This window comes from Oreochromis aureus, linkage group 4 (genome assembly GCF_013358895.1).
Source record: "Oreochromis aureus strain Israel breed Guangdong linkage group 4, ZZ_aureus, whole genome shotgun sequence".
In the NCBI taxonomy this organism is placed as follows: Eukaryota; Metazoa; Chordata; class Actinopteri; order Cichliformes; family Cichlidae; genus Oreochromis; species Oreochromis aureus.
Window position 1 is genome coordinate 10506205 of NC_052945.1, and position 102272 is coordinate 10608476.

Consider the following 102272-nt stretch of genomic DNA (forward strand, 5'->3'; position numbering starts at 1 on the left):
GCTTTGACTTTTTAATCTTTGCGTCCAGAGTTTTTCGTTTTCTTTCAGGTTGTCTATCTCTGAGTTTAATAGGTAATAAAATCTTACATTTTGTAGCAAATTCTGCCTCCTCGTCTCCTTTTCCACTAGGCATTTTTGTTGTTACTGCCAGGTGACTGTAACAAATTCCTGGATGAAAAGGTGACAAGGAGGCAGGATCCAGGATTTTTTTTTTAAATTAATGATTGAGCTAAAAGACAGGGAAAAGCTGATTTCACCATCAACAACAAACAAATAAATAAATAAATACAGATAAAAGAAATGCCAAAAAAATAAAAAACTCTCCACATAGCAACAATAAGCTCCTACCATGCTGTCAGTACACTGGGTCTCTGACTCCAGGGCTCTCCTCCCCCTCAGTTTAAGCAGTTACTGAAGTGAAGTGAAACGCAAAAGTAGACAAGGTAATGTACTGGACTTTTTTGATGTTCTGTAATCATGTTTCCTTTTTAAATAACATTTTCTTTTTTTTTTCTTATATTTGTCCCTGTAGGATATCCAGGTACCAGTATGCCCTTTGTGTAACATCCCCATTCCCGTCAAGAGAGGAGAGATGCCTGACATTAAAGTCGGTGAACACATTGATCGGGACTGTAAATCCGACCCTGCACAAAGAAAGAGAAAGGTTAGTATAACACTGATTTGTGTTTTACCCGGCAGCCAGTTAGAATCAACACATTAATAACTGAAGATGTTTTTCTTTTTCAGATTTTTACAAATAAATGCTCGAAAGGAGGCTGTAAGCAGAAGGAGATGATAAGAGTTACCTGTGACCAGTGTCATTTAAATTACTGTCTTAAACACCGTCACCAACTAGACCATGATTGTAAGACTGATGGGAAACCTCTGTCCAAATCTGGGTGAGTACGGTTGAACTGTTCATCGATAATGCTGTTCTTTCATCTGAAATCTGACAGTGTGGGACTTTGAACTGATCTTTTTCCCTTGTTGTTTTTATTTTTATTCATTCATTTATTTATTTATTTATTTATTTTTTTTAAATTGCTGATGTCTCAGACATGCTGCTTTAATGAGGACCCAAGGTACTTCCTCCACCTCTGCCTCTACTTCCAGTTCTTCCAGTTCAGGAAACACAAGACCTGTTTCTAATGGTCTAAATGCAAATAGCAGAAGTCACAGCACTGGGTGAGTTTTTCTAGCTGGTATTAAATTTAAAAGCGTCACAGAAAATGGGGAATGTTTGTAATTTAAGATTTGTTTTTGTTTTTTTTTATTGTTTTTGTTTTTTTTTTTATTTATGCGCAATTTTGTTTTTTAGCTCTGCCCAGCGAATTTCTACTTCAGTTTCAGCTCAGAATGTTATACCACCATCAGCATCATTTCAGGCCGGCCTGGTATGTATATTGTTTACACAGCATGATGCCATTAATTTAAAAAAAAAACAAAAAGTGTGGTCAATGTAAACATAGGTGTGGTGCTGTGCTGTCATTGCAGACAGAAGAACAGGCTTTACAAAGAGCTTTGGAGATGTCTTTGGCTGATTCAAGGCAGACAGTTGCGCCAGCACTTAGGTGAGTACGTTTTTCTCCGAATGCCAAAATTGTTCACCCCCCTTGAAGCCTTGAAGCCACTCATGTCTGTGCTGGTGTGAATGGAGGAGTGTTTTTCTGACCTTCAGCTTAAAAGTGCTGTTTCTTAGAAAGTCATTGAGAGCAACAATGAAGGGGAAGGCAAACAGAGAAAATTAAGTGTTAAACAATGTTAATGAATCTGACTGAATCAGCAAACACAAGTGCTCTTATGGTACCATGGCTATCAGGAGGCTGTATTGTTTTTGCATTTGATGGGAAGGAAATGAACCTCATGTGACGTTCCTCAAGGAGTGGTCAAATTAAAAAATCTAAAGTTTTCTAGCTGTTTAATTTGTATTTGAATAAAACAAACATTATTTTACCTGAGATCATTACTCTTCAAAAGACTTACTAGCATATGTGGTTTGGACAGAAAGACAAGAGGCAGAGCTGAAGATACTAGTTTGGGACTAGTGAGACTGGGCATGATTAGAAATTAGTACATCAGGGGGACAGCTGAGGTTGGGTAGTTTGAAGACTGGGTTAGTGAGGCATGGTCTGGATAAAGTGCAGAGTGTGGATATATTGGACAAAGGTTGTTGAATGTGGAGCTGCCAGACAGGAGGAAAAGAGGAACACCAAAGAGGATGTAGTGGAGTTGGACATGCAGAGGGTTGGTGTGACAGAGGAGGATGCTAGGGATGGGGTGAGATGGAGGCAGATGATCTGCTGTGGCAGCTCCTAAAGGGAGCAGCCAAAAGTAGTAGTTGTCTGTTTTCACACATTAATTCAAAAGTCCTTTCTTACATGTAGGTCAGAGCGGCAGAGTGTCGGCTTCAGCTGTGTTTAATTACTTGAAATATCTTGGTTTAGGTAAAGGTGCTGCCTGACTCGAGCAGGCAGACAGGAAACATGATGACCACTCACTGACTGTGAACCAACCAGATAATTGACAAATCTATTCAGTCGAACATAACACTGACTCAGTATGCGCAAGCTGCCAAATTGAAAACTGTTTAATGCCTGATCTAAATGTGTCGGACATGCAGTGTCTAGGAAAGTTCAGGTAAATGTGTAAAAGCGGCTTTTGAGTGTCAGATATGTTGAGAGGGGACTATTATTTTATCCTCTAATATCGCTGTTGCATTACCCTCTATGGGGTTTAAATATTTTATAACACTCATATCTATGTGCGTTATGGAAATATTATTCCACTTGGAAACATTTTTCCAGTAGCAGATAGCCTGTGAGACACACTCAGTGTGGCTGTGATGTGCTTCTCATACATCTCTTGACTTTCAGTCCTCCAATCAACTCGGTAATAGAAAGCAATAATATCTAATGTCATATCTAAACCATAGAGATGGTTTATTAGATTTAATAAAGGAGGAAACGTGCTCTGCAGTTTTCTCTTTTATCTTACATGGTGTGAACATATTTAAAAAATTTGTTTTGACAGTTTTCCTGGAATCGCTAAAGGAAACTGAATCCTCAGCTTTGCTTGCTGCAAGTTTTTTTTCCCCTAAACAAGCGGTCTTAATTGACAGAGACAGTTTCACCACACGGCCAATCATTAGCTTCTTCACACTTGTAGGAAACTCCAAAACAGCTATTTAGCAGACCTTATGTTTATAAAATGTAATGTATGAGGGGGGGACTAAGACTGGTAACGCTTATAATAGAGGTGTAAATTATATACACAAGTGATGCTTCACTAATGCATGACTCACAACAACATGATGCAGGATGTTTCATAAACTCATGTAAAATTCATGGTGCTATGACACGTTATGAAGTTGCTGACCTTTTTTATGGGCTTGGTTCAGATCAGCAGTGAATTTTAAGTCCATAACAAAAACTCCATAATGTGTTTATGCAAACATTGACTTTTTTTTTTCTTTTTCTTTGGGGAGGTACATTTTGGTGCCCAGCAAAAATGTTTTCTTTCCATCAAGGAAAAATCACTTTGATTTAATTTTAAAAATTGATAGAAATAAAAAGAAAAATCTTTAACCGCATCTCTGCGTGTGGACTAAATGTCCATGTTGAGCCAGGAAAATCATCTTCATATAATAATTATTCTTCATTTATCTGTTGTGTAAATGACAAGTGGTTTCACACACAAACTGAACTGCACTAAAAATGATTAAAGTCTTCAGATTTGTTTTTCCTTTCCTTCTTTTGAGCATATTTCTCTCAGTCCTTCCAATGTTTTTTTTTTATTTTTTCCCACTTACATTTTCTTGTTTGTGTCTCAGCCCTCAGGAGCAGGAGGATCTGGCTCTCGCTCAGGCTCTCGCTGCCAGTGAAGAAGAATACAGACGCCAGCAACAGAGACAACAGGTACCAGGAAAGCTTATCCGTCAGTAGCATGCTAACAAGAACGCATGTAGGTACACTGTTGTCACAGCAGCCCTTCCTTTTTAAACGTTCTTTTTGGTAGAAGATGAGACCAAATTGCTTTTTAATACATTTTTAGTCATGTGACGTGTACGAGTGCGGTGAGTCTTTGTAACTTTGTTTTCTCTTTGCTTAGGGAAGAGACTCCAAACAGTCCACCTGCAGCCTTTCTTAATTTCAGACCACCATTTTAGACTTCAAGCTGTGCTAATTATTTCCTAGAAACTGCACATGTGAGATGTCACTTTCTGGGATCAGTGATTCTTCAGTGACACATACTCACTCTTGGAAGTTGCTGACACATTACCGCCTTCTATAATATAAGCACATATACTTTCCAGCAGAATCTGTCATTTTTACAAATGATTTGCTCTGTAAATATTTTATATGCCTATCATGATGAATCCATTATATTAAAATGTATGATTATTGAATAAATTATGTCAAAGACGCACCGTGAACCCTCGAGTTTGTCAGTTAATTCAGATTTACACTTGCACTTGGAAGAGATGGGCTCTTATTTGGGCTAATCTGCAAGTCCATTTGAATCTATTAGTGATTTGGAATTATCAAGTAATCTATAAAGCCTTTTTATAGAGTTTGTTTGTAGAGTTTGTTAAATTTGGACCAGGTTTACTAATTATGAAGTACTATGCAGAAGACCTGAGAGATTCCTTCTTTCTTTATGTATTGAATATGGGGATGTGGTGGCAGCAATTTACTGAAACGTCTGCAAATGTGCGCGTAAATACAATTTAAAAGGCGAAAACTGAGTTTGTTCAGATTGAAAATGGTCTGTATTTGTATAGCCCTTTACTAGTCCCTAAGGACCCCAAAGCGCTTTACACATTCAGTCATCCACCCATTCACACACATTATGGCAAGGTACATTGTAGCCACACCGCCCTGGGGCACACTGACAGAGGCGAGGCTGCCGGACACTGGCGCCAGCAGGCCCTGTGACCACCACCAGTAGGCAACAGGTGAAGTGTCTTGCCCAAGGACACAACAACCGAGACTGTCGGAGCCGGGGCTCGAACCGGCAACCTTCGATTACAAGAGGAACTGCCAACTCTTGAGCCACGATCGCCCCAAGACAAGTATTTGGTTTTACAGCCTTTATTCTTCAACACAGCCTGAGCTCTCAGGCAAGCTTTCTTGTCATTTGTAAATAATGTTATAATGAGGAGACAATGCCATTTCTATTAATGTGCCGTTGTGTGTTGTTTTCCTATCCGGGTGTGCTTTTACTGCATTGTCATACTGAAAAATGAAGACTGCCAAACACTTTCCAAATGGTTTTCCATGGTGGATGAAAATCTCCCTATATTTTTCTGTTTTCATAAACAGCTACTGGCTGAAGTGCAACCCCAAATCATGACAAACCCTTCACCGTCTTTTACAAATGGTTGTAGATATTCACAGTTCTACCTCTCTCCTGACTACCTCTGTACATATTAATGGTGATTTGAACCAAAAATTGGATTGTTGGCTCTGTGACAGACTGGCGACCTGTCTGGAGTGTACCCTGCCTCTCGCCCTGTGGTAGCTGGGATAGGCTTCAACTCCAATCTCAGCCTTTTCACCCTTTTTCACTTCATTAAGAAGATAAGAAAAAAAAGTTAAAATTTAAAATTTCTTTCTTGCTCAGTTGCGTAGATAAAATACTAGTTTGCCCTCCCCTTTTTAATAGATCAGTAAGTAGTTTAACAAACAAGTCTCCTGAAAATTCTCAGATACAATGTATGGACTGAGAAAGCAGTGACTGTCCACAGAAGAACTTTGAGACATCTCCCTCAAGACCATTTCAAAAATGTTAAAGACTGGCTCCTTGGAAGCAAAATATTAAGAATTAGGTGTGACACAAGACTTGCACAGTACTGTACAGAGAATTTTATTACCGCAAGCAATTAAGGACTTTATTCTACAATGCTTCGACCTTCAGCAGCCATAATAAAGGTCTAATGTAAACCATGGTCAAAATGCGTGCAAATAATTAACAGCATGCTGGCCTTGACTGCTCTGTATTTTACGTAAGAAGTTAAAGCAAGCATTAATTTAATCATTATGTTTAAAAGTGTAATGTTGTTTGTAAACAATGGCTAGATAAGGTTGGATGAATAAAAATATGTGTACAGCAGTGTAATTAGCAGCGTATAATAAATACACTTTTCACTGCTGCACTATCAGGGTAGCCTGCTGTACCTGAGATTATCCCTCTTTGAGCAACGCAAGTTGGGATGTGGGAAATTTTGTTGACAAATCTTTAAAATACAGATTTATAAGAATGGAAACAATGGTTAGTTGCAGAGCTACTGGTTACACTGGTTAATATACTCTTTTACTTGTAGCAATTATTCAGGTGTTGTACAGCAGAGGGCAGTAAGGCATCATAAATGGTGCTCATTTTCTTTCCATAGGAAGCTGATTATTATTCCACAACTGTTAGTCAGAAACAAACTCTTTATCTTTGAGAAAAAAAATTTAAACTATTTTAATGTTTTTTTGTTGCTTGTTTTTTTTTTTTCCTTTGCTGCCATTTACATGATAAACAGTCAGGATAAAAAAACGTTCACTAAGCTTTTCAGCTTGTGTGGCAGCAGATGAAGTGTTGGAGAGTGTTGTGACATTAGCTGCCCAAAGCAATTTACATAATAATATTTAATAAGCATGGCTGAAGGGCGAACAGCTGCTGGACATGACCTCTTTAACCCACTGCGTTTACCATGTGTCACAAAAATCTAATTACCATTATTACAGTGAAATGGTTACTCAGTCATTTCACACTTTGCACGATGCACTAGATATCTATGCATGCATCACTTACATCGTGCAGTGATTTAATCCCTTATAGATCGTAATTGTAATTTCAGCTATCTGCAAACAGCCAATTGTGGCTATTCAAAGCATGCTTTGCTATTAAAAACACTGGATGAGTTTTTAAAAAAATTTTGTAGCCACTGATCAGTTGTAACATCTTGCCGCATAAATTTACATATTCATTAGGAAAGTCATTTTCTTTAAGCTAATGAAGATGCTAACAGCTTTACAGGATTTGGGGCACACATTCAAACCTACATTTTATGCACAACATTAATTTAATCAGTTAATTTATTGTAAGGAATACCAAATTGTTACTATTTGAAATATTCCAGTCAACCTTATTAGCCAACAGTAATGTCATTTTTGCATTTAATTGCAATAAATCCATGTGTCCAGTCTTCTCCACTGGAAGTTCTTTTTATAAAAGAGAAATGCAAACAGGCTAAGCATTTTTTGCCTCTCCAGACTTATTATTAAACATTATTAGTGAGTACCTACATAAGCCACAAAGGAGAAGGGCACAAATTGCTTCATATTAAATGTAGACGGCTGCATAATACTGTCAAACATAATTGTGTTTCCCTGATAGCAGTCTCAGTGGCCTTGGTGGAAACGACTTTCATAATTATCAAAAGGAGAGATTCTACTTGCGTCATTGTAAATAGTTTTATAAGTGGAAACTGAAGACAGGCTGTTCCCTAGATTGTCAGACTTGTTAAGTAAGGTGATTGGGATATCTAACAACTAAAGCAGACAAACCTTCTCACATTCCTCTACTTTCATGATAACTGGTGAGTAAAATTTGAAGTGAAAAGAGGGAACGCAGAAAACCCAATGTTAAAAAATAGAAATCTCACAGGGATTTTCTTAAAGGTCATTTCTCTAGGTGTGGAAAACATTCAGACTTTGACAGGTTTACAATAGCAGCTTCATGCCCTTGTCTCTCCTGGTTTGACTCCAGGTCACAATGAAGGTTTCTGAGGCGTACACTTTATGCACCTGGGCTCTCAGACACGACAGCATCCATCAAGAGAGCCAAAACAAATGATGTTGTTAATCTCGGTAATAAATGGGGACATGATCTCGTTTGTGTTGTTGATGCAGGGGAAGTTTTGAGATTTTTGCTAGAGTGCTGCTGTGTCTGTTGCAGAGAAATTGACAAACTGTTTCTAGGCAAATAGTAAAGATTATCTCTGTGGGGAGAAAATGAGTCAGCTCTGCTTGCCACGAAACGTGATCATGAATCAAGTGGGTGAATTTATAAGTGGTTCAGCATGCGTCAGTTTTACTAGTTGTGTTTTGTCAGTAGTGCTGATATTCTCTGTGTGTGTGTCCAAAATTAAGTAAGTTAAAAGTAAAGATTCCCTTTCTTAAGTGGAAAATAATAAATAACCATTCAGTTTGTTATCATAAACTCATAAAAGTTACACATATGCATTTCCCAATAACAGGAATGTAATCATTTTAAACTAAAGAGTGTCTACAGGTCATAAGGATCACAGGAAGACCAAATGCATGCATTGAGCTCATGTTGTTATGTATAGAGTGATGGAGCCATGCTTCCCAGCTGGAGTTTTATAGCCTAGGAGGAAAACATAAATCTGTAAGAGTCTCCAATTTCCCGGTATCACAAATGTCATTTCACAGCACAGCAGGAAACAAGAAAGTGGACCAAAACGTGGCCTTGTTGTGTCGGTGCTAATGGAAAAGTTGTGAGATTGTGAGATTAAGGGGTCAGAAAACCTGCTGAAAAGCTCCAAACCTGCAAGGTGCTTCCACATGTATTTTTGAAATGCACATCTAATATAAGTAGGAAATTCAGGGTATTTATTTCTACGTTATAACATTAGAATTTGTGCATATGTGTATGTGTGTAAAACAGATTCACCAAAGCAAAGTGCTCTTGAGGGTTTTGCTTCAGGGACAGTTAGCATACTCTGAATTTTAAGGAACTTGCTTGCTCACTATACTTGAGCTGCTAGTTTACCAGCAGCACCAGCCCCTGTGCAACTGGTTTGGCACAAAGAAACCATAAGCCCTGCACAGCTGACACAGTTGGCACAGTCCCACAAACTGCTAGCTGAATTGGCACAGTTGGTTATTCCCAGGACTCGAGCAGCAGAACAGAATATCAGCTTCAGATTTTTTATTTTCAAAACAGGAACAACAGTTCATGCTTTACTGAATATTTGTTCTCTAAGAACAACATGTCATTTATGTCCCTGGATATTATTATAAAAACCTGAGCAGAAAAACATTAATTGCAGCCATTAAACACTGGGAGCTAGAGGCTCACCAAGAGCTCTGAAGCTCAGTCAGAGTAATTTTATTCTAGGTATTAAGTACACTTGACACTCATTAAGGTTTGAAAGTGGGACAGTGGACAGAAGGAGCTCTGGCTGAGTGCTATTATTTTTTTCCACAGTGTAACATGTTTTGTCATTGAACAGATGAGTAGTGTGCAAGAATAAAGCCTGGCAGATACAGGCGGGGTGAAAAACACAACTTCATAATTAGAGCCAAGGGAGAATGTGTTGATATGAAATGCAAATATTCTTTTAAACACTGTGCAATTGTTTGGAAGTCGTCATACATAAAATTACATTTTTAAGCCCCTTTCAAACAAGATTATATGATGCAGCTTTAAAAGATTTATGAAGCCCGTTTCTGGTTTCATTAGTCTGTTAAATTGGCAACACTTTATTAACTTATGTCACTCAAACATAGGTGACAGTGTAACTAGTTAAGTGTAACAACACTCAAAGGTCTTGCCACTAAAAATACTGCCCCGCCCTTCACTCAGATTCACACACACATAGATATCTCGTTTCTGCAATAGGAATGACAATAATGCATCATGAACAAATGTTTCAGTCGTGTTACAAATTAGAATCTGAGTTGAACTAATCTGAGAGACATGCACAGCTATTATCTTGTGCCTGTCTGTCAATGTGATGTCTTGCAGACCTATGGCATTTTGTTAAGCTAAATATAAGTGTTAACAGATCTGACGCAGTCATCTTGGTAGTGTGATTGCTGTTAGCTTGATGGAAAAAGACTATAAAACATAACAAAAGCACTCAATAGAATCTCAAAGCATAAAACATGGATGAGCATTAGTAAAAACTGCTGAGGCATTTCTGAGTGCTGCCAATTTTTCCACTTCAGCTCCCATTAATTGATATGTCTTGTTTTGTGCTATGGCTCTGTACCTCTGTGTGTAATTATCTGTGCTTTTCATTTAACCAACACTACTTTCATATCTCAGTAAGTCCAAGGACCCAGGGGAGTGCCTGCCTTGACACTGCACTATGATCAATAAGAAGCCAGTCCACGGGAGACAGCATGAGACGCTCCTTTGAGTCTTGGGCACACTTTAATTTATATCTCAGAATAAATTGTTTTAGACAACTTATGCGTGTTTCTCACAAACAAAATTATTAAAGAATAACAGGAAGGTCTTTTGTAAACTCTTACATTCTTGTATCCTTTACTTTGAGTGATCATAGATTTGTTGAAGTCATAGTGTGGGATTGATCATTAAGTGTGGAGTCAAGCTTAAGACATCAATTGACCCACAACAGCAATTTCATGTTATTGGTGTTGTTAAAAAAAACAAAACTAACTATGCAGATACACTGCTTTGTACTCAGACTTCACAGTCATATGATAAATAAACTGCACCCTCTTTTTAAGGTTTTATGTATCAGAACATGAAAAGGTATCTGTTTTTTCTGTAGGACTTCAAATTGTAAATGTAACTTCAGGTGAACAACAAAACATGACATATTAATGACATATTACAGCATGTCATTAAAAATCTTGCCAAATGTAAAAGCAGTGAAAATCTAAATTCATTTGTAAGTGTGAGCACCTGTATAAAAGCAGAGACTTTGGTAGTTTTGCTGGTCTGAAGCATTCAGGTGTGTGTTAGCACAATGTCAAGGAAGCAGGGCATCAGCATTGAACTGAAAGATGTGACTGTTGATGCTCATCAATATGGGCGCAGCTATAAAGCCATTTCTGAACAATTTGAAGTCCATCATTCTGCAATGATAAAGATTATTCGCAAGTGAAAAAAATATTAAGACAGCTGTCAGTTTTACCAGCAAATTTACCCTCAGATTGTCCAATACCCAAAGCTGCATCTCAGACTCTACACGCCTCAGTTAGCATGATAGATGTTAAAGTTCATGACAGTAGATTTATGGCTTACTGCAAAGTCTGGCTTGTTTTGAAGGGTTGCCAAGAGAAAGCCTCTTATCTTAAAAAAAAAAAACATGGCAGCATGGCTTAGGTTTGCAAAGTTGCACAAACCACAAGACTTCTGGAGCAATGTAATTTGGACAGAAGAGGCCAAAGTGGAGATGTCTGGCCATAATGCACAGCAACAGGACTATTTTTTTTTTTTTATCTAACCTAATACATCTGATGAAAACCAAACACAGCATATCAGAACAAACACCGTCAAACATGAATGTGGAGGGGTGACAACCTGGACATCCTGAGTCAACCATAAACTCTCTGTATACCAAAGTATTCTAGAGTCAGATGTCAGAAGTTTCACTGGAGTTGGGTCGTGCAACAGGTCAGTGATTTCAAAGACAGCAGTAAATCTATGAAAGAATTAAGGTCACGCAAGAAAAAAAAAAGAAAAAAGAAGAACAAACGAGTGGGACAAAATTCTCCACAATGATGTAAGAGACTGATATAGTTAAACAGACAATGATTTCTTTACCTTACTGCTACAAAACGCGGTTCTTCAAGTTGTTGAATCATGGAGTGTACTGAGTTTTTCCACACACTGGTTCTGCATTTTGGCTCAATTTTTGTTAAATAAATAAAGACATGGTGTAATATATCATGTGTTCTTGGTTATTTGAGGTGATATTTCCCTAATTTTAGAACCTGGTAAGAACCAGATGATGTCAACATTATTAAAAACATTTTATCTGGAGGAGAACTCAACAATGGTACATCAGAATCAACACAAACAAATAAATAGATTAATTTCATTGACAGTGTTACTGAAAGACCAATACGCCTACCTTTCTGGGGTAAACAGGAAAATGTTTTTGCATTAATGAATTCTCATGCTAATACTCTGATGAATGGGAAGCTACGAGTTAGCTGTGGCATTACTAATTGAAATGTTTCACTTTGTAATATCACAAAAACAGTATCTGAGTTATCTCATGGTCTTCTCTCCAGTGACAAAAGTTGGGTCTTCTTTTTCAATCAGCTTTCCACTGTTTGTTCTTGCTTCTTCAAGTGTTTTAATTATGTAGAAGCAATCCTTTCATCGTGACATCACGAGAGATGTGCATCTGTTGTTTTGATGATGTTTTGTTTGAAGTGGTGTCTCTAAGGCTAATGAATGTTTTCTCTCTTTGCTAATCAATTAAATCAGTCAGATTCTCCATGGAGCAGAAGGTTCAACATCATTGGGACTTTTGGATTGAAAAAATAATAATCCTTTATCATTCATAACTGTATTCGCAGCAGGAACAAGCCACTATTGACTTCTCTCTTAAATCAAAGCAAAATCCACACAGTCATTTAGTGTCACCACATTAAGTCTGGATCACATCAAAGCTGAACTGGATGCTTGAATAAATAACAGTAGATGTGTTTACAGCACAGTGGTGAAAATTAGTTTGTTTGTAACGCAACCAATTAGCCTGTTGCAAGTAAGTCAAACGATGGCTTGTTTTCACAGTCAGTTTGAACCCCATGGCGTGAACACAGCATGCAATATGGATCGATATCATTTTTTAAGATGCCAGTTTTTAGAAAGTAAAGCTGGTAAAACTTCAAATATTGTCACCTGCAGAGACCTCAAGAAAAAAAAGTCCCTTTGAAGGAGAAGCCTGTTCACAGAGCTTCAGCACAGCCTGACAGGCCTTTTTTTTTTTCACAAAAAACCCCCCAGAAAAAGAACGAAAACCAAACACTTCTGCCAGATGCACAGTAAGACAAATGTGTTGCACTAAACAGTAAGTACAGATGAGATATCATTTGTACTGGTTTCTATGACAACAACAGGATATTCATATACAGTGTGTAGCTTAGACCTGGACTGACCTGTGGGAGCACTGCAATCCTGGCATTATTTCAGTCTGCAATCCACCCTCATTTTGTCACTGTGATTAGTCTTTTGATGAAGCGAGCAATTAGGACAGTCGGAAAGGAAATCTGTTCTGTTTCAGTTTCTTTTCTCATCTCTAATTCCTCTGGCTCACAGTCCCAGAGCACACAGCAGAGTTGGCAAAACAACTTCTAGTGTTTGAACAGCTCAAACATAAAGGATTCACTGCAACACAGTTTTTTTTAATGTACTTTACACAGCCCAAGTGTGGTTTGACGTTCACTTAAAAAGTAGCAAAAGTACTTTCACAGTAAAAGGTAATTTATTCCATAAGCTTATTAGAGGACTAAAATTGTAGCTTGGCCAGCACTTTGAGCAAAATGCTAATGTCTCCTGGGAACACTCAGAACCAAACAGGAGGCAATAACCAATCAGGTGAGAGACACAGACACAATAAAGTCAACTCACGTGGCTGAGATTGTTTGGTACGCTTGTGGCTTTGGAAAGCCAAACCTTTCACTCGCTGTATTATGTATTCATTTTAGTGTTTTTATTGTATGGTGGCTCTAGAGGTGGCGTTGTATTTTTTTTTTATTATTATTGATTTAATGGTTCTCCCATAACTCTTCCTGTAGTGAAGCTGAAAAGAGATGATTGCCAACAAATCCGTAACAGTGTCCTGTTTGTTTACCGAGTGCAGGCTGCCACTTACTTTAGAGTTAATATACTATCAGGTATTTCAGTCCTTTTTTATCTTGCCATTTTATTTGCCATTTCAGAATTGATTTAATCTACCCTCTCACTCTCTGTAGTGGTGGGCTGAGTGTTCGCCATTTCCTGATGGTGATATGGTTTGCTGTGCCACATTTTATTAGTGTGGTGTTTTGATGTATTTCTCTTATGATTGGGTGGCTAGCTTCCCCGTCTGTAGTACGACATTCTAGCGCTCTACATTTCCTCTCTTTCTTAGACTCATTTCATCAATAATCAATTATGGCTGATAACCCACAGAGACTGCTATGGCCTCATTAATGAAGTGCCCATGGTAACATGGGGCATACTGACAAGCTACCATATTCACCATCTTAGTTAATGATGCTAGAATGAAAAGCCTAATGAACAACTGAGGCTGACCACTGACAGTCCTTAAGCCATGCTGGTAGCATCACATTAATATGAAATTTTACCATCGAAACAAAACATACAAAATGGAAAAGGTGTTCCTTTTTAACATCTAAGAGTAAGTTTGTTTTTTGGTTTGTTTTTTGCAATGCTGGAAACATTGCTCCGATTCTATTTTGGTCCATATTGACATGCTAGCATCACATATTTGCTGGAGATTTGTTGGCACGCATGAAGCTTATATCCACCACATTCCAAACACGCTCTACAGAATGAATATCTCGTAATTCAATTCAATTCAATTCAATTTTATTTATATAGCACCAAATCACAACAACAGTCGCCTCAAGGCGCTTTATATTGTAGAGTAGATCGTACAATAATAGATTCAGAGAAAACCCAACAATCACATGACCCCCTATGAGCAAGCACTTTGGCGACAGTGGGAAGGAAAAACTCCCTTTTAACAGGAAGAAACCTCCTGTAGAACCAGGCTTAGGGAGGGGCAGCCATCTGCTGCGACCAGTTGGGGAGAGAGAAGAAAAACAGGATAAAGACATGCTGTGGAAGAGAGACAGAGATTAATAGCAGGTATGATTGTATGATCGTAACTGTGGAGGACACAGTGAACATGTTCACATTCAAGAAACCAGTTTGAGATGATTTGAGCTTTAAGACGTGATGTGTTACCTTGCTGAAAGCAGTCATCAGAAAATGGATACATACTGGTCGTAAATGTTCAGCAACAATACTCATGTGGTATTAGAGATGGTTGTGGGAAAATCTAAGTAGAGCAGCAGTTTCTTGAATATTCATGCTTTTTATTTGAAGTCAGAAGTCATACCTTCAGAGTACAGTAATGAGTCCTCAAGACAGACTTCCAATATCGAAAGTTAGAGCAGTCACACCAACCCCAATTTCACAATCCGAGATTGTGGTAGTCCATGTAAACAGTAGTAAAACCCTAAAACTTGTAATCTGTAAAGCCATTGTTGAATATTTCTGACTTGCTAATAAATAAGCCACATTCAGAACACTGACCAGGCTCTATCCATGAACATGCTGCAGTGTTGATATTGAGTGCAAAAACACAACTTTTACTGGTAATGCCACATTCAAAGTCACTTAAAACCCATTTCTTCCCAATTTTTGTCACCAGTTGTGCTTCTTTATGTTCAGCAGCTCAGCTACACCATTGAATGAGAACTTGCTAGCTACCGAGCTTGCTAGCTTATAGAACAAGCTAACACCTGCCCCAAATGTGTCTGGTAACAATTAAACAGTGAACAAAATGTAAATTTCCACTTTTCACCTTTAATAGTGATTTTCCTCTTGTTAGATATGATGCCTCATTTTCAGAAGAGTTTAAAGTTGTGCACAAAGAGAGACAAGAGAGACAAAATCAATGAACCATTATCCAGTTCAGTCTCATTCAATGTGTTGCTGTCAAATATTACATATTGAGTAAAGCCTCCCTGGTTGATGTGCTGAAATTGCTGTGAATAAACTGGCTGTCAGTTCATTACTTCTTGTTGGTAAAAACTCTGAGCAGAGTTGACTGACAATGACAAATAATGTGATAAAAATAAGTAAAACTGTGTGCAGCAGAACTTCCTATGATACCAAATATCAGTCCCAGGAGACATTTTGGAATTACCTGTGCTCCAACTGACCGGACTTCTGTGGGATTTTGTATGATTTTGTATGCTTTCTGTCTTTAAAGTTGCATACTGGTTGCATCAAAGTGCTTCTTCCATTACCAGCTTCAGTTAGTTGCACAGTACAGACACAGTTCAAATTCACAAGTCTGCGCAAAGCAGGTTCCAGCAAATATAAACACTCCAATGATCAAGAGTCAAGGTGTGAATGTCAGTTTAACATTTCACCTTATATGCACCTCTCATTTCCTCTGAGACCATTGCTGTAATTGATCTTCTCCACTCAGCAAGGACTAATGAGGCAGGATCACAGCAGCATACAAACAATGCACAAAATAATTTATACTGTAAAACATCGATACTGAACGCTTGTTTTTGTACTTCAGCAGAACACTAATAAGTTGGTGCGCCCCCTTGTTTTTAAATTGAATGAGTCCTGATTGATTTGAGTTGCTTGTCAAGGGTGAACCCTAAAAAGGTTATTGTGTTTTTACTACAATGTTGCTGAATTCTACAAAGAAATGTCTAATGCTGGATATCATTAGTCTCAGACTGACTTTTAATAATTCAGAAAATCATTGCATTTCCTTGTAGACCACTTTGTAAAATGTCACACTACTCTAGTCTTCGTGTTCTAGGTGGAAATCTGTCCTGTTTTTTGGGGGGGTGGGTTTGTGTGTGTGTCACTTCATAGAGATCCATGCTGTTGTTGCCATGGAAACACTCACATAAAACAAAACCTAGAGGTATTTCTGAATGTTAATCCGTGCTACACCAAGAGCACAATCCAACATTGACCAAACTAAGCTGTTTTCAGTGGCTGTTGTTTTGACCTTCATTTTTTATATAGGATGGTCATCTTAAATATGGATGCAGCTGGAGGTAGTTTTGTGTGTGTGTGTGTTTTGTCCACAGGTGTAGAAATGATGATGTGTCCAGACGCTTGGTCCAGCCTGGTTTCATGTAATTCCTTGATGGATGGTGGCTGACAGCAGTGAAAACAGGCTGTCAGAGATTGTGTTTGGAACAGGAAGAGGTGGAAATGTGTCAGACTGATGCTCCTGGGATAGAATCTGAATGTTATTTGATTCACTCCAAGCAGCACAGTGAGGGCAGACCCACGTCAGATCCTGCTGATTTTCTACTCAATATGGCATAGAAATGGCGATGCCCTAAAGCTTGAATAGTTTAATTGGGTTTGCATTTTAATTAGTGTGTAAATACACAATGTGAAATTCAGCCCTTTAATAAAAGGGCTAAGTTGTTTGGCCTCATTGTAACATGTAGTGGTAATCCATACTCCCTCTGAAATGTGCTGTAGTTTGTTTATAAAAGGTGGCAGAGGCAGTGGGTAATGCTGAGTGCACACTTGTCAGTTTGATAGATGGGTGGGTGGCCAGAGGAACAATTGATCGGGCGAAAAAGAACAAGAGGAAGCATGAGGAGCCCATATCTACATTTGGACATTAAATCCTCAATACAACCAATAAAACATCGCAATATCAAACAAACAAAAATAGCCCCCAAAAATCGACACTATCAATAAAATTTAAATTATTTTATCAGATAAACAAACACTAAAAATTTGATTGATGTGCAGATGTTTCATTCTGTAGTATCACAGACACAACATGTCATTAAGAGGCTTTTTATTTAGCAGACTGTATTGGCTGTGACTAAATGAATCATAACTCGCCATGAGTAATAAGCGACATTGGTCATGAGTGCCTGTTCCCTGCAGCATGAGTCACTCTGGTCCCCCGTTTCATTTTGAATGAATCAGAGCAACTCGACCCTTTACTGGCCCTCAAAGCATTAATTTTACACCTGACATGAATCAGATTCTATCTATGGTTTTTATTGTTTGTTTGCTTTGATATCCATTAGCAGCTGTCTAGTAATGTTGATATAAAAACATGCATAGTGATATGAAAGCACTCACACCCAAGTCTCACTACTGGCTATGAGTGCATACAGTAAAACATTAGGCTGAACTACAGAAGTCTGACACAGACAATCTCTAAAAACTACAGTGCTGTGCAAAAGTCTTGAGCCACCTCTCATTTCCTTATATTTTGCTAGGAAATTTTGACATAGGTTTATTGAAACAGTTTGCACAACTCTAACGACCTTGCAAGTCGATAATTGTGTATGACCCCCCTTTATTCCTCAACACAGCCTGAACTCTCTTAGACAAGCTTTCTTGTCATTTCTTTAAGAGGTTTTCAGGAGTGATTCTCCAGACTTAATGAAGCATATCCAAAGCTATTATTTGTAAATTGGCTGCTTTTTGTTCTGTTCTATGTCAAAGCTCATTAGAAAACCAAGATGGCTGCTGATTGGGAAAACTGTGTTTGTTACTCTTAGCAATCCAACAAACATCACGAAAAGAACTTAACATCTAAAAGATTGGTTACGACTTGTATCCTCACAAAGAAGTTCTGCTTCATTTTGTGTGAGTATTTCCACAAATTCTGAAGTTTAGGGTCCTTTTTTTCATCACATGTGCTCTACAAGTAACACCTGGCCTATTGGATTACCTGGAGCCTGGAATTCATTTTGTCTGCTAACAATTTAAATTGGTGATCAAGAAACATGACAACTAAGAGGCTAACAGAAGATATTGAAGAAGTTAAGAAGTCTCTTAACTTTATGTCAGAGGAATTGAGTAAGGTGGTGAAACAGCAAGCAGGACTACTGGACTTAATTGAAGAAATAAGACAACTGAAGATTGTGATTAAGGAAAAAGATAAGAAGATTGAAGAGCTGGAAAAAAGAGTTGACTATTTGGAGCAATATACAAGAATGGAAGATGTGATTATTTCTGGACTGAAGACAAATCACTACACCTATGCACAGAGTACAGCAGGTGACAAGGAGGGGGAAGATGCACCAAGAGCTGAAAAGGATTTGCTTGAGCAGCAAGTTATTCAGTTTTTCAAAGACAAAGACATTCTTTTGGATAGTAAAAACATAGTTGCATGTCATACTGTTCCACAAAACATACCAAGATGCCAACTATCATACTACGATTTGTGAACAGGAAATATAAAGTTGAACTGTTAAAGATGGGAAAGAAGTTAAAGGGAACCGGCGTATATGTGAATGAGCATCTCACCAAGAGAAATGCTGAAATTGCACGACAGGCAAGACTATTGAAGAAGGAAAGGCACATCCAAGATACCTGGACCAGGAACTGTAAGGTATTCATAAGACTTAATGGGACACCAGAACAAGCTAAAGTAATTGTTGTCAGAGACATTGCAGATCTTGAGAGATTTAAACAAAAGAAATAGAGTTCAGTGTGGAAAAGAATTGTGTTGCTGACTGTGATATGAACAACATCTGATAAGTGTGAGGAAAAATGCATGTGAATGTGTGAACAAAAAAAATGGAATATTTTGGATCTCATGATTATAAATTTTATGAGTTGGACAGTAGTATTGATCCAGATATCCACCTCTATCAGAATGTTGATATGACATGTGAATATTATAATGGGGAAGAGTTGGATCCCAAGATAAAAGGTTTTCATTAATCCACTTTAACAGTCGGAGTCTTTACAGTAATTTTTCTAAAATTAAAGTGTATCTTGATCAATTCCAAAATAAGTTTGCAGTGGTAGCAATTTCAGAAACATGGTTGAATGACGACAAAGAATTGCAAGATGGACTAGAGGGCTATGAAATGTTTTGGCAAAATAGGAAGAATAGAAGAGGAGGAGGTGTTGCTATGTTTGTTTTTTCGTATCTTAAATGTAAAGTTGTTAATAATATGACTGCTGTGATTGATAACTTGATGGAATGTTTAACCATTGAAATTCAGTGTGAAAGATCGAAAAACATTTTAGTTAGCTGCATTTATCGTACACCTGCATCCTGTATAGATCAGTTTACCAAAGAAATTTCTGTAATATTAGAAAATCACAAAGAAAAGGTGACTGTTTTTTGTGGTGATTTTAACATTGATTTATTGAAGGCAAACGACCATAATAAGACTTCAGAATTTATTGATACAATGTTTAGTTTTGGATTCCATCCATTGATTCTAAAGCCGAGCAGAATAATGATGGATAGTGCTACTTTGATCGACAATATTTTTGTTAATAAGATCGACGGCAAGATACATAGTGGACTGTTAGTCACAGATGTAAGTGATCACTTGCCTGTCTTTTCAGTGTTTGAAATGAACAATCAACTTCATTTTCAAGAGGAAAAGCAAATTGATTACAGTGGTAGAATAAAAACACCAGAACAAATTGCGGCTTTTAAAACAGACTTAGAAAATTATGACTGGCAAAAAGTTTATGTGGAAGACACTAATGATGCATACAATGCATTTTTGGATATATTTTTGTCAATCTATGACAGCCATTGTCCAATTAAAAAGTTTTCCAAAAATTCTAAAAGAAAAACCATGGTTTACACAAGGTCTGGAAAGAGCCTGTAAAAAGAAAAATAGGTTATACAGGATTTTGTTGACACATAGAACAAAGGAAAATGAAGACAAATATAAAAATATCGAAATAAATTAACATCTATTATGCGATATGAAAAGAAAAGATATTATGAACAGCTGCTTCAAAAAAACATAAAAATAATATTAAGGCTACCTGGAGTGTATTAAATAGGATAATAAAAAATCAACATAATATATGTTCTCCAACACGTATTGTAAAAAGAGGTAATGTAGTGATTGAGAATATTGAGAGCATAGTTAATGAATTTAATGATTACTTTGTTAATGTAGGTCCCAACTTGGCAAAAGAGATTTCTGTACCAGGAGGAAATGATGAAGTAGATTCTACTTCTTGTAAATGTAACTCAATGTTTCTTGGTGGAGTCTGTGAGAGTGACATTGTAGAAGTGGTGAGCAAATTCAAGAGTAAAAATCCATGGATTGTGATGACCTTGACATGTCGCTAATTAAAGAAGTTCTTCATAGTGTCCTTCAACCGTTAAAATATATTTGTAATAAATCATTTCAAACTGGAATTTTTCCAGATAAAATGAAAATTGCCAAAGTGATCCCACTATATAAAACTGGTGATAAACAGATTGTGTCAAACTATAGACCGGTATCTTTACTGCCTCAGTTTTCAAAGATTCTTGAAAAATTATTTGCAAACAAATTAGATTCTTTATTGATAAATATGATTTATTGAATGATCATCAGTATGGGTTCAGAAGAAATCGCTCAACATCTCTAGCTGTGATGGAATTTATTGAAAATATTGCAACGGCTGTGGATGAAAAACAGTTTGGAATAGGTGTGTTTATTGATTTACGTAAAGCTTTTGATACGATAGATCATTCTTTACTTTTACAGAAGTGTGAAAGGTATGGTTTAAGAGGTGTTGTACAGTTTTGGTTAAATAGTTACTTGAATAATAGGTTCCAATATGTGAGTATTAATAACATGAAATCTAAACTTAGAAAAGTAACTTGTGGAGTTCCGCAAGGATCTGTTTTGGGACCTAAGTTATTTTTACTTTATATAAATGATATTTGTACAGCTAGTGATATTTTAAAATATGTGATGTTTGCTGATGATACAAACTTATTTTGCTCTGGAAAAGACATAAAGAAATCACTGAAAACAGTGGAAACAGAACTCATGAAGTTAAATAGATGGTTTGTATTTAATAAATTATCATTGAATGAAAGTAAAACAAAATTTATGTTGTTTGGAGGTAGTAAAAGTAATATTATAGTAAAATTGAATTTAAATAATGTTGAAATTGAAAGAGTATATGAGACAAAATTTTTAGGAGTAATTATTGATGATAAACTTTGTTGGAAGCCCCACATAGAATATGTGAAACGGAAATTATCCAAGTCTATTTCTATTCTTTATAAAACAAAAGATTTTTTGAATACGAACTATCTTTATTTATTGTATACTTCCCTTTGTTTGCCTTATATGACCTACTGTGTAGAAATTTGGGGGAACACTTACAAAACATATTTGGATTCAATATTTAAATTGCAAAAAAGAGCTATTAGAATAATAAATAAAGTTGGATATAGGGAGTCCACCAACCAGTTTTTTGTAGGATCATCTATGTTAAAATTCATGGACATTATATATTCTAAAACTTTAGAAATGATATATCGTGTGATGAAAAAGAATGTTCCAATTTGTATTTTAAGTATGTTTCAACTAAGAGATGGAAAATATGATTTGAGGGGGTCTTATAAGTTTGAAATGCCTAAAGTGAGAACCAATGTTAAGTATAGATGTGTGTCAGTTTTGGGAGTTAAATTATGGAATGGACTTAATGATGAACTGAAGATGTGTTTTTCTTTGTCATTTTTCAGGAGGATTTTAAAAATTTGTATTATACAAGGTTATAGAAATTTGGTTTGTTAAAAATTTTTTGTGATGGTTTAAAAAAATTTTTTGATTTATCATTGTTTTCTTTTCAAACTGTTATACAACTTATTTATCAATGCTATTTATTTTCTTGGTTAAGGATTTGATTATTTCTATGGGGGTAAGGGATAGGATAAGTATAAGCCACAAGGCTTCAGCCTATTCCTTTTTCGGTTACTATTTGAGTGCTTTTATGTAAAATTATAATTTGTTGTGTTGTTGTTGACTGAAATAAATTTCAATTCATTCATTCATTCATTCATTCAAGATGATCTCATTGCTTCTATAATGTTAAGGTCTGGAGTGCTGGGGAAGCTAGCCCGTGACTGATAGTGTTCCATATATCCTCTGTTCTGAGGGTCTACTCCTGATATCCTCTGTACATATTAATAATAATGTGAACCATAAATTTAAAATTTTCATCACTCCATAAGACCAGTTGTCACTTTTCAGTGCAGTTCTTGTGTAATTTGGCTTTTCTCCCGTTTACCTTCCTTAAGAGGTTTTTACCTTCCACTGAGTACATTTCTGATGAGGCTTTGGCAAACAGTGGACGGATCAAATGAAGAGCCATACATTCCTTGGGTTTTTCTATTTCTAGTAATTTTCTAGTTTTGCCACTTCTTTTGTTCTCTACTTGTCCAGTTTCCTTACGCTGCACACCATAACGGGATGCTGGGATTGTCCTTGTTGTTGCAAAAATACAGTTTTATACCTGCATGCTGTTTTTCAATATGATATACCTGTAACCCACTGAAAACATTTGAGGCATCTTGAAAGAGACAGTACAACATGAGAGACCGCAAACTGTTTTACTGGTCAAAACAGCAGGAACACAGATTTGGTCACAAGCTCAGTCTCTCAGTTAAAAGAAAATATAATGCAGTAGTAAACATGGGCTCTTCCAAATGTTTCTTTTCATAATGCCAGCATAAAACTGAGAAATACATATAATAAAGAAAAATCTCAATTTCCTTGTTTTATATGTTGCATGTGTAGTATTATTTATGTGTATTTAATGACCATTCTGTTTTTTATTATGCGGTAAAAATAAATAAGTACATTTTCCCCATTTTCGCTGGGTGTATGTACATCTCTATCAGGAGGAAGCACTGCATCTAATGGACACTTTTTAAATGGCATGCAACAACCTTTGTGAAACTACTACTAAATAACAATTAAATTAACACTTGTAACTAGAAAAAACCTGAAATATTCACATTCAGCTTTACAAATTCATGTTTAACAGTAGTAGTCCAACATCCAGCAAAGAACTGCTAATTTTAACTCTGTTTAATTACTTGCAGTTAAATAGTCTCTGACACTGGTCACGTGACATGTTCTTTGAATTTCACTTGTTAGGTTCTAATTTCCATTCAGTAAACTGGATTGCATTCCTATTGGCTTTACATCCCTTTAAATTTCAAAACCTAATGTTGGCCTAGCTTTACCCAATAATGTAACTTCCACCATTAACAATACTGCATTCCCTTTGCTCCCTCTTGAATTGAGTAAATTGAATTGTTCTCCTTCTCAGCTAAACTCGCTACAAACCTGTAAGATAGGGTAAAGCCTAAATATTAAAACCTTATTGAGGGTAGGCTGGCTTGGGTGCAGAGTAGTCTTTAGAGACGGGCTATCACTGCCACTTATTGTGGTTATTTGTCAGTGATCCCCCTGATTATACAGTGAGCATGAATAGACCGCCAGTTGCTGCGGCTTGCCTTCATACCTTGGCTCTGCAATGCTTTTCTGCAGTGAAGTGTGAACATTAAAGTGAATGTGGAGGAGGAGTCCTCACCAGAGGAAGAGTGGTGGGGGTGGGGGGGGCGGAGAAAGAGTAAGATACCAGCAACGGGAGGCAGATATCAGTGTGCACTGGTAAAACAGAGGTTTCACAGCAAAGAGTATGAGCATCTCAACAGAAAGGGTCTGGGAGTGTCATTCCTAATCTGAGAGGAGTGCTGACGCTTTGGATACTGTCCACCCATCTGGTAGGTTTATCATACTGCATCTGCCTGATCTGCATGCTAATTCTGCTGTTCATGCAGTGTAAACATTTGTATGTCTAGAACATTTGCGCTCTATATTTATCAGCAGTGGTATTTGTATCACCTGATTATAGGATGCAACAATGTTGTAGCCCCTCTGCTGATATTTAAAGTTTGGCTGAGATGAAGATTTAAAATGACAGCTCTGTTTCTTATTGATAATGATGTGAAATCCAGTGATGCAATGTCTTCTCTGTGGTCATTATTTTTAGACTCATAATAAAGCCGCATTTGGCAATGTCTGCTTCAGGCTGCCCTACATCCCCATCGCACTTCTATTTTCTCTCTTGCTCTGCTATTTTCATTGCTTCTCCACCGAAAATTCAGTCTGCAGTTCAACCACAGTCTGTAAATTTCACAACCTGTTAGGTACTGCACGCTCTGCTATGAGACGATCAAACTCGTGTATACGGGTCTCTGTTTTCTGTGATTCCACTGAGGCTTAAACATGTTCCCTGCTCAGTGGAGTCTTAGCCAAGATATCTCTCTGCAGTTGGAAATGTAATATCAGCCCCAGCTACCTTTCCTAGTGGGAAAGAAGGGGACTCATCTTCACCATGCTTGAGAAAGTTAAAGCCTGGCATAAACTCAAAGCTGTGAGGAAAATACCTCTGCAGCAACAACCAGCTGATATTATACTCCTGTCTCTTTGTAAGGTTAATGAGAATATATTGCTTCATCTCCTCTCACGACTTTAAGTTCCATTTATTTGCCACTGACTGTAATCAGTATATCTCCTTCATTTTGCTCTCAGTCACAATTTTGATTATGTGGATGTAGATGGCAGTACAGTGTAATACCCAAAGGATGTTGAAAGTTTAATAGCAATGTTCAATAATTAATCTTCAGCTTGCTGAGAACTGATACATAAAAGCAAAAAAGGCTGAGAGTGAGTCAAAGTAAGCCACAACATACGACGATTTATTATCTGCAATAACAGCATTTTTGTTCATTTTGATTTTGCTTCCCTCTCTTAAAAAACAGAAGATTGATTTCTTCATAATTTCTAAGGAGACTGCCAAATTAAAATCCACTCTGTCCATTTGCAGTCGGAACGTGTCCGTGCTGTAATTTCACCCAAGCTCAGTGATTTCTTTTACAAGCAGTTACATTTGTGCTACCGTAGCTTCGAAGCATTAATTATTCACCACGTCTTTCATATAAAAAATTAATTAAGGTAGGATAATGAGCAACCTTTATTCACATCTCTTCAATTTAGTCAAACTGTTTCCCTTCTTTAGGGAGATTCCAATTTTAAAAATGTTTTTTCTTCTTCTTTTCTTTTGATTTTGATGTTTGTAGGTTGAGCTTGGTAGACAATGATGGGTGTCAACAAATATGTGGATGGTTTTCTTTCTTTAGTCACTTTCATGGCCAGGCATAACAAAGAAATAAATAAATTCTTAAGAAAATACTGTACACAAAAAAAAAAAAAAAAAAAAAAAAAAAAGATTAAAAGGAAAATACTGACTTTTTAAAAATATTTTTTCAGCCCATTCTTAAAAGATGATAAATCATTGATTTCTTTTGTGATGTCTTATTAGGAACCAATGTCAGTGTTTGCTTTGAAGTTCACTCAGTAGAAAAATTAGTATTCCCAATAGCTGGAAGCAGTGTATTTGTTTCCAGCTGCCTATAATGGTACTCAGAATTTTCTGAATTAAATATTTATGGCCCAAAAGGACAAAGCACAATGGATAAATCACAAACTCTAGGCTCTTATGTGCCCAGCAAGCATTCTTTTTAGTGACAACCAGAAGCTAATAGTATTATTAAATGACAGCTGGGAATAATAATAATTAAAAACAGCTGATGAAACATTTTTATCTAGCTGAAATCAGACAAATAGAAGGGCTTGAATAAAACATTTGGAGACTACCTCGTGTGTCTCGCTGAGTCACCATTAAGAGCACCTCTTTACTTTCAAGCCCTCATTTTGCACCACTTGTCGCAAAACAATTTACCAAAAGTGGCCGAAAGTGCACCCTGATTTCACTGGAGACATCGCTTTATGAAACTGCAGCACATCACAAGCTCTAACATGATATCGTTGCTGGTCAAAAACTGAAAGAAACACAAAGAAAAAAAATACTCTGCTCACCATTTGTCATCATGAACAGATGATCCCTTCTGATGTAATCTTGGCTGAGAGCAAATCCCCTCAAGCAGAGATGAGCTTCTGGTCTTCTGATTTTCACAGAGTGATTTTGCCGGTGAGCACTGCAAAAATTCCTTGAATTACAAAGGAGAATTACTCAATCAGCACCTGTTAATGGATTGATCCACTAAACTGAAAACCACCTGCTTCATATTCAAAACCAGCAGCTGTGATGTATGATTAAACAGCAGCAAACTGTTAACTGCAAGTCTCCCAGACATGGAATAAGCTTAGAAAGATTATTAAAAAAAAAATGAAAGCTGTGATAAAGGGTTTAAGATAAGCAACACCACTGAAATTCATCCTGTAACATTTAAAGGCAACATTTCTTGCAATTAAACACTCAAAATATTCCCAGTACATCTGTCAAAAACATCAGCCAATTAAAAGCAGCCTTTCATTTTTGCCTTATTAATACGTGTAACATGAGCCAACTGGGGATTATTTGGATAAAAAAATCTTCTGGTGCATGCAGCCTTTTTTTGCATACTCTGAAAAGTTGTAAATAACTTGTCAAGAAACTACCTCTTCATCATATTGTCAACATCGCCCACCAGTGCATAAGCCGATAAGAAAGGGTTTGGCTCGTACAACAGTGTTATCAGTTAATGGGATTTAAGTCGTACACAGAAGAGATTCTAAAACCACCAAGATAGTGCTGTCTAACATTTGTCTCCTTTCTTCTCTCATTCCAGACCTGCACGATGTCAGACTTTGAGGATTTCACCTGGCCGGGAGGGCAGGCCAATGTATCTGAAAGCTATCAACTGAACCCCACCAGTGTGATTGTGTCAGTGGTCTTCTCTCTCATATTCCTGCTCGGCACCATTGGCAACAGTTTGGTGCTCGCTGTACTGCTGCGAAGCGGACAGGTCGCCTACAACACGACCAATCTGTTCATACTCAACTTGAGCGTGGCTGACTTCTTCTTCATCATCTTTTGCGTTCCTTTCCAAGCTACCATCTACTCTCTGGAGGGATGGGTATTTGGTTCCTTCATGTGCAAAGTCGTCCACTTCTTTATCAACCTTACCATGTATGCCAGCAGCTTCACATTGGCCACCGTGTCTGTTGACAGGTATTGCTTCAAAATACTTGTTTTGCTGAAATACCAAACATCTAAAGCAAATTTCACCCACAAAGAACAGAAAAAATAGCAAATTATCATATTTAAGAATCTGAAATCAATCATATTTGGTCTATTTGCTTGATAAATGCATAGCTTATATATAACATCTCCCATTTGTGGATAACATCTTGAAGTGAAGTTTGCTATGTTGGCTATTGCCACTTTGTTGTTATTGCTCTTATTTTTCTATCAGCTAAGGCTAGCTGAGACTAGCTAGCTTGGTTAGCAACATGCATTGCAATGCTCTGTTTTAATAAACAGGATGATCATTTTGGCTAACAAGAAAAAGAAAGCAAAATCAAACTACCAACCTTTCATTTAGCACATCTACCAAGTCTGAGCCACAGCAATTTAAGCATATGCTTTATTTCTTTGTCTCTATGTTTGTGCTTGGATATATCACCCAAAATGTTATTATTCATTACTAATATTCTATTAATCAGACTATGAGTAGCTGTTGGTCATTTTCTTGGTGTCAACATAAATTTTCAGGGAATTCAGGTGACTGGTGGCACAAACTTTAATACCTCCTGTTTATAACAATAAAATTGGATCTGAAATTAAAATAAACTTAATCACACACTCACTTATTTCTCTCTTGAACCTAGAAAATATTAGCCTCAAGTTTGTTGTACATAGAAATTAGTTCCATCAAATCAACAGCTATAGCTGTGTCTCTCACAGTCTGTCCTTTATTGTTAAACTCTAAATGTAGGTATTTGGATATTGCACAAAACATGTTAAAAGCCTACATGTTCTTTCTCTAACATCTAAGACATTCAGTGTCTTTGATGCCAATGTGTATCGCCAGTGCTTTCTAGTGTCTTCTATCTAAGAGAAAGGAGAACAGAAAAACAAGCAAGGGCATGGATTATTAATGTCAGGAAATGATTTAATGCAAGGACATAAATTTATTAAAGAGAGGAAATGAGAAGGATATTGAGGGCACAAATATCTGGGCTCAAATACAAATTTAGTTTACAGGTGGGATGAAAAATGACTGTGTAAATGATGAAAAATTTGACATTCCACCTGCTACATTGCAAATATGACAACAAATATAGTTTTAAACAATGGAAGAAAAAAAATACATCAATCTGCTAAGATTTTGGGAAAAACTGAACAACTGAATCCATTGTTTTTCATTTCTAGGACATACAATAAGCCTTCAAAACTCCCTAAGGAAGGCATTGAGAAAGCTTTTATTAGCCCACACTTTGCCTGGTCATGCTGTTAATTTTTTTGTTGTGCTTTATTTTGTTTACTCTCCCGCAATGTTTCCGAAATATTACACATTTAATTTGTCACAAATGCATTTTTCGCATCTGGAGTTTAAACATGGACTCCAGAAGCTAAAAATTATATCCCTCTGAGAATAAGCCGTAAGCCATCATTATAGCTGTTGGGCAGCAATAATCAGTCAATATGAGCTGTAAGTGTGCAGCTGCCCTCTCCAGCAGACCCCCTCTGTTCACACTGGCTGTGTTTACACTCCAGAGGATTCAATAGTCATTTCCCCCTCAGTGTGGAAAAGAACAGTAACACCTGAGTCGGGAGGGTAATGAACATGTCCTGTCTTCTTCCTTCGTCTTTCACTGATTATTAAGGAAAAACAAAACAAAAACAGCAACATCATTTACAAAAAGCTAACTGTAACTGTTTACACCAAGAATCCCCAGCAGAAATTAAGCCACAGAAAAGCCTGGGGGAACAGCAGCACTGACACACACACAGACAAAACGGTGTAAAGGGATGACTTGCTGCTGAATGTGCTATCTGCAGGCAGATAATATGTATCCTCTGTTTTTATGGTGCAGAATTATGTATTAAAAAAGGCTCACAGATGAATCATTCATTAATGTTGTTTCTGTTTAAATTTAGTAAAACATTATTTGGATACACAAAGAGTCAATCTCTGCCATAAGCACATAAACAGATCCATTTGTTTTATATTAATCCTTATAAAGATAATTCAAAGACAATTTAATCTGGCATTAAAGAGTAATGTCTGAATACTTGTAGTTTTCCAAACCACTGAGGTTTCAAGTTACCAGCAGGTTCAAAGTGACTGCTTTTTGAATTTAATGTAAAACACCGTGGCCCCAATTCACTGAGCTTTCAAAAACCAGAGAGGCTGTTTTCTCAGTTTCTACAGGGCTTTCTGAAGTGTCCTACAAATGTGGAAAGCAAGGACATGGACTTTTTTTTTTCTGAGAATTCCTGCCTTTAGCAAAATACTCCCTTGGAGAACATATAACACATAAAGCAGCATGTTAAATATGCCAAATATTTAAAGACTAACCAACCAAGCAATGATGAGGTTCCAACTGCAGAGATAATATGTGATAATCAGTATGCTGTAAGATTATTGAAAGAGACAGCTTTTATTGAAAGCATCATAGTGACATGAGGGATTTGCGCCTTCATCTCCTACCTGCTGAGTAAAATCAAAAGCACAGCACTAAGTATGTTTTCTGTTATTCCTGCGGTTTTACAATTTATGCAAGTTCATCTTACTGAAAAAGCCTAAAAGCCCTCTCTGTGGATATTACTGTCTCTAAGGTGTGTTATTCAGTAGATCCAACAAACAGCTGTGAAGTGAGTGAATGATTACCAGTCAACCAAAAAACTTCAGTGTGAGTGAATTTATTGTGATTGTATAGGTGGCACTACTGTTACAATAATACCTACTCACAGGATCCAACTGCACTGCTCAAAAAATAAAGAGACACTTTTTAATCAAGTCAATTAAACTTCTGGGATACTGATCTGGTCGGTTAAGTAGCAGAGAGGGTTGTTAATCAATTTCAGGTGCTTTGTTGTCAATGAAATTACTTAGAGATGCACTAGAGGGGACATTTTTCTTTTCTGACTCTTTTTTCAGTCTAGTTTTACACTTGGCTACGGTCACTGTTGCTGCTGGTGGTATGAGGCGATGCCTGGGGCCTACAGAGGTCACACAGGTAGTCCAGCTCCTCCAGGATGCCACTTTAATATGTGCCATTGCTAAAAAGTTTGATGTGTCTCCCAGCACAGTCAAGCGCAAGAGCATGATATTCCAGGCAGTTACTCTAAGAGCATTAGATAGCGCCGTAGAAGTTCCTTAAGCCATCAGAGGGTCGGTATCTGCTTCTTTGTGCAAGTAAGAATAAGATGAGCACACCCAGAGCACTACAAAATGACCTTCAGCTGGACACTTGTGTGAATCTCTCTGACCAATCAGAAATAACCAAAACTGGCAGGTCCACCACTGGCACCCTATCCTTTTCACAGAGGGCAGCAGGTGGGTGAGCAAATGGGACATGGATGGGTCAGTGATGGTCTGACTGCACTGGTTTGTGTCCTGGGTTCCTCCTGGTACGTGACAATGCCCAGCCTCATGTGGTGAGAGTATGTAGGCAGTTCTCAGAGAATAAAGGAACTGATATCATTGACTGGTCCCACACTCACATGACATAAATCTAATCGAACACCTGAGGGGAATTATGTTTCGGTCCATCCAACACCACCAGGTTGCACCTCAGACTGTCCAGAAGCTTGGTGATGGCCTGGTCCATATCTGGGAGGAGGACACTGTGCATTATCCCTTTAGGTGCACACCCCGATGTTGTTATGCATCCATACATGTACATGTGGGCCTTACAAGCTACTAAGTACCAGTTTGAGTTGCTGCAATGAAGTTTCAGTAAAATGGACAAACCTGCCACATCATTTTATCCTTTGTCATTTTCAGCGTCTTCAGCCCTCTGTAGGTTGATCATTTTCATTTTGATGTGGCATCCTTTCATTCATAATACATTACCCATTTCATATTAGTGTAGATTTCTTTTTTGTTCCCAATTGAGATCTGATTTGTTTTCAAAGTGTTTCTTTAATTTTTTGAGTGCTGTATTGGAAAAGATACCAAAAAGCTGCTGAATGTAAATCTCTGGATTTATAGTAAAATCACACAAGGGAAAATTGTGGTTAAACAATCACATGTGACTGTGTGCAATAAAATTCAATTTTTTTGTTGCCTTTGAAATTGTTCTTTGATGAAACTGTTGCTTTCAAGTGACTTTTATGAGTCAAGACAATGATAAAATCACAAGTCATTGATTTCAGCTTCTTGAAGCTCTAGCAGATATTTCACCTTTTATTCCACAAAATTGGTTTTACAGCTTTGGTTACTGGTTATTTTGCAAATTAGGAATAAATATTACAGAATGTAAATCTAATGAAATGTAATGCATTGTTGTCAGTTATATTATCCATGAGTATATACAAGAATTTAAGAGACATATGCAACATAATCACACACTCATGTGAGCTGTTTTTCTCCCTTAAGTGCTTTTGATATGTTGACTGTTTTGTATTGTCTTGTATTATTACAGTTAAAACATTTAAAGTACAACTATATAGACTAAAGATATGCAGTCACAAGTAATCTTTCACTTTCTACTTTTTAACATATACAGTTATAAGTTCAGACTTAATTACTAAAGTTTTTAACCTGCTGTCCCCATTTTTCTGTATTTTGCAGTCTAGATTACAGCTCAAACATGTTATTTTCTTGTCTTTATAGGTATCTGGCTATTCGCTATCCTCTGCGCTCCAGAGAGCTAAGAACCCCTTGTAATGCTGTGGTTGCCATGGTAGTTATCTGGGGTCTTTCCCTGGTCTTTGCAGGTCCATATCTCAGCTACTATGACCTGATTGATTATGCCAACAGCACTGTGTGTATCCCCGGCTGGGAGGAGCAGAATCGTAAGGTGCTGGACACGTGCACCTTCCTGTTTGGCTATGTCATCCCTGTGCTCATCGTGAGCCTCTCGTACACTCGAACTATCAAGTACCTGTGGACGGCTGTTGACCCTCTGGACGGCATGTCAGAATCCAAGAGGGCTAAACGCAAAGTCACCAAAATGATCATCATCGTCACTGTACTTTTCTGTATATGCTGGCTGCCGTACCACGTGGTGATCTTGTGTTACCTGTATGGAGATTTCCCATTTAATCAGACCACATATGCCTTCAGGCTTCTCTCTCACTGCATGGCCTACGCCAACTCTTGTGTCAATCCCATCGTGTACGCTCTGGTCTCCAAACACTTTCGCAAAGGTTTCAAGAAAGTGTTCAGCTGCATCCTCAGTAAAAATGGGAGAAATAAGGTTCACGTGGTTCATGTAGCCAACACTGTGCCTGGGTTTGAAGCCGGCTCTACGGAGGTGTCACACATGAACGAGGAGAACGTGCGGCAGAATGAATGTGAAATGATCAACAGGCCAGTCGCAGAGCCAAGAGAAGCCACCGTGTCCCTGAATTTGCCCTTTCAGCAGCAGCAGACTTGACAACTGATTCAGATTGGCTAAATTGGCTCAGCACAGATTGCCTTGTGTGAAAGACGTTGCAGCTAATGTTTAAAAATTTACTATTCATATATTCATATTTTTGATGGCAAAAAAGATGAACAGGGATTTGTTCATATTTGCAGAGACAAAATATTAAGGAGCATAAAGCTAGTCCACTACAGAAATGTATTTGTTTTATCACTTACCTAAACATATATTTTATATCCCAAAACAACTTCCTTAGAAAGTTAGAAATGTTTATTGTTAAGCTAAATAAGAAATGTTCTCACTTTCCCCTGTCTTCACTATTTGCCTTAATCATGGTTTGCACTTTAACTCATATTGTCATTTGTCACAATGTTTGAGACTTCATATTATCCTAGCACTTTCTAGGACCAACACAGAACCTGTCCCATAATGTTATGGTATGCTTCACCTGATCCCCCAAAAATATTAAAAAGTTGGCAACTGTGGAGGGAATTTAATGTGAGTCAGCACTATATGCTACTTTTCTGACTTCAAACAGGCTTTTTCATGGAGGATTGGAGTCCCTCTAGAGCTCAGGCATCAAAGTCAGAAAAATGGCAATGCACAGCAAAGCAGTGCTCCTCCATATAAAGAGCATCTTATGGGATTCATTAGCATTTCCAACACCATGTTCAACTGTAGATTTCGTGTTCAGGTGCTTCGAGCCCTCATATGGCATTTACCCGGCATTAGCTCAATTTTAGCTGCACTAACTAAAACATTTTGACCTACTTCAACCTCCAAGTTATTAGGGCTCCATAAGTGGAGCAGAATGTTATTTGGGTTCATTGTTTTGTATTTTGCATGAAGATGCTGTTCTGTCTTTTCAAGATATTGACAGGTGGTACATGTTAAGTAAAAATAACATTTTTGGTATCAGCAAAATTTGATACCAAGCAGTTGTTGGTAGAAATCTTTTTAAAAAAAACTGGGGATAGTTTATTGCTATAATTGTATTTTGTGATTAACAAATTCATGGCATGTTTGGTGTGAAATGCTATATTTAAATAAATATGTTTCTCAAAAAGCATACTTATATATTGAGATTTATGTAATTTAAAATGTATGTATTAAGTGTATTAAGTATTAATTTTATTTGTGTATTAAAAAAACTGTGAACTGGTTATCATACATTTGCTTTATTTTTCCAAATGAAAGGACACCCACAGGGTGTCCCTCTTTTGTGTTGCTGTATGGTTGTCTCCTACCTCAGAGCTGTAAAAAGCTTCTTTGTTGTCTTCTGTTCAGGTTGTGCAAGATGCAGTTTTCACCTTGAAAGATTGGACTTCTTTCAAGACGCAACACGTTTCTTTGCAAAATTATACTCAAGTGTGTTTGCTGTAATACTTTCCCATCCCATCCTATGGTATACAGCTTACTTAAGTCTATCTCTGTTGTACATTTTAAGAAAATATATTTAAATAAATATCTATCAAAGTGATTTAAAACACAATGTACATCACACCTAAAATAACAAATAAACTATTTTCTGCTGTGAAACTGTACTGAGGTTATTTATTAGTAGCAAAATAAGCTCTAGGAGGCTACCTTACACATGGTGGAACAGTGGTTAGGTCTATTGTCTCACAGAAAGAGAGTCCTGGGTTCAAACCTGTGTGGAGTTTGCATCTTCATATTTTATTTTTTTTTTATCAAGGTGCTCTGGTTTCTCCTGCCACCAACAAAAATGCTAGGTCAGTGCCATCTATCTTTGCTTATCTTATACTAAATCTAAGGAGTTCTGTTTAACACTTGAGGTAAATAGAATTCTTTCTGATTTCTCCAGTGCAAAAGCAGAAAAAAATGTTTTTTCTCCTTTTGCAACACTCACTGTAGCTTTAAACTGTTTGTGTTGAATATCTTCAAATGCTCTTCTTGTCCACTCAGCGAAGAAAATATTTCATTTACTGCAAAGCTTACTTCATAAAACTTAGTACTTAGCAACATCTAGGCCATTCAACTGAACATGAGTAGGTGCTTAAAATTAGAACCATGCAAAATTTCCCTGCCATACTTGGTAAACTGTCTGAGTTAGAGGTTTCTGAAGTAAACAGGTAAATGTTCAATAGCCACAAAAAAGCTCTGTAAAGGATTTTCTGTAGATTTTTTGTCAGATCTAGTGATAGGTCTGCTATAGTAAATCCTTTTTGATACAAAATCCACAAAAAGAGTGTGCATTTTGTCCCCATCTATACCGCAAATGACTGTTTTTGAAAAATAACAACAAATCTGATTGTAAGATTATGTTTGGAATGTATGTTTAGAGAAATGTATTAGTGAACCAAAATATTTTACTTAATATTCTTAATTATGCAATGATGGTTATATTAGCTGCTGTATTCAGCTTTGTGAACCATTTTTACATACAATGGGGAGTTCTGGAAGTATTGCTTTTTATAATACATCCTTTAGTGAAAGGAGTATTACCAAACTATGAAAACACCTTATTACAAATAAACTGTATTACTGGCAAACTGTATATAAAGTATCAAAAGTAATTTCTTGGCAGAAAAACATTTTCCCCATCAGTTTTATCTGGACTAATATTTCTTTATTAAGGGTTAATGTTCAGTTTAAATAACCGACTTTAAGTAGCCCACTTTACATTGTGTTCAACCTCTAATAGTGCATTAAAAATCATGTGTCTGTAGTGGCTGTCAGCTCTCCATCATCAAGGCTTTTATTGTTAACATGCTAAAGGAGTTTTTTTAAATCATCAACCTGCACACTAATTTCTCTATATTAAACATGTTGGGCAAGCTTATCTGTAAGCGAAAGCTTACGCAAAATCTCTTTTTCAGTTTTTATATGTTTTTGTTTACTAGCTAATGCTATCTCTGTTTCAACACAAAGCACAGATTATAGATGATCTCAGAGCAGTGAAAGCAGAGCGAGCAGCAGCTTAGCTGGCATGTCAGTCTCCCATCAGTTTCCCTTCAAAGACCAGAGTGTTATTCACAATGCACATGTACAAACAAGCAGAAAGGCTGCTGACCTCACAGCTTGAGCAGCACCAGTCTTTGTTAAATGAAACAAAACAGATATGGGAACAAAAGATGCAACAGATTTCCAGTGGCTGCCACAAAATGGCAGTAATATGAATGATGGATGCAAACCAGCAACAAGCTTTAGGATAGATCAGTGGTAGATATGCAAGAACAGGGATTACTTTCAACTTCGTAGGTTTTAATTGATGTCTATGATTAGATTTCAATGGGCAAGCATTGCTTGACTTGCTTGCCTTGAAAGAATGCTACTGCTAAGAAGATAATTTTCTTTACATGTACATTTTTGATGAATTCATAGTTAGATATATTCACTTTATATTGTAGCAAAACATTACTGTTTCACATTTTTACTTTTGTATTTTAATTTAATTGTGTGGATGCTTTAAGCATCCACACTATTGAGTTCCTCTTGGGACTTCTGTACACTTTTTGGCACTTAACTACTTCCACAATTTTCAGCCGATTTTCACCGTTCAAATTTTAAACTATTCTGCTATTTCTGCTAATGATGGCTATGTCTTTTGGTATTTTTCACTATTATACTTTTTAAAATATTAAGCTTAATTTGTCCCATTGAAATGAATGGGAAACTTCTGCAATTCTGCTAAAATTTGCTTGTTTTTGAAACTTAACTACTTCCTTATATTTTCACGTAGAACAACCATTTAAACTTTAAAATGTTCACAAATTATTGGGCTATTCAGGTATAAATAAGATTTTTCAAATCTTTTACCATTTTACTTTTATGCCTCTTAAAGTTTTCAGTTGCAAAATTGTGATTTTTCACAAAATACATGCGTTGTTATGGTTGCTATGCACATGGCTTCCAGTGTGCCACTGAAGGTTTTGCAGTCTTCTCTTCATGTCCGAACAACTTCTTGCTACTTGCTCGATTTTCACTCAACTTGCACAAATTATACATCAAAACGTAGGTATTTTTGCTGGCTTTCAGAAAATGTCACTATCATGGTTGTGAGATTTATAGAATTTTGGCAAATCTCCTCAGACCAACACAAACTCTGAAAACTCTCCATAGAAAGTCAATGGAGAGCTTGTTCAAAATCACCGCTTGATTTCTGTAATGAGAGGCATATTCGAATCGTCATATCTCCTTAACGAAGCGAAGTTAAGACATGAGGCTTGTCCTGGTATATCTTCAGACACTCCTGACACTCACAATTCAAGAATTTTTTTCTCGCCTATTACCGTTCTGGAATGAGTTACACTTGTTTGAGCGTAGGAAATTCGTCCTTCGCTCAGATTTCTTCAGATTTCAAACTCTGGAAATGAGGCAATTTTTTCTCTCGTCATATCTTTTTGATGGATTTCCACAGAGACCTGAAAATTTCCATGACTGTTCACCAAAGCCTGCTGTCTCTTACGGTGAAAGAATGATATCGATACTCCAAATAGATTTAGAGTTACAAAGCTTTGTTTGAGGGCAGGTCAATGCAGTTTTTGCTTCGCCTCTACTCAGTTATGGTGCATTACAAGTCAAATATCTTTAATAATTCATATTTTAATGATAAATTGTCAACACTTGAAGATTCCCCCATCTCTTCTGAACAAAACGGTGTAAGAATGACTGTTCTAGCCCCTACGGTTAGGAAATTATGGCCATTTGTTTGAGAGGAATCCTCACTATGAGAAATACACTGCAGAAATCCTGTCTCTCTCTGTGCTGAGTGTGTGTAAAAACGGCTGCACTTGTTTTGGCGGGAAAAAGTACACAGCCTCTCTGATTGGTGGATTCAAATTCAGCAGCTCCCAGGCTGCTTGACTGACCTAGAAAGTTGCTTCTCTCTCCCTCTGTGTGTGTGTGAGTGTAAGTGTGTGTGTGTGTGTGTGTGTGTGTGTGTGTGTGTGTGTGTGTGTGAGAGAGAGAGAGAGAGAGAGAGAGAGAAAGCCTTTTTATGGGATCATCTCATTGTAAGATTCAAATTCAATATATTTAGACCGGTTGACTGAATTGGATCTTGTGTGTGTGTCTCTCTGTGCATGTGTGTTTCCATATGTGTCCATATTTGTGATTGTGTAGCTGTTATATTTTTTTTTGCCGATTTTTTTCATTTAACAAGTATATTTGAGGGACCCTTAGCATGTTCAGCATTTTTTCAGCTGTCCATTTTGCTTTTCCAATTTTTCTATTTAAGTTATTACTATTGTGCTGAATCATACTATTTCTGCTATTTTATAAGATTTGTGCTAAATATAGTATTTCTGCCAAATATAGTATTTCTGATTAATTATAGTTTTTCTACCAAATCATAGTACAGTATTTTTGCTTTTTATAGGATTTTTATAGGACATTTATATTGCTTAATATAGTATTTCTGCTTTTTATAGGATTTGTGCTTAATATAGTATTTTTGCTTTTTATAAGATTTGTGCTTAATACAGTATTTCTGCTAAATGTAGTATTTATGCTTAATCATACTATTACTATATATTTCTGCCAGGTCCCCAGGCAGCCAATCCTCTGAGGAGTGAGACATTCAAATTTTCATATCAGGGCCTGCACGGCTTCCCAGCCAGCCAATCATATCTGAGGTCTGCCCTTTCTTCTCTCGTCATATCTCAGCGACGGATGTACAAAGAGCAATGAAAATTGCAGTCAAAGTACACCAAAGTCCGCTGATTCACCCAGTACAAGAATTATGCTTCTAGTCCACCTAGTTTTTGAGTTACACGACGTTTTGTAACTCCAAAAAACGGCATTCTTTGCCTCTCACCGCGATCTAATTCTGACTGCTCATCAACCTGTTTTCAAGGAGCTCAGTGTCTTTCCCAGTGGCGCAGATGGTAATGACATGGGTCTGCAACCCAAAGGTCGTGGGTTCAAGGTTGTGGGTTCAATTCCACCTTGGTCAACATCTTTTTTTTCCCTACAAATTAATACACTATCACAGACCACTAATTCATATTCATCATTTATTACAATTCTGAAAACTTTTTACCAGCTTTTCTAATATGGACCTCAGATTCTTGTTAACAATCCATGGCACAAATACTCTTCCCTTTAGGCTCTGTGAATGTGTATGTGTATCAATATTTCTCCCATTTTAAAGTATTACTCCTCCATAATTGTATTTCTCTTAAATTAAAGTACTTTTACTACATCTTAGTACTTCTGCTCAATCATAGTATTTCTGCTAAATCATAGTATTTTTGCCAAATCATGGTTTTTGTGCCAAATCATAACATTTGTGTTATGTTATAGTATTACTACTAAGTGGAGGAATTTCTGTCATGTTACAGTATATGTGCTGATTACAGTATTTCTGCCAAATATAGTATTTCTGATTAATTATAGTTTTTCTACCAAATCATAGTACAGTATTTCTACTTTTTATAGGATTTGTACTTAATATAGTATTTCTGCTTAATTATAGTATTCCTGCCATTTTATAGTATTTGTGCTAAAACATAGTATTTCTACTAAATGCAGTATTTCTGGGTAATCATAGTATTTCTATATATTTCTGCCAGCTCCCCAGGGAGTTAATCCTCTGTGAGGAGTGTAATATTCAAATTTACATATCAGGGCATGCACGACTTCCCAACCAGCCAATCATATCTGAGACCTTACACATTCAAATTTGCATATTAGTGCATTCATGGCTTCTAGGACAACCAATCATATCTGAGGCCTGACACATTCAAATTTGCATATTGGAGCCTTCATGGCTTCCCAGCCAGCCAATCATATCTGAGGCCTGACACATTCAAATTTGCATATTGGGGCCCTCGTGGCTTCTTAGATAATCAATCATCTATGTCATATATCTATAATATTTCATATTTTTATTTGAAATGGTCAACATTTCAAGATTCTCCCATGTCTTCTGAAGAAAACGGTCTAAGAATGACCGTTTTACCCCCTACGGTTAGGAATTTATGGCTGTTTGTTTGAGGGGAGTCCTCACCAGTGGCGGAGCGTGGGGGTGGCTTACTGGGCTTAAGCCCGGGTTGTTTTTTCAGAAGCCCGGGGTCTTTTGGAGTGTAATTTTTTTCATAGTTAGATGCCTGGCTGACAACTGTATGTAATAAAAACTACACACAATATTTGAAACACATAGTGCACACTGTGGGAATTTACGACTGTGCGTGAATCCCCCCTAATATTGGTATGATCCGAGCTCAGGCACTAAGCGACTGAGCGAGGGGGCGGGGCAGCAGCTGCCTGTGAGAGCGCTGTTGGAGAAACGGAGCGAGGCAGACAGAGAGCTGAAGTTCGACCAGGTACCAAAGCAAATCATTCATACTGTACAGATAATGACGGTGAATGTGACGGTGTATCACGAAAGATTTATGTCAAACTGATTACTTCACCCATATTACTTTACTTGCTCTTCAAGTGAATCAACAAATGGCGAAATGAAAAGCCGAACAAATGCTATTTTTTAGAGAGTGTTAGCTTACGTGTGTTTATTTCATATTTTCAGTACTTACCCTCCCCGACTAAATCGGTTTCAGTTATGTACTGAAATATAAGAATGGACATTAGAGGGTTCTTTCAAAGAAAAAACTCAGGTAAATGTTATTTTATATATTATGCTTTGTATGTTGTTCAGTATATTTCTATGCAAAACAAGAGGGATTTCAGTACACAGCAGTATATTCACATTTGTAACCAGATATTTACATACACTTTAGGGAGAAAACATAAAACATTTTTACTGTACAATATCAATTTAGAGTAAACTTGAAATATCTTTTGAATTAGTTAAATGTCAGAATAAAGAGAGAGAGAGATCTGTCTATTTATTATCACTTTCATCAAATGTAGGAGTACATATACACTAAGTTTATTGTTAATTAATAAGAAAACTGCAGACGATTCCATTCTGAGCTGAAGAAGCTTCTGATTGGTTCGTAGACTCCATGTGAGTAAATTGGTGGCACAGCTGTGGATGCATATAAGGCAAAACACAGAGCCTGTTTCTGTGACATGGGAAACTCGACATGTCAACCAAAACACCAGGAAAAGAACTGTGGAGCTCCATAAGTGAGGCTCAATTTTGAATACATTTTGGGTGTCATTTGCAATTAAGAAATACAGACAATTTCTCTCTTTACTCTTAAATTTAACAAATATAAATTAAACATTTAGTCTAATTTGAGGTTTTACCTTAAATAAGTGTTTTTTGTTTTGTTTTTTTATCCGAAGAGCATGTAAATATCTGGTTTCAACTGTATATTTGATGATGTTGGTGTTTGGTTTGATTGTCAGCACAAAGAGGGAGAGAGAGGGTGAGAGAGGGAGATGGAGAGGAGAATGAGGACAGAAGAGAAATGGAACAAGAACCAGGTGAGACAGACATGTTAGTCAAATGGTTGTTCACCAAAACATCAGAACACGTATCTCGTACCTAGTGTATCTTTTTAGGTTTGTTATTTTTCAAATTCTATATTTATTAAGTTATGCAGACTTATTTGCACAACAAGGCTAATTAGTTATATAAACATTTCTGAATCTAAATAGAGTACTTTGGTAGAATACAAAATAATATGGCACAAACTTGTAACTCACAAAGACAAATACGGAGGGATCATTAATTAGTAATGATTCTCTTTCTGATCATTCAGAGAGGTCAGGGGAAATCAGGAAAGCAAGAGAAAACCAAAACACAACAGCATCACAGCAGGAAGCAGCAGGTGGATCGTTAAGGACAGCTGAAGGAGGTTTACTGGAAGGAGCAGCAGGAGATGATTTAGGAACTCTAGAAAGTGGTCCGAGACAAAATGTCCTCCCACAATATCCGCTGAGCCAGTTTGGAGGCCAGCAGAGGGCGTTCAATAAGAGTTGGTTTGAACAGTTTACATGGCTGGAGTATTCTGTTGTGAGGAACTTGGCTTTCTGTTTTTCATGTCGCATTTTTGGGAAGCAGAATACTTTAAAAAAAGATGGCCTCAGTCATTCAGGGTTCTGCAATTGGAAGAGGGCTTTAAATGCCTTTAGGGAGCACGAAAAGAGTTCCAGCCATTCGTCTTCTATGATCTGCTGGCACAGCTTTAAGACCACAAGAAACCAAGGTGACGTTGTTGAACAACTTAGATCAGCAAGCGCAGCAGAGATTTCAGAGAGACGACAGTATCTCCACAGGATCTTAGCTGTAACAAGTTTCCTTGGAAAACAAGGAATACCATTCCGTGGTCACGATGAGCAGGAATCCACCAGTCATAATCAAGGGAACTTCCTTGAGTGCATGAAGCTGCTGAAAACATTTGATCCATTTTTGAAAAATTACAGTCCTGTCTCACATGCTACCTATCTGTCTCATTTTTCACAAAATGAGATGATAACCAGTATTTCGCATGAAATAACTGGAAATATAGTTAAAGAGATCAAGGAAACTAAGATGTACTCTGTTATGGCTGATGAGGCTAGAGATGGGCACACGGAACAGCTTGCAGTGTGTGTACGTTTTGTGTCATGTAAAGGCCATGTCAAAGAATGTTTTCTTGGTCTACGGAAACTAGAAAGGTTTGATGCACAGTGCATTACAGACACTATTGAGGAGCTGTTGCAGTATCACACGCTCAGTGACTTATTTTGTGTTGCTCAATCCTATGATGGGGCATCTGTCATGAGTGGTCCTGTGGGTGGTGTGCAGGCCCGTTTTAGACAGAGACACCCTGAAGCAGTATATGTGCACTGCTATGCACATGAGCTCAACCTTGTCCTTTGCCATACATGCAAGGCTATTCCAGCTGCTTCTGACTTCTTTGGACTTTTGGAAAATGTCTACACATTTTTTAACACCTCCCTGGTAAACCACACAAAGTTTAAGGAACTGCAAAAGGACCTCGGACTGTTTGCATCTGAGCTTGTTCAGCTCTCTAACACAAGATGGGCCTGCCAAGTAAATTCCATCAAAGCCCTTCTCAACAACATTTCTGCAGTTTTAGCAACTCTTGAAGCCACAAACACTCCTATTGCTAAAGGGATCTTGTCCAAGCTGTCAAAACCCAAGACTGTGTACATGTTAATCATGTTCTCACAGCTGCTTGGCATCACTGAAGGCCTGCACCGCTACCTGCAGGGAGAAAGGCTAGACATGGGCAAAGCTGTGGAGTACAAGATGTCGGTAGTTGATACACTATGTAAACTGCGCACAGAGGCTGCTGCTGAGGAAATATTTGAGAAGGCCATGGACATTTGTGGAAGCTACAACATCCAGATTCCTCAGGGGGCACGACACAAACAGAAAAGACTCGAAGGATTTGTACTTGAGTCCAGCTGTGGTGCAACACCAAATCTCACAAGCTCAGCAGAGTTTAGGTACGAGATATTCTTTCCTTGTTTGGACCGAATGTTGCAGGAGCTAGCAGACAGATTTTCTGGGGCAGGACAGAAAATAATGGAGGGCATTCAGGCATGCAATCCATCCTCCCCAACATTCCTTTCCGAAGATGCCTTAAAACCCATTGCGGCACACTACCATGTGACGATAAAGCCTGAAGAACTTGTTGTGGCAAAAAACTTCATGAAAAGAAAAATGGAAAAAGAGGACATTTGCGACATCACAACTGCCTTCCACTTGCTTGACGAGGACATGTTCCCAACTCTGAAGGTCATCTTTAGAATTGCACTAACCATTCCTGTCAGTAGCTGCAGCTGTGAGCGCTCTTTTAGTGCCTTGCGTCGTCTCCACATGTGGCTAAGGAGAACCATGGGACAAGAGCGGCTGAATGATTTGGCCATATTATCTATTGAAAAGGAGTACCTGGATAATGTGGATCCTGAAAATGTCACTGATAGGTTTGCAAAACTCAAGCCTCGAAGATACAATCTCATGTTACCACAATAAAGAGGTGTTGTCAGTGTAGTGCAGATCTGTGATGATTTTCAGTGCTACTGTCATCTAGTTTTGATTTTGATTCTTTGTTGGTTAAGTCCTAAAGTAGTCCTGATTTTGAACTGTTATTCTACTGTTTTCATTCCGGATCAGTTCTGGGTGTGGTTGAAATGGGGTTTAGTCCATGTATCTTGAAACAGCCCTAATTTCGTTCTGCCTTGCTGTTTAAGTAAAAAACTATTTTTAAGCTGCATATGTGATATTTTTTTTCTCATACTAAGTTTTTTTTTAAAAGCTTACAACACATCCTAATAAATCTTCAACTTCACAGCAGTTTTTATGTCATTACCTACCCTTACCACGCCTCCCCCCCCCCCCCCGCGTATTACTCTTTCGGGCTAAGCCCTGGGTGTATACAATGTCTGGCTCCGCCTCTGGTCCTCACTATGAGAAATACACTGCAAAAATCCTGTCTCTCTCTGTGCTGTAAAAGCCTGCACTTGGTGCACCAGTTTTGGCGGGGAAAAGCACACAGCCTCTCTGATTGGTGGATTCAAATTGAGAAGCTCACAGCTGTTTGACTGACCTAGAAACATGCTGTTAACAGCGCCTGTTCACTTGCTGCTGCTGCTGCTGTGTGTGTGTGTGTGTGTGTGTGTGTGTGTGTGTGTGTGTGTGTGTGTGTGTGTGTGTGTGTGTGTGTGTGTGACTGAGAGAGAGAGAGAGAAAGCCTTTTTATGGGATCATCTCATTATAAGATTCAAATTCAATATATTTAGACTGGTTGACTGAATTGGATCTTGTGTGTGTGTCTCTCTGTGCATGTGTGTTTCCATATGTGTCCATATTTGTGATTGTGTGGCTGTTACATTTTTTTTTTGCCGATTTTTTTCATTTAACAAGTATATTTGAGGGACCCTTAGCATGTTCAGCATTTTTTCAGCTGTCCATTTTGCTTTTCCAATTTTTCTATTTAAGTTATTACTATTGTGCTAAATCATACTATTTCTGCTATTTTATAAGATTTGTGCTAAATATAGTATTTCTGCCAAATGTAGTATTTCTGTCAAATTACAGCATTTTTGCTATGTTTTACTGTTTCTCTAAATCATAGTATTTCTGTAATGTTTAAGAATGTTTGGCTAAATATATTCTTTCTGTTATCTTATACTATTTCTCCTAAATTCTTGTATTTTTGAGAAGTTATCGTGTTTCTGGTAAGTTACAATATTTCTGCTAAGTTCTGCTATGCTATTGTATTTCTGCCAAGTATTATGTTTCCTCTAAGATATTGCAGTTCTGCTAAGTTACTACATTTTAGCAAAGTTCCTTTGCTTCTGCAAAGTTTTTACAATTTCTGTAACTTTTCAGCTTTTTCAGCTAGTTTCAGCAGAAAGCTTCAGCTTTAAAGCATCCACACTGCATTTTCGCAGGAAATGCAAATTTTTCTAGTTTTGAAGGAGAGTTTCCCAAATGCAGCATGTTAACATGCAGTCTTTTCCAGCAAGAGACTCCTAGGTTAGAAACTCAACAGTCCATATCTGTTCTCTTCCACAGGGACAGAAAAATCAATTTGGTTTTTAACTGTGTTCACTTGCTGCTGTATGTTGTTAATTACTGTTTTGCTGCTGGAGTAAGAGATATTAACAAACACATGCAGCATGCCAGAGGAGTTCCCCAAGAGACTACTGCTTCAGTGAAAATAAAGGACAAAGCCAGAGGGATTACAGGCAATGTTGCATTTTGAATGAAAGCTACTAATGAATCAATGAAGTGGTAAACCAGTCAGTACACTGGAATGTTGTAAAGATGTTGTAAATACATTAGGCATTACACTCAAGACTTAGCTGCAGATGTCTGCTGAGCGATCTAAAAGATTTGTTAGGTTCACAATGGTAAGTACATCATGGATAATAAAGTGCAACAAAGACACTGTCAGCTATTTGAATCATTAATGGAAGGTCGGAACAAGAGAGACTACATTATAGTATCAATCTGTTGCAAATATATATAAATATCAGGGAAAAAGGCATTATTCAATGCAATGTATCAAATTATATTTTAGGACTGAACAAGTGCATGCTTTTCCTTAGTCAGTGAGATATTATACTATTATATTTATATTTATTATACACGTTTTATTCCCTCTAGGAGCAGGAGCAGCTTATTCTGGTGTCGACAACTCAAGAAAAAGCAAAGCATTGTAATCTACTGACCTCCAAACAGACACTCTGTCATTTGAGTATTTGTACAATAGATAGATAGATAGATAGATAGATAGATATGCATTACTCAGTCGCTGCAAATTTCTGGCTAGACATCCATGATCTTATTTAGCGACTTTCCACAGATGCTCCACTTGACTGAAACTGTTTTGAGATGATTTAATCTTTGTGAAATGGCACAATAAAATGCAGATAGCAGCCATAAGGATACATATATATATAAAAACACCCAGCACGCCCCTGCGGGTGGTTTATCCTTCAAGCTCGGGTCCTCTACCAGAGGCCTGGGAGCTTGAGGGTCCTGCGCAGTATCTTAGCTGTTCCCAGGACTGCGCTCTTCTGGACAGAGATCTCTGATGTTGTTCCCGGGATCTGCTGGAGCCACTCGCCTAGCTTGGGAGTCACCGCACCTAGTGCTCCAATTACCCCGGGGACCACCGTTACCGTCACCCTCCACATCCTCTCGAGCTCTTCTCTGAGCCCTTGGTATTTCTCCAGCTTCTCGTGTTCCTTCTTCCTGATATTGCTGTCATTCGGAACCGCTACATCGATCACTACGGCCGTCTTCTCCTGTTTGTCTACCACCACTATGTCTGGTTGGTTAGCGACCACCATTTTGTCCGTCTGTATCTGGAAGTCCCACAGGATCTTAGCTCGGTCATTCTCCACCACCCTTGGGGGCATCTCCCATTTTGACCTTGGGACTTCCAGGTTATACTCGGCACAGATGTTCCTGTACACTATGCCGGCCACTTGGTTATGGCGTTCCATGTATGCCTTGCCTGCTAGCATCTTGCACCCTGCTGTTATGTGCTGGATTGTCTCTGGTGCATCTTTACACAGCCTGCACCTGGGGTCTTGCCTGGTGTGATAGACCCCAGCCTCTATGGATCTTGTACTCAGAGCTTGTTCTTGTGCTGCCATGATTAGTGCCTCTGTGCTGTCTTTCAGTCCAGCTTTGTCCAGCCACTGGTAGGATTTCTGGATATCAGCCACCTCCTCTATCTGCCGGTGGTACATACCGTGCAGGGGCCTGTCCTTCCATGATGGTTCCTCGTCTCCCTCCTCTTTCTTGGGTTTCTGCTGCCTGAGGTATTCACTGAGCACTCGGTCAGTTGGGCCATCTTCCCAATGTATTCTTGGATGTTCGTTGTCTCATCCTGGACTGTGGTGCTGACACTCACCAGTCCCCGGCCCCCTTCCTTCCGCTTAGCGTACAGCCTCAGGGTGCTGGACTTCCATGCATGGTAAGGAGCTTTCTTGTCTTTATGTCAGTGGCTTCTATCTCCTTTGGCCAGCCTATTACCCCAGCAGGGTACCTGATCACGGGCAGGGCGTAGGTGTTGATGGCCCGGATCTTGTTCTTACCGTTCAGCTGACTCCTCAGGACTTGCCTGACCCTCTGCAGGTATTTGGTGGTTGCAGCCTTTCTAGCGGCCTCTTCATGGTTCCCATTCACCTGCGGGATCCCCAGGTACTTGTAACTGTCCTCTATGTCTGCAATGTTGCCTTCTGGTAGTTCTATATATGCAATGTTGCATTGCAACATTGCATATATATATACATACATATATATATATATAGGGAGAGAGAGAGAGAGAGAGAGAGAGAGATACTAAACAGCCCAAAATGTGATAAGAAAATATTCCCCGCACTATTACATCACAACCAGCAACATGAACCATGGATATGAGGCAGGATGGATGTACGGTTTCAGGTTGTTTACACCAAATTTGACTGTATAATCCAGATTTTGCAGCAGGAATCGATACTCTCTTTATCTTTTATTTTCTCTTTAACTTTCAGACCATTCTCTCTAAACCTACAGATGCATACCACATTGAGAATCACTTAAATATCTTTCTTCTCCATTCTGGTTCTCGGTTTGCACTTTAACGGGTCAACTTCAGCGTGTTTATGTGCCAGAATTCATTGAATTTATCTTAATGAGCAATTGAAATGGTGTGCCTAATATAGTGGCCAATGACCGTATATAGAGAGAGTGGTGTAACTTCATTTAACGATGTCATATAAGGTCGTAGAGAAGCATATTTTAAATCAGAATCTCAAACACACACACAAATCCGCACTTTTTTGGTGACTGCCAGAATTTTTCAATAGCTGTTGTCACAAAAAAAAGGTTATTGTGAAAAGTATTTTACACCTGTGGTCTTTTCTGCCTTCTGTATGTCAGGCTGAAGTTGACAAAAGTGTCAACACTTTCAGCAGCTTCTTTGTTGTAGACAATTAGTGTATTATTCCTGATGGAACAATGCTTTAATAGAAAAAAACACCTCTTACCTGCAGTTGACTAAATGCGTAGCTACAAAGTGGGATCACTGTGGGTGTCTTTTTTAGTGAATGATAATGCTTCATGCCAGAAAGATGCACAAATTAGCCCTCTTAGGTTGGAAATGATTCAAGGAAAGTTATACTTACGTCACTGACAACCTTGAAAGGGTCTGTGTTGGTTTTATGGTTGCTTTGGAAACCACTCTGCAGTTTGTGTTAGAGGTTGCTTAAGGATACAAACATATTGCAGTTGCAGTTTTACAGCTCCTTTTTTCAGAAACTATAAAACCTCTTCAGGTCAGTGCTACTTCTTCTAATGTTTTAAAGGAATGTTTTTGGTTTGTTTTGGGGTTTTTTTTTGTTTATTTAATTTCTTTTGGCTGTTTATATCACCCAATGTGAGTAGTTTGTAACTATAAAACAGTGCAAGAGTCAGTGAGTCAACATTTATTAGCCCACAGACATGGAAAAATGCATAATCTTACATCATAAGGACAAAGAGGCAATGTTAAAAAATAAATAAATAAATAAAACATTAAAATCTGAATTAAAATGGCTGAAGAAATAAAATATGATCTGGAGATTGATTTCTCTCTAATGACCCCAGGTATTGGAAAAATATCAAACTTAGGGTTAAATTTGAATTCAACAACATCCAGTTATAAAATAAAAATTCACTTGCTGCAGATGCGTCATTCTCATGTGTAATGTATATAGTCATCTGTCATCTGAGTTCCTAAACATTGTGGACTGCATTTGTAAGGGCCCAAGTATTCAAAGGAAATACTGGCAGAAGGTATTATTTTCAACATGTGGGTTTTATTATTCCTCAAAAAGACAAAAATAATCTTAAAAATACATAAACATAATGAACATAAGTGTATTTTAAGAGTGGGATCATAAAAGTTAACTAAACTAACTGTAATACACAGAACTCTACACAAAAATAATGGTTAACAAAATAAGAGCTTAAAAATAAGAACCACCTTAATCTGTTTACTAGTGGAGTAAAACATTTTAAATGCAAAGGGTTAAACCACTGCAACAATAAATAAATGTGATATAAAGGAATGTAATTCTCCCTCATGCAGTCAGAGTAGGTGTTTGGGTCTATTTTGTTGACCTATCCATTAGAACTAGCTCTGTTCTCTGACTCTGCTTTTACTCAAACCAGGAAGGACTGGAGTAGCTGACATGTAACTCCAGAAAAATAATGAAGGCAACTTGTATAAATCAATGACAAAACAATCTAAATCAAATGTTTGCCTGATTATTTGATAGTGAAATCATTATCAAAATATTTATTTCTACAATTGCTACCTGATTATTTGCAGTATCACTTCAATTGGTGACATAATGGTGACTTCATGATCACATTTTGTGCATTTATGTCAGTGATCAGAACATTTTAAATGTTATTAACTTATATGAAGCTAGTTTCTCTTAACTTTCTATACAGAGGGCATCTGACTACAGTCTTACAGCCTTTGCAGACCAACTCACATATATTCCTATATATTCCTTAACATTTAAACCCAGTGACTCACTGAATAATGGGCAAAATGACTCAAAGGAGGAGGAGAGTGAAGTAACTAGTGTCGAGTTTCAGGTCAGAGTGCCTCAGACAGATCGAGTGTAGCCTTGTCATGTAGTTTCTTGGTGAGGTGAATAATCACATCAAAACTCCTGCAATGCTATTGTGCATTATACACACAATAGCATTTGCATACTGTTCTATACACAAGTGCATATACACATAGTATTTTTTATGTCTTCTACTAGAAAGACAAAAGTACAAAGAGAAAGAGAAATAGCATAGAAATAGTCTGATTGATAATGCAATTCATATTACTTTCGTTTATATAACTGAATCAGGAGATGTTAGTCACCTAAAAAGACAAATATGGTAATAAACCACAGCAACATAACTAACAATATGGCAGCATCAGCAGAGATTGCCTTATTTGCTCTCAGCATCATGTTCATTTAACTCTCCATTCTATAAAATGCTGATCAGACTTTATGTGTAAAGTGACAAACACAGCACTTCCTGGTAATCTATGCAGGAAACTCATCGTTAGCAATGAGAGCGAGCAGTTATCAACCCTGCTACCTGTTCCTCGCAGGAGATTTGTTTCAATGTTATTTTGTAAAACGGGTTTTTTCTTTTCTTTTCTTTTCTTTTCTTTTTGGTCCAGGTTTGAGATGTGGGAGGAGATCTTCTGGTTCAGCTGTTCATTCTCTCTCAGACAAGTAAACATATTATGCACACTAAATACGATTCACATGAATCAGTGGTAATTGTGCACAGAAATTCATTTCACTGTAGTTGTGTAGCTTCCAATCCATATGTTTGTCCAAATTATGTCCTAAAGCCTCAGCAATATTGCTTTATAAAACTTTCATGCCCATAAAACCCCTTTGAACTGAATTGAACTGAGCCGTGTTTGCATCCTCCATTCTTGTAATCTTCTAATGTTGGTGAACAAAGCTCAGCAGGATTTCCCAGCGAGATTCTGATTTCTTCACATCCACAATATCCTTACTTTCTTTATACTCAGTAAACACATTGAGCCACCGTTCATTTCTCGTGTATAGCATCCGATATGCTTGTCCTTACCATTTCGCTTGGAAGAATATGAGTGTTATGTAAAAATAAGGTGCAGCAAATCTATTATTACCAGCACCCTGTGAGTGCCATCTACAGTCTGCAACAAAACACTGCAGTTGTACCAAGCTGCTGCTATCTGAAGCATGGTATGATTACCAGCAGTGACAGTGTGGACAGCGTTGTTTTCACCTAATGGGTCTGTGCATATATGCATGTTGATAATCACAGTGAAATAGGGACCTGGAGATGACTACTACAGCAGTAAATATCAAAAAGTTAGGTGTGGTTGGTGGTGTATGTCTGTGGACAGATTTTTTCCAAGACACAGTCATACAAAAACATGTGGCTGGGATCAGAATAGAGGTCAAGTTTACAGATCAATGTGGTTTGACCCAAGGGTAATAATTAAAGGATACTGGAACTATGGGGTCAAAGGGTTCCGTGGCCTTTTTCCACAAAAGATGGTTGAGTATCCAGTCTCTTTAATATTCAATATGTAATTAGCTATTTAAAGTAAGTTTACATTTTACATATCATTATCCTGGGCGCCTGCTCATTGGTGTCACAGGTCACTCCATCCATATGGTGCTCCAACCATAGGTTGTATATGAAAGATAGAAGCCTGATAATTAATGATAAGTAACAGACAAGTCAAATGCTAAAATTCTTACCACCACCACACTCACCAAAAAAAAGGCACAATTGTTCTGTAGTGGTGTGTATCATGCAGTACTGTAGTGCTCCAAAAGCCATCAACACCTAATTTGGTTGAAAGATTAAATGACTCAGATTGGTATAGTTGCATGTGTCAGTACACTAAGATCATAAATTTAAGCTACAATATGAAATTGTTTAACAATAAATAAAAGCTCAACCTGCATACAGGTGGAGGAAGAAATTAGCTAATGTGATTTTTTCTCTACCACTGTGTCTTAGCCTACTTTATCCCTAGGTTAGCACTTGTTTTAAGGTATAGCTCCAGAATGTGCTGCACTTTAAATGCTCTTATAGAAATAGTACGGCATTTTTAGCAACCCTATGAAGTATTTATTTTTAAAGTATTCCCCAATTGCTTTTAAATAGTTTTTTAAATAGTTTTTGTAAAAGCTTTTTTTAAAAACATTTAGCCTCACTGATGCTAACAGTCAATTGTGTATTTTTGGGGGGGATGACAGCCTGCAGTCATTTGAGTTTTCAACAAGTCTCACACACGTCTCCTGAGCAATCCCAGCCCATTCTTCTTTCGTCAAATCCCCCAGATTTAATGGTTCTCTGGCATGGACCTCAACCTTCACTTCACCCCACAGATAAATAAGTCAGGGCTTTGTGCAGGGCAGTCAGTAATGTTCACTCTAGTCTTCTTGAGGCTGTTCTTCACCGGGAGCGACATATGTTTTGGGTCACTGTCATGTTGGAAGACAAAGCAATGACGAATGTAAGTAGCGTCTCTATGCCCAGAGAGCTCTCGCTTCAACTCATCTGACCAAAAGCACTTGGGGTGTTGACAAAACCTTTAAATTTCCTAGCACGGCTACAAATTTTATTGTGCCACAACACTCACTACTATGTAACCAGTTCAGCAAATAAAGATGCAGCGGAACAATTTGTATTGAACACAAGTGCTTTTTTATTGCAAGTATTTATTGGTACCTCGAATGGTTCCCATGCCAGTCATTGAACAGAAACCAGTCCAAGGTACTGAATGTGATGATTGGGCTGCTGGTCAGGGGCAATTTAAGTTTTACATATTTACATTAAAAGGTGGAACTGTTACAAATACTGAACTAAACTCATGGCAATGCAAAATTAAAGCTCGTCCCCATATCCCTCTGAAAGTTACACTAAAGACATCATTAGCATAGCAATAAAGGCACTCTGCTGTTTGTTATGCACATACTGATCTTAAATAAGAGAAGTTCACTTCTGGGACTTTTACAGTAAGACTGATGATAGAGTTGATATTTTAAAAGAAATAATAAATGGGAATTTCAATTTGTTAAATGCACAATTTACCAGGCAAACGACAACAGAAGGCTAATGCACTTCATATATTAAACTGACTTAAATTAGAAATCTAAAAAAAGCAGCATGTCAAGAAAAAAAAGCAGGCATTCTTTACACAAGGTTCTACGCAACAGCGCACACAATACAGCACTTTGAATTCAAGGCCCACCGGTCTTTCCATTACAAAGGAATGCACACTCATTATAGCACACTGCTTCAGCACAATGAGGAAGAACAGAAAATAAGAAAAAATAAAACATGGAGGCCTCGAATCTTAATGTCACCTTAGATACCCTAGCTGACTTTTGTTGGGTGAGATATTTCAGTATAAACCTGGTGTCAAATTGAAAAAGTCAGATAATACAAACAGGTGGAAAAACACCATAACTACTGTAGTAAAATCGTATTATTCAAATATATTAAAGCCTAAATGTTTTAAACCCTGTTACTTGGATAATACATTTTACATGTTTGTATATTATGAAACTGTCCCACCTTTTTTGAAACAAGTTGCTGAAATCAAATCAATGCTGTAGGCTTTCACTTACAGCTATTTTGGAAATAAGACTTTAACATTTATGAGCATTTGCCTCCTTTTCCTCCTCTTTGGTTTAACGTGTCCCTCACAAATTTACTAAAGGTCAAACACGTCCTGTCAGGCACAATATGTGACTGTTATAAGCTAGAAAAGGCTATCGAGTAGACATGAGCTCTTAGTGCAGTCCCTTATTAATTTACCAGCCAACTAAGGACCTCAAAGTTGAAAAGACAAAAAATAAACTTGAAATTGATATTGAGATGCTTTTTGGCATCAAGATGTCCAAATATTCTATAATTAAAACTTAAAAATTCAAACTTAAAAAAACATTAAAACTCGTTTACCTCAAACAAGCAAAAGTTAGAATTTTAACTGGCAATAGTAGTTTTACACAAGTCAATAAATAATTAGAACGAAAAATCTGCAAAACCTTTAAAGATCTCGTGCCGTTTCAAATGTTGGCTTTATTTAATTTATTGATACTGACTTTTTATAGCCTGACAGTTCTTATGTGAACTCTTTAATTATATATTTTTTTCTATTTAATGTGCTTATGTTGACTTAAAAAACACAAACACCTAATGTTTTTTGTTGTTGTTGTTGTTGTTGTTGTTAAGTAACCAAAATTATAAACCAAGTTGCATAGGTATTCACTTTGGAATTTTTAATCACAACTTTTTCATCACTATTATTGCATCCATTTTCACCTGTTAAGTCTAATTTAGGATAAAAGCAATGTAGTGGACAAGTCTTAAAGAACATAGCAATAAGCCACACTTACATGCCAGATACAGCAAAACAGAAAAATACAGTTTACAATAAACCAGAATTCAACCCAATAAAGCTGCGTTACTGTTTTACTGGATTATATATTGAGCATCTCATGTTTGTGAAATGTATGGAGGATATGGTTGTTCTCTGTTACAGTCACCTATACCAGGGAAAACAGTGGCTGAGAGACTGTGGCAAAAAAAATAAATAATTGAAGCCACATGCAATAAACTTGTGGTCTTGTTGCCTTGGTAACGGTTGCTTCAACCAGATGCAGTAAGTTGCCGTTTTTAAAGCAACTTTCGTTGGGGTCAAGTTGGCACGCAATAAATCGCCAAAAAGAGAAAATCTGTTCCCAGCTACATACACAGAAATTCACATTAACTACTTACATTCACAGTCCAGCCAGAACCTCACAGATATGAAACACAGACTCCTCCAAAAATAGTGACATAGTTTCTGCAGGACAGTAATTTAACTGCAAAATAGCATGGGTGCTTGACAACCTATCAAGTCCCCTAATGCAAAACGATGCAAGGCAGGAAGACTGACTCAGAATGACTGGAATATGTTTGCAGTCTGTCTGCATTTATAAATGAAATGGCAGATATGTGTCAGTCTTTGCTGATCTAAGAGTGACTGCAGTCAGTCCAACTCAAATCGTGACTGCTTAGCCCTGTTCAAATGGCAGGGGAGATCAAAAGTGGTCACCCACAGGTTGAGGGTGGTCCAAAAGGTGGACCAGCTTGTGGCCATAACTACTTGCAGTCCAACAGCAAACAAATTCAGTGCAATCAGACAGTTTTTTCTAGTTGCAAGAAGGTTGCCGTCCTACTTTTACTCATGTGTGACTGAGCCATAAGACAGACATTATAATCTGTTCTGTATTGGATTTTTGAAATATATTTTTAAATACATTAATAAAATGTGACATTACTGCACTGGGTTGCAGGAATGGGTTCTTTAGAAGCTCTACACCGAGTCAGTAGTATATAATATAACGAACAAGCAGTCTGATTTAATGCCTCTAAATAAAGTTCTGATAAGTGAAGTATTAAAAGCACTTTGAAAGTCACAAACATTAGCATCCAGAGGGCTCTTACAATTAATGAAAAAAAGAAAACAAGAATCAGCCCTATCGAGGATTCGGATCGTCTTCACGAGGGGCAACGCTTCACCTTTAATTAGGTTTAAAAGTAGCAATTTAAATACTTAAATAGATAGAAAATTTTTGCTGTATTTTAACACAAACTGTACACATCTGGTATCAATACATATAAAAATTACAAGTGCAGTTATTTTAGAAAGGAAACCCTTTGATAAGTCATTATCAAAAATACGTAGCATTAGTAGCACTTTTTGTTCTTCTTTTCTAGTAAACTTTACAATGCTACATTACACTCCAAGAAGAAAATGAGATCTTTCTTCTTCAAGTCCAACTTCACTGCAGCCGTGATACAGAAGTCAATGACCACTACTGTAATCTTCTGACTCTGGATCCATCTTTGCAGAATCACCTTTTTCTCTCCTCCTTATCCATTCTCCTTTGTAAAGCACTTCCTCTTCACCATCCACTTTCTCCTCAGTCCATCATACGCTGGCTACTCGGCTCTCTCCTCTTTAAAATTTAGTCAACTTTTTCCACTTTGCCAATGATCTTCTCCTCAAAGATGGGCAGGATAGCGTCATCTTCACGTACCTCTTCAAACACCACCCCACAGTCAAACTCATCGCTTACCTTCTTGAAATAATACCTAAAAAGAGAAAAAAAATAATACAAGGTCAACTTGACTTTCTTTGATACCAGAAGACACTGCACATGTTACCCAGTAGCACCGTGAGTCTCTCACCTGTAATTTCCTTTCTTTGTTAGCAGTTCTTTGAACTGGCCCAGCGTGACAACCCTCCCTTTGACAGAAGTCCTGTAAGGTATCAGCTCCTCACAGAAGTAGTACGCCACAGTAATGTTTTCACATGGCTGCTTTTTAGTAGCTTTATGTCTGAAAAGAGTAAAGAGAGATTTTTTTTTTATAGAACATTTGAAGTTTTCTCATGTCCAAAGCTATGTAAAACATTTTTCACTTAAAAGACACACAGAGGGAAAAAGTCCACTTTGAATAGAGTTTGCTGAGACTTAGAGGAGTGACAGTTGTGACAAAAAGTTACTGAAACAGCAGAAAAAAGACGAATCAAATTCATGGATTGGAAAGGCTTTTTTTTGCTACAAACTTGATGGTATAACTTTGTCTATTTTTTAACAAACTAAATTCAAGTTACAGAAAGTTTCAGATATAAACTGATTTTTGTCCGCAATTTATAGCCTGCGATGTCATGATGAATCAAGGCCAATAATCACAGCTGAGAGATGTCAATGAATAAACAGCTATCATTAGTCAACACGTTACTGTGGGAGTGCATTTACATAGCATCGCATCCATCTGGCCTCTAACAGATGGCAAAATGCAGGTGGCCGTTTTTCCATCGATCTAAACACACAGCTTTCATAATAGGATACATACATTGGTTTTGATGCATTCATATAAATACATCTCTGCCGCATGATTTTCTCTTTTCTGCAAGAATTGCGGATGCAAATTAAGCCTGATAATCACAATTTGCTTCCAAAATCCTCATCCTTGTGAGTCACAGCTGGTCATGCAAACACGACATGCATGCTTTTGGATTCGGTGTCACATTTACCAAAGATGTCATTATCCACCTCAAATATGCTCCCTCAAGTAAACATCCATAAATCTAGTTATAAATCACAGAAAGATTAGAGAGAAGATACTTATGACTGCAGAATTTCTGTGAGAACCAAGCCTTTAAGCTTCTTTAATAAGACACTTCAAATAATCTAATAACAGTACACAGCACAAAGAGCATAAAGGCTTCTGAGTCTGAAAAGTGAAGAAAATCGAATCTGTAGAAATCTGAGGCAAAACTGCTCTCAGCTCTGGCCTCAGTCAACACTTTCCTGATAAGTTTAGAGCAGCGGTGTCAAACATATGGCCCGTGGGCCGGATATAATTGTATCAGGCGAGTGAGATAATTTCATATGTCAATTATTAATGGCCCATTGGTATGTGTGAGCCGAATCTTCAGCCCTGCTGAGAATCCAGGAAGGAGTGGGACTTTATTTTGATGGGCACACCATTCGCAAAATCACATGCAAAGACCAACTGTGATCGTACCTTTATGGGAAACAAGAAAGGGGGGCACACGTTCTGAAGCCATCCAGTATAGACATACAGGCCAGGTACACAGAAGTAAACTCAAAAGTGATCATCAAGGTGCATTTCAGTGATATTGGAGACTGCAAAGCTGATTGCAGAATTTATTAAATTAGGAGATGCCTAAAGTGATTCCAGTTTTTATTTTGAGTCGTTTTCCACCGTGGAGGACAAAAGATGTCAAACATGTCCAGGCCTTAAACCTCATGTGTGTTCTCCATAGTAGGAGAAAATGCATAAAAACACTTCGTTGAAAGCAACTTAATTTATAATACTGAATATTACATAAAATAAACTATATACAAAGTGTCTTTGAATGGCAGAGATGCAGGAATATCTGCATGTAGCACAGAGCAGTGGCTCAGTGTCTTAACTTGTTTGATCTGCTGCTCACCACAAACAAGCACAAGCAGACATTTTGGACTTTTAACTGTATTTTCATATTTTTTCCAGCTTTTCTTATTGATAAAAACCTCCCTTGTGGCCATTCATACTACACAAAGTAATTAAACAATAAATAATCAAATTACAGAATATTTTCTGCTTTTCACTATCTACTATAGACATTTTTTTACGACTACAGCTGAAAAAAAAAGGACAGTCTGGGCAATGAGCTAACAGAACTTGTTTTGTAATTTTACACATTTATTTCTTACAATTTAAGTCCAAAGAGTCATGCTGACAGATTTCTTCATTTGTCGCAGGAGCCTTTTCATTATCACGTAGAAAAACGGACATGGAACTTCTTTACACTGACAGGAAGGCGGAGTTTCACTGGTCCGGCCCACTTAAGATCAAAATGGGCTGTATGTGTCCCGCAATGTAAAATGAGTTTGACACCTCAGGTTTAGAGGCTCCGTCATTTTGGGTCACAGTGAATAAAGTTCATTTTGTAAAATATGGCCTGTCCAAAAGGACTGGAGGATTCTCCAGTTTATGCTCATGTGCTAATGAATCGTGAATAACAAGTTCAGTTTCAAAATATTAAGATGGTGATGACAAAAACGCTTTACAAGAAAATAAGTGACAACAGTGGCTACGCCCAGCTTTTATACTGCCAGCGATGCAGGGTTTCCAGTATACCCCCCAGCCCTCTCACCAAAAGTATCAGAAATTATATATTTATAATTTAGAATTATATATAATTATATTCCTAAATACTATTATTATTATTATTATTATTAGCCTATTATCCTTCATATTTTCTGTATTCCAATTTTTTCTGTCATCTTTAAGTAATGTTTTTAGAGGTGCGTACTGGAGTTATGGAAAGGTCCGGTCAGTAAATGAATCCCAGTCCTCGCAAATCTAACAGGAGGATTCGCCCACTGGTGGTGTCACGTAATCGTTCTTTCATCTGCAGTTCTCATGCTCTTCCTCATCTGTTAAGCAGCTATCAGGCAGTCAGACATCAAACAGAAATACGTGTTTCTCAAATAACATCAAAAACAGATCCTTTCTATAATACTCTAGCTAGTCTGCCACTCCGGGAACACAGAAAACATACACTCCTACTTCCTCTGTGATCTAATGTTTTTTGCGGTCTTCACAGAAACTAATCACCAAAAAATCTGATGTTCTCAGCCTTCAAGTCTGATCAATTTATTTATGAGCAGCTGAGGAAATGATAAACCTTATACCATGAAAATATTCTTCCCATTGGCTGCCACATGAAGTTAACAGTAAAACCACTGTTATTAAATCAGTAACAACACTGCAAAAGGCAGTTCTGCAGGAAAGTGCGTAAAATGTGCTATTTGTCCATTAATTTCCACTGACTTAACATGTCGCATACAATGTTAAAAGCTATTTGTGGAACACAGTGGACGTACTCGGGCTCGGAGAGCTCACTGTCTGAAACTGCAGGTACAACGCTGAGCTGAGGGAACTGTGCGGGCCTGACTGCTGTGCGACCCCTCTGGATCACCTCCAGCACATACCTGAGAGACCAAAAAACCCCAGTGGTTAGACATAGACCAGCTTACACAAAAAAGAGGTGCACGGGCTAAAGCTTTTCACTAGATAACAGGGAAAGGGCTGGCTTTCCCTTCTGTGGCTTAACTAATAAATTACAATCCGTGACATTCAAACCCTTTTCGAACCGTTTACACAAGCTTGTCTGTGCCTTTTAAATCTCTCAGTATTTCACAATATATCTGAGATTTATATCTGCTGACAGCCAGCAATGACTTAGTTCCCAGAGCTGAAGAGGGGAGCAAATGTCACAAGTACGACAGAGCAGGTTACAGATATGGCAGAATATTATATTCTTTGGAAAAACTGAAGAACTAAACAAGTGGACATGAGTCATATCTGTTCTTTTACCTTTGCTTAGGCTGCAATGTTCCAGACTTCATCTTCTCCTCCTCGAGTCGCCGGCAAACCTCCTCCAGCTGAATGAGGGGGCTGGGAGCTGGGTTGGGCGGCATGGTGGGATCCTGGATGAAAGGGTGAGATGGATGCACATTGTTCCGCAGCTGGCCACTGATGCACGGATGCATCGACCCTGACCGCTCTGTTGAGCCCAGGCGGGATCCTTCATGTCCAACAGTCCTTTTGGACCCAGTGGTACTCCTATGATGAAAAACACATCAGGGATTTATTCCTTAAAATAAGGAAACATGCTTATCTTATATTAAAAAAAACACTCGAGCAAGAAGAACCAATATTTTAAACCAAGAACACAAAAGCACTGGTGATGTAGCGGCATGAGCACATGCCTAAAATGTTTTAGTTTTATTTAATTAAAAAAAGAAAAAAAATTTCTACTAAAAGGTAATCACTGACCCATATGGGCTTCTCTTATGTTGAACCATTTCTTTCTGTCCTTCCATCAGCCACAAAAGGATCTTCTGGTTTTTCTCCATCTCCTCTCCAGGCCCCGGCATGTCGTAAGGCCGCAATTCCTCACCTCTCTTGAATGCTCTTTTACATTGGGTGCCACCTCTCCCGCTGTAAAATAGAAAATAAATAACAGATAAGTAGAAAACAACAGGTATTTTTCATGTGCGAATTCAGTTTTTCTTAGTCTGTTCCTTACATATATCCTGCATAGTCCATGGGGTTGGATCCCATGCCGTCTGCATAGCTGCGAGACTTTGATCCGTAATGACTTGACTCGATGCTCCAGGGAAAGCTCCCATGCACATGCGTGACTAAATCAGCCTCCACCTGCTCTTTGGGCTTGCCCACGCTTGTGTGGTGGCTATGGTGTTTGTGGTGGTACAAGTGGCTAGTTTCTCCCTTGAAACCGTGCCTGGATGGATGTTTACTCTGGCCTGGCAGCCCAATCCCTTTTATCCCTGGGAAACCGTCTGGTGAGCGCAACTTTGGAGAATGACGGCCGGTTCCCGGCGACTGGCAGCCCGGGGTCTTCATGACTCGCTGCACGTGGTCGTCCAAGATGCTCTCTGGGTTTTCTTCATGAGCATCTCCGACAAAAGGAGCGCTGTAGGTGTTGTCAGCATAGCGGGGGTTGTAATTCTGTGAATAAGCACCAGGGGGGAACCTGTGACTGGACAATGATGTTGCTGTGGCCATCATGACTTCGTCAGCCTCCTCTTCCTTTAGCACAAACACACAAACACATATACACACAATGTAAAAGATAAAACCTTGAAATGAAAATCTAGATAAAGATAAACACAAGATATAACACAAAGAAAACACAAAAAAGGGCAACCTGATTTATAAATAATGTATATATTCTCGAAGCATGAATATTTAAATAATATAACAAAGAAATACAAAATATGTAAACATGCATTTTATTTATTCATACATGTGCACTATCAGCATAATTGATGTTATTCCACCAGGCTGCAGCTGCAGTACTTATTTCAACCTGCAGATGGCAGGTTTAACCTTAAGTTGAAATGTGTGTTCTTGTTCTTAATGCAGCAGTTTGGAAACAATCTATGAATACAACCGTTTCAGTACGCAAAGAGCACATTTCTGTGGCTTCGTGTCATGACAAGTACAACTGCTACAGCTCGAGCGCTGACTGACTGGGACAAAACTCTCTGACAGACTCGTCTCCAGGGGGATTTAAAGGGTGGGGTGCTGCAGGCTTTCATAATAGGTTTTGATAAGCAGGCACTGTAGGAAGTGCAGGACGTGCAATGTTAAACGGAAAGAGTGAATGGAGAATGCCAGACAAGAACTGCATGGTCATGTTGTTACTCCTATATGGCCCAGGATCTCACGCCTCTGTTAACAGAAACACTTTATTCTAAATGAAATACTGACACATAACAAACCATCATAACTAGTGTTGGGACTAACGCGTTATTAAGTAACGCGTTACAGTAACTACGTTATTATTGTGGTAACGAGCACGGTAACTAGTTATTATGCCAAAACCAGGAACGCGTTACTCGTTACTAGGATTTAGATAGGCTCGTTACTCATTGCCGTGTGGTGGATATCGCGGAGCTTCCACAGATTCAATAACATTAGCAAGTGGTGGAAGCCAGCAGGTGGATGAAGAAAAGGGAGGCAAGAGGAGAGACCCAAGCGGCCGCCGGTCCGCGTGTCAGGTGAACTGAACTTCAGGTAAGAAGTTATGACCTGCAGTCTATCTGGGTCAGATATAAACCAAGTTTAGGTGGAGTTTATTTTCGGTATGCTGACATTTTCGTACTGCGTGCTAGCTAGCATGACGGAGTTTCTATACAGCTGGGTGGGTGCTATGTTACTGATGTTGAACTTTATTTTGTTCATACGGTTAATTATTAGAGTTGCCAACCGTCCCGTAAAAAAACAGAATCGTCTGGTATTCAGAGAAAATATTACGCGTTTCGTACTGAGGTGAAAAGGAACACAGTTTGTCCCGGACTTCAGCTACAATGAAAAAGACACGAAGCTGAAGCTGCACAGCTGCCTCTTCTTCTCTCATTCTCTCCTGTTTCTACTTCAATCACGAAACTGATCAATGATCAGCTGATTAGCTTTTCTCTCTTGTTTATTTATCGCCCACTTTGCGCCAGAAAGAGGAAACCAGCGGATGTCGCGTTAAACAACAGCAGCACGTTTAAGCTTGATCAGCTGTTGTTAGAATTTATTTAATATTAATTGCTAGTATCAGCTGATGTTTGCTGGAGCCACAGCTGTAAAGCTGCTGGTCATGATATCAGTTTGGTTATCTGGTGAGAGGGAAACATGAAGATGAAACCAGGAGATGTCCTTACTGAATCATCAGAGCTGAACAGCTGATGGAGAAACAGGTTTACCTTTTAGGTGACATGAATGAGTTGAAGGGAAGTTATGAGCTGTTTCTGAGAGACAAATAACACCAGGATCCTTTTCTAAGTAGCTGACAGATGGTAACTGTGCAGGGGCGGATCTAGCAAAGTGTTGCCAGGGGGGCAGGTAGGGCATTAACAGGGAAAGGGGGGGACAAGGAAATACTTTTCTTTATTATTCTCATTTAAAATGTCTCGCTTTAAAAAAAATAATTATCTGAGTCTTACAACAAACAATTGATAGATTGATACATATATACCATCAGAACAGTGTACATCACTGTCACAACAGTGTTTATTTTCATTCAAAGGCTTTATGATTTTTCCTATAATGGTGGGCCGGTCTCTAGTCAAAATGCCCAGGATGATTGTTTTGTCCCAGTCCAGCTCTGTATGCAGCTCATCTGCAGTCTGGTGTTACCTACATCTTCCTATTCAGAAGGCAGAATTTCCAAGTTCTGAGTACAATCAAAAGCACCACGACTGCAGTTTTTGTGTTGGATGTAAAAAGCAGGCTAGAATCATGGCGGCGGTCAACGACGATCCAGGCGTGGGATTTCTCTCGTGGAAATGTGCACATTATTTTTTCCTTTCTATTGGTCGGTGGCACAGTGCACTTGTGGCAAGTAAGCAAGCTAGAAGACTGGCAGTCTGGCTGGGTATCCAGTTACGGAAGCAACACATTAACAAGAGAATTCTGAGTAAAACCAAAGTTACTTTCCCTAGTAACTAGTTACTTTGAAAGTAACGAGTAACTTGAAGTAACTGAGTTACTTTTTTAGAGAAGTAACTAGTAATGTAACTAAGTTACTAATTTAAAGTAACTTACCCAACACTGATCATAACACATTACTAGATTTTTTTAATGTAAACTTCTAGGAGTGTAATGTCTCTAGAAATCCACACTTGAGCTCGAGCATTTTTATTTGATACTCGTGGTTGAAAAAAATAAATCCCTATCAGAGATTATCGATCATGACAGAATCACGCATGATATATAATGTCCCCTCTTCTAACTTGTTTCCACATAATACTTGATGTGAATGATCTTTAAGCTTAGCACTAGCATGCTTCACTACTATACAATAAGGCCCCATGGCTATTTAAACAAAGCACCATTAAGCAAAGGGCAGATTTACATGAGCACTTTAAAACTATTTCTCCACTTATTCAAACACATGCTGTTTACACCAAACCAAAATGAGCACCTATTTACAACAATGGCTCACGACTTGTGGTTAAACTTAGCTAAACTGAACACAGCCATCATGTAATCCTACTGCCCCCTGTAATCTCAACATAAAAAACAGCTCCACAGTCATGCCAGCAGGTTGTCCAGAGCGACAGTAAAGACCTTAAGCATTCAGTTTCACCCTCATAATAATATATTCATCATAATCCCCCGGGGAAATTTGGATAAAGAGAAAACATTTTATTGTAGGTGGAGAAATGAGCACCATACGCCTTTTATTTTGCATCCTGTATAAAGTCGGGAACATTTTGGCAGAGAGAATATCTATAGAGGTAGAGATAGATTTCATTTTTAACCAGCACAAGCTCAAACCTTTCATGCCAGTTATGTCAATAATTAAATAAACCTTCAATAGATCTTCACTTGTAAACATGCCAAACCATCTTTTGAGCGCTGCCTCTGTGCTCGCCATCCTCTTACTCCAACTGTGTGAAAAGGAAACTCAGCCTGTTCCTACATGCAGTTAACTTTCTCATGCCCACGGCTTTCTTAGATGCAGCTGTATTGCAAAATATGACCCATGCAGCCAAATATTTTTTGGCAGGTTTTTAAGTAATTGATGTTTCTTCACATCTCCGCTTTCCATCCGGATATCTGCGCTAGCTCAGCCCACAAAAAATCCACACAGAACAATGAAGAAGAGACGAGCAGATATTTCAAGCAATCAATGAGAGCCCTGCTCACAATCTTTTGCCAATAATTTACTTACTCCGTACAATAATTACATTATGTAAAGTCCTAATCACATTTTGTGCAGAATGCATGACGGAGCTGTGGAAAGCTGAAAAGTTGCATTGTCATGAAATCAGATTTTGGATTTTTTAACAAGATGGCACACCCTTAAAAATCGAATTTCATAACTACATCACATTTTAATGCTTCTGATATCATCATTTACAAGCTAAAACCCAAGCTCACATTTCCAAAGTATTACTTGATGAATGGCGTCCTCGCCTCCCGTTTCCAAAGGCCAAACCCTCAGCTGCGTGATGGCACCTTCTTTCCTTTCATACCTACCCACATAAATTGCCTGCCTTGAGACTTAATACTTGGCACCGTACACTGAGGGAGATTTCATTTGTGGTTTCAGGAACCATTTCATCACCATTCAAGTGACATCAAACAGGCGGCTCACTGTTCCAGGCTTACAAGTGGCGGCATGTGCAGGTGCTCCATCTGATTCACAGACAAAGCCAGATTGCTGACAGGCCAAGGACAGAATTCTCCAAGTGATTCATAATGTTTTTTTATTCCCTATTCAAATGGTTGGCCTCATTAATTTCATTAAGGCCAGGTGGATTTAAGTCTCCTTTGTTACTGAAGACTTAAAGCTCAACGGCCGAGCACACACCTCACAGTCTGGCTCAGAAATAAGCATCGGTAGTATCTACTGTTACACTTCAACCAGCAATCTGCTTTTCAATAAGCTTTCACAATCTATTCAAGTATTCTTTTATTAAAGTAAACCAAACTTAGTAAATTGGGAAAACAGAGCTCTTTGATTTTACCATTTGCACTATGAGGACTTTAAATTTGATCTTTAAAACCAGCCCTTCATGTTGCAGTCACAAACAATCTCTGACTCAAGCTTTGCAAATGAAAAAATTTTAAGTTTAAAGTTGTTTTAAGTTTAGTTCTTTAGGCCACTGTACTGCATTTTTCATTATTAGCTGACATATTACTGATGATAAAGCAAATAAAAAATAATTGTTCCTTTGCCCCAAAGCATTTATACTTCAAGAACTCATACTTTAATTTCCCCTATCCCCTAAAGTTCTTCAGTTGTGTTACACAGTAGTAGCAATGTTCAGCTCCTAACACTTCCTCACTTGACTTGAATGTGTAACTAATAGCTCTGCATTGTTAGGACTATATTAGAGGTCATTCAGTGAAAACGTGGTTCCATTCAGCATGAACCTCTGTAGAAACTGCTAAAGGATGCTTCTTATTCATATCAATTAGACAGAATTAACAAAATACAGCATCTGATTGTTCTTTCAATAGTACACGCTGCTTCAGAAAACGGAGAGAACATACCAACTGTACTCTCTTCAGTCGCTCCTCTAGTTTCTCCTGAGCCTCCCTCTCCTTCAGTACACCCTCCAGTCTCCTGATCAGCTCTGCAGCAAACCTTTCTGGCTCCACGTGTATATCCTTTGGAATCCGGTTTGGGCGCTGGAGAAAGAAATGTCAAACTGTAAGCACTGCTGCATTACTGTCAAAGCCACTTCAGCAGTCCCAGGATGTTTTCCCACCTTGGCCTCCAACATTCTTTCAGCAATCACATTAAAGTGATTAAACATAAGCAGGAAGACATTAAACTAGATGGTGTTGAGTGTTAAAAACACCAAAGGGATAATAAATTAAGTATCAGCGAATGTGCCACAACTTTACCACTAAATATCACTAAAGCTGATGGGCTTTTTTTCAGTATGCTTCATTCTCTGCTGTTAATTCTATCAAGGTAACGCATTCTGTGTGACTCTTAAAATGACTTTGCATCCACTAATCATCATCTTGCAAGCCTGAGTATTTGCTCAAGACTGATTGGTGTGAACTATGAAAAACCTTGAAATAAGTATTTACAGTAATTATTTCTGAAGATCTGGGTTTGCTCCCCAGCAGTAGGGACTCACCAGTTTGGTATCTGAATCATTTAGTCTTCAATTCAGTTAAAAATATTTCATTGACAAGTGTCTTGCCATATTGTACAAAGACCTTTTACAGAAGAATGTCCGGGCAGCACAACCTTAAGCTTAGGAGAGGTTGACTGATGGAAAAAGACAATGACAGAAAGAACATAAATATAAGAACTGAATGGTAAAAATACAAGAAATGGTCAGACGTTAATCTTATTGAAGTTTTAAGGCATGAACTAAAAATATTAATGATAATTTTAATGAGCTAAAACTGTTTTGTTGGAATAAAATGTTACAAAATTATTCTTCTACATCTGATCAAATTTGTGCTGCTTAAGGAGGTTCTCTGACTTCAATGATGACATAAAAGTTAAGATAACTCTTAATTGTCATTGCACAGTCATATCTCGTACAATAACGAAATTGGAATGTCGGCACTAAACACAAAAAAACACAACACAGTAAACCTTAAAGTGTAAACCTTAAAGAATAATAAATTAAAGAATGAATGTTCATTGTGCATTATTGCCCCCCACAAAAAAAAGCCCAATGAGGTCGCTAATCAGGTCAGCTGTTAGCACTGATTAGGGCTATTGCCCTGTTGTAAAAGCTGTCATTGAGTATATTTGTGTAGTTCATATATTTAACTGCCATGAAGATCAAACCACATTTTTGCATAAACACAGTTATCTTTGAAATACAACACTTACATTATTTTACTTACTTACATTATAATACATATATTTGATAAAGGTGTCTTTGTTTGTCAGGACATAAAGAGATTTAGACCAGATTTAATAACGGCCTCATCCTACAGATATGTGACAAATTCAATTTAAAGCAGGAATGCTTGGTCCCTACAGTGAGGGGGATCCACCAGATCTGTTATGCTGTGGGAACATTTTTCTGGCATAGCTGGGCCCAACTAGACCCCTGCTTTTCCAGGTGTTCGTCTTTCATGTCTGTCATGATGGAAGTAGTCCGCTGAATTGAAAGACAGTCATGCGTAGGTCTTGTGGGGGTTGGGATGAGTATCAAAATGATGTAAAACATATGCTACTGCTTTCACTATAGGCATATTTAAACCTTGTTAACCGACTGCAGATTTAAGGCAGCACGCCGCAGTCACAAAAACTCTAAATGGAGGCTTTGGGAGAACTCTCCAGTAGAGTTCCTGGGACCTCGAGAATTAACACCAATGAGCACTAAAGCTGTTGTGCCACCATGTATTAGCCCAACACCTTAGAAAGACAGTTAATGTTGTTTTTTGTCCTTTTAAATAGTGTTTTAAATAATATTAAGCACTGCATAATTTCCTGGTAATTTAGTTGAAAAACAAACAATATTTCCTCATCTTACATCATAAGTATGTTGTACTTTTAATACAGGCCAGATTATAGAATGGCTCAACCCCGCCCAATTTATACATATATTATACTGTAAGTACTTTTAAGTGCAGTGCAACTAAAAAAGGACAATGGAGTAGATACCTGGAAGATAGGGAAGGTTAAGCGATTGTATAATACGACCCATGCCTCAAAAAGTATAGTGTACCCACCATGTAAAAAGGGGGGAAATATTGTTTGCTTTTCCACTATTACTAAGTATTTAAAATTACACACTACTTCAGTTTATTTCCTTGTTTGATTGTTTTTTAGTGTACCTACCTTTAAGTATTTGTATGTTAATATAATTACATTGTCATTTCAAATAAAATATGCTGAAATTCTACTTAATTACAGGGGAACTGCAACTTTAGTCTTGGGTTGTTTTATAAAGTGTACAATTTCTTCTCCTGTCAGTGTATGCAATTATACTGCAATCCTATTCAAAGCTGTGCCCCCCGATTTGAATCCAGTAAGTGCAAAAATAACTTGACAAGAGACTCATCTTTAAACATATTTAAAACATAATCTCAGTTTTTTCTTATTAAGAAAAAACTGAAGAGTAATTTGTTAGGGCTAGAGATTTGGGCTCTTCTATATAGTCAATCCTTACATCTTAATGAGAGGCTGGATGAGGCGTTTTAATTTGACGCTTTACTCCAAGGCCTAATTAGAGCTCGAGTTTCCTACCAAGAGAGAGCAGAAGCTGCAGAGGGAGGCATCAGGCTGTCACAGGGAAAGGTTCATGTCTACTAGGCTTCAGCGCACGCAGCTTAGGAAAGCATCAAGCTGCATTTAGACAGACTACTCTTTCACCATCAGCTATTCTTATACTCCATCACAGGCCCCGCGACACAGCAGAGCTTAAATATGCACATCTCCAATGGCGGAGCAGAGAAAAATGAGCCAGGAACCGACAGCTAAAGGTGTCGAGGCAGAAATGGAGAGAAAAGGGAAATAACCCATGAATAACTCACTGGAATATGAGGTAGTGGCACTCGCCCATTTGCTCTGGCACTTTCATGCATCTCGCGGCGATGCTGCTTGCGGTATCTGTAGGGTGGAACCCCATCTCTGGAATTAAACAAAGACATTTTCATAAAACATGCTCATGAATAAACAACAGAGGCAGCTTTGAAGTTGAAAGCTTTTCACAGAATTCGTGCCTAAAATGAACACCTAGAAAGTGATTAGTTAGTAAAGCAGGACAGGTATTCTCACAGGCTAAAAGTGTCCCTTCTGCGCAAGCGGCATTGCACATTATGGTCACATATCACGTGCGGAAGAGTGTAATTTTATATGATATTACTCATTCTGGGTTTTTTCCTGTTCTGGAAGTCTTGGATCAATTAGCTGATAACAGCCTCTAATCCATTCAGCTTCAAAAACATTTTTGTCCAGTTGTGCAAGCTTTGAAGCTTCGTTGGCTGAATTCTCCAGTGTCATCTCTGCAACTAAAAGTCTTTATTTTGCATATATTTATTCAAAAGCACACAACTTGCTATGACTCAAAAACACTGAAATCCAAGTTGCACTAAAATATATACTATTCCCACATATAAGAGGATCCTGTCTTTTATTTTAATGGTGAAGGTAAAACTGTTGCTGCCCTAGAAGTTGTAACCTGCATAGCCTTTTTTATCTGGTACAACTGTGTGTGAAATGTTTGGATGAAGCCAAAATACATACACACTGCTGTCCGTAAGGGAAATGGTGTCTGCGTCACTGGACATGCTCTGTTGCTCACTGTCATTGGCGCTGGTGGCAGGAGCCATAACATGGCCAGTGTTGACGTAGTACGGGTTGATTGTCTCCCGACATGGTGCATGCCTGGAAAAATGAGGGGGGAAAAAGAAAGGAGAAAAAAACAAAAAACAGGAAATGCTGAGAAAAGGGTAACAAACAGAAGTAGACTGAGATATGATAGGCATCTTCATAATAAGATGGACAAAGGTTTTTTGGATGATTTCTAAGCTGGTTAACATGACAACATAAACAACAATTAGAAATGCTACATCTTGTAAAACACCAGTCTTCTGGCCAAGAATCAGTTGAGCTGAGTGCATTAATGAGAAGTCAGTTTTGTTTTGTTTTTTGTGCAGTATAGGCAGCAGTGTGCTGTCTTCACAACTTTGAAGAAAAGAATAAGGGGCGGGGGGCATACAATTTGCATATAAAAACAAATCAATACATGAATGAATATTTGTTGATTGATTGACATTTTATTTTGTTTTTTTTAACTGAGTTTGCCTCAAAGTAAGGCTGTAGCAGGATGGATAAAATCTATGTCTCTACACTTTGGACTTTATTTATTTTAATTGTGTTTTTGCCTGCAATTTATTTTCTGTAACATACTCATTTAAATGTTTCCCACCTGTCAGAAAGCTCTATTATGATAACAGAACCTGCAGCTCTTGTAGCTGGATGAAGATTTCTATCTTCAACCACAGGGATGAAGATAGAAGAACATGAGAGTCTTTAGATTGAATTCTTCAGATTTGCTTAATTTTTTGTCATTGTTGGCATAAATGAGATTGGATTTAAGTTCATATAGGCCCACTAATTATACACAACTTAGATCATTTGCAAATACTATACAAGTTTGACAGTGAGCCTAATACTAGTTTATATCAATCCCCTGACCCCTCTTGACCCCTCGTGCCACCTGACTGCCAGTGATTCATATCTGAAAAATGTCTGGCACAAGGAAGCAGAGGCTTCAAAGGCCATAAACAGCCATTAACTGCGAGTTATGAGTGACTCTGTTTGTTCATACAGTGTAGGTTTTTTGGGTTTTTTTGCTGCTGTAATATCCTGTCACTCGCACTTCTATCTCATTGGCATGGCTTAAACAAACAGGCTCACAACCAGAGTAAAGTAAGAGCAACAGAGAGCAAGATAGGCTAGCAACAGCATTTTTGATAGCATTTCAGCATGTAAAATTCTACCCAGCCACTTTCTTAACCCTGTGACCAAAATGCCCTGTGTGCCCTGTGGCTCAAATCAGAGTCACAGGGCACTGGGGCCTATCCCAGCTGTCATTGGGCAAAAGGCAGGGTGCAACCTGGACAGACCACCAGTCCATAGCAGGAACAGAGAGATAACCATTCACGCTCACATTCACACATACGGACAATTATAGGATCACCTTACATGCATGCTTTTGGACAGTGGAGGGAAGCTGGAGTACTTTGGGAGAACACAGGAACTTGGAGAACATGTAAACTCCAGACGGCCTGACCGAGGATCTTATTGCTCCGAGGCAACCGTGCTGACTGCTGCACCATCATGCCATACTCTTCAAATTCAATACCAGAGTATTGGACAGTCAAATGTCGGTGTCAGCCAGATCCAGATGCAATTTTTCCTCATAGATTTAATAAAATTTAGGGAGACTTCTTTTAAAACCTTTCACATTTTTAGAAAACCGTTCTATAAATGAATTATACATGCAAGACATCGATACTTTCTTTTCAAATTCCAATTTCCTGAAGTCCTTTTTTCCTTGTTAAGAGTACAGAGGGGCCAGAGTTCAAAACAAAATCACTGCACTCAATTTCATTAACATTTGGCTTATAAATATGTTATAATTATGAATAATTATAATGCCAGGTTAGCGAAGGGCTAGTACAAGTACAAAAATTGCACTCTATCAAAACTTTTAAACTGGTAATTTTGGAGTATGTGGTAACATTTTTGATACAACTGAAAGAAGAAAAGGTGTTATCTGTTTACTGGTTTCTTAACCCACCACCTCTGTTCAATGATGATCATTCACTGAGTACATAGATGCTTTCTTTAAGGCCCCAGTATGCCCGGCCCAATTGTCGCTTTTCTCGCCACTGCAACATTGTCTCACATTGCAGTATTCTCCTGAATGATAGATGTCGCAACTCAGATAATACTGGTACATAAGTACTGATATACAAGTAGAATAAGCCAAACAGAAGCAAAGATTTGGCTTTGGAGTGGGGTTTTTTGCAAAGTTTTGGCCACAAATTCTCAAGTTTTCAAACAGTTGCAAAATCTTCCTCTGTATATCTGTAAGTCTCTGAGCTTCTGTACTGAAATATCATTAAAGTGGCGGTAAAAGCCGACACGATCGTACACTCGTGTCTTCAACCCAGCTTCGGCGCCCGGTTACAAAAATCGAGAGGTGCACGACCTGACTGGTTGAAGCACCACAAAGATTTTGGCATCCAGCACATGAGGTGATGTCAAAATCAGCACACGACACCCGCGATAGCGAGCGTAGGGCCATTAGTCATATCAAACCATCTCTGTCACTGAACACTCATCTCTTTGATACATTCAGGCATAAGTCTCGAAACTTGTGCATTTCAGCATTCTTTGCAATCCAGGAAGAAAGCATGGGTGGCACTAGCAGTTTAAGATTTTAACTTGAAAAATGCAATACAGCATCTCAGTATCTCTATCTGACTTGAACAATATAAAAATTGTGACTAATATTATTATTCCATGTGCAACTCAACTTTACTTAAGCCTGGAGATTGTTGTGGGGTGGCTTTTAATATTACTCAGAGGCAACAACAACTTTCATTCAAATAACAAATATAGTGAAGTCATGCCTTTGAAGTATAATTTTAACTTTAATGAGAACAAATCTGAGTTGTTCACATTGCAAAAATCTCCCAAAACATTAATGCACATAAAGGCTATTCTCTTTCAAGTCATCTCATTTCTTAAAGCTGTTCTGAAAGACTATTTAATGTCTCTTGTTGCCTGTCTCTGAAGAGATCTGACAAAACTGCTGTAAGATTTAGTTTCACAAAAACCCAATGGGTGATGCTTTAAAAATGAAATGCCTTTTTGTAATTCTGGCCAAATGCTTGATTGCTGAAATAATGATGTGGAAATAAGCTCACAAGTGTGTTTCAATCACAACTTAAAACCTCTTTATCAGTTGCCGTGTAGATTTTCACCAGCACATGCCTGAAATGCCTGCGGCAGAAGCTTTTTTTTTTCCTTTCTATATTTTGGATAAGATTTCAAACATTCATATCCTCCAACAGAGCCTTTTGCATTCTGCAATCTGCAGATATCAGCTAGTAAGAGCCTAGGTGCCCACAGTGTAGAACGAATTTGGAGAGAAAGGGTAGTAGTCATGCTCACGGTATTTAACTGACCAAATGGTTATCGGGATTTGTTCAGTCACAGACACATAGTACAGGGCTGTGTTCAATATTGCTGCAACAGAGAACTTTCTATCTGTAAGGTATTCTATGTTCGTCAGCTGATGTAAATTCCTGTCCCCACCATCATACCGCTGCCACTGCAGGAACAGAGGTCAAACATGGCAACATTTTTGTAGTCTGACAGTGATGCAAATTGAAAATTATACATAACAGCAAATTAGGCAATTGCGTTAAAGTCTTACAATGTAGCTATTTAAGTTGTAGCAATAACCGAACAATGCTACAAGTGCTCCTTGTGACGCACACCAAACATGCTTCTGTTGGCCATTTTTACTGCAAGAGTCCTTAAGCCTCTGCTTAAGCTGTAACCTTAGTTCACACTAAGTTTTAGAAGTTGACTTCCTATCAGCCCTTATAACAAATTTTCTATTTCTAAGCTGCTTTTGTTTAATTTAACAGGATTATAATTCCCTTTGCCTTATAATCACAAGCATCTAGATCCTGGTCTAAATACTCAGAACCTACCAAAGCCAAAAAAATTTCACTTCTTTCTGCCAGTCTCTCGACTGCTGTATGTTGGAAAGGTTCCATGCATAAAATATCACTGAGATCTACCCACATATGTCCAGTACATTCTGTAATATAACAAACCTTAAACCAAAGTTTTCTTTGCCTTGATACAGCTCAGAGCTATTAATTATTATCACTATTATACATATTTAAAAATCAAGGAAAAGATCACCAACAACCTAAGGACAGCCTATACAAAAGAAAGAAAAAGAAAGAAATCCAAGTATTGCATCAGAGAAGAGTTGTCTTGTTTGATTAATCAGACTTGGTCTTCCGTGGCATTTCCAGTTCACTTGTGCAGACATTACCAAATATAATAGCACATAGCTACAGGTAACTTAATAAACCACCAGCTCTGTTCAACTGTTAACAATGCAATCAGAAAGATCAGCACTGGAATAAATACTGTGAACAACAAGAGCATGTGCAGGAGCATGACAGGCATTGGTAGTTTCAGCTCAAACACAAAACAGTACACCTCAACTCCACACTTGACTGGCGCTAAAAAGCCAAGACTTTGTAGACCTGCACATGGGTATGCAGCTGATGTGCGTCAGAGTACAAAAACTGAACTTTGTCCCAATTCTAAATAATACATTCCACTTTTTATTAGCATATTTTCTTTGACTTTAAGCTGCACTATTGACCATTTCATGTACTGAAAGCTTGCAGCAGATGTCCAAACTGAAAAAAGATCATATAGGATTGTGCATTCCAACATGTCATGTTGTTGTGAAGATTTTATTAATTTTGTGACTTAAAATTCAAAAAGAATCCCTACTTTAAGGATCTATTAACAGCCCTGGCTAACACTAAAAAACGTTTGGGAGCCCTAGACTAAACAGTCAAACATGATTTTTGCAATATTTTATTATGGAGCCCTCATATACAGAGGAAAGGGAAGGCAAAGATTACAAACTCCAGGGGCAATGATTTCGGAAGAACTCCTCCTTAAACAAAATCATTGTTTAACTCTTTCAATACAAAGTCTGTTTCAGTGCCTAAACAAAACACATGATTATTAGAGCGCCCTCACAAGAACCACAGAGATTTCTGCTGCAACCTCCAAACAGTTGGTAATGCAGCCTTATTATCTTCTGAGATTTTTTCACCACCATAAGTGCAAATACTTAAAACTCTCTTCACACAGTCTTTGCAATCTCCTGAGCTACACTCACAGTCACATCAGCCCAAGTGCTGGTGTGCAGTTTCAGGGCTTTTTTATTTTTCTAATTCAGCAGTTTGCAGAGAAATGCTGTGCAGCTAAAACTGAAGTGAAGCTTTTTCGATTGCTCGGAGGATTTACCTGTACTCGTGACTGTCCTGGAATCTTGTGCTGTTGGCAACTCGTTGCTGTGCCGTCTCCATCAGCAGCTTCTGAGTAAGACGGCTGCTTGGCGTGGGGTCACACTCAGGCAGCTCCTCTGGTCCTTGGTCGCATCTCCATTCCTCATACTCCTTTAAAGGTGGTAAATAGCTCGATAGCCCCTTTCCGTTGCCAGAAACCGAGCTCTGGTCAGTGTACAACTTTGGGCTTTCACCCCCTGTCCGCGTGTATTCCAAATATAGGTCAGATTTTAGGAATAATGGATAGGTATTTTCCTCCATCATAGTCTGTATCTCAGTCTGAGCCTGATCAAACATGGCAGGATCAATGTGAAGCTTCATCACACAGTCTCTGATGAAGGACTTTGTAGCTGGTTTGATTTGTCTAGAGACAATCCCATTGTTGTCCAGGATGTATTTTTTGTATATCAGTTTTGCCAGTTTCACCTTCTTCTCCTCAGTAACCTCACCGGCTTCAAGTTTCCGAAAACCACTGCAGGCAAACCAGAAGTCCAACATATCTGCGCATTCCTCTTGCTTGAGGAACGTCCTAAACAGCAGGATGCCATCCTGGTCATCCAGGAGAGAATGAAGAGATTCCGCCCACTTTAAGTAGGGTGGTGTTGGCGAAGCGCTGCCCTCCGGCTCGTAACCCAGGTCCAAGTCAGATCGCCTGGGTGTAGCCACAGACGGCTCACATTTGAGGCTCTCATTCTTTGAGGAGAAGCCGAGGTTGCTGTGCTGGCGACCATCACTGCATATGAGCTCTCCTTCTTCACCGGGGACAGGAGGTCTGGGAGCATCCTCAGTGAAGCTGCCTCCTAGGTCTGCTAAGTAGCCCCGTTTGTCGCTTATGCTCATAGTCCCAGCATCCATATACCACGTCCCCGTAGAGCCCACACTGCACAACTATTCGATCCAGAATTCTACTTATGCCACTGCAAAAGAACTCCTGCAAGGAGGAAAATTTATAATGAGATGCAGCTTTAACACGTTATAGAAAGGCAGTCTTTTGCTACTCAGTGACAGGGCACTAACAGTGTAACATTGTTCTGAGGTTTTTACAATGCAATTTAATCCACACTGAGAAATTCACAATCAATAGAATATAAATGTGGTTGTTGAGCTTTTTTTTGTTGTTGTTGTTTTGCCTGATTTTTTTAAAGCAGGTAAATAAATATCACTTATTTCTGTGTAAGCTTTTGAAAACTACTCTAAAGCCCTAAAGCACATTGATCTCACATTTGAGTCATGTCCAATAACACAGCCACAGGAAAATCAGTACAGCGGTACTTTATAATCATAAAAGCATAAAGTGAAAGAAAAGCATTCATGCACTAGGATCAGATATTCGACATACAATCTGCAAACCTGAGCAGAAATCGAAATCTACAGCTATTAGGCCTTTAATATGCGCCGAAAGTCTAGAGGCGTATTTTTACTAGACAGCAGTATGAATACAGTGTAGCAAATGCATATCATTAGTTCACACAGCTATTCCAGTTTCATTCAAATTAGTATTGGAAGGGTGGAAATTCACTTGGGGTTTACAAAATTAAATTGATAATGAAGCAGCCCAAGTCTATTTCCCACTAGCTGACATAGCAGTACTGCAAATGACACATTCTACATCCTTATGCCATATTCTCGTTTTATATGATACCCCCTGGTGTTAGGAAAGGACCTGGGATGGTGTATCAAATGATTTTAGGGATCAAGGACAGATCTTACTCTTTGTGTAATAACCAAGTGGGCTGCTTTTTTGCTGAGGAACGACACCGTAGAGCCCGGATCTCCACCTCTACGCAGTACGGACTGCTTAGCTTATGGCTAAGCTTCCCAGATACTGTGTCAGGATTCAATTTAAGGTCTAATGCAGCCACAGCTGACCCTTTAAATTCACATATCCACAGCAGCAGCCACTACTTCTTGACAGCTGCAAGCAGATCCAAATCACGGGTAGAGAAACTGAACGCAAATAGCCCTGACTTCAGCCTAAATCACTTCCCATTCGAAAATCCCAGTGCAGCCTACTTGTTGACTAATAGGATTAAATATAAATGTTGCCAAATTATGATTTCAGAACAAATGACAGGTGGGTTTACTCTAGCAAGATCACCCTTCCCTTTAGGGCACACCCACTCTCTTGTCTGGTTCAGTACTGATACAAATCTTTTTTTTTCTGATTGAACAAAGGCTGTATGAAGACAAAACTGGCAGCAGCGGCTCTGCTCGCTGCAGAGCCCTGGAGTGTGAGCAGCACGTGCACTGTGCATCAGGCCAGATGTGCTGGAATGAAAATTAGCCCTCCCCTCCAAAAAAACGAGCGTTTCAGGCCTATTAACGATGCTGGTAGGAATAAATCACCCGGGCAAACTGCTGCTACCTGTAAAGACGATGCATCCGCGTATTAGTATATAAATGAACGCTTCTGCGCTCTCAGGTGTGCGGCTCCGGCGGAGGTATATTTAGAAGAGATTACATACAATTTCCTCCGGTCAGAGTCGAGTTAAAACAGGGGGGGAAAAATGGCCCTTTTTTCTGAAACCGTGTCAGTTGGGTTGTTCCTTTGAAGTGAGCCTCTCATCACATCCATGTCTTGGCCTCTCCAGAATGAGCAGAACGACAGCGAGTGGGGGAGGGGAGCCAGAAACAAACTCCACACACACACACACACACACACACACACACACACACACACACACACATAGAGGGGGAGAGCGAGCCAGGCCTATCAGCAGCCGACCGACAAGTGCACAACTTTGTCACACTAATAATATCTGTGGTGTACCCGCTAACAGCTGCTAAAATAAACACACAGCATAAGCACCCGTAAACATTTCCCCTACCGTCAGAGGACACAGAGGGAATCCCAGCAACCATTTCCGAACACATTTACAATCAGCAAAGCAAAGCGATGGTATATTTCCCCCCCGATTACCGCAATCCCAATCTCTGAGCACGGGGGGAGCCATTAAAAAAGTGACATATACTTAACCGGTGAAAATCTTTCTGCTTTCGAGTGCATCGGGCTATCGGACCGACACGAGTCCCAGCCGACAGTGTCATTGTTGCGAATTGCAAGAGTTTAAAAATAACAAAGAAAGCAGTCCGCTCTCCGCCTCTCCATGGCTGTCTCTCACTGTCTGTATGGAGCTGAGGCTACAGGAGATGATGCACAGCGCCTCGCCCGTTCACTTCACAAACTGCCGGTGTTAAGCTTCGGTACATGTGGTACACCGATTTTTCCTCTCCACCCGCCTCCTCCTCCCCTCTCTCCCTCTCTCTCTTTCAAGTGGTGAAATATGAAAATTCATGCATAATGCACAGAAATACGACATAACAATACATTTAAAAAATCTACCTAAAACGAAACCGCAGTGCAATACGACTGATTAACTGCTACATACATCAGCATCACAGTGCACATTAAGCTGAAAAGCCTTTTTTTGTTGTTCACATCAGATCTACAGCCAGTATAATAACCTGTGATCTCAGCGTTGCCCTGATTTTTAATCCCTGGTATATATAAAGATTCAAAAATGCTCAAATGTTTACCTTAATGGATTTGAGGAGCCTTATTTTGTCAGACTGTGTCTTGCCAGGCAGAAACCATGACACACACTGAGAATGTATCCACAAAGGACACTAAAGAACTTCTTCAGGGAATGAGTAGCACTTATCAGCAAGAGCAGACTACACTTCAGAGCAGGTTGGGCAACCACTTGTTTCGGAGTCAGAGAGTCTGCAGGTTTCATTCCAACCACAGACTGCACCAGATGACTTTACTGATTACTCTACAAGAGCCGCTTTGATCAGTTAAAATCAGCAAGGGTTTACTCTTCCTGTTATGTGCTGTATTCAGGCGGCCTTTATCATAAATTTTTACCACCAGGAAGTTTCGCTAGAACATCTGATAAAGCAGACATCAAACGTACCGGTACATAACACATAATGATGAGGCCATCAGCAAAACTTTAACATACTAATAGTGTGAAAACAATGAATCTGGCTGGCCTCATTATTCATCCCTTAGACACAAACACTTGTGATGCATTCAGTGTAAAAAAAATATGGTACATTTTCTGTGTAAATGCAATGTTTACTAGCTTGCAATTTTTGAAAGTATTTTTAACGCAACTGGGACAAAGAGATCTTGTTCGAGTGTCTTTATGAAGAAAACTCAAAAAAGTGTTGGAGACAGACAACAACATGCAATTGCATCACATTTATGTCTTAAAAACTGAAATGCATGAATTAACAAATATAATAAGCAGTTTACAATAGCCAGTGTGCAGCTGCTGACTGACTGTGTCATGTCAATTCCTCAGCTGTCACACTGTTTTACTGAGCCTAAGATGTAAAGCTAGTGGGGCACTATAATAACATATTGTTTTTGATTTGTAAGTAATTACATGAAATCATTAAAAAAAAAAAACTAGAGTAGGATAACAGGATACAGCTGTATACAACAAGAATTTCACACTTTGTCTCAACGTATCACTCCAAACACCGGCTCAAACCTGGAAACCTTTCAAGTGTGAACTGTAGTTCTTACAATATTTATGCGGGCAACATAAAACATGAAAAAGGCCCAATGCACTGCAGCCTCCTCGAGGCAAAATTGATTTTGTGCAGAAGCAGTTTAAGCATTTTAAGTACCCTGACAGTTCTCTCTTTATAGCATCAGTTACTCTGTGTTATTGTTGTTTCTTCCAAAAGCAAATCAGAAGAGCACGCAAATTCCAGTACTGGCAATTTTTTAACTGGTACTTTCTTTGAGTGAAACAAAAATAATTTGGTGCTTTAGCCTCATATGTAGATCTGTAGTTTAAATCTTGATGTTTTTATTGATTCATAGCTTTTAACAATCAAACAGGTAATATTGTGAAGAACATCTTTTACGAACTACAAGTACTAATACAAATAGTTATCCAAACCTTTATCACCCCTCAGCTGGTTAACTGTAAATCCCTGCACATATTCGTTAGTACCTGACTGATATATTGGTGGGCGCTGACATATCGATATCACAATTTGTAATGGCCGATAAATATAAGTAAAAAAGAGATGGGAGATGTTGCGTCTGTCAGCCAGGGGGCACTGTGTAACTTCCCAGTTGGCAACACTTGTTTGGAATATCCCAATCATAACAACCAGTTTGTCCGAGCAGAGTCGGGCAGAGTGTAAACAGAGTGTACACAAGTAATCCATGACTTGCTGTGACAATAATCAAGCATTGTCATGTTATCTTAATAAGGACTCGTAAATAACTACTCCTACCAGATGTTAGGCAAATCTGTTTATGTTTGAAAGAAAAAAAATGGCTGATTGTATTTGTAAATGACCAAGGCAACCATTCTCTGCCACCAGACTCTGGAATCATCCCACATAAAAGCATATTTATGTGCTTATTTTATTTGACAAATTTTATCATTTTATCCTAGGGTTTGCATACCATTTTATTTATTTATTGAATATTTTATTTGTTTTTTATTGTTATCATGTTGCTTTGTTATGGGTTCTTGCGTTTTGTACCCGTTTTTTGGAGACCTGAGAGCATACTATGATCAATGGGTTAGCGAGCTGTGATGAGCTTAAAGTCAGAGTTTTACATGAGCAACTTGTTAAGGCGTACATTACTAAAGCTAGTTTAATATCCCCTTCAGTGGACTACTTGGAATGGTAACATGTGATATTACTTGTATCTAATCTAAAGTTTCCAAGCTCCAATTAAAAACAACCAGCAGCACCAAGAGTGCAATCAGCTTTAAAATAAATACATGAACTCCAGTCAAAATCTTTATTTTAACACTCTTTTTGCAGCATTACTCTCTTTTCTTATTTCCAGTAGTGTTGTACTTTTTGTCAGATTTTTTTGAATCATCATGACCTGATAATGTCTACGATTGGAATCATTTTGTGAAAAAGAAAAGTCATATGGCGAGTGAAACGCCTCTTTTATGTCAGGACACACACAGCCTGAACCGGAAAACCAAGTTTAACAGAGAAAGTTGAAAGATACCCCTTATCACTGACTGAGAGTTTCAGGTTTAGTCAAGCCAGCTAGCACAAAGGAAGTGCTGCTATGTCAAACTTCTTTTGTAGTATACTCCTTTGTAGTGTTAACTGGAAATTAAAACGGTTCTCTTAGATTTTCTCCTCCAAGGGTCAACAGGTTCTGGGTCTACATGTTTATATTTGGTGAACGGTGAACGCACAGATGGAGAAAAGGCTGATCTGCATGCAAATGCACCTGCATTACCTTGAGTTTGATTGACTTCCTCACGCATCCTCCAGTAGTGCATCCTTTTATTGAAGATTCCATTGTATTGCTACTCAACACACATTTCTTCCGTAAAGGTAAAGCCCTTCTCACCCCTATGAAATGGAAAGTCCTGGCTGAAGCAGAATGTCGCCATAACGGTTTGCCATTGCAATCCATTTGCTTCTGAAAAGAAAGAAATATTGGTTAAGACTAGTTCCTACATAACTGAAAACATGTAGGAGTTCAACATGATGGAATAGTTACATTTTCATTTGAAGATGTTTCTGCTGCAAAATATTTGAAACCAAAACCATTACTGATCTATATTCGAAATATTCTTGAAAAAACAAAGCTAAAGCTCCTAACACTAGGGTAGGGTGGCCTCATGCCCAACACAATGACCCAGTCCAGTACACTGACAGTTTAAAGTTGTAAAAAACTATAAAATTGTGGGGTCTTTACCTTAGATTATAAAGTGCCATGAGGCGTTGTGATTTGGTGCCCTATAAATAAAACTGAATTGAATTAAAAAGCCCAACTTTTTAGAGTTTAATGATTTGAGAGAAAAATCATTCAATCCCTCCCGAGATAATTTGAGATCTGTTGCATTACAAAAACCACTGACACAAGTTGACACTGAGGAAAGTACAGGAGTATGTCAAAGAATCAAGAAACAGGCAAACTATGCAGAAAATAGCATCCTCTCTAACCCGGCCTTAGCCCTGCTGCCACCTTTAGTTCAACGATAAATAACAATCTTACTGTAAATAAATCTCTCAGTTTGTACAAACTCCTCTTATATAATCAGGAGTTGTGCAACCACAATTGGCACACAGATACCTCTTGAGCATCTGAAGGTTCTTATCTATATCACATGTAATGGTGTCATCACATTGTCTTGCAACCACTTGGCAACAGGCTAAGATGATATGATGACATCATTACATCTGATATAGATAAGAACCTTCAGATGCCCAAGAGGTATCTGTGCCCCAGTTTTGGTTGCACAACTCCTGATTGTACAGGAAGTGTCGGTGAGCAATCAGAAAGAGATTTCTCATATTACAGTTAAAGTAAATAAGAGGAGGTTAAAGTCCCCAAAATTAACAGATTTGATGGTTCTACTTTAATGCGTGTTTTCCAGAAGTTAGATCTACTTTTAACTTCAGCAGTTAACAAGAAACAAAATGTACCTTTTTGCATCGAACTGTCCCTAAAAATAAGTGTGCTTTATCATAAAAAAGACAAATTCACACACTTTGACCTCTTTTGGCATGCTGTCCAAAACATAACACCACAAACTGTAAATAACTGCAACAGTGAAAAGGTTTAAAAACATAAGCTCAAGAAGTCCTGTAACCAGAAGGCGTTTTAAACTGGACCCCTTTGATAGTTTGAAACAGCTGGGTGTGAAATTCATACGAAAAAAAATGCTCTTCCCTTTCTTTTTAACTACAAATAAATAGCCCTCAAGCAACTGGCCCAGCCAAGCTGCTTAGTGCACAGAGGAACAATAGAAGAGGCTTCTCTGTGCCTAACTCTGAAGTGTGAACAAGAACTGGTTTTCACTAAAATCAGCAAACCTTTTGTAAAACAAGCACTTTGTGTCAGAATTGTTATGGAAACACACTTGTATAAAGCCTTTAAGGAGAAGATTTGACATTTTATTCTTAATTCCTTTATGCATGTACCCTTCCTTCATACTAAATTCTAAAAATGCATATCCACTATTCTGTACTTTGCAGGAGGAATTTTTTTACAACCCTTCAAAGCTACCTTTTAAAAATTGTTCTCATATTTTAAAATATTGTCAAATTACTGCTGCAGCTAAGCATTACCAGAGGACAACTTAATGTCTCCCAGTTCAGCTCTTTATGCATTCTTTTGTTCCACCTGTCAGTGTGGATTTAGGCTTTTTTGTAGGCTTTGGCTGAAACAGGCTTATCTCTGCTGAAGACTCTCTGATGAACAAAGCCACATTAAGATATTTAAATGGAAGCTCCCATTTTCAGCGCACACAATAAAGATTTTTCAAGCTGGCTGTCTTCAAAGAGTTTGCCAAAAGTTAAGAAGTATAAAAGAAACAACGAAGAGGACAATGCATCTTTCAAAGCTCTCAAAACTATAATGTAAAGCAATCGCGGGGCTTATGGACTAAAAACATTCAAAACCGTTGATATGACGAATGAATATTAAAGCTTTTCTGTATTTGTTTTAAGTTCTGGAAATGATCCAAAGAGTAATATCAAAAGACTGTCAGAAAATGTATTCTGATGTCCTGCTGATATCCTTTGTCCAGGCTGAATAGATCATGACTAACAAGTCTTGGAATGGATTAGCCACAGAGGATTGAGCAATTTGCAGACTTGAGTTTATTTTGCAGGATATTATAGCTTGCAGAGCACCATATTCCCACAAAAAGGGAAGAAAAATCTTATTAAAAGGCCTACATTTCCCATGGTGATATAATACCAAAGACATACATGCGGAACCATGTACCAAATGGCGAAAATGCATTGCCAGACATCTGCCGGCTGGAAGAAATCCAAATTAATTTAAGTGTTCAATCTATCGTGGTCTTCACTTGTCTGGTCATCCGATACACACTCACTGGTCAAATCAGATGATGTGCTTTGCTTTTGATGAGAGGGCTGACACAACAAAACAGTACGGCACTGACATGAAAGACGGTAACGGACGTAAGGGAACGATACACAAGACAAAGGAAAGTAACACCAATTTTCATCCTCACAGATTCCAAAGCAAACATTAGACCTGCTGGTTTACCTTACTGTGTGCTTCTTGGTTTTGTTGTGCTGAATCGCAGACTACTCCCACCGCTTTTCTAGGCATCGAGTATAGTCCTTCATAGTCTGCAGTAAAGACAGCCGCCATCTTTAATCACAACAGAGTCCATCTGTCGATGGTTCTTCCCTTTCTACCCTCTCTTTCTCTGTTCCAGTCTCTCTGTTCCAGCCCTCTGTTTGTTGTGGGGGGGTTCTTATTTTCCATCCAACATCAAACCACCATATCGACAGGCTCATGGGCCGCCCAGTAGGGGAGCAGCTTGAACATGCTGCATTGGCTGTTGTCCTTTTCCAAGCTGCAGTTGAACTGACCGCATTTATTTTTCTCTGAATTATATGGATAGCTTGCATAACATATTTCTGCTCTCAGGCCTTTGATTTCAACAAGCCTGGCCTCAAAGCTCCTCCATGATTGCTCCTGAATGCATCTTTTCTTTGGATGTTCTGATTGATGTGTTTTGGGGTTCTCTTTGATTTAGGCCACATCTGTGTAACTACAATTAAATTCATGCATTTTTTATTCAAGATTCAGATCGTTTAAGCCTCACATCTGTTTTAATGTTTTGGGTGTTTTCCCCCTATTTTCGTCTATTCCGTCATATGTAATGTACAAAGAACATCGTTCCTTTAAAGCAAAGCTCAGCTGGAATTCTTTGATCTCACCAACTGAAGCTCAGTTTGACTTAAGAACCTTCGGACGCAATTATAAGTCTAAAAAGACTGTAGCTGCCTGCTTTCGTCCAGCTAATGCATTTCATTTAAAGTGACATTTCTTTTTTGCTGCTTTTTAGCTTTCAAAGCTTGAATGCAAAGCCGTATATTGTTTACTGTCACTGTTGTTGCACAAAACTCTTTGAATGAACAATGAAAGGAATTGAATTTCAAAATGGTAGATGCTCTCACCTTTCTCTCCTGCTGTTTGGCTCGTCGGATCTTATTTCTGTTGTCCGCCATGACTGGGCGCAGTCCCCTGTCTGCCACTCTCCAATACTTTCTTCTCATAATGATTCTTACTAGTGTGTTGCTGAAAGATGAGCATCTTTACTTTATACTACAGCTTTAGCTGTGCGACCCTATTGGAGGAAACAAGGACCAGATGATTGCATGCACAATGGTATTGTAGCTATGGTAACAGACCCAACAGGCATGAGGACGTGCACCTAATTGCTTGTACAAATTTAAAAAGAGAGAGAGAGTAAGAAAGAGAGTGAGAGAGAGGGAGAAATATAAGTATTCAGTCAAATCGAATTGTTTCTTAGACGTCTCGCAGGCTTTTCAGCCATGAGAGGATTTGTTATTTAAACTTACACGTATGTGCTGTGTAAGGTGGTGGAAACAGCCTTGCTAATAAGCAAATGAATGCAAAGAAAAGAGAAGAGATGTGGGTGAATGGAAAATTTGGAGAGAGAAAGAGAGATGATATTGCTTTTGTCATGTAGCTTAATCAGCTGCTTACCTTTCAAGTGGATTTCACACTTGCATGTCTTTTTGAGACCAGGGTCAAATCCGGCGTACCCTTCGCACAATAACCAATTTTCCCTTCAAACTACACCAGCAGAGACCTGCAGCGTTGGCTGCCACTTCATCACATTCAATTTACACGATCTACGCTTAAAACTTACATTTATGTTGCTCTATTTTTTTTAAAAACACATATTTGTGCAAATCTGTCAAAATTACTGTCACTTTGTTACTTTGTTCTTTTTTTGTTAGTAAGTAAATTATATTTATACAGCACTGTTTAAGCCAAGGAAGCAGTCACAAAGTGCTTAGAGTTAACATTAAAAACCAGGCTGTGTCAGGTCAATAAGGACACACCTGAACCAATCAAAACAACTCAAAGTTAAAAAAAAAATCTAAACAAAATTCCAAACGCTTAGCTGTCCAAGTAGCTGTACTGTGTATTAATTTAACAGAGTTAGTGCTCTTTTTATGTGATTTTCTACCAAAAAAACGGAGGAAACAATTATCTTTGTTGAGGTAATCTAACATACTTCTGAACTTCTAAAGTTTATTTTATGGTTCTGCGTGTACACTGAAAAAAGAACCAACTTAATTGAATTATTTCAATTGGTAACACCTAATTTAATTAAGTTCTTTGAAATGAAGTTAATACATTAGATAAATCAGTTGTGTTATCTAATGTATTAACTTCATTTCAAAGAACTTAATTAAATTAGGTGTTACCAATTGAAATAATTCAATTAAGTTGGTTCACCTATTTTCTTTTTACAGTGTATGTTTATTTCCATAAGTATTTTCCTGCGCAGAGGGGTATGCAACTTACGCAAACATGCTTGCATCCAGTTCTCCAAAAAACTAACAGTATGAAGCTCAGTCGATGAACCTGCGCTGACTGACTGAAAATTGGTCCAGAACAGAAATGGGAGGAATAAAAGAGTTCACCACAAACAGCGGAAACACGAGAAGCAAAAAGCACAGTTGGTGGCTACAGTGGATGCTTTTCCTTCTTTTTAACACTTCACTTCACATCAGCTTTTTGTATAACTTTGCTTTTCTCCATGGCCACTTGTTTATGACAGTGCCCCCTAGTAATGGGAAGCAGCTACAAAGTATCAACACACAGCCAAAGATAGTTGCCATTACTGATAAGTCAAAGGAGCAATGTATTGACTGCATTTAGTAGAGGCCCTTAGGGATTAATGACGGTCTGTTATCTTGATGGTGGTGCTAATGTGCATGCTCCGCATGTACATGGTTATTAAGGAAAACATCTCTAAGCATTTTATGCATGGACAAGGAAAATAAGAGTCAACATCAGCTTTGACTGTGCATGCTTTTATCTCATTTTTAACTTCAGACTGTGCACAGTATTCTCGACAGCACTTTTCTACAGTTGACCACCTGATGTGCTACGATGTTCTTGACAGCACTTCTTTTGCATTTTTCATGGATGAAATGAAAACAGAAAATCCTTTCTTTAAAATAACACGTGTTGACATAGCCCTTTTAAGGTACTATAAAAGATAGAAATAGCTACAGAGATGTCACCCATTGGTTTGTGAAGTCCCATTTTGAAGCCTTGAGATCAGCCTTTCCTTGGCTGTAAAAAACACAGATGTGATAAGAACAGGCATGTCTGAAACATCACTTGCTCATTGGCTCATTGGCCATAGCTTGTTAATAACAAGCCAGCAAGTGGGGAGAAAATGCCATAGCTATCACATCTAGCGGCACTTTTACACTGACTTCAAACTAATTCTATAAAACCAATTTTAAAGGCACCCAAGGTAATTAATTAGCTTTTCTACCACAACAACAACAAAAAAAAGTTAAGAACCATATCCATCAAATCAAAACAAGAATGATAACTTTCTGGTTAGGTAGAATTTGTCACTTCAAGGATTAAAGGAAGCTTAATTATTTAGGTTTTAAAAAGAGAGCTGCTGAGCCAAAACTCCTTTAACTGAACATATACGTACCCATAAGAGTGTGTCTGTACTGTTGGCTTTTTTATTCCATGCTTTCTGCTACAGTACAAGTGCAAACTTTAAATAAAGTGCATACATAGTTAGCACTTGTGGTCCCAGCAATATGAAGGAATAGACAGGGAAATATTTTTTATGAAATGAACAACTTTTTATCAAAACCAGTCTAGCGTGACTGCCATAAAAATGCTTAAAGATGTAAAATAGAAAAACAACCAGAAGGTTAGTGCAGACTACTTATTTTTATATTTATTTACTGATTGATTTATTGTCCACTTACTGTCAGTTACCAGAACTCAGACAAAGCAAATGTGCTTCAGTCTAGAGGAAAAAAAATCTTGTGTGTTTACCACAAAAAAATAAATAAATAAATATTCTCATAGTTTCAGGGCATAAGAGTATTCATTCACAGGCAGCATAGCAAAATAGGATTTCTCACAGCAACAGACCAATAAATAATTAAACAGACTGCTACAGTGATACTACTTATTCTCTCAGGGAGTAAGATGCTTGGTGTTTCCTTCATAAAGAAGAATGCACACTGTAATCTTACACTGGAAAATATTATATTTCTCAGGTTGTAATGTTGCAGGGGTTTATGATTTGAAAAAGCAGACCAGGGAAAAAAATAATCTATGTGCTATAAAATAAACCACAGGCCCTTTGAGCAGTTTGAAATCCTTTCGATTCAATGCTGGATGCTCATCTGGTTTTATTGTAGAAACCTGCCCGTAAGACAGTTACAGTCTGCTCAATAAAAGTTCATCTTAAGAGCATGCAATCCTAAATAACAGGGGAAAACAAATCAAATAATTCCCTAGATGGGTGTCAGCTGTAGTTCAACAGTCACCTTTGTTAAATACTTGAGAAACTTAAAAAAATCTCACAGTCTGAAAAAATATATTAATAAATTTAACACTCTTGTTTTTCAGTACTTTGCCATTTATTTTAGATGAAAGTTTGCTTGCTTTGGTCTACTAAAGCACAGAAAGAAACTGCCACGTTTCGAGGCACTCTGAATTCAATTTACCTGTGTGGTTTTATCCCACAGAAAGCCCATTTTCAGTCTGTAGTGCTGTATGCAGGCCAAGGTGAGTACTCTACATCTGCAATTTCCACTGCTAACACATTCCCACTGGAAATGAGTCTTATTCATTTTTCAAACAGCCTCTAGCATATCTGATACAATAAAATAAAATATAAAAAGCAGCTCAGCCAAGCATTCATCTTTGATGTTTTGCAAAGAAATACAGTGGAAAGCTGCAGTCTGACTTCATGCATATTGTATTCCTTGTATTCCTTAGCAACGAATTGCAAGCAGCTCACTGGTTTTTGTAGTTACTTCTCATTCAAGTCCATCTCTGTCAATTCCATACTGACTAAAACAATGGGACTGCACAAAATTGGATTAGAGTTAGATTTGTTCTGATCATACATTTTCTGTAGCACCACTGTAAGCCAAGCTGGGAAATACAAAGTTTTTGAGTTCCTGAGGTTGCAGACATTTAAATCAGTTACACTTTACACATTGTTTGATAACACTTTTTTCCACTTAATATCCTTAGAAAAAAACTTTATCAACAAGATAATTATTTATATATAAGAAGGGTTAATCTTCAGGTAATATCATCTTTACTTTTGCTTAACCCCATTGCTTAAATTAGTTCAATTCTAGATCGTGTACTGTCTTCGTTTTACAGACTGTAGCAACATCACAATTTCTTGTAGCTTTCAACAGAAACAAAGAGTAACAAAGTAACAAAGAGTAACAACAAAAGCAAACCTACCTTCTGTGTAGCTCTCTGTTGCTAACACTAGCCATAGAAGAGCAGAGACCTCTGCCTGCCAAAGATTACAAACGGATCTTGTTTTCACGGAGTAGAGAACAGCGTCCTCTTGTGGCCAAATGTCGACAATACATTTGTACCGATTGCATGGGGTTTTATCTCAGCAGAATAGTGGCGCCTGTGTCGTGGGAAAAAGACTTGAAGTAGCAGCTCTCCACAAGTCATGGAATATACACTCACAATGAAAATAAGCAAGCCGCGACAGCTATTCTCATAACTATTAAAAGATATCTTGATGACGAACACAGCGCAGGCGCGGTGGCCAAGTGGTAAGGCGTCGGTCTCGTAAACCGAAGATCGCGGGTTCGAACCCCGTCCGTGCCTTTTATAGTATTAATGACTTTTAAACGTTAGCTTTTGTGAGAGGAATTGCATTTGGGACCTTTTTCATTATTTTTCAAATAGTATATAGCTGGAAAATTAGCCACTGTAATCCAGGATGTTGAATACTTGCCTTAATGTCTTATCATACATTGAAAATACTGTACAAATAATACTTGGCTTGAGCTTGATAACTAAAAAAACATGTTTTTTTGTCATTTATAAACTAAAACAGCAGTTCAGCATTATGAAAGGTGAAATTCTGTACCCCATATCTGCTCAATAATTCTCAATGAAACACATGTTGGTCAAATAGCACTGTGATCAGATCTGAGACAGAATTAAATTAAATTTGTTACAAAATGTATTCAGAATCCACCCTCTTTCCTATATAGATAAAAAGGTCCATAAATATTTGGACATGTTGTTTACATCACCACAGCAGATTTCAAATGAAACAATCAAGGTGTGCATATTTTCATCTATTTCAAATAATGCATTAACAAAAGTATTGTATTGAATGTTTAAGAATTTAAATACATATTTTTCAAAAAGGTTTTGATATTTGACTGACCTGCAGTTTCATGGACAATTGAGACCTGGCACTTTGTTATTCCATTACAAGCAGATAAAAGGTACTTGGCATCTGTTCATGGGAACAGGTCATGCAATCAAATTCTTAAAGGATGATACCTACATATTGCGTAAGCAACCCAAAAGTTTCTAAGGACAGAGAAACAGGATATTCTTCAATGGTGAGGCCAGTCACTTGATCTGAACTCAATATCACATGGTTCTCAGGTACTGAAGACAAAACCGAAGACAAAGGCAGAGAGAGCCACAAACAAGCAGCAACTGGAGGAGGCTGGAGTAAAGGCCTAGCAGAGCATCACAAGGAAGTAAATGCAGCATTTAGTCAAGTCTATGGATTCTACATTTCATTGAGTCCTTATATATAGCCCTTTATATTTAAGATTATATTAGCTTGTCCAGTTACTTTTGAACCTTTAAAAGTGTATAGTGTGTATGTGTATAGAGACATCATGTTTGTTGACAGGTTGGTCAGCCCTTCTAATTTGAATTTTGGGATAAGATCAAATTACTGGCGCAATCAGTATAATGAGAACTCATTTCAATGCAAGGCATAACTGCAAAGAGCCATGGATGAAGATTACATGGAAATGGAAAAATCGGTATTAGATTTGCATATTTACCCATGTGTTTAAACAACAGATCTAGCAGAGATCCACATTTTCTTATTGAACACTGTTATGACATCACAAGTGTACATTTTTTCCCAAAAAAACATTTCATTAGCTCAAATATATATATTTGTATTTTTTATGCCCTGCAAACATGCCACTGATGCTAGACTAGTGCAGTTTCCTGGGTAACGCTTTGTGTTGCAGCATCAGTGATTCATATCTGGTTCATGTTGCATTGCAATCACGTTCCGTGTGCTGAAGTGACCCTTTGTGAAATGAGAAGTGGTGATAGAAGGAAAACAACTGGAAAATGCCGCAGTGCTTTGCAAAAGCTTTAATCAGTGATGTCCACAACACACCACTGGCGACTGATTTTCAGACTTTGGCTACAATCACTGAGACTCAGTGCAACACTTCCTTGGTCCTAAATCAGCACCTTGGTCACTAAAAAATAACACATGGCAAATTCACTGGTTCTAGAGGGTTTTCTTGTCATGATTGTGAAGTGGAAATGTCTTTTTGAATCTATGAGCAGAAGTTTTCAGGAACGTGTTCACGACAAATTTTCTAAGATGAGTTTTTACTTACATCTATCCAAGTATATAATGCTGTGTGTCCTTTTTTCCTTCCCAAGATTTGTTGTTCGCCTTCAGCCTTGTGCTTAATGCTTTTGTGTTTTTAATTCAAGATCCAGCTCAAGATCTATACTAGTCACCCAAGATGACATATACCAGCATGTACGCATAATGACACAGTCTCACCTTAGTGCCTATGAGATCAGAAAAGCAATTATCAGACGCCTTCAAAATAGCTTTGGCTTTCACGACAGCTTTTAAAATCCTGATATAGTAACAGAGTAAGTAAGATACTACAACCAAGACACTTAGTAAGCTCATATAGCCTCTGGAATGCCCAATGACAGATGTTTATCGCTTTTCCCTCTAGAGTTTTCCGTCACAGGTGGAGGCTGTGTGGAGAAACATGGAGGAAAATACTTTAAAAATGGGTCTTCACACAGAATCACAGAGTCATTCATTAGTTTAAAAGGGCTGAGTCAGGGCTGTATTTCCAAATATAAAAAGTGCCACCCCAAGCTGAAACTTAAATAAATTCAGCTAGTTGTTGTTTATATAATGACACAAGGTATTTAAGTAGCAGGTTGTTATTACAGAGGGACTGTTAAGATTTCTACAGATTCTGCTTTTCCCTAATTATAAACCTTGTTATTTTTGTGAATAATCCATGTGAAGTGCTGTATCATTTCTGTAATAGAATCCCCTTGAATTCATTTTCTGCCCTCTGCAATTTAAGCCTTAGAAAGAAGAAAAAAAAAACACAAATGGAGTACAGCAGGAGTAAAACAGGAGGAGGAGAACAAAGGAATCAGTAACACGCGGCAGACTGGCAGCAGGTCTAGGCTGCGCTCACATTGATTTCCTCGTGGGCTGTATACTCTGCTTTCAAACGAGATTTTTATACAGTGAAGACAAGAGAATGTGACCCATTCAACCTGCTCTTACTTTCGGATCTCAGTTGGTAATTGTATTATGGAAATCAAAGTCCTTCAGTATCATCACTGAATTGGATGAACACAAAATCATCTGACATAGCACGTGGCCAGCCTCAAGTCTAGGAAGGCATGTGCACATATTTCTTTGTTATGTTTTGCGCTCTTTAAGCCAGACTTCACTGCGTGCCGTCTGGCTCTCCGTTGGGGACCCAAACAGTTGATTAAAGAATGCAATTAGCATGGAGCAGATTCTGTCAGCTCTCCTATGGGGATTTAAATATGCACTGACTCACTGTGACAACCATCCCGCTATGAGTCGATGCACGATTGCAAGATGCTAATACAGGGTCAGCTAAGACCAGGTTTTGCATTTGTATGTGCTAAAGGAAACATTATTGTCGGCAGTTTAAATGTAATGACCACCTAAAACTTAAAGTGTATCTAAAATGTTAACAAGAAAAATTTAATACCAGGTGTTTTAAAGAGAAACGAAATAAAATGTTTGTTCTTCAGAAACTTATAATGGCTAAAAGTGTTATTTTTACATATTTATTCATATTCATTCATCGTCTGTAGCAACCAGACCACTGCGACCGAAGGTTTTCATAGCATCTATCTTTTCATTTTTACAGATGAAAATGAAAAGGAAAAAAAAGAGAGAAGAAAAGTGGAATTTTGATACACTTTGTCTGCCATGCGGTGGATAGAGATGACTTCTTTAGCCTCAGAGATTACACATGGCGAAGCCTGGACACAATCACACAAGTGTTTTTGGGCCGTGACCCAGATTCTTAATTCCAGTCCTGGACTTTGGGCGGAGCACTTTGGCGTCATCTCCCATTTCAGCCCACACAACTGAACTGCACTAATTCAAAGAAAGTCAAAGTGTTTCCTTTGTGAATTCCCTGACCAAGCTTACAGAAGTGTAATATTAGATAACATCAGATCAAGTAACTTTGAAGAATGCTTTGGCTACTTTGATTACTGGCTGAGATACTCTTTACTGGGCATCAGAGAGGAAATAAAGTTTTACCCTTTTTTTCTAAAATTGGTCCCAAAACCAAAACCAGAAACGCCAGTGGTGGATCCCAGAGAACATAAAACATTAATGCTTTTTAGTTAATATACTTTATTTATTCAGTAACATGTTAGTGATCATTATGAAGCGCTAACAAGAGCTTTGTTTGGATGTGTAAAGATGCCTGCATAGCTGTGGATGTGGCTCCATCTACAGGTGAATATCAAATTTGTCAGTTTATTTACATATAGCCTCCTGCTATGAAGAGGGCTGGAGATGTAAAGAAAAAAAAAGTTTCTTTATCTCAGCAGACTAAAGGAAACCATTGAAGAAACAATAAGATTCTGCATAAGTAAAGTTTCCTAATGGCAACCCAGGCTCAAAGGAAATGACAAAATCACCTGAGAACACCTGTAACCCTTATGAAAAGTAAGAATTTAAAGTTAAATATGTAATTGTTTAATCAATAATCTGTGTGGTATGCGGATGTGTGTACTTGTGGTAGGTACACTAATCAAGAAATAAAGCAAACAATGTTCTAACAATCTCAAATTATCTGGAGGAGAGAAATAAAAAGACTGAGTCACTATATACCTTAGATGAACAATCAAACCACAAAACAAATATTGCTGTAACTGAGTCATTCTCCTAACTGCAAATCCAGGAAGAGGATATAGAGGCCTCAGGCCGTTGCACATGCAAAATCATTTGGTAGCTATTCAGGGATTATGAGGTAATCATTGGAAAACACATGCAACTGTGACCATACTGTGATATTTTAAAACCTTAAAAAGAAGTAAACATGCAAGAGGTTTCAAACTGTTTTTTCTCAGTAATAAATACAAAAATAAAATTTGGCGCTGCTGCTGAGACTTTTCCCTCACTGGCTCTGGAAAAAAGTGGAGGAAGTCGCGTCAGAGCAGATTTTAAATAAAAAGAAAACAACCCTCGCCATTAGCTCAAGTGTGTGGAGTTTTTTTTTAAACTCCAGTAAATGAAGTCCAGTCAAAAACACACCCAAAGCAAAGAGTCAGCTTCACTGTTATAAAGCAGGCACTCCACTTCACGGTTCAGTAACACATGCTAGCAAATAAAAGTACTATTGTTAGGTCTGGGTACTTGATTTTTCCCTCTATTTGACTCTGAGATTTAGGATCTTGGACTTCTCATTTTTCTCCAGGAAGTTGGGAAACAAAATAGGTGGTGTTCATTTACTGTAATTTCTTTTTTGTTTTGTCTTTTATTTAAAACAATTTCTGCAAAAGCAGAGTGACTGACTTACTGTAACACCATGTATATTAAAAGAAAAGGCACATAAGACACATAAAGATGTATTTATTGTGTCAGTAAATATTGCATGTAGGATGGTCGTGGCCACATAGAAAATCTGGCCATAGTGCATATTTCCGAATGAAAGGTGCTTTTCTCAAACATTTGGCAGCATCTCTGTCACACTTGCACAGCAGCTTTTCACATTGGTCCTTCAAATCATCTGCAATGAAGAACAGGATTTTCACTCATTTTCAGTCAATTTCTCATTAACATTGTGAATCTCTTTTTACGTTTGCTGTTTCATATCTACATATACAGACATATGGAGAACTCCAGCTATATTTTTGTTTCATTTTTAGCAGTTTGTCTATAATTAGAGAAGTTCAGTAACCGGTTATAAATACCATTTGGGTCATGTTTAAACCTAATTATGTTCAGTGCTTAATAAATTTAGCAGACCAACACCCAAAGTAAGGTTTATGACACAGCTGACCTAAATTAACACTCTTGGTAATCACCAAAATCATTTTTTATATATTTCTGTCATGATAAATTTGCCAGTAAGTGCAAGTTCTTTAGTCAAAACTAGATTTTTAATGTGAAAATATAATTATTGCTGTTATCCACAAAATTCCAAGTTTACTGTTATACAAAAAAGTTGAATAAGAATAGTAAAGTATGTTATTATTTTTTGATTCAGATGCCAAATTACAGTTATTTTCTTTGATTTCTAAACAGAAAAAAAAAAATTTAGTGGATGAATGTTATGCTTGATTCATTTCTGACTTCTCGGTAAAACCCAGTGTGCTAGGTATAAAAACATGAATTCAGTTTCCTATTTGCCTAATAAAAAACAAAACAATTTTAAGATAAGACAAGATTTTGACAGATTTCTAAAATATTTGTTTTGTCTTGTTTTTATGACAGCTGGTCTTTTTGATAAGCAAATACTGTGCTTTATGCCGTTAAGATATCCTGTAAAAATCCTGCTTTTCTCCAATCAACTGTCTCCTGTGTGTCGCACTATGGGAAAGCATGAGCAACCTCATCCTTTCTGTAGCATAAACATGAAGGTGCGGGTGCCCACATGGCAGTTAAGCTGATTATAAGAGTGAGCGATCAAGGGCGATGACCATCTGACTACCAATTTCAAAATAAAATAAATAAATAACACCACTGCAGTGTCCGTAATGGTCTCCGCTGGGGCATTCCTTTCAAAATTGTCTGGTTCTGCCACTGTTTGCCAGTAAGATTACACTAAAGCTATCAGTCTGCCTTTTGTGAATCTTGGTGGAGACATGGAGGGGTAGCAAAGGAAGAATTTATATTGGTGCTGATCTCAATCTCAGTACAATTTTAAAAAAGACAGTTGGACTTAGTGGAGAACATCCTAAAATTCGAACCAATGGAATTAATAAGAGCATCAGCTGTTTTAACTTTAAATCACGGAATGCAAAAAGAAATACCAAAAAATGATAGAAATCGCAATACCACACTCAGCTGTCTTGTCCTCACATGTCCATCGATACTGGCTCAATTTTGTATAGCAGCCAAGACGTTCTGCATCTCCATAACAGCAATCATGTCTGTGGCAACACCTGCACACAGACAGATTAACAACATGATAAATCCATTATTTTGAAAGCTGAACTCAGTCTGATCTCAATCAAGGACAGACAGGGTAAAGAAAACAGTAGGTGGGTGGTTGCAAGGCTGTGGTTTAAATCACACCAAGACTATTTAAAAGGCAGGGCAGGATCACCACATGAGTTTTCACAACAGATAGTTAGAAGTTAACTGGCTTGAGGGGGTGATATGTCTTGTGGTTAAGAAGGAAAAGAAGGAGACGGTAATTAGGATTTGGGTGTGGAATTTTTGGAGTAACTATTGGACCGTGTGAGTCTGCTGAATTTACACAGCATTCCCTCCTTCCATCCCGTCGCACTGCATTTGTGGTTCACTCGACTCATTCAGAAGCGGAAACTGTGCGTACACATCAGGATGTGGATAGACTGGGAAGAACCAACAGCATTTAGGAGGAGAAAATAATATGTACACATTATTTCCTCCTCCTGCGACGAAAGGCTAAACTTCACCCAAGTACTTGGAAGGATATTTTTTGCAAAGCATAATGCATAGGTTGGTTATATATAGTGTCAGCTGATTGTTTACATTTTGGAGTGCACTATCATCAGGTGACCAGATATAGTATCCTCACCAATTTGCATTTTCTTCTGTCAGGTTCTTAAGGGAATGTGATAATAAATGCTGCCTCACCAGTCTGCCCTGTCCTTGGGCCAGCCTTGGCCGCCCAGACCACAATAGCATCCGTAGATCATATAAGCCAAAGCAGATCTCCCTGTGCTGCATTTGATTGCTCCTGCCAACTCAAGCAACCCTCGCTTTGTCCGCTGGGATCTGCGTGTTGCCGCAGAGGCCACAGTCACTGCAAAGAGACACAAACAGCACAAGAGAAGGAAAGAAGTTATCTCTCTGTCCCTACACCGATCCAGTACTGTACTATATATGCTATACTGATTTGGTATTCAACGCAATCTTGATAAAATTATACATTAAAGAGTTGCAAAGACGTTTGTGTTGCTATTTGCTGGCTTTATATCGTAAAATGTATCTGCAAATTGGATTTAGGATATAAGAAACTTTCTGTAGCTGGAATTGAAATGTTCAGACCTCCATTGCAATAGGACTGACTTTCCTGTTACTCTGCCTGAACACCATACTTAAGGCTTAAAATCACAGACAAGTGCATACTATTTTACAGCAAAATCAACATAATTTGCTCCCTTTCAAAAGCGCTCACTGAATCACTGTTCTTGTGTAAACACAGGTAGTTTTCCCCTCAAATGTGCACTGACTACCTCTTGAAATAACTTCTTAAGTGTGTAGTTTTTCACTATGCTTCACTGTGGAGCTCTCTTTTAAAGTAAATAATCACCTTACCAGATAGCAGGAGAAGTATCCGATAAAATGCTGCCATGACATGCAACAGGCAGTTAAAAATCTCATCTGTAAGTGCTCTTCACTTCCACCCTCTGAGTGTAACGCTGAAAGGAGTGGAGAGCTTTTTATAGATGCTGTTCGAATAATCTCCTGAGCATAACCATTGGCTGGAGGCTAATCCAGTGTTTGTGAATCTATGCTCCCCCTAGTGCTTTATTGAAGTTGGACCAATGTTTGTGTTTTTATATCTTTTTAGCATTAACACTGCAATATTGAGAAAACAAAATTTTCTGTTTTTAGTTTTTTGGAGATGTAAGATAAGTCGATGTTTCATAGAAAGACACATATTATTATTAGGGCCCGAGCACAAAAGTGCGAAGGCCCTATTGTATCTGCTCTGTTTCTTATTATTATTATTATTATTATTATTATTATTATTATTATTATTATTATTATTTCGGCAAATGAATCGGCCTTTTGAGGGCCTAAACATGCTCGAAAACTCATGAAATTTTGCAGACTCGTCAGGTCTGGTGAAAATTTACGTATTTTAATGTCCGTAGACATGTCCGGGGAAAATTGGCTCAGTAGCGCCACCTAGAAAAATGAGAAACGCGAGCCCCGAGATGGGTATGACCTACATGTATAAAACTCGGAACACATATCTAACGTTCGGAGACGCACACAAAAAGTCTATTATGGCCATGTCCTAAACCCAACAGGAAGTCCGCCATTTGGAAGTGAAGGTGACATTTTGGCTCTAATTTTGCCATTTCCATGCCTCGAACTTTTGCGAACTCCTCATTGGAATTTCATCGTACAAGCTTCATATTTGGTCAGTCTCAACTACACACCTGGGCCATGTTAAATTGCGGAGCTTTTGAGTTTTCGGGTTACTGTGAGGCCGTGGCGCCACGGCGAATTTCGATGACTCGCCATGAAAATCTTATTGCCTCTCGTTCTGTCATACATTGTCCGACCTTGACCAAAGTGGACACATATGATAAGGCTCCACCCTGAACATATTTCAACTGCCATATTTGACATCAGGGACAGCGCCACCTAGTGGGAACAGGAAATGTCATGTTTTACACTTTGGGGTACAGTATTGTAATGGGTGACATCTGCAGCCTCAAATTTCTCCAGGAAAGCCTTAAGGAGTTGGTCTTGGGTTACAGAGAAAACTGTGAGTTTTCGCTGAAGGGTGTGACCCCAGCTGCATGGCGAACATTGAGGTCTCGCCATGAAGAAACAAATTAGTGTAACTCAATGAAATCCAATCTGATCAGTACCAGATTTTACAGGGATGATGTCAGACCCGCCCTGAACAGATTGATATGCCCATTGTCAGGAATACGTAGAGCGCCACCTAGTGGCAACAGGAAATGTCATGTCTTTCATTTTGTTGTACTGATTTTCACAGGTTCATCGTGGCCACCTCAAAAGCGGTGAATATTAACATCAGTCCCTCGTGATGCTTCAGTGAGAAAATTGTGACTTTAAACTGAGCGGCGCACCCTGGTGGCATCGCGGTTCACCATGACCAATGAAGTGGCTTTTGAGGGGCTTGGAAAGTTTAAAAGTCTTGAAAATTGGCGCACACCTCTAATGTGATGAGGATTTCTTTTTATATGTTCATTTTCCTTGAACAGCGCAAAATGGCTCCACAGCGCCCCCTACAAAATTTCAAAACAACAGCCCCTGCTCTGTGTTTTATGTATGAGGTTGAAACCTGGCAAGCTTATTGGAGATATCAAGATGTACAAAAAGTCTCTTGGAGCAATATCCCAAATCCAACAGGAAGTCAGCCATTTTAAAATCAATGTGTAAATTTGGCGACATTTTCCCTCTTTTCAGGCCTCATACTTTGACGAACTCCTCCAAGGGATTTCATTAGATTTACGCGATCTCCTGTGTGTGGAATCTAAAGACCTTGGTGATGTTAAATTGCGAAGCTTTTTACGTTCAGGGAAACGGGGTGGTCATGGCGGCACGTGGAGTTTCAATCACTCGCCAAAAAGCAGTAACCTGCTGTCGCTCAAAAACACAATGTCCAATCTCTCCCAAAGGTCGCAGGCGTGATGAGACTCGAGCTCGGAAATGTTTGTTATGCCATTTGTCAGTAATGGTTAGAGCGCCACCTAGTGGGACGACTATAATAATGGTTGAATGAGATGAAATTTTAGCTGGTGGTTAAATGCATGAATTCCATCAATGTGACATCAGATCGGAAGCGCTGGTTGTACGTGTTGGGCGTGGCTCGACGCGCCGGGGTGCGAGGGCCCTCATATCGCTGCTTGCAGCTTTAATTATAATTGTTATTATAAGAAGAATTTTAAACCTAGAAAAAAAGATTTTCAGCTTTTTTGGGGTTTGAAAATGACATATAATCATTGTTACATTCCCCTCCTTTGCCTTTGGAAAGCAATACCACCCACTCACTCAGAACATAAGGGACATAAGGGGCCATAGGGACATAGGTGGGAAAGGTTTTAAGTCTACTTAAATATGTTAGAGCTGGATCACAGACAAAGAAAAAATTGTCCCTAGACCCTCTGAGAGGGTTTTTTTTTTTCTAATTAAATGAATTGTATCAGGTCACCAAACCAAAGCAGTAATGTGGGGTTTTTTTGGTTTTTTTGCACCTGTCCCGTTTGGTTCTTTTGCCATCAGAATTATTGTCTAAAGGCGAAGAAAGATGCCCAACGGATTTACTTTACCAAATGGACCATCCCAGCCTTGCCGTAATGGTCCATTTGATTCACCTTTTATTGTTTATTTTATTTTCACTTGCTGAATACGGGACAGACTTGACTGGGGAAGGAAAGGGAGAAAGAAAGAGGAAAGAAAAACAGCTGAGAAGAGGGACGGGAAAAAGGGCAAAAACAAAAACCAACAGAATAAGCAGACAAAAAATACATATATCGATCACCTGGATCACCTGTTGAGAAAGAAAAAAGAAAACAAGCAGAAGAAAATGAGAGTAATAGAATAAACAACATCACAATGATATATGGGAATATGACAGTAAATACTAAATATTAAACATTATTGTGCAGCACGTAAGATTGACAGCGCACGGTGTGCTTTGAGGTAGGAGCCAAAAAGGGTGTAGTTTGTGTGTGTGATCACCCGTGTGTACACCTGTGAGCATGGACGCACTTGTTTTTAAAAGGTTCCTTCATGTAATGATCTGCTAGAGGGTGTGGGGGGCCACTGCCCCGACCTCCAGGGCATGAAGCAGGTATGGAGGAGATCAAAACTCCAGACATCCAGAGGCCCCCAGAACACAAGAGACCAAGGAAGACCAACAGAGGGGCAGCCGCGCCACTATCCCAGAAAAAGCTGAGGAGAGTCCCAGATGAGGGGTCACTCAGCAGCCGCGGAGCAGAAGCCAGGGGGGGGTTGCAGTGACGTGTCCGTGAGCTCCGCCGGCAGCCAGCTGTGCCTGAGTGACCGAGCCCCAGGCCGAGAGGCCGAGGGCACCCCACCCCCGAAGTGGCCCGAGCGAGCCCCAGGCTCCAGGCCCCGGCAAGCAGCCACCAAGGAGTCAACCGGTGTGTACCTGGACGCCCATCCCCGGACACAAAGAACCACCAACGCACCGATGTCTGAGGGCGTCCGCCACCGGCAGGGGAAGTGGTGGGGGGAGATAGGCCTCCAAACTTTGGAGGGCCTGAGATGTCCCCAGAGACGTGGTGTCTGATACCCAACCTGACATATAGACACAGACATACAGGCACACACAAATACAAACATCCATTCCCACCCTCATGCTCTCATAAGCAATTACTCCACACTCAACCAACGTGGAGACAGACATAAAGAGACACTGTACACACAATCACACTCCCCAAGCATACTCTAAGAACCGGGTCTAGGTACCCTTGCCCCTGGAGGGGGAAACTGCACCCAGACCCAGGTGGTGTTACCCTTTTCCCTGCGGTGGGGAGAAGCAGACCGCCCCGACTCCGCAGCAGCAGGGAGGCCCCACATTCCAGACCCCAGTCGGACGGCCAACTCCTCCTCCTAGCCCCCCCGCTCCAGCAGGCCGCAGAGAACGGGGGTGTGAGAAGACTCCAAACCTCCCTCCACCCGCTCATATGTAGTGTTGATGTATGTGTGTTCTAAGGTGCATTTAAAACCCAGGAGGGCATGGAGCTACCTGCCAGAGAGCAGCAGGTAAGCGCATAGCCCCTCCTGCTAGCCCTCAATGTCTACATGTATTTAAAATTGAGAGGTGGGCAACGACGCCAGGGGTGAGGTTGTACACCCTGATGGTAATTTGGAGTAATGTGTTTTTAAAGCAATGATGTTTTTATGTCTTTTTTCCCTATTCCGTTTTTTCCCTCTTGTCAAATGTCTTCTGTTTGTAATACCAAATATGGTCATTACTGCATTGGGTTGGATAGTGATGTTAAGTGCTTCTGACAGTTGTTTTAAAAATCTTAGACCAGTATGTTATTAAAGCTGGACATGACCAAAACATGTGGGTCAAGTCCGGAGTGTTTCGACACCTGTTGTAACTTGCATCTGTACTAGGATATCTTACTTGCTTCGGAGAAGTGAGTGTGATGTAAGATTTTGAACTGTTTTATACTTAATTTGGCACAGGAAGAGCTGTTATTCAGGCTTTATAGAGCACTATTTTTAGCTTTTTAAATATTCCGTCTCCATACAACAGTAAATAGAAACGGATTAAATATTTGTTCTTGGAGAATAAAAGTAGGTCTTAGATCACCTTCAGCATTCCCAACCCACTGAACCCCCATACATGTTCCAAGTGAGTTTAAACTTCTTTAAACACTGATTTTAATACTATTGAAG

At 38.4% G+C, this 102272-nt stretch overlaps 4 protein-coding genes, 1 long non-coding RNA gene and 1 other non-coding gene across 11 annotated transcripts in view; 4 read left to right on the forward strand and 2 right to left on the reverse strand.

The window, feature by feature from the left end:
* zfand2a (zinc finger, AN1-type domain 2A) overlaps window positions 1-4426 on the forward strand; it is a 5973-nt gene extending 1547 nt beyond the window's left edge. The window contains exons 4-10 of one of the 3 annotated variants that reach the window (XM_031729952.2): window positions 533-664; window positions 748-899; window positions 1057-1185; window positions 1319-1394; window positions 1495-1571; window positions 3830-3960; window positions 4108-4426. In XM_031729952.2, the coding sequence (XP_031585812.1) occupies window positions 533-664; window positions 748-899; window positions 1057-1185; window positions 1319-1394; window positions 1495-1571; window positions 3830-3941 (678 nt within the window). In that variant the 3' untranslated portion in view covers window positions 3942-3960; window positions 4108-4426. Of the gene's footprint in view, window positions 1-532; window positions 665-747; window positions 904-1056; window positions 1186-1318; window positions 1395-1494; window positions 1572-3829; window positions 3961-4107 lie in introns of those variants that run through there. The other 2 variants (XM_031729951.2, XM_031729954.2) reach the window with 2 other exon arrangements.
* A 19466-nt stretch (window positions 4427-23892) lies between these two features.
* On the forward strand, window positions 23893-33658 carry galr2b (galanin receptor 2b). The gene is made up of 3 exons (XM_031729963.2): window positions 23893-24031; window positions 26942-27324; window positions 31940-33658. The coding sequence occupies exons 2-3, from the start codon at window positions 26951-26953 to the stop codon at window positions 32703-32705; spliced, it is 1140 nt and encodes a 379-aa protein (XP_031585823.1). The 5' UTR covers window positions 23893-24031; window positions 26942-26950; the 3' UTR covers window positions 32706-33658.
* A 14616-nt stretch (window positions 33659-48274) lies between these two features.
* Window positions 48275-59601, forward strand: LOC120439946. Its single transcript, XR_005612866.1, has 3 exons — window positions 48275-48356; window positions 50258-50312; window positions 59552-59601. It is a non-coding gene; the product is annotated as an uncharacterized LOC120439946 (long non-coding RNA).
* Window positions 53855-85032, reverse strand: axin1 (axin 1). Of its 4 annotated transcripts, XM_039611389.1 has the most exons (13): window positions 84766-85032; window positions 83848-83928; window positions 81053-81238; window positions 74768-75739; window positions 69425-69565; window positions 68713-68809; window positions 65749-65886; window positions 60257-60780; window positions 60004-60168; window positions 59542-59790; window positions 59049-59156; window positions 55834-55983; window positions 53855-55737 (listed from the first exon to the last, which is right to left on the reverse strand). In XM_039611389.1, exons 4-13 carry the CDS (start codon window positions 75661-75663, stop codon window positions 55611-55613), a joined length of 2595 nt encoding a protein of 864 aa, XP_039467323.1. In that variant the 5' UTR covers window positions 75664-75739; window positions 81053-81238; window positions 83848-83928; window positions 84766-85032; the 3' UTR covers window positions 53855-55610. The 4 variants fall into 4 exon arrangements, with proteins under 4 accessions (XP_039467323.1, XP_039467324.1, XP_031593270.1 ...); XM_039611390.1 differs by lacking the exons at window positions 83848-83928; window positions 84766-85032 and having other exon boundaries at window positions 81053-81243; XM_031737410.2 differs by lacking the exons at window positions 81053-81238; window positions 83848-83928; window positions 84766-85032 and adding an exon at window positions 77786-77958.
* Window positions 85033-89410: 4378 nt separating this feature from the next.
* On the forward strand, window positions 89411-89482 carry trnat-cgu. The gene has a single exon. It is a non-coding gene; the product is annotated as a tRNA-Thr (tRNA).
* Window positions 89483-94527: 5045 nt separating this feature from the next.
* Window positions 94528-97563, reverse strand: zgc:92162 (group 10 secretory phospholipase A2). The gene is made up of 4 exons (XM_031737384.2): window positions 97446-97563; window positions 96762-96930; window positions 95976-96082; window positions 94528-94704 (listed from the first exon to the last, which is right to left on the reverse strand). The coding sequence occupies exons 1-4, from the start codon at window positions 97480-97482 to the stop codon at window positions 94556-94558; spliced, it is 462 nt and encodes a 153-aa protein (XP_031593244.1). The 5' UTR covers window positions 97483-97563; the 3' UTR covers window positions 94528-94555.
* Between the last annotated feature and the right edge of the window lie 4709 nt (window positions 97564-102272).

Excerpts from the sequence above, each read along its gene's own strand:
- zgc:92162 (XM_031737384.2), bottom strand. The coding sequence starts at position 97,482 with ATGGCAGCATTTTATCGGATACTTCTCCTGCTATCTG. Across the intron at positions 96,931-97,445 it reads GATACTTCTCCTGCTATCTG|TGACTGTGGCCTCTGCGGCA; the intron begins GTAAGGTGATTA and ends GTCTCTTTGCAG. Across the intron at positions 96,083-96,761 it reads CCCAAGGACAGGGCAGACTG|GTGTTGCCACAGACATGATT; the intron begins GTGAGGCAGCAT and ends GTCTGTGTGCAG.
- axin1 (XM_039611389.1), bottom strand. The coding sequence starts at position 75,663 with ATGGATGCTGGGACTATGAGCATAAGCGACAAACGGGGCTACTTAGCA. Across the intron at positions 65,887-68,712 it reads TGCCACTACCTCATATTCCA|CGCCCAAACCGGATTCCAAA; the intron begins GTGAGTTATTCA and ends TTCTTTCTCCAG. Across the intron at positions 59,791-60,003 it reads CATAAGAGAAGCCCATATGG|GAGTACCACTGGGTCCAAAA; the intron begins GTCAGTGATTAC and ends TTTTCATCATAG.
- galr2b (XM_031729963.2), top strand. The coding sequence starts at position 26,951 with ATGTCAGACTTTGAGGATTTCACCTGGCCGGGAGGGCAGGCCAATGTA. Across the intron at positions 27,325-31,939 it reads GCCACCGTGTCTGTTGACAG|GTATCTGGCTATTCGCTATC; the intron begins GTATTGCTTCAA and ends TTGTCTTTATAG.